Here is a 144,179-nt window from a genome sequence, read left to right as displayed (position 1 = left end):
TATTGTGATCCACACAGTCAAAGGCTTTGGCACAGTCAATAAGGCAGAAATGTTTTTTTTTTTTTTTTTCTGGAACTCTCTTGCTTTTTCAATGATCCAGTGGAAATACCCATTTCTTCATTTTATATAAGTGTTATAAACTCAATAGAAAAAAAAACTAAGATTTATAAATCAACAGAGATTATGGAAATCCTATTATCAATAGGATTATGGAAATCTCAGAAGACATTGGGCATCTCCATAGACTGATATATACATGTCCCATTTAAAAAGAAAACAACCATGCATGTGTGCTCAGTTGCTTCAGTCATGTCTGACTCTTTGTAAACCTATGACCTGCAGCCTGCCCGGCTCCTCTGTCCATGAGATTCTCCAAGAAAGAACACTAGAGTGGGTTACCATGCCCTCCTCCAGCGGATCTTCCCAACCCAGGGATCGAACCCAGGTTTCCTGCATTGCAGGTGGATTCTTTACCACTGAGCCACCAGGGAAGCCCAAACTTCCCTGGGAAGCCATCAGGGAAGACAAACATACAAATAGCTAAACCTTGCTGCTTACCATGCTCCAAAAAGTTCACCGGTAAAGAAGCCTCACTCATACATACAGAGATATCAAGCAATATTTTAGGGTTCCACTCCTTCATATGAATAGAAAAAAAAAAAAGAATGTCCTCCAAACTCCACTCTATAATTAGTATGTTCAGAGACGGGCTTCCCTAGTAGCTCAGCTGGTAAAGAATCTGCCTGTAATGCAGGAGACCTGGGTTCAATCCCTGGGTTGGGAAGATTCCCTGGGGAAGGGAAAGTCTATTCACTCAATATTCTGGCCTGGAGAATTCCCTGGACTGTATAGGCCATGGGGTCACAAAGAGTTGAACATCACTGAGCAACTTTTACTTTCAGAGACAGAAAAAATCATATTGAATCTGTGAAGAAAGAACATAATGGTACATTAAAAAAAAAAAACATGTAGAGAACAAGAGCAAGTTATTAGAAATTAAAATATGATAGATCTTAAACATCAATAAAAATCTTAAAATACAAAGTCTGGAAAATATTCCCAAAAGTAGAAATAACAAACAAAATATGGAAAGTAAAACAGAAAAAAATAGTTAAAACAATATTTTATTAAAGGGAGTTCCAGGGGAGGGGTCAGGGAGATAAGAGAAAATTAAATTAAAACAAAAACTAATGGAAAAATATTCTAAAATTTTCCCTGACCTAAAGTACATGTGTTCACAGATCATAAATTTCCGACAAGTACCCAAGTTAATGCATGAAAAACATCTGACAGCAAGGCCACAGGGATAAAAAAGAGAATACTAATATTTCCCAGTGTGTGTGTTAGTTACTCAATCGTGTCCAAGTCTTTGCAACCTCATGGACTATAGCCCTCCAGGCTCCTCTGTCCTTGGAATTCTCCAGGCAAGAATACTGGAGTGGGTTGCCATTTCCTTCTCCAAGGGATCTCTCTGACCCAGGGATCAAACCTGGGTCTCCTGAATTGCAGGCGAATACTTTACTGTCTGACCTACTAGGGAGGCCTCAATATTTCCCAGAGAGAAAAAGAAAAATCAACAACACTGTATCAAGGACTCCAATATCATGGATTGTTCCATAGCAAAACTGGAAGGAGCATGGCAATGGAGAAATGCCTTCAAAATTCTTAAAGAACCCAAACTTCTACATGCAATCTATAAGTATGAGGGTAGTGGGGGAAAATATATTCTCAAACATGTAACAACTCAGAAATTTACTTCCCAGATACTCTTTCTTATGCAACTTTTGAAGGATCTGTTCCAGCAAAAATCAGGAAATAAATCAAAACAAAGACTTGGAATCAAAGTAATAAAGAGCAAAGGGAGGACCTAAGATTTACGCATAAACTGTTTATTTCAGAATCACTGAAAAGAGAAGCTGGGAAGAAAGTCTCCAGGAGAGACAGTGGAGAAATGTATGGAATTAAAACATCTGACATGTATGATCATTAAGAAATAGATTGCTAGGCCATGACAGAGCTTTTGGAGCATGTAGCAAAAATCAACAATAGAAATGTAGAAAACTAAACAAACAAACAAAACAAGATAAATTATTAATGCCATAAAAATTAAATCATTATAAATAAATATTTAAGCTCAGTAAATAATTATTTACAACTGAGCTTATCTTGGCTTAGCAAAGATCAAGATTTGCTTAATCAAAATAGTATTCATACTGAATACTAATTTAGCCAAGGGGATAAGATCCCTGCACTGTGAGGAAAGATAATACTACCAATAATGTAAAGGATAGCACTCTAAACTCTATTCTCTCTTAATAGTAAGTCAATACATGATGTTTAAAAATAATCAATATAAGTATAATAAGAATATTTTTGGAAACATGTAGTGAAATATCATAAGACAGAGCTAAAGGAGTTGAAAATGGTTATTTTGGGTGAATGAGACCAAAGGGTGAGATTGAGGGGATCAAAATTTTGGGGTTTTCATTGAAATGCTTTCTGGATTATTTGACGTTTTCATCATTTGCTTGTACTAGTTTGATAAAAGAGTCAATTGTTAAAAATAAAAGCTACATAAATAATAGAGGTTTAAATATGTTATTTAAAGTCTTAAAGAAAATTAATCACTAAAAATACATAAAATTAAATGAGACTGACCAATGGAGAAAGAGAGGAGAGGGAAAATGGGAGTTAGATAGATCAATTTTGTAGCAGGAAATCAAAATATATGCTTAGAGAGAAAAATTCATGTAGAGTGACTAAATTAATCAGAAAACCTCAAAACAGAGTAATACTGAGATAGAAAAGGAAATAACCTGACTTCTTATAAATCCTTTTGTAAGGTTGAATTCTTGTTTTCCTTCTGTTACTTCTATAATTATAATTATGCGTAATTAATTTAGAACTAACAAATGAAAAGGTTGTGGCATAATTCACATCAGCATGAAAAGGTCCTCACAGTGCCCTGGGTACTGTGTCTCTCCTGGTACAGCAGGAAAGACAGAGGAGCCTCAGGCCTAGAGATGCCTCTGAGTCTTCTTTTTTGCTTGGCTCCCAGACTTGTAATATATAGCCCTTTGATTATTTGAGTACATTCATGGATTTTTGGATATAAACTCCCTGAAACTAGGGGAAGACAGATTGCTGAAATGCTTTTCTTAATAAAGTAAAGAGAAATGGGGTTCTGGGGCAGTGAGAACAAGGACGCATGAAATGTGAGAAGGAGTGATTTGAAGAAGGAAAACATTAGACCAGAAAAGCCTGGGGGCTGGCAGGGTCATGCAGAGTCAGCCAGAAGAGGTTCCTGGGTGGCAGGGGAAGGCAACAGTTTTTTTTTTAAGATCACAGTTATGTAACATTCGATATGAAATCCAGTATATGTAGCCATACAGACATCCCTCTGTTAATTCTAAAATGTTAGTAAAAGTCTGCTGTACAACTTTCTTATGTGACTGGTATTTTGAAGAAATCAAAGAAAAGAGACATGTTCTCTATAATTGATCAAGATGCAGTGACAAACCAGAGGCTAGTCACAGTAGCTAAGTATGAGTGAGAATGACATTTGGGGAGGCAAAAAGTTGGAAGAAGAGGTGACCATCAGAAATTATAAGGCTTCCAAGAATAAACAAAGCTGTAAGAGAGACATATGTGGGACAAGCATTGAAAGTTCCACCCAGGCCCTCAGACCCTTTTCTCATTTCTGTATTCTCCTCTGCAGGCTTCTGTGTGCTCTGATTTCTTAGAGTCTTACCTCCTACTCTTTGGGGAGGACTTGCCCCAGGCTGCTGACCAGCTCTGAAGTCACACAAAGAGCTGGATGCCCTGGAGGGCTGTGTGTCCAGAGAGTGTCCCTTCACCAATAACTGACTGGTACAGCAGAATGAAAGCCCTTTTCCTGGAACTGGGACAGAATATACACAAACTTATGGTCCAGGACTCCCTTTTGGATTAAGGACAAGTCACCCTCCATATGACTTTGCCTAGTCGCCCTACAAGGTGCCTTCTCTGTTCCATTCTACTTGTGCTTAGTCTCTCAGTCCTGTCTGACTTGTTGCAACCCCATAGACTGTAGCCCACAAGGCTCCTCTGTCCATGGGATTCTCCAGGCAACAATACTGGAGCGGGTTGCAATGCCCTCCTCCTGGGCATCTTCCCAACCCAGGGATCGGACCCAGGTCTCCTGCATCACAAGCAGATTCTTTACTGTCTGAGCCACCAAGGAAGCCCATGAATACTGGAGTGGGTAGCCTATCCCATCTCCAAGTGATCTTCCTGACCCAGGAATCATAGCCGGGTCTCCTGCATTGCAGGCAGATTCTTTACCAGCTGAGCCACAAGGGAAGCCCTTTCCATCCTGCTTACCCTACTCCTTTTCCTATTTCTCCTTGGAGAACTCGGAGAAGTTCCTTAAAAACTCACTTGCACATAAATTCTTTTCTTAGGATCTGCTTCTGGAGAACCGGTCCTAAAAGAAACACTAAAAGCTATTTTAATGGAAATATTAAAGAGCGATCACCCTAGATTGAAAGATTTGGGCATGCCGAAGAGGAATACTTGGGTTGCATACAGACTTTCAAAAGCGTTCAAGTTGGTTATTATTGAATGCCAAGCAAAACCAAGTGTACCTTAAATATAAAGAGGAACTGAGAAGTTGTTCCAGAGCAAACACTGGTGATCAACAGAGAGAGAAAGCAGAAGACAGAGGAAGATGTGCTATTTGACCTGGGCACTGAAGAATGAGTAGGAAGTGAAAGTGTAGTATAAATATATCTCATACGAGGTGCTAGTATGTAAAAGAGAAAAGAATGTTAACCAGAGAAACATTAGGAAGTGAGTGATATAGATCCTTAATTTCTCATTACAAGGGAATCAAAGTAAAAACAAAGACACTGGACTCTTGACAGGTGATTCTTTAATTCTCCCATATGATCAAATCCAGGGAAACAGAAGCTTAAGATGAGACAGAATATCAACGATCAATAGTTCCACACTATCAGTGGCATCAAAAAATATCAAAGATCCTTCAAATATAAGTATTTTTTCAGTGAATAATAGCACTGAAGGAACAGTACAGTTGCTAATGAGAAAAATGTACCCAATTCTCTATTTTTAAAGGGAAGGGAAGGGAAAGAGATGTACTGATTTTTAACAGGTGCTCAACTTCAAGTCTGTACACCCAGTCCTTCAATCTCCAGAGACAGTTTATATTCCTCCAGGACCATTTTTACATCCTCAGGACTTGGGAGACACTGCGTGAGTTTCCTGCCTATGAGCACTCGCTCACAGCCCATGCGAACTTCCTGAAAGAGATAAAGGATGGTTTGAGAGGTTTCTTTCCAAACTGAAAGTATAAGTTTCCTTCAGGATGCCTACCAATGACAGTAAAGTTGGAATATCAAGACCCTCCATAGCACTGATGCAAAAAATTAAAAGATACTTTGTACATCTTAGCAAAGTATTCATCTTAAGATCTGACCAGCACTGCTCTCGAAACAGCAGTGAAATTATCTAAACAGAGAAGAAACAGCACTGTCAAAGATACCCAGGGAACTTCTTCAGGATCAACTGAAGGGATGGATCTGATGTCTATGCAAAATCATAACATTTGTTGTAGAAATACCTGTATCTATGGAACCCTCCTATCTAGGGGCTTGGTCCACCTTGCTATAACATAAGGGAATTAGAATTTGCCTTAAGAGCTCACCATGTACTTTGAGAGTAAAAGTGCTGATGCTGAAATTGATTTAAACAACTCAGAAATGAGTCCTGATACAACTCAAACTTCATCAGTGTCAGCTGGGACAGTGCTCTGGAGCAGGTTACCATTTATAGAATGTGATAGAACACCTGAGGTGTGCCACTTACCCACTCACACTTGGGCACTTCTAGGTACCACGTTCCATTCTCTGAGCAGATGATATTTGGAGAGCTGACCATACAAAAGCCAGAGTCACATGGACAGTAACGTTTTCAGGCTCAACATACTGATCCTTGTCCACAAAAAAAGTTCTATCTTCTACCTCTGGATTCAGACACAAATCTGTAATGAGTGAGTGAGTGAGTGAAGTGGCTCAGTCATGTCCGACTCTTTGCGACATCGTGGACTACCAGGCTCCTCCATCCATGGGATTCTCCAGGCAAGAATACTGGAGTGGGTTACCATTTCCTTCTCCAGGGGATCTTCCCGACCCAAGGATCGAACCCGGGTCTCCTGCATTGGAGGCAGACGCTTTAACCTCTGAGCCACCAGGGAAGCCCATGGGAACCATAGTGCCAGAATATACACGATGGTCCTACTGTCTTAGCAAGGGCCATCAGTAAAGTGGAGTTACCTTTACACTGAGGCCCTGGAGGTGACCAATGTGAATTTCTGCAGGTGATTTTTTCTTCTTCAACCAGAATATATCCTTCATCACCCTTATAGTGCACCACAGTAGTAAAGGATAAAAATGAACTCCCATCTTCATAGATTTATGTGCAATCCTAAGAAACACGCTGCAGTCTTGAATGGGGAAAGAGAAGGGTAGATGAGAATGAGGTAGTTTAACTAGCTATTCAGAGGGAGGGACTCTTCATATTTTAGAGAACAAGGTCATTAAATTATATTACTGAGGTATGTTTCATGTCCTTAAGAAAATCACTATGTGCATGCTAAGTCGATTCAGTTGTGTCTGACTCTTTGTGACACTGTGGAAAGTAGCCCACCAGGCTCCTCTGTCCATGGAATTTCCCAGGCAAGAACACTGGAGTGGATTGCCATGCTCTCCTCCAGGGGATCTTCTCAATCCTGGTATTAAACTATGTCTCCGGCGGCTCCTGCACTGCAGGTGGATTCTTTACTGTTGAGCTGCTGGGGAAGCCCAAGAAAATCACTAGGAATGATTCAAACCAACATTAGAGCAAAAGAAACGCAACCTTCAATTCAGTTCAGTCACTCAGTCGTGTCCAATTCTTTGAAATCCCATGGACTGCAGCACACAAGGTTTCCTTGTCCATCACCATCTCTCGGAGTTTACTCAAACTCATGTCCATTGAGTCAGTGATGCCATCCAACCATCTCATCCTCTGTGGTCCCCTTCTCTTCCCACGTTCAGTCTTTCCCAGCAACAGGGTCTTTTGCAGTGAGTCAGTTCTTCACATCAAGTGGCCAAAGTATTCGAGTTTCAGCTTCAGTATCAATCCTTAGACTGATTTCCTTTAGGATGGACTGGTTGGATCTTCTTGCTGGCCAAGAGACTCTCAAGAGTCATATCCAGCGCCACAGTTCAAAAGCATCGATTCTTCAGAGCTCAGCTTTCTTCACAGTCCAACTCTCACATCCATACATGACTACTGGAAAAACCATAGCTTTGACTAGACTAAACTTTATTGGCAAAATAATGTCTCTGCTTTTTAACATGCTGCCTAGGTTGGTCATAAGTTTTCTACCGAGGAGCAAGTGTCTTAATTTCATGGCTTCAGTCACCATCTTCAGTAATTTTGGAGCCCCACAAAATAAAGTCTCTCACTGTTTCCATTGTTTCCTGACCTATTTGTCATGAAGTGATGGGATCAGATGCCATGATCTTCGTTTTCTGAATGTTGAGTTTTAAGCCAAGTTTTTCACTCTCTTCTTTCACTTTCATCAAGAGGCTCTTTAGTTCCTCTTCACTTTCTGCCATAAGGGTGGTGTCAACTGCATATCTGAGGTTATTGATATTTCTCCTGGCAATCTTGATTCCAGCTTGTGTTTCTTCCAGTCCAGCGTTTCTCATGATGTACTCTGCATATAAGTTAAATAAGCAGGGTGACAATATACAGCCTTGACGTACTCCTTTTCCTATTCCGAACCAGTCTGTTGTTCCATGTCCAGTTCTAACTGTTGCTTCCTGGCCTGTATATAGATTACTCAAGAGGCAGGTCAGGTGATCCGGTATTCCCATCTCTCTCAGAATTTTCCACAGTTTATTGTGATCCACACCATCAAAGGCTTTGGCATAGTCAATAAAGCAGAAATAGATGTTTTTCTGGAACTCTTTCGCTTTTTCCATGATCCAGTGGATGTTGGCAATTTGATCTCTGGTTCCTCTGCCTTTTCTAAAACCACCTTGAACAACAGGAAGTTCACGGTTCACGTGTTGCTGAAGCCTTGCTTGGAGAATTTTGAGCATTACGCTACTAGCATGTGAGATGAGTGCAATTGTGTGGTAGTCTGAGCATTCTTTGGCATTGCCTTTCTTTGGGATTGGAATGAAAACTGACCTTTTCCAGTCCTGTGGCCACTGCTGAGTTTTCCAAATTTGCTGGCATATTGAGTGCAGCACTTTCACAGCATCATCTTTCAGGATTTGAAACAGCTCAACTGGAATTCCATCACTTCCACTAGCTTTGTTCATAGTGATGCTTTTTAAGGCCCACTTGACTTCACATTCCAGGATGTCTAGCTCTAGATGAGTGATCACACCATCATGATTATCTGGGTCATGAAGATCTTTTTTGTACAGTTCTTCTGTGTATTCTTGCCACCTCTTCTTAACATCTTCTGCTTCTCTTTGGTCCACACCATTTCTGTCTTTTATCGAGCCCATCTCTGCATGAAATGTTCCCTTGGTATCTCTAATTTTCTTGAACAGATCTCTAGTCTTTCCCATTCTGTTCTTTTCCTCGATTTCTTTGCATTGATCGCTGAAGAAGGCTTTCTTATCTCTTCTTTCTATTCTCTGGAACTCTGCATTCAGATGCTTATATCTTTCCTTTTCTCCTTTGTTCTTCGCCTCTCTTCTTTTTTGTAAGGCCTCCCCCGACAGCCATTTTGCTTTTTTGCATTTCTTTTCCATGGGGATGGTCTTGATCCCTGTCTCCTGTACAATGTCACGAACCTCATTCCATAGTTCATCAGGCACTCTGTCTATCAGATCTAGGCCCTTAAAACTATTTCTCACTTCCACTGTATAATCATAAGGGATTTGATTTAGGTCATACTTGAATGGTCTAGCGGTTTTCCCTACTTTCTTCAATTAAGTCTGAATTTGGTAATAAGGAGTCCATGATCTGAGCGACAGTCAGCTCCTGGTCTTGTTTCTCCTAGTAGGAGTCATTCCCTCAGGACAAGAATTCTAAAGAGATTTTTTTTTTCCTTCAAGCTTTCTTTATTGTTTGGGAGTTAAACTGGTTGGGGCCAGTTAACTTTCTATTGACATAATGTACTTAATGGCACAATTGAAGGCTCATAATTTTCATAAATACCCTCTTATTTCTTATTAATGGGTTTGAAAGGTTGGTCAGCCAGTATAATAAGGGTCAGTTCAGTTCAGTCACTCAGTCATGTCCGACTATTTCCGACCCCATGAATTGCAGCACGCTAGGCCTCCCTTTCCAACACCAACTCCCGGAGTTTACCCAAACTCATGTCTATTGAGCCGGTGATGCCATCCAGCCATCTCATCCTGTCGTCCCCTTCTCCTCCTGTCCCCAATCCCTCCCAGCATCAAAGTCTTTTCCAGTGAGCCAACTCTTCGCATGAGGTGGCCAAAGAATTGGAGTTTCAACTTGAGCATCATTCCTTCCAAAGAATACCCAGGACTGATTTCCTTTAGAATGGTCTTCTTGGATCTCCTTGCAGTGCAAGGGACTCTCAAGAGTCTTCTCCAACACCACAGTTCAAAAGCATTAATTCTTTGGCATTCAGCTTTATTCACAGTTCAAATTTCATATCCATACATGACCACTGGAAAAACCATAGCCTTGACTAGATGGACCTTTGTTGGCAAACTAATATCTCTGCTTTTGAATATGCTATCTAGGTTGGTCATAACTTTCCTAACAAAGAGTAAGCGTCTTTTAATTTCATGGCTGTAATCACCATTTGCAGTGATTTTGGAGCCCCAAAAAATAAAGTCTGACACTGTTTTCACTGTTTCCCCATCTATTTCCCATGAATTGATGGGATCAGATACCATGATCTTCATTTCCCGAATGTTGAGTTTTAAGCCAACTTTTTCAGTCTCCTCTTTCACTTTCATCAAGAGGCTTTTTAGTTCCTCTTCACTTTCTGCCATAAGGGTGGTGTCAACTGCATATCTGAGGTTATTGATATTTCTCCTGGCAATCTTGATTCCAGCTTGTGCTTCTTCCAGCCCAGCATTTCTCATGATGTACTCTGCATATAAGTTAAATAAGCAGGGTGACAATATACAGCCTTGACATACTCCTTTTCCTATTCCAAACCAGTCTGTTGTTCCATGTACAGTTCTAACTGTTGCTTGCTGACTTGCATATAGGTTTCTCAAGAGGCAGGTCAGGTGGTCTGGTGTTCCCATCTCTTTCAGAATTTTCCATTGTTTTTTGTGATCCACACAGTCAAAGTCTTTGACATAGTTAATAAAGCAGAAATAGATGTTTTTCTGGAACTCTCTTCCTTTTTCCATGATCCAGAGGATGTTGGCAATTTGATCTGTGGTTCCTCTGCCTTTCCTAAAACCAGCTTGAACAACAGGAAGTTCACGGTTCACGTATTGCTGAAGCCTGGCTTGGAGAATTTTGAGCATTACTTTATGGCAGTTGGCATGTAAATCAAAGCAACATAAATTGTTTGACCAGAGTAACCAAATCCTCATTGAGACCTTTTAAAAAGGTGGAGTTAAGCATGAATTATTTTGCTGGTTAGAGAATGATTCAGGTGTCAAGCCTGAATATTGCAAAAAGTGTTTTGTTTTGTTTTTCCCCAAATCTCCCATAATAGCCTGGATCAATTCATTCAATCCTTGCTTGCATTGTTAAATCATTGTCCACTTTACAGTGTTTGAAGAATGCTGGGAGAGGTTTGAGCAATTTTCGAGCTATTTCCATCAGTACAAACCTCTGGACTACGTGATTCAAAGTCCATTAAGGGGCATTTCCACCCTGTTTTCTATATTCATTCCCTTCCTTTGCTTTCAGAAACTAACAGCTGTATTATTTTATATCGATCTGAAAACCCAGAATGTAGGTCTGGATGGTTAATTCAAATTCCTTCAGTTCAGTTCAATTCAGTTCCGTTCAGTTCAGTCGCTCAGTCGTGTCCGACTCTTTGCGACACCATGAATCGCAGCACGCCAGGCCTCCCTGTCCATCACCATCCCCTGGAGTTCACTCAGACTCACGTCCATGAGTCCGTGATGCCATGCAGCCATCTCATCCTCTGTCTTTCCCTTCTCCTCCTGCCCCCAACCCCTCCCAGCATCAGAGTCTTTTCCAATGAGTCAACTCTTCGCATGAGGTGGCCAAAGTACTGGAGTTTCAGCTTTAGCATCATTCCTTCCAAAGAAATCCCAGGGTTGATCTCCTTCAGAATTAGTAAATCCCAAAGGATCCTGACTTGGATTGGGAAATTCCTTGGCTAAGGCCTTAAACGCTGTTCATGTCCAAGGTGTATAGATTAGAACCGAGGATGATACATTTCTCCTGCAACGGTTTCCCCTCAAGGAAGCTATAATCAGTTCTGCCTTTTTGTATTTAATCCTCCTTTGCTGGGCAAAAGGGAGCAGCAGGAAGTGGAAGAGTTGGAAGAGAAAAGGGCATCTGGGCCAGGCAGTTGAGATAGAAGAGGATTCACAGAAGGAGCAGAGGGAGAGGCAGTGTCAGTGCTGGCCACCTTCTTAGTTCTGACACAGTTTCAAGCAACTTCTAGTTGGATTCCTGCAAAGAAGTTCCATTATTGTTTCCTCTTTTAGAAGCGTCTAGATGCCAAAGTAAACATTCCATTCAGTCTGCTTGATTTTATAACCAGCTTTTTCTAACGGTGCATGTCAAAATAACAATTTTGGAATATTAACAGTCCTCCAGTTTGGCCATTTTAGATAGAGATCTCCTTTAGTATAATTTCCCCAATTTGGTATATAGTTTCAAGTACAAGTCTTGTAGCACTAGATGGAGTGTTAGAGGCTGCTTTTCATGTTCCTTGTTTCTGTTTGACAGGCTCTATTTCCCATTGTTAGTTGAATTTGTCATAGATGAAATTCACTAGTGAGATTGTATGGTGGGCCAGTGTGCTGTTTGTGAACTTAACTCCTCTCTGAGTCAGACCAGAGCTGTTCAGCCCTCTTACATGTCTCAGTACCTCCCTTCAGCAGTTCAAGACCACCACAGGTCCTCAGGTCACCAAATGGCCAATTCCTTTTTTTTTTTTTTACTTAATTTCTATTTATTTATTTATTTTAATTGGAGGCTAATTACTTTACATCAACATTAATCAGCATTAGGTATACATATGTCCCCTCCCTCTTGAACCACCACCACCACCCTCCCCCCGCCACCTCCTGTCCAATCCTACTCTTCCAGATTGTCCCAGAGCTTTGGGCTTCCTGCATCACACATCAAACTCCCACGGGCTATCTATTTTACACATGGTAATGTATATGTTTCAATGCTATTCCCCCAAATCATCCCACCCTCTCCTCCCAACACTGTGTTCAAAATGTCTGTGTCGCCTTTGCTGCCCTACAAGTAGGATCATCAGTACTATCTTTCTATATTCCATATATATGTGTTAATTTATGACATTTGTCTTTTTCTTTCCGACTTGCTTCACTCTGTATAATAGGCTCTAGGTTTATCCACCTCATTTGAACCGACTCTAATGTGTTCCCTTTTTATAGCTGAGTAATATTCCATTGCCTGGAGGAGGCATGGCAACCCACTCCGGTATTCTTGCCTGGAGAATCCTATGGGCAGGTTATGGTCCATAATGTCACAAAGAGTTGGACATGACTGAAGTGACTTAGCAGCAGCAGCGATATTCCTTTGTGTATATGTGCAACAACTTCCTTATCTGAATGGCCAGTTCTTATCTGTGACCCCTGGACAAGCAAGTGTTTTAATGAATGAGTGGGTTTCCCTGTAGGAGCACTGCATGATATGATGACTTGGCTTCCACCACTCCCGTCAATTTCTCAGTCACCTGAGAAAACCATAACTGGCTAGGAAGAGTCTTGTCCCTTTTCTTCAGAGCAAAGCTATCATTAATATCTTCACCTTTATCCCATAAAACTCTATTAGGCAGCTGGATTGAGGGACATCATCAGATCAGGAAAGGCATCTTACCTAACTACTCAGCACACACCACTCAGTCTTCTATGACTGAGCAACCTTGGTATCTTTCATGTGAGCCCTGGGTATTCCTCAGTACCTTTCAACCAGGCCTCCCTGGTATCTTTCAGCCAGCCCCCCACCCAAGTATCTTTCAATTGGGTGGTAATTCCTCTGTATCTTTCAACTGAGCCCCATTCAATGTCTAGACCATAAATGGGTATGCCCTAGTATATTTCAACTGCCACCCCCCAGTATCTTTCAACTGGGAGGGGGCAGACAACCTGCTCCACTGCCAAATAAAACTCAGGATCATCAACAAATATGGTAGATCTGAGAACCAGGAGAGACTTACCAAATTCGTCTGGACTCTCTGAGGAGATGGATGGGTACCAGGGGCTGCTGCTGGTACCAAAGCTCCAGTTACTCATAGACTTCAGGTCACTTCATCAGTCATTATAACTGTTGACTTTATGCACAATATGAGAGTAGTGAGTTAAGCTTTCTTTGGGGCCATATGAGGACGGCAGCCTGACAGACAGAACCTCCAATAACTCTGAGAAACTGTTCCATAGAGGTAGGAGGGAAGGACAGTATATATGTGATTTTGGTAAAGGGGGAGTACATAAACCAAGCATGTTTTTTAAAAAAGTTTCTGCTTGTCTTGTGAAGCTTCTTCTAGTCATGAGAAGCAGTAGTCACCATGAAGGATTTTAGTGTTTTTCTAGATATAAAAAAATACAAGAAATCGACTCATAAAATTTCAATCAAAAATGGCCACAATAAATGACAGAAATGGTATGGACCTAACAGAAGTAGAAGATATTAAGAAGAGATGGCAAGAATACACAGAAGAACAATACAAAAAAGATCTTCATGACCCAGATAATCACGATGGTGTGATCACTCACCTAAAGCCAGACATCCTGGAATGTGAAGTCAAGTGGACCTTAGGAAGCATCACTACAAACAAAGCTAGTGGAGGTGATGGAATTCCAGCTGAGCTATTTCAGGTCCTAAAAGGTGATGCTGTAAAAGGGCTGCACTCAGTATGCCAGCAAATTTGGAAAAGTCAGCCCCAGGACTGAAAAAGGTCAGTTTTCATTCCAATCCCAAAGAAAGGCAATGCCAAAGAATGTTCAAGCTACCACACAATTGCACTCATCTCATATCCTAGCCAAGTAATGCTCAACATTTTCTAAGCCAGGCTACAACAGTACATAAACCATGAACTTCCAGATATACAAGCTGGATTTAGAAAAGGCAGAGGAACCAGAAATCAAACTGCCAACATTTGTTGGATCTTCAAAAGGAGCAAGAGTTCCAGAAAAACATCTGCTTCTGTTTTATTGACTATGCCAAAGCCTTTGACTGTGTGAATCACAACAACTTTGGAAAATTCTTCAAAAGATGGGACTACCAGACCACCTGACCTGCCTCCCGAGAAATCTGTATTCAGGTTAAGAAACAACAGTTAGAACCAGACATGGAACAGACTGTTTCCAAATCAGGAAAGGAGTACATCAAGGCTGTATATTGTCACCCTGTTTATTTAACTTATATGCAAAGTATATCATGCAAAATGCCAGGCTGAATGAAGCACAAGCAGGAATGAAGATTGCCGGGAGAAATATCAATAACCTCATATATGCAGATGACACCACCCTTATGGCAGAAAGCAAAGAAGAACTAAAGAGCCTCTTGATGAAAGTGAAAGAGGAGAGTGAAAAAGTTGGGTTAAAACTCAACATTCAGAAAACTAAGATCATGGCTTCTGGTCCCATCACTTCATGGCAAATAGATGGGGGAATAATGGACACAGTGACAGACTTTATTTTGGGGGCTCCAAAATCACTGCAGATGGTGATTGCAGCCATAAAATTAAAAGACATTTACTCCTTGGAAGGAACGCCATGACCAACCTAGGCAGCATATTAAAGAGCAGAGACATTACTTTGCTGATAAAAGTCAGTCTAGTCAAAGCTATGGTTTTCCCAGGGCTGCTGCTAAGTTACTTCAGTCATCTCCGACTCTGTGACACCCCAAGATGGCAGTCCACTAGGTTCCCCTGTCCCTGGGATTCTCCAGGCAAGAACACGGGGGTGAGTTGCCATTTCCTTCTCCAATGCATGAAAGTGAAAAGTGAAAGGGAAGTCGCTCAGTCAAATCCGACTCTTCGCGACCCCATGAGCTGCAGCCCACCAGGCTCCTCCGTCCATGGGATTTTCCAGGCAAGAGTACTGGAGTGGGGTGCCATCACCTTCTCCAGGTTTTCCAAGTAGTCATGTGCGGATGTGAGAGTTGGACTATAAAGAAAGCCGAGCGTCGAAAAATTGATGCTTTTGAACTGTGGTGTTGGAGAAGACCCTTGAAAGTCCCTTGGACAGCAAGAAGATCCAACCAGTCAATCCTAAAAGAAAGCAGTCCTGAATATTCATTGAAAGGACTGATGCTGAAGCTGAAACTCCAATACTTTGGCCACCTGATGCGAAGAACTGACTCACTGGAAAAGACCCTGATGTTGGGAAGGAATGGAGGCAGGAGGAGAAGGGGATGACGGAGGATGAGATGGTTGGATGGCATCACCAACTCAATGGACATGAGTTTGAGTAAGCTCTGGGATTGGTGATGGACAGGGAAGCCTGGCATGCTGCATTCCATGGGGTCACAAGGGTTAAGACATGACTGAGCGACTGAACTGAACTGAACTGAACAAGAACTGGACCACAAAATCAGCTCCTGAGAATATCTAACAATCTGAAGACCTGCCCTGCCAGTTTTCTGGGAGCACAGAGTGCCTCATTTCATTTCTGTTCTCCACTCTGTCCTCCTTCAGAGGGGTGTTGGAAGTCAGCAACTATAGCAGCACACGATTTAATCCTGGTAGAGGTAGATGGCAAGCACCTATGGCAAGTGCCAGCCTGTGGTTGACCAGATCGATGGAAAAAATAAAGTCAGGAAATTCACTAATACAGGTATAGTTGATTGATTGTAAGCAAAAGTACCAAGGTAAAGCAGGAAGAAGGGTAGACTTTTCAACAAATGGTACCAGAGCAATTGGCCATTCATATGCAAAAAGAAAAAAAATGAAAGTTTGACTCTTAACTTTTACCATATGCAAATATTAATTCAAAATGGGTCATAGACATAAATATAAAACTAATTTGAGAATTACTAGCTAGTATAATATGCATTCATTCCTCTATGTATATACCAGGGTCTAAGCTTTGTTATAGAACTCTATCTCTAACACACACCTGCCTGAACCACAGTCACTTAACTCCTTGCAATGAGTTAATGCTAAGTCAGATTTTAATATATCATCTCACTTTTATAAAGCAGTGGCCCCCAGCTTCTTCCCCACACAACCCACCCCCAGGTCACAGAGCAGGAGGTGAGCAAGAGGTGAATGGCAGGCAAGCAAGGGAAGCTTCATCTGTTCCCCACTGGTCACATTACCTGAACTGTCCCTGCCTCCCATCACCTCCCACCATGGAAAAATTGCTTTCCACAAAACTGGTCCCCGGTGCCAAAAAGGTTGGGGACTGCTGTTAAAAAGGGGTAATGTAAAGCTGAAGCTTTTTTAAAAACTCATGAGTTGAGGTTGAAGACATAATCTATTATGTTATTCAATGTTCCTTATAAAATAACCCAAGCAATAAACTGCTTTTCTATTTTTATATCAGACCCAAAATAGTTCTCCTATACAATAATGTTTTAACAATGAATGTAAATATTTGATCCATTATATTTCCCTCTTTTGCTTGATGTTGACTTTTTAAAAATTCACAATGTGAGAGTTGCAAGTTAAGTTTTATTTGGGTGAATGAGGACTGCAGCCCAGGAAACAGCACCTTAGGCAGCTCTGAGAAACTGCTCCTAAGAAGCAGGGGAAAGGTCAGTATATATGTGATTTTGGTGAAGTGGGAGTGCATGCAATCAAACACATATATTCCCAGGTTTCTACTGGTCTCGTGAAGCCTTTGCTGGTCACAGGGAATAGTCGTCACCATGAAGGAGTTTAGTGCTTTTCTAGATATGGGGTGATACAAGAACTGGGCTCATAAAATCAGCTCCTGAAAATGCCTATCTGAAGACCTGTCCTGCCAGTTTTCCCAAGCACAGAGTGCCTCATTTGTGCTCTCCACCCTAAACTCTTTTCAGTGGTGCTGAAGGTCAGCAGCTGTAGCAGCACATGATTTAATCCTTGGAGTACCTCCACAAGTACCCACGACAAGTGGAAATTTGCAGCTGACACTGAAAATAAACTCAATCAAAATTACTATGTAAATTAAATTTTAGTAAATTTACTTCTATCTCTAATGACTTTCATTTTTCATTTTTATTTTAGCAAGCTTAAACTATGTATAGCTACTATTAATATAAACTGATATATTTCCTTTTAATTTTTAAATTATTGTTTTTACTGCATAATGTGCTTAACCTTAAAAAAATGAAAACTACTGAAGAAAACTCTTTAGCAAGAAAAAATTTCAGTTATATAAATACACATCATTTGTTATGTATAAGTGTTATAATGGGTGATATTTCATTTTATCTTTAAACCTAAAAATATCAGTATCAGAATGTTTATGATTTGCTAAAAATGATGGGAATACATGATTAGGAGCTATTCACATTCACTATTAGATCAGAGGAATTTTAAGGAAATTTTGTTCCTTTTGTGACCCTTTGCTTCCCTAAAGAGGCAGCAAAATGGCAGCTCAATTCACTGTCCATTCACATAAAATGTTATATCTGAAAGACTCTGATTCATCAGCTTTCTTCTCCCAGGCTCTCTTGTTAAATCTGAAGAAAGAATGGCAGATTCTTGCAGTTTGTTTCCCTATAGTCAGAGAACAATATTCAGTGGTAGAATTTTTTTCATGGGTCTTTTGTTCAGCTGTGTTAGTACCAAAGTAGCATGTCATGTAACTTCATAGACTCTTTCTTCATGACATCCATTATTCAGCACATACTGTCAGTAAACCTCTAATGGAAATATAAAGATGAATTTAAGAAGAACAATTCCATTTAAAACAAGGAGATGAATGCAACCACTCTATGTTCTAGGGATGGGAGCAATCATTTTAAGGAAGAAAGACAACAACCTTAGTGCTAAGTATGGGAAAGTAATATGGCAGTGGAAATGAGTTGAGGACCTTAGGGAGAAGCAGAGAAGCAATAATCTCATCTTGCTTGGTAGAAGTTCAAGTTAATAAAGAAGCCAGCAGGAGACTGGAGGATCCTTCTTGGAAGAAACTGAATGGTATCAGAGAGGATACCAATAAACATGGATGCTTGGAGAGTCTGCTGAATGTGTTATGGTAAAACTAAGCAGTTGAAACAAGGGTCGTAGTTCATATCTTTTTACTGCAACAGTACAGAGGCAGAAGTGAATTCAGATTGGTCAGCAGCTTGTCCAAAGAGGTTATCAGGCCCCTTCCTCTGTTGTTCCAACATCTCCAAGCATCTTGTCCCCATAAGCATGGTGGAAGTTCATTCACCAGCACCCTGTCAGCATTTCAGCCCTCAGAGTGTGAAAGAGGAAGTGGAAAGTAAGCAGCTTCCTTCTCAGGAAAGTGAGTAGGAAGCCACACCCAGTGGGAGGTTGTCCCAAGGGAAGTTTGGCTGAGGAGCCATTTGCCCTGCTAATATCTAAAGGGGTAAGAGTAGCTCTGTTATTTACAGGAGGCAGGAAATGCTACAAAACAACACCTCCATTATGCCCCCAACAAGAAAAAAATAGCTCGCTGCCTAATTTCCTCATGTACCTAGAACCTAAATCAGTTTTTGAGGGCTTCACCTTTGAAAATGAACATACAACCCAAAATTATCATCAACCGATATTTGTGATGAATAGAAATTCCAAAGAAACTGTATTAGTATTCTCTGAACTATGTGAGTAACCTGCATGTATTTAAAGAACAGAATGCTTTTTAAAATGCTGTAAACATTTTATAAAATCAATACAATTATTAAAGTATAACATCAAGGATATATCCCCAAAGACAATGGGGGAGGGATGAGTCAGATGATGGTATAGGAGAAAATTATAGGATTGATAAAGAGGTTTGTTATCTGACTAATAGAATACCCATAAACTTTTTTAAAATGAAGAGAAATATGAAGAAACTATACCAAATATATAGAAGCTATACAAAATGTCCCTGAAAAAAAATAATACAAGTGTCCTTACAGAAGATTAGATATGAAAAAGTCCTATACAAGTAATAGTTAAAACGACTTCTGACTTTTTCATCGCAGTGCTGGAAGCTATCACATTTAAGAAGATCCTATCTTTAAAAGTTCTAAAAGAAACTTATTTTAAATCCAATTTTCTACATTCAGCAGAGTTATCAATCACATGTTCAGATGAAAAGAGTTTAAACATGCAAGAACTCAATACCTTACTTTATGTCATTTTCCTAAGCAGCTCCTTGAGGATGGCAATAGTGGTTAAGAACCCGCCTGCCAATACAGGAGACAAAAGAGATGTGGGTTCAATCCCTGGGTTAGGAAGAACCCCTGTGGAGGGAATGGCAACTCACTCCTGTATTCCTGCCTGAAGAATCCCATGGACAGAAGAGCCTGGTGGGCTGCAGTCCATGGGTTCTCAGAGTTGGATATGACTGAATTGACTTAGCACACATGTATCATTTCCTAAGCAGCTCCTTGAAGATGTACTCCAGGAAAATGAGGAAATAAATTACTAAGGAGGAGAACATGAAGCCAAGAAGCTCAGACAGAGTAGGGAGGCAAGTATACAGACATGAGAGCATCCACTTCTGCTGAAGACTATAAGAGACAGAGTCAAAGTCATGTCAGCATCACCAGAGCCCTACCACTTCAGCACACTCTGAACAGTTTTTTAAAGCCTGTGTATCTGCTTTGTTATGCCCAGGCTTTTTCCAGAGCCTATGAAGGCTACTCTGACAGCTTGCAAAACAGGTCAAAAGTATCAGGCAATTAGCACTTCCCAAAGGCAAACCTTAACATCTATGAGGGATGGAAGACATTGTACCAATGCAATGCCTCATCCCTTGCCTTTGAGAGAGATAACCCTCAGGTATATGTTTGACACCCCTTTATAGCTTTGCCATGGGTCTAGATTCCAGTCACCCACAGAGGCAGGTGGCTTGACGATGCAGCTCTTTTTAGCCACCTTCCCTTGTCTGCTCATTATCTCACTCAACTTCTTAAATACTCATAAACATATTTTAAGCACCTACATAAAATCTACCAAGTATTTCTGAATATATAACACCTAAATCATAAGCTATCTATCACTAGATGAACTCACAAGTGAGTTTTTGCTGCAGAATACACTGATATGCTACAATATAAAATAGGAAATAGTTTTTCATCTTCCTCTCTAGAAACTTTATTCTGATGTAAATAAGCAATGAAATGCCTTGCTTAAGATACAAAACTAATTCATAAAGCAATTAAAAGAAAATAAGCAAGGAAGTGTTGCTTTAAAAATATTGTCAATGATTAAAAACTTTTCAGAGGCTTGGTAGCAAGAGAAGGGGGCTGGGAAGAGGGTATAGTCACTTATTTTGGTGGGAGGTGAGAATTAATGAGAGCCAGTGAGTGAAACAGTAGGTGCCTGATAGTTATCTGTATCTAACCTTAACCAACCTAGATAGCATATTCAAAAGCAGAGACATTACTTTGCCGACTAAGGTCCATCTAGTCAAGGCTATAGTTTTTCCTGTGGTCATGTATGGATGTGAGAGTTGGACTGTGAAGAAGGCTGAGCACTGAAGAATTGATGCTTTTGAACTGTGGTGTTGGAGAAGACTCTTGAGAGTCCCTTGGACTGCAAGGAGATCCAACCAGTCCATTCTGAAGGAGATCAGCCCTGGGATTTCTGTGGAGGGAATGATGCTAAAGCTGAAACTCCAGTACTTTGGCCACCTCATGTGAAGAGTTGACTCATTAGAAAAGACTCTGATGCTGGGAGGGATTGAGGGCAGGAGGAGAAGAGGACGACAGAGGATGAGATGGCTGGACGGCATCACCGACTCGATCAACATGAGGCTGAGTGAAATCTGTGAGATGGTGATGGACAGGGAGGCCTGGCGTGCTGCGATTCATGGGGTCGCAAAGAGTTGGACACGACTGAGCAACTGAACTGAACTGAACTGAACTGAACCTTAAGGAAGTAGTCAACACCTTCTCCTCCAGGCCATGCAGACGTTGTAAGTACATGGAAAACACCACTCAGGAAGTCACAGACATAATGTGGACATCTGTTTGAATTTCTTTTTCTCACAATCATGCAGACCCTGCTAACATGATGCCAGTTCATTTCTTGCTTTTGTTTTTCATGTAGTAAATCTGCCCACCTCCTGATAAGGCAATAGGAATTAATTTCCATATGTTCTAAAAGTTACATTTAATATTTTAAATTAAATTATCCAGGTTCCTTTCCTTCCCTTTCACCAACTATCAGTGAGCATCACACTGAACCCTTCTGTTAGTTCTGATGAGGCTTTTCTAGGCCACTTAGTCTCATCTACATTCTAAACAGTTTCTTCCACTCTCAATTTTATTTTCAATGAAAAAAGTAGAGAAATGATATTGGAAATGCACAAAATGCTTAGTGAGAGCAGAAAGATGATCAATTGGGAATCGTCTGAGGCACTATGGGGACTCATCCAGTATCCTTATGCCCCAAATGAAAAAGGGAAACTCAAAGAATTGTGCTAGAGCCAGCAAAAACATGCAATGAAGAGGCTTGATAAAGGGAAGTGAGAGATTTGAAAAGAGATAAAAAGTGATGAACAGAATCATCACAACATATCATATCACTTTTCTGTATGATATCTACATAACCATATAGAAAAGACAGCTAGCTGTAGAATAGGCCATCTGTGTTCCACTCGTATTCCTACCCGGGGGGTCATTGCAAACAGCCCTTTAGATATCATGCCTTTTACTGTTGGCATTTTCAGGAGGGTGCTCAGCTGGCACCCACAGTGCAAGTCAGATATCCTGGAAGATAGTGTTGCTGGAGCAAGCCTGTTCCAATGAGGGAAGAGGGGTTGGACAAATACCTCAGGTCCATTTTTAAGTTGTTTTAATGAACCTCCATACTGTTCTCCCTAGTGGCTGTACCAATTTACATTCCCACCAACAATATATGAGTGTTCCCTTTTCTCCACACATTTTCCAGCGCTTGTTATTTATAGACTTTTTGTTGATGGCCCCTTATATCTCACTGTAGTTTTGAGGTGCATTTCTCTAATAATTAGCAGTGGTGAGCATCTTTCCATCTGAGCTTTGGGCATCTGTATCTCTTCTTTGAATAAATGTCTAGTGAGATTTTCTGCCTATTGAGAGAGTTTATTCTGAGGTTGGTTGATAGGAAGTCCAGGGCCCTTGAGGAGTAGGAGGCAAACATTTTGTTCTACATTCCTTCACCTTAGTCACAAAGGATGTTTATCTTAATCTCTGGGTTGCTATGGTAACAAACTATTTCACCTGAAACTAGCTTTCTTTATGCCCAGAGCTAATGATTATTCAGCAAAACAATACATCTTGGAAATGTTTTTACTAGGCTTTATGTTACTGATTATAATTCAAACCAATATATCTTATTTGGAAACCTATTTTTCTTCAAAAACCTATGCCCTTGATTATATGGATACAAAATATCTCATGCAGAGACATCTTATCCCGAGACTGTTTCCCTTGGTTAATCTTGTGCTGATGTTACTGCTAAACGTATGTTGTGGGAGAGGAGCCTGGTAAAACTTTCACAGCTTTGAGGTATTTCTTTGATCTATGTTTAGCAGTCCACTAAAACAGTGTATAATGCCCCACCTAAACTACCCCCTTCCAGTGCCTTTTGCTGGAAGATTTTCTCTATCCTTTCACTTTAATAAAATCTCTGCTACATAAACCTCTGAGTGACTGAGGCCACGTCTTTGGTCCCAGAGTGAATTCTTCTCTTTCAGAGACCACGAATCTGACACCGTTCTCTGTGAGCTATATTTTTTTATTGGGTTGAGTTTCTTTTTTTTTTATTAAGCTGTATGCACTATTTGTATATTTTGGAGATGAATCCCTTATCATGAAAATCATTTTCAAATATTTTCTCGCATTCTGTATGTTGTTTTTCAATACGGTTTCCATTGCTGTGTACAGCTTTTAAGTTTAATTAGGTCCTATTTGTTTATCTTTGTTATTTCTCTTAGTCTAGGACAGGAATCCAAAAAGATACTGCGGCATTTTATGTCAAAGTTCTGCCTAGGTACCCTCTAGGAGTTTTATAGTATCCAGTCTTATGTTTAGGTCTTTAATCCATTTTGAGTTTAGTTTTGTGTGTGCTGTTAGAGAATGTTCTAATTTCATTCTTTCATATGTCACTATCCAGTTTTCCCAGCACCATTTCTTAAAGAGACTGTCTTTTCTCCATTGTATACTCTTGCCTCCTTTGTGGTAGATTAATTGACCATAGGTGCATGGGTTTATTTCTGAGATATCTATCCTGTTCCATTGGCTTACATGTCTGTTTTTATGGCAGTACTTTTTTTAGTTTTTTAATATAAATTTATTTATTTTAATTGGAGGCTAATTACTTTACAATATTGTACTTGTTTTGCTATACATCAACATGAATTCACCACAGGTATACACGTGTTCCCCATCCTGAACCCCCCTCCCTCCTCCCTCCCCATACCATCCCTCTGGGTCATCTCAGTGCACCAGCCCCAAGCATCCAGTATCATGCATCGAACCTGGACTGGCGATTCATTTCATATATGATATTATGCATGTTTCAATGCCATTCTCCCAAATCATCCCACCCTCTGCCTCTCCCACAGAGTTCAAAAGACTGTTCTATACACCTGTGTCTCTTTTGCTGTCTCGCATACAGGGTTATCATTACCATCTTTCTAAATTCCATATCTATGCATTAGTATACTGTATTGGTGTTTTTCTTTCTGGCTTACTTCACTCTGTATGATAGGATCTGGTTTCATCCACCTCCTTAGAACTGATTCAGATGTATTCTTTTTAATGGCTGAGTAATACTCCATTGTGTATATGTACCACAGCTTTCTTATCCATTCATCTGCTGATGGACATCTAGGAGAGGGTGTGGAGAAAAGGGAACCCTCTTACACTGTTGGTGGGAATGCAAACTAGTACAGCCACTATGGAGAACAGTGTGGAGATTCCTTAAAAAACTGGAAATAGAACTGCCTTATGACCCAGCAATCCCACTCTGGGCATACACACCCAGGAAACCAGAACTGAAAGAGACACGTGTACCCCAATGTTCATCACAGCACTGTTTATAATAGCCAGGACATGGATGCCAATACTTCTTTAATTGCTATAACTTTGTTGCATAGTCTGAAATCAGGGAGCCTCCAAACTACATTTTTCTTTTTTGAGAATGCTTTGGCTATTTTGGGTCTTTTGTGTTTCCATATAAATTTTAAAATGTTTTGTCCTAGTTTTGTGATAAGTGACACTGGTAATTTGATGGGGATTTCATAGAATATATAGATTGCCTTAGGTAGTACAATCAATATTGATTCATCCAATCCAAAAATATATCTTCCCTCTGGTTTATGTCATCTTTGATTCTTTTTGGCAGTGTCTGATAGTTTTCAGAGTACAGATTTTGTCCTTCCTTAGATAGATTTATTCATGGGTGTTTTATTCTTTTTGATGCAATAAGTGAGGTTGTATCCTTCCTTTCTCTTTCTGATTTTTCATTGTTAGTATATAGATGCACCAGATTTATGTGTATATAATCCTGCAATCTCACTCCTGGGCATATATCTAGAGAAAATCATAATTCAAAAAGACTACTTCACCCCAATATTCATTGTTGCACTGCTCACAATAGCCAAGACATGGAAGCAAACTAAATATCCATTGACAGATGAATTGATAAAGATATGGTATATTTATATAGTGGAATAGTACTCAGCCTTAGAAGAATGAAATAGTGCCATCTGTAGCAACATGGATGGACTTAGAGATTATAATACTAAGTGAAATAAGCCAGACAGAACAAGACGAATATCATATGATATTACTTATATGGGGAATCTGAAAAAGATTTACACAAATTAGCTTATAGGCAGAACACAAAGAGACCCACAGACATAGAAAGCAAATGTATGGTTACCAAAGGAGAAGGAGGGGTGAGGGATAAATTAGGAGTCTGAGATTAACATATATATACTGCTATATGTAACTCAGACTTAAACTGAAGAAAGTAAGGAAAACCACTAGACCATTCAGGTATGACCTAAATCAAGTCCCATATGATTACACAGTGGAAGTGACAAATAGATTCAAGGGACTAGATCTGATAGACAGAAAGCCTGAAGAACTATGGTTGGAGGTTTGTAACATTGTGCAGGAGGCTGTGATCACGACCATCCCCAAGAAAAAGAAATATAAAAAGGCAAAAATGGTTGTCTGAGGAGGCCATACGAATGCTGAGAAAAGAAGAGAAGCAAAAGGCAAAGGAGAAAAAAAAAAGATATACTCACCTAAATGCAGAGTTCGAGAGAAAAGCAAGGAGAGATAAGAAAGCCTTCCTCAGTGAACAGTGCAAAGAAATAGAGGAAAACAATAGAATGGGAAAGACTAGAGATCTCTTCAAGAAAATCAGAGATACCAAGGGAACACTTCATGCAATGATGGGCTCAATAAGGACAAAAATAGTATGGACCTAACAGAAGCAGAAGATATTAAGAAGAGGTTGCAAGAACACACAGAAGAACTGTACAAAAAAGATCTTCACAACCAAGATAATCACGATGCTGTGATCACTAATTTAGAGCCAGATATCCTGGAATGTGAAGGCAAGTGGGCCTTAGAAAGCATCACTATGAACAAAGCTAGTAGAGGTGATGGAATTCCAGTTGAGCTATTTCAAATCCTGAAAGATGATGCTGTGAAAGTGTTGCACTCAATATGCCAGCAAATTTGGAAAAGTTAGCAGTGGCCACAGGACTGAAAAATGTCAGTTTTCATTCCAATCCCAAGGAAAGGCAATGCCAAAGAATGCTCGAACTACCAGACAATTGCATTCATCTCACACGCTAGTAAAATAATGTTCAAAATTCTCCAAGCCAGGCTTCAGCAATATGTGAACCGTGAACTTCCAGATGTTCAAACCAGTTTTATAAAAGGCAGAGGAACCAGAGATCCAATTGCCAACATCCATGGATGATGGAAAAAGCAAGAGAGTTCCAGAAAAACATCTATTTCTACTTTATTGACTATGCCAAAGCCTTTGACTGCGTGGATCACAAGAAACTGTGGAAAATTCTGAAAGAGATGGGAATACCAGACCACCTGACCTGTCTCTTGAGAAACCTACATGGAGGTCAGGAAGCAACAGGTAGAACTGGGCATGGAACAATAGACTGGCTCCAAATAGGAAAAGGAGTACATCAAGGCTGTATATTGCCACCCTGCTTATTTAACTTGTATGCAGAGTACATCATGAGAAATGCTGGGCTGGAGGAAGCACGAGCTGGAATCAAGATTGCCGGGGGAAATATCAATAACCTGATATATGCAGATGACACCACCCTTACGGCAGAAAGTGAATAAGAATTAAAGAGCCTCTTGATGAAAGTGAAAGAGGAGAGTGAAAAAGTTGGCTTAAAGCTCAACATTCAGAAAACTAAGACCATGTCATCTGACCCCATTACTTCATGGGAAATAAATGGGAAACAGTGTCAGACTTTATTTTGGGGGGTTCCAAAGTCACTGCAGAAGGTGATTGCAGCCATGAAATTAAAAGACACTTACTCCTTGTTAGGAAAGTTATGAGCAAACTAGATAGCATATTAAAAAGTGGAGACATTACTGTGCCAACAAAAGTCCGTCTAGTCAAGGCTCTGGTTTTCCAGTGGTCATGTATGGATGTGAGATTTGGACTTTGAAGAAAGCTGAGCGCCGAAGAATTGATGCTTTTGAATTGTGGTGCTGCAGAAGACTCTTGAGAGTACCTTGGACTGCAAGGAGATTCAACCAGTCCATCCTACAGGAGATCAGTCCTGGGTGTTCATTGGAAGGACTGATGTTGAAGCTGAGACTCCAATACTTTGGCCACCTGATCCGAGGAGGTGACTCATTGGAAAAGATCCTGATGCTGGGAGGGATTCGAGGCAGGAGGAGAAGGGGACGACAGAGGATGAGATGACTGGATGGCATCACCGACTCGATGAACAATAGTTTGAGTAAACTCCAGGAGTTGGTTATGGACAGGGAGGCCTGGCCTGCTGAGATTCATGGGGTTTCAAAGAGTTGGACATGGCTGAGCGACTGAACTGAACTGAACTGAGCACTAAAGAATAGATGTTTTGAAACTGTGGTGCTGGAGAAGACTCTTGAGAGACCCTTGGACTGCAAGGAGGGCAAACCACTCAATCCTAAAAGAAATCAGTCCTGAATATTCATTGGAAGGACTGATGCTGAAGCTGAAGTTCCAATACTTTGGCCAAGTGATGTGAAGACTGGACTCATGGGAAAAGACTCTGATGCTACACAAGATTGAGGGCAGGAGAAGAAGGAGGCAGCAGAGGATGAGACGGTTGGATGGCATCATCGACTCAAAGGACATGAATTTGAACAAACTCCAGGAGATAGTGAAGGACAGGAAAACCTGTCATGCTGCATTCCATAGGGTTGCAAAGAGTTGGACATGACTTAGCAACTGAACAACAGCAACAAACTTAGGTACAACAGAAGTATTACATTTAATTCTCATAGTTCTAAAGAGATGTCTATGTTAGTTAGATCAGCAAATAAACATTAATACCAGATTAATTTAATACTGAATATTTCCCAGTTCATGTGAACCTAAAATTCATTTAATTTAATTTCTCTTGTATTTAGAATTGTTTGATTTGTAAGTGCTTACATTTCTTTAAACAAATTAAATAGAGCTCATTTACAACTTAACCTCAACAATATTATCCAAGGATGAAGTCACGTACTGAGACATACATATGTCCAGATAGATACAATGAGAGATCTAGCTTCATTTTCGAAACTTAGTTATGAATCAGATATCACAGTATAAAATTCACTAGTTCATAAGATCAACCTTGCTTTTACTAACTGTACATATAGCAAGAACCATTTGGGGAACCAGTTTTTAAGACTTTTACCTAAATCAACTTCCTCTGGATTTAAACAAAATGGTGACCACACAATGTTATCCCATTTCACAAGACAGAATAGCCATCTCAAATCACCACAGAGAACACAAAGTATAGAACACACACACGGGCCCGGCAGTCCTAATCAGATACTCCCTTAAATACAAGATTACAGTCTCTCAGAAAACCTCCTATGGAGCCACAGAACTTCAGATTCTGTATTTACAGAGTAAATGGAAATATCTCAGGACTTCAGTGATTGCAAATGGAGCAAAGGAGGCCAGGTTGAAAGAAGAGGAGGAAGGAGGTGGGAAGGGAGGCAAACGGGGTGGACTTACAGATGTCTGTTGCCATGTGCAGATGCCCAGGCATTACGGGACTTTTCCCTGGGCTTCCAGGAAGGAGGGACTGGAACTCACCCCTACTAGTATCCAGAACAGACCAGAACCAGAATTTGAGCTCTCTGTCAACAAGAGATCATCCGCCTCGAGCCCTCAGCTCAGGCTGAACTCTTTAACCAGGTTCCTGAGTCCAAAACCGGGGAAAAGAAAAAACTGTAGGATAGGAGGGGTTAAGAAGAAGAAACAGAGAGGGAAGGAGAGAGAGGCCAAATAAAGTCTCTTGTTCCTTGCCCAGTAGGGGCATTCTGGTCAGTCCATTTCAGGAGTTTCAATTGTGGCCACGGGGTTTTTTTCATCAATGAGCAAGCTGGTTCCTGAGTACCCCGAGTGGTCAGGATGTCAATCACAGCAAAGAATCCCCACCAGAGTTGACAAGCAAGAGATTTATTGGGAAGGGGAACCTGGGCGGAGAGCAGGAGGGTAAGGGAAGCCAGGAGGACTGCCCTGCCGCATGGTTCAGTCTCAGATTTTTATGGTGATGGGATTAGTTTCCAAGTTTGTCTCTGGCCAATCATTCCGACTCAGTGTCCTTCCTGGTGGTACACACATTGTTTAGCCAAGATGGATTCCAGCGAGGAGGATTCTGGGAGGTTGGTAGGACAAGTGGCATCTCCTTTTGACTCTTCCCAAATTTTTCTGGTTGGTGGCATCTTTTTGGTTCATGTTCCTTACTAGTAACTCCTGTCCTAAAATAATGCATGCCAGTGTTTACTATGGCGCTGGCCAGGGTGGGCAGTTTCAGTCAATGTTTCCCATAACAACTTCACTGAAATAAACTCAGGTGTGACAAAAAGGGGCTTGTTATGAATAATGACAACAATTTCACCTTTATGGCTCAGTGGCCATTTCAGGAACTAAGGGCAACAGACAAAATATTATAGCAAAATATTCTCCCATTGCTCTTATCACTAAGGAAATTCCAAATGTTTGGGGAGTTGTGACCCAAGAACTGTAGCCAAAGATCAAAATATATACCTGCTATTAGTCATAATAATGCAACGATGTCATATACTAGAGCAGGAGTGAGACTAATTTGTATTTTTCTACAGAGCTGTTCATCACAAGGCTTTATGCAATAATGTTTATTTTTAAAACATTGCACTATAATGTTACTTGTCTTGATTATCAGGTTGTTGATGCTGCCTTAAGTTTTATGCCAAAGATGGGTGCTTCATTTGCCTCCCCTTGGCCCCAGCCCAAACCTTTAGGTGCTGCAAGAACAGAAGTAATTGAAAGTTATTTTGGACTCACCACAGTGGCATTCTGCATATGCACAAGTTCAGTTCAGCTCAGTTCAATGACTGTTATATCCGAATCTTTGCAACCCCATGGACTGCAGCATGCCAGTCTCCCCTGTCCATCACCAACTCCAGGAGATTGTTTAAACTCATGTTCATCCAGTCGTTGGTGCCTGCTAACCATCTCATCCTCAGTCCCCTTCTCCTACCTTCAATTTTTCCCAGCATCAGGGTCTTTTCCAATCAGTCAGTTCTAAGCATCAGGTGGCCAAGATATTGGAGCTTCAGCTTTAGCATCAGTTCTTCTGTGAATATTCAGGATTGATTTCCTTTAGCATTGACTGGTTTGATCTCCTTGCTGTCCAAGGAACTCTCAAGAGTCTTCTCCAACACCACAGTTCAAAAGCATTAGTTCTTCAAGGCTCAGCTTTCTTTACGATGCAACTCTCATATCCATACATGACTACTGGAAAAACAATAGCTTTGACTAGATAGACCTTTGTCAGCAAAGTAATGTCTCTGCTTCTTAATAGGCGGTCTAGGTTGGTCACAGCTTTTTTTCAAAGGAGCAAGCATCTTTTAATTTCATGGCTGCAGTCACATCTACAGAGATTTTGGAGCACAAAAATTAAAGTCTGTCACTGTTTCCATTGTTCCCCCATTTGTCTGCCATGAAGTGATGGGACCAGATGCCATGATCTTCGTTTTCTGAATGTTGAGTTTTAAGCCAGCTTTTTCACTCTCCTCTTTCATTTTCATCAAGAGACTCTTTAGATCTTCACTTTCTGCCATAAGGGAGGTGTCATCTGTGCATCTGAGACTATTGATATTTCAACCTGTAATTTTGCTTCATCCAGCCCAGCATTTTGCATGATGTACTCTGCATAGAAGTTAAATAAACAGGTTGACATTATATAGCCTTGACGTACTCCTTTCCCAATTTGGAACCAGTCCGTTGTTCCATGTCTAGTTCTAACTGTTGCTTCTTGGCCTGAATACAGATTTCTCAGGAGGCAGGTAAGGTGGCCTGGTACTCCCATCTCTTGAAGAATTTTCCACAGTTTGTCATGATCCACACAGTCAAAGTCTTTGTCATAGTCAATACAGCAAAAGTAGATGTTTTCCTGGAACTCTCTTGCTTTTTCTGTGATCCAACAAGTGGCAATTTGATCTGTGGTTCCTCTGCTTTTGGATCTACAGTGACCTGCTGCAGGGTCAGAAGGACTGAATCCAACAGTGGGTGCACAAGTCCTTTCGAAGAGGTTGCCATTACCTTCTTTATCCCTACCATAGTTTGGCCTCAGGCCAAACAACAGGGAGGGAACACAGCCCCACCCTTCAACAGAATATTGGACTAAAGATTTACTGAGCATGCCCCCGCACCCCATGACCCATCAGAACAAGACCCAGTTTCCCCCACAGTCAGTCTCTCCCATCAGGAAGTTTCCATAAGTTTCTTATCCTTATTCACGAAGGCAGACAGACTGAAATCCACAGTCACAAAAAACTAACCAAACTGATCACATGGACCACAGCCTTGTCTAACTCAATGAAACTATGAGTCACACCCTGTAGGGCCACCCAAGATGGACAGGTCATAGTGGAGAGTTCTGACAAAATGTGGTCCACTGGAGAAATGCAAACCACTTCAATATTCTTGCCTTGAGAAGATCATGAACAGTATGAAATGGCAAAAAGATAGGACACTGAAAGATGAACTCATCAGGTCAGTAAGTGTCCAATATGCTACTGGAGAAGAGTGCAGAAATAACTCTGGAAAGAATGAGGATATGGAGTGAAAGCAAAAACAATGCCCAGTTTCGGATGTGATTGGTGATGGAAGTAAAGTCTGATGCTATAAAGAACAATATTGCATAGGAACCTGGAATCTTAGGTCCATGAATCAATGTAAATTGGAAGTGATCAAACATGAGATGGCAAAAGTGAACATCGACATTTTAGGAATCCGTGAACTAAAATGGCCTGGAATGGGTGAGTTTAATTCAGATCTGCTACTATGGGCAAGAATCCCTTAGAAAAAATGGAGTCGCTCTCATAGTCAACAAAAGAGTCGAAATGCAGTACTTGGGTGCAGTCTCAAAAATGGCAGAAAGATCTCTCTGTTCATTTCCAAGGCAAACCATTCTGTATCACAGTTCTCCTAGTCTATGCCCCAACCACTAATGGCAAAGAAGCTGAAGCTGAAGCTGAATGGCTCTATGAAAATCTACAAGACCTTCTTGAACTAACATCCAAAAAAGATGTCCATTTCATCACAGGGGACAGGAATGCAAAAGTAGGAAGTCAAGAGATACCTGGAGTAACAGGCAAGTTTCGTTGGAGTACAAAATGAAGCAGTTCAAAGGCTAACAGTTTTGCCAGGAGAATACACTGGTCATAGCAAACACCCTCTTCCAAAAACACAAGAGATGACTCTATACGTGGACATCACCAGATGGTCAATACCGAAATCAGATTGATTACATTCTTTGCAGCTGAAGATGGAGAAGCCCTATACAGTCAGCAAAAACAAGACTGGGAGCTGACTGTGGCTCAGATCATGAGCTCCTTATTGTTGTAAAATTCAGACTTAAATTTAAGAACGTTAGGAAAACCACTAGACCATTCAGGTATGACCTAAATCAAATCCCTTATGATTACACAGTGGAGGTGACAAATAGATGCAAGGGATTAGATCTGATAGAGTGCCTGAAGTGTACCACTTTGTAAAGTGCATCTCTAAGGGTACATCAAATATACATTTTGTGCTAATGTCAAATGGACAAGTATTAAAGAATAATATTCGAACAAGTGGAGATGAATACTTACTATCAGTATCACAAAACGCATTTGGGTGCTGCAGAAAAATATTAGACTTTTTATCCAAATCAATTTAATAACTATTTCAAATGTATTGTGAATACTTATTAGTCAATTTTTTAAATTTGATATTCTCATGCAGGGATAAGAATTTATTCTCACTGCCTGCTACTTAGTTGCTCCTATGGTTACTGAACTGCCTCATTGTGATCCTTTATACGTCTTCACTTTCAACTGACATCAGAAGAAGAGCAAGATATTTGGGGGCTACTTTATTTTTCCTTAACAATGTCTTCTCCCCTTCATATGTCTTATAAGTGGTTATTTTCAGATTGATGATGCTATACCATGAATGTTATATATGATTTGGAAGTTTTCTTTTTCGTCACATTTGAAGTGACCAGTTTTGCCATTATCCCCTCTGTTCTGCTTTGATGAGTCCCTTATAAGACTTGCTCTTAAAATGCAGTGGCCTAAATGAAGTAAAATCATTCAAGGTGGTTTTACTCTTAAAGGTGACTTTGTTTAATATAGGTGCCACTATATCAAGCAATTTTATAAAAATGATCACTGTAATGGCTGAGTAATACTCCATTGTGTATATGTACCACAGCTTTCTTATCCATTCATCTGCTGATGGACATCTAGGTTGCTTCCATGTCCTGGCTATTATAAACAGTGCTGCGATGAACACTGGGGTACATGTGTCTCTTTCAATTCTGGTTTCCTTGGTGTGTATGCCCAGCAGAGGGATTGCTGGGTCATAAGGCAGTTCTATTTGCAATTTTTTAAGGAATCTCCACAGTGTTCTCCATAGTGGCTGTACAAGTTTGCATTCCCACCAAGAGTGTAAGAGGGTTCCCTTTTCTCCATCCCCTCTCCAGCATTTATTGCTTGCAGATTTTTGGATCACAGCCATTCTGACTGGTGTGAAGTGGTACCTCATTGTGGTCTAAAAATTTTGAGAAGAGCTAACACCTATCCTACTCAGACTCTTCCAGAAAATTGCAGAGGAAGGTAAACTTCCAAACTCATTCTATGAGGCCACCATCACCCTAATACCAAAATCTGACAAAGATGCCACAAAAAAAGAAAACTACAGGCCAATCTCATGGATGAACATAGATGCAAAAATCCTTAACAAAATTCTAGCAGTCAGAATCCAACAACACATTAAAAAGATCATACACCATGACCAAGTGGGCTTTATCCCAGGGATGCAAGGATTCTTCAATATCTGCAAATCAATCAATGTAATTCACCATGTTAACAAATCGAAAAATAAAAGCCATATGATTATCTTAATAGATGCAGAGAAGGCCTTTGACAAAATTCAACATCCATTTATGTAAAAACTCTCCAGAAAGCAGGAATAGAAGCAACATACCTCAACATAATAAAAGCTATATATGACACACCCACAGCAAACATTATCCTCAATGGTGAAAAATTGAAAGCATTTCCCCTAAAGTCAGGAACAGACAAGGGTGACCACTTTCACCACTACTATTCAACATAGTTCTGGAAGTTTTGGCCACAGCAATCAGAGCAGAAAAAGAAATAAAAGAATTCAAATTGGAAAAAAAGAAGTAAAACTTTCACTGTTTGCAGATGACATGATCCTCTACATAGAAAACCCTAAAGACTCCGCCAGAAAGTTACTAGAGCTAATCAATGAATATAGTAAAGTTGCAGGATATAAAATCAACACACAGAAATCCCTTGCATTCCTATACACTAATAATGAGAAAGTAGAAAAAGAAATTAAGGAAACAATTCCATTCACCATTGCAACGAAAAGAATAAAATACTTAGGAATATATCTACCTAAAGAAACTAAAGACCTATATATAGAAAACTGTAAAACACTGATGAAAGAAATCAAAGAGGACACTAATAGATGGAGAAATACACCATGTTCATGGATCGGAAGAATCAATATAGTGAAAATGAGTATACTACCCAAAGCAATCTACAGATTCAATGCAATCCCTATCAAGCTACCAGTGGCAGTTTTCACACAACTAGAATAAATAATTTCAAGATTTGTATGGAAATACAAAAAACCTCGAATAGCCAAAGCAATCTTGAGAAAGAAGAATGGAACTGGAGGAATCAACCTGCCTGACTTCAGGCTCTACTACAAAGCCACAGTCATCAAGACAGTATGGTACCGGCACAAAGACAGAAATATAGTTCAAAATGGAACAAAATAGAAAGCCCAGAGATAAATCCACACACATATGGACACCTTATCTTTGACAAAGGAGGCAAGAATATACAATGGAGTAAAGACAATCTCTTTAACAAGTGGTGCTGGGAAAACTGGTCAACCACTTGTAAAAGAATGAAAGTAGATCACTTTCTAAGACCGCACACGAAAATAAACTCAAAATGGATTAAATATCTAAAGGTAACACCAGAAACTACAAAACTCCTAGAGGAGGACATAAGCAAAACACTCTCCGACATAAATTACAGCAGGATCCTCTATGATCCACCTCCCAGAATATTGGAAATAAAAGCAAAAATAAACAAATGGGATCTAATTAAAATTAAAAGCTTCTGCACAACAAAGGAAAATTAAAGCAAGGTGAAAAGACAACCTTCTGAATTGGAGAAAATAATAGCAAATGAAGCAACTAACAAACAACTAATCTCAAAAATATACTAGCAACTCCTGCAGCTCAATTCCAGAAAAATAAATGACCCAATCAACAAATGGGCCAAAGAACTAAATAGACATTTCTCCAAAGAAGACATATGGTTGACTAATGAACACATGAAAAAATGCTCAGCATTATTCATTATTAGAGTAATGCAAATCAACACCTCAAACTTTTTAATGTGTGTGCTAATTGCTCAGTCGTGTCTGACTCTGCAACCCCATGGACTGTAGCCCACTAGTCTCGTCTGTCTTGGGATTTTCCAGGCAAAGATACTAGAGTGGACTGCCATTCCCTCCTCCAGGGGAACTTCCCAACCCAGGGATTGTACCCAGGTCTCTTAGATTGCAGGGAGACTCTTCACTGTCTGAACCAGCAGAGCTGCATTTTTCATGGTTTTTACATATTCACTGCTCTATTCCTCAGGTCTTAGAACAGTACCTGGCAAATAGCAGGCACTCTATGAATATGAATATGGATTTCCCTGCCGGCTCAGATGATAAAGCATCTGCCTACAATGTGGGAGACCCAGGTTTGATCCCTGGGCCAGGAAGATCCCCTGGAGAAGAAAATGGCAACCCACTCAGGTACTCTTGCCTGGAAAATCCCATAGACGGAGGATCCTGGTAGACTACAGTCCATGGGATGGCAAAGAGTCTGGCACGACTGAACGACTTCACTTTCACTTTTTATTTTATGAGTATTTAATGAACAAGTGAATGAACAAACTACATTGTTTTATGAGTGAGTAGGCAATGGCACCCCACTCCAGTACTCTTGCCTGGAAAATCCCATGGACGGAGTATCCTGGTAGACTACAGTCCATGGGATTGCAAAGAGTCTGACACGACTGAGTGACTTCACTTTCACTTTTTATTTTATGAATATTTAATGAATAAGTGAATGAACAAACTACACTGTTTATCAGTGAGTATACTACATTTGAAAGCAGCACTTTGTTGATTTACACTTGGATTATCTTCAGTTTATTGCTTTTGCAGATAAACTTAGCCTGAACAGCAGTTCATACCCTTCCTGTTGCATCTTCTGGTCCATATATCTTCCTGGCTCCCCTCGTCTGTGTACCTCCATCTACTTTCACGAAAAGTTTCTGTTTCATGTATGACCAGTAAAGAAATTGCTTTTGATTGGCATGAACAAGAAACCCAGCAAGAATGAGCATATGTGATGTATAGGATTTGCTGGAAATTTCTCTAGTCCCACTAAGGTGTGGTTCATCGATGATTCTGATTGTTCTTCTTTCAGACACAGAGTGGGATAGTTCTTTGTTCCCTTTTAAAGGTCCCTTAAAGTGACTTGCTTCTGCCAGCTGCAGTCTTAAGGAGCCAGCACAATTGTTTTGTTCTTCCATTTACAGTATAGGCTTCCTTTGCATGGGTCCCAGAACAGAGCTGCCCCTGCCAACACAGTGTGGGTATGCAATGATAGCAAGAAATAAATCTTGCTTGTAAAGCCCTTGAAATTTAGGGATTGTTTGCTATGGAATCCAACCTAGCTCCTCCCAACTTCCCTGTGGTCCAGGGAAGGCCCACATCAAGTTCTTGAAGCTGCTTCTTTTTTATAATGGACTTTTTCAATTGAATTATAGTTAACATATAATACTTTATTAGTCTCACATGTGTAACATAGTGATTTAATATTTTACACATGATGAAATAATCAGTTAGACCAGTTACATCCATCATCATAACAGTTAATAGTAATGACCACATTCCCTATATATCTATCTCATCCCCAGGACATATTTATCTTACAGATGGAAGTTTGTACCTTTTAATTCCCCTCAACTATTTCATTCATCCCCCAACCCCCTCCTCTCTGGCAACAAACTTGTTTGTTCTCTGCATTTTTAGGCTGTTTCTGTTTTGTTGGTTAATTTGTCTTGTTAATTTAGATCCTACATATACATGAAATCATATGGTCTTTGTTTTCCTCTGTCTGACTTACTTCACTTGGTATAACACTCTGCAGATCCATTCATATTGCTGGAATGGAACATTTTCATGCTTTTCATTCTCTATGTATACATATCATATCTTCTCCATTCATCTATGGATGAACACTTAGGTTGATTCTATATCTTGGCTATTGTAAATAATGCTTCAAATTGAACATTGAGGGACATATAACTTTTTCTAATTATTCTGGTTTTTATATTATTTGGATAAATACCCAGAAGTAAAATTGCTGAATCATATGGTCATTCTATTTTTAAATTTTCAAGCGACTTTGACACTGTTTTCCATGACTGCACTAATTTAGATTCCAACCAACAGTGTACAAGTGTTCCCTTTTCTCCACATCTTTGCCAATGCTTCTTTCTTGTCTTTCTAAAATAGCCCTTCTACGTACAGATGGCTAATAAATACATGAAAAGATGCTCAATATCACTCATTATCAGAGAAATGCAAATCAAAACCATAGTGAGGTACTATCTCACACCAGTCAGAATGGCTGGTGTCCAAAAGTCTACAAACAATAAATGCTGAAGAGAGTGCAGAGAAAAAGGTTAGGGACTCTTACATTGTTGGTAGGAATGCAAACTAGTACAGCCACAATGGAGAACAGTGTGAAGATTCCTTAAAAGACTGAAAATAGAACTGCCATATGACCCAGCAATCCCATTGATGAAAATACATATCAAGGAAACCAGAATTGAAAGAGACACATGTACCCCAATGTTCATCACAGCACTGCTTACAATAGCCAGGATATGGAAGCAACATAGATATCCATCAACAGACGAATGGATAGAAAGCTGTGGTACATATACAAAATGTAATATTCAGTTCACTTCAGTTCAGTCACTCAGTCGTGTCCAACTCTTTGTGACCTCATGAATCGCAGCACGCCAGGCCTCCCTGTTCATCACCATCTCCTGGCGTTCACTCAGACTCACGTCCATCGAGTCCGTGATGCCATCCAGCCATCTCATCCTCGGTCGTCCCCTTCTCCTCCTGTCCCCAATCCCTCCCAGCATCAGAGTCTTTTCCAATGGGTCAACTCTTCGCATAAGGTGGCCAAAGTTCTGGAGCTTCAGCTTTAGCATCATTCCTTCCAAAGAAATCCCAGGGTTGATCTCTTTCAGAATGGACTGGTTGGATCTCCTTGCAGTCCAAGGGACTCTCAAGAGTCTTCTCCAACACCACAGTTCAAAAGCATTAATTCGTAGGCGCTCAGCCTTCTTCACAGTCCAACTCTCACATCCATACATGACCACAGGAAAAACCATAGCCCTGACTAGATGGACCTTAGTCAGCAAAGTAATGTCTCTGCTTTTCAATAATCTGTCTAGGTTGGTCATAAGTTTTTTACTCAGCTATTAAAAAGAACACATTTGAATCAATTCTAATGAGGCAGATGAAACTTGAGTCTATTACACAGAGTGAAGTAAGTCAGAATGGAAAACACCAATATAGTATATTAACGCATATATATGGAATTTAGTAAGATAGTAACGATGACCCTATATGTGAGACAGCAAAAGAGACACAGATGTAAAGAACAGACTTTCAGACTCTGTGGGAGAAGGCGAGGGTGGGATGATTTGAGAGAATAGCATTGAAACATGTACATTATCATATGTGAAATAGATTGCCAGTCCAGGCTTAATGCATGAGACAGGGTTCTCAGGGCTGGTGCACTGTGATGACCTTGAGGGATGGGATGGGGAGGAGAGGTGAAGGGGAGGGGGTGCAGGATGGGGAACACATGTACACCTATGGCTGATTCATGTCAATGTATGGCAAAAACCACTACAATACTGTAAAGTAACTCGCCTCCAATTAAAATTAATTAATTAATTTAAAAAGAAAACAGCCCTTTCTACAGACGTGTGTGAGGTGGTAGCTCATTGTGGTTTTGATTTGCATTTCCCTGATCATTAGTTATGCTGAGCATATTTTCATGTTGGTCATTTGTATGCCTTCTTTGGAAAGAACATCTATTCAAGTTGTCTGTCTACTTTGTTCTGTTTTGTTGAAATTGAGTTTTATGGACAGTTTATATATTTTAGATATAAACCCCAAATCAAATATTTCATTTGCCAATATATTTTCACCTTTTCATTTTGTTGCTGGTTTTCTTTGCTATGAAAAGCTTTTTAGCTTGATGTAGTCCCATTTGTTCATTTTTTATTTTGTTTTCCTTGCCTAAGAAGGGACTTCACTTTCACTTTTCACTTTCATGCATTGGAGAAGGAAATGGCAGCCCACTCCATTATTCTTGCCTGGAGAATCCCAGGGATGGGGGAGCCTGGTAGGCTGCCGTCTATGGGGTCCCACGGATTCGGACACGACTGAAGTGACTTAGCAGCAGCAGCAGCAGCAGGAAGACATACACAAAAAAAGTATCACTAAGACTGATGTCAAAGTTTTATTGCCTATGTTTTTCTAGGAATTTTATGGCATTTGGTCTTACATGTCAGTCTTTAATCCATTTTGAGCTTCTTTTGGTACATAAGCTAAGAAAATTATATAGATTCGTTCTTTAGCATGTAGCTCTTCAGTTTTCCAACACTGTTTATTAGAGAGCCTGTCTTTTCCCCATTGTATATTCTTGCCTCCTTTGTTGTAGATTAATTGATCATATGAACATGGTTTTATTTTGGATTCTATTCTGTACCACTAATTCATGGGTCTATTTTTGTGCCAAAATCATACTGTTTTGACTACTGTAATTCTATAGTATAGTTCCAAGCCTGGAAGTATGATATCTCCAGTTGTATTCTTCTTTCTCAAGATTTCTTTGGCTATTCTGGGTCTTTTGTAGTTCTATACAAATCTTCAAATAATTTGCTCTAGTCCTATATTTTGTTAAGGATTGCATTGAGTCTGTAGAATGTTTTGAATAGTATGGACATGTTAAGGATATTGATTCTACTAATCCATGCAGCCATGAAATTAAAAGACGCTTACTCTTTGGAAGAAAAGTTATGACCAACCTAGACAGTATATTCAAAAGCAGAGACATTACTTTGCCGACTAAGGTCCATCTAATCAAAGCTATGGTTTTTCCTGCGGTCATGTATGGATGTGAGAGTTGGACTGTGAAGAAGGCTGAGCACTGAAGAATTGATGCTTTTGAATTGTGGTGTTGGAGAAGACTCTTGAGAGTCCCTTGGACTGCAAGGAGATCCAACCAGTCCATTCTGAAGGAGATCAACCCTGGGATTTCTTTGGAAGGAATGGTGCTAAAGCTGAAGCTCCAGTATTTTGGCCACCTTATGCGAAGAGTTGACCCATTGGAAAAGACTCTGATGCTGGGAGGGATTTGGGGCAGGAAGAGAAGGGGATGACGGAGGATGAGATGGCTGGATGGCATCACGGACTCGATGGACGTGAGTCTGAGTGAACACCAGGAGATGGACAGGGAGGCCTGGCGTGCTGCGATTCATGGGGTCTCAAAGAGTCAGACACGACTGAGCGACTGAACTGAACTGAACTGAACTGAATCCATGAGCACAATATACCTTTCCATTTATTTGTCTTGTCTTTCATTATTTTCTCAAGTCTTATCGTCTTAGGTTTTTCATTTCCTTGGTTAAATTTATCCCTAGATTGAACATTTTCTAAAGGTATCATGTTGGTTTCCTGATTCATTTCTTCCTCCAAGACTGTGCTGGGTACTCTGGTCCCTTCTGATGGCCTGTGTTTCAGATACATAACCGTTGTCAGTACAGTAAACATCCTCTCTGACTTCTTCTGATAACAATTTCCTCTACCCTTGGCTACCTTGCTCCAAAGAATTATTTGTTATTCAACAAATGTACTGCATGATTCTCTCTCAGATAAATTGGAAGAAGACAAAATATAATTGTTATTTTGAGATATATCCTTATCGCCCTCAGCACCCTCGCCTAGAGCAACTGTTCTTGAGGGCATTGCCTGTAGCGTCTCTGTAAGCCTTCCTGTTTCCTGCTTCCTCGCTTGGCCTGATTCATTAGGACCATGGAGAAGTCTGCACTGTCGCTCATGGTGTTCCTCTCACACCATTACAGAGAACAGCTCTTGGTGTCAGATGGTCTGTAGCAGCATTAGGAGAACAAGCCTCTGTTACACTTACTTTCCATCTGCACTCAAGTCAGGGTTTACTCCCATGTGTTGGAAAGAATGCTTTGGGTGAACACCTGTCTCTTCCTCCAAGGTTTCTGTCATTTTGCCTTTACCACAAAAGCCAGACCAATGTCCACTTCAACCAAACAACGAAAAAGGAATTATCTCATGTTTCAAAATCTAGATCAATCCTTTGTAAGCTGAATCTGTCCCATGTATAATAAGCCCTGCCTGCAAGATGCCTGGTGTGGATAACCTGACACGACCGCCGATAACTCTAATCCTTTCTGTGGCATAGTTTTACAAACTGCAAGCTAATTAAAAGAGCTTTTTGACTGGCTTTTGCTTCAAAACAGTTCCAAAATGTAGTTACCTAAAGCAACTACTTATAAACAAGCATTCTTCTGGGAAGTCCTCCTGATATGGTTCAAGCTCAGCTTGTCTCTGTTAGCCTAGCTTAGGTATCTGTAGTCAGTTGGCAAGTTGACTGGAGACTGGCTAGTTCCCATGGCCTCACATATCTGCTATCAGCTGAGACAAAGAAGGGGCATATATCTGTCATCAGCCAGCAAGATAGCCTAGACTTACTCACATGATGGTGGACATAGGATTTCAAGAGCAGCAGCAAGGGGAACCCTAATGCGCAAAGTGATTTGCAAGGTTCTGCTTACAATATATTTGTTACTTCTGTCCCATTGGCCAAAGCAAATGACAAAGTAGCCCAAACTCAAAGGATGAAGAAAGCTTCTACCTCAAATTGGAGGGATTCTTAAAGATGTAGATACAAGGACAGGAAGCATCTGTGGCCATTTTTTGCATCTGCCATAAAAGGGCAGTCTCCAACCCAGGCCTCAGGCTTCCTTTTCAAAGCCTCAGGCTTCCTTTTCAAAGCCTCAGGCTTTCTTTCCTTTCTGTCCACTCAGTGGACTCATTCCACTCCCACAGGACCCTTTAGAAGCCTGAGATATGTCCTATATCATCTCTAGTTCCCCAAATCTGCACTGGTGTCTATAGCACAAAACACCATTCTGTATGGCTTGGGATAAAAGACGATCATTTTTGTAAACAACTATATAAATGGTTTCCAAATCAGGAACTCAATAGTTAAAGTTTGAGTAGCATACCATTACTATGTGAATTTTTAAGAGCTGCAGTAATTAGCATATTGAGTTCTTTTAATTTCAATTACTCCTTAACTTCAAGTACTAGCATTTCTGTAATATTGTATAATTTACCCATAGAGAAACATCCTCATGTCTTGTACCTGGCACTTCATTCTCTGCACTTTTCTTTACAGCTTCCAGATTGCAAGGTATACTAATACTTGTTAACATACACACTGTGGAAAATCTGGAATTGCACTGTATAATATAGTTATTAGCCACATGTGGTTATTGAGTATTTCAAATATGGCTAGTTCAAATTTAGATGTGCTTTCATTTAAATATATCTATACTTAAATGCAGTATATATATATATATATATATATATATATATATATACTGCATTTTTAGATTTTTAGGATGTAGTATGAAGAAAAGAATGTTAAATGCAATGCTAATAACTTTCACATTGATTACATTCAAAATGACTCTATTTCAAAATTTGGGTTAAATAAAATATATTATTGAAACTGATTTCAAATGTTTATTTTTACTTTTTAAATGTAGCTACTGAAATTTATACATTTTGGCTCTCATAATTTATTCTAGAAATTTATAGAAAAATAAAGGTAATAGGTTATATTAATGTCAACCAAATTATGTTCGAATATATTTGAGAACAAAGAACATTATGAAAGATAAAAAAGTTTATTACATAATTAAAACAAGGTCAGTTATCAAGAAGATACAAATTCTAAACATTTATGCCCCTAATAATAGTACTTTAAAATATTGAAGCAAAAACTAAAAGCTGCAGGAAATAATAGACAAACCTAAAAAGAGAATTTTGATACCCCTTTGTCCAATCATTGACAGAATAGATAGACTGAAAATCAGCCAGGATAGAGAAGACTGGAACCATATTAGCAACCAAGTTTATCTAACTGACATTTATAAGGAGTGCCACTCAGGAGCAAAACACACAGTCTTTACAAGAATACATGGAAGTGCCACATTCTAAGCCATAAAACATGTATCAATAAAATTGATAAATTCAAGCAGACTGGTCAGGAAGCAAAAAGAGAGAAGATATGAATTATCAGCATCAGGAACAAGCATCACTATAGATCCTACAGCTAATCAAAGAATAAGAAAGGCACAACTATAGAAGTTAGTAAGGTAAAAAATACTGTATTTTGTGTGAATGTTGCAAGGACTCTCCTGCACAGTGAAGTATATTGATACTGCAACTTCTTTCCTGAGCATGTATCCAAGAGAAAGCCTCAAGCAATTTCCTCTTTGCGTTTTTCTTGCTCTAGTTTTTCAATCTCCAGAGACAATTTATATAACTCCAGGGCCACCTTTTCCTCCAAGGCATTCGGGAGACACTTTAGGAGTTTTTGGCCTTTCAAGACTGCCTCACAAAGTTCAGCAGGTACCTGAAAGAGGAAACAAAAAGAATGATTTCAGAAACTTTCCTCATCCTTGTAAAGGGTGCACTTCTTCAGGAAATCTTATGGCATAAGGAAGACTGGAAAATGAAGAACCCCAGGACCGATGATGGATAGGAAACTCCAGAAAAATACTTTGGATCCTAGAAAAATATTGCCCTGAGATTTCAGTCTGTGTCTATTCTCAAATAATAATCAGCATCAGTGCCAAGCATAGAGGAAGTATAAGCAGAAAGGAAATCTCCCCAAAAAACAACTAGCATGTCAGTTCTGCTGACCAACCAGAAATGGAGCAAAACCACATAATTTATTGGAAGAAATACCAAAGGCTAGATATATGGTCAATAAGACTCTTGTTCACACACCTGAGATGACCTACTGTAAGGTGGAAAGAGCCAATAGACACCTTATAAATTCACCCCCCCCCCCCCCCCCACTGAAATAGACCTTTGGGACATATTATTTCTTTTTCTATTTTATGAACCATCCCATTTCCCTTTAATTTATTTTGAGGTGTCATATGACATAAAATTCATTGGCTGTTACTCACCTTCTCACACTTGGGCACGTCTGGACTCCAAGATTTGTTCTCTGAGCAAAAGATGTTCTGGGAACCAACCATCCTATAGCCAGGGTCACACGTGATGGTGACATTTTCAGGGGTGACATATTGATCCTTCTCCACAGACAGCTTTCCATTTGATATTTCTGGGTTTTGGCATACAGCTGTAATCAAGACACATTTTCTTAGCTTTGTGGCTATCTCAAATACAACACATTTTAACACCAATAATATCATTTAAAAAGTATAAAAATATTGCTGAATTCTACCTTTCTTTTCTACGCTACTGATACCCTACTATTACTACTACTTCTACCAACACTGGCAAGTATTTATGGAGATCTGGCTGGAATCACCTATGTGCAAACACGTATATACATCACTTAGTGTAAGCTTTCAGCAACTCTGTGAGGGAGGCCCTATGGTTATCTCCACCTTAGAGACGAGGCAACTGAGACACAGGGAAGTTAAATGCCTTGCCCCACATCACAGAATTGCAGTGGCAGAGAAAAAGTGAGAGCCTAGGGTTTGTTCTGAGCTGTTAACTTCTGCCCTATGGGACCTCTCTTTTGCCTCAGTTTCCTCTTGTGTAAAAAAAAAATAGCACCAGTAACTCAGCTCCTGGAGTTATTATGAGTGAAATGACTTAAATAACCTTTAGGAACATTTTCCTTATTCTGCCATAATAGTCACTTACCCAATAAAGAGGTCAACCCCATCAGTCAACTCTCCCATGAAAAGTTCTGGCCTCTATAAGACTTTGAGGGTGCCATTTATTGGATATGTGGGAATTAAATCTGAGTGGACCTCACTCAGGCTCAAGCACATGCTCATGACAACTCTACCTCTGGCTGGGAGGACAGATTCTCTCAGAGTTACTTCTGAATTACTCTACAGTAGCTCTATCTCTTAGTGCTATAAGAGAACCTAGATTACCTTTACATTGAGGAGCCGGTGGTGACCAATTGAAAAATGTGCAGGAGATTCTAGCCTCTCCAACAAGAGTATATCCTTCCTGACATTCATACTCAACCACATCCGTTCCAAATATTTCTCTTTCAATATATGTAAAGTGTCCATGTTTAACTTCAGGTGGTGCACTACAACCTTCAATGGTGAGAGAAGAGGATTTTGTTGTTGTTGTTTAAACAAAGCAGCACATTAAACAAAGCAGCATTCAACTAAACTGATCTATTGAAAGACTTTCATCCTTCCCAATCAATTTCATTGCCCATAAGATAATTGGAATAATTCACAAAGAAGGAATGTGGTGGTGGTGGTTTAGTCCCTAAGTCGTGTCCAACTCTTATGACTTCATGCATTGTAGCCTGCCAGGCTTCTCTGTCCATGGGATTCTCCAGGCAAGAATACTGAGTGGGTTTCCATTTCCTTCTCCAGGAGATCGTCCCAACCCAAAGATCAAACCCGGGTCTCCAGCATTGCAGGCAGTTTCTTTACCAACTGAGCTATGGAGGAAGCACCAAAGAAGGATTGTGCTCCTCTATTACCATGTGGCTGGGAATTAAGGAAAGGAGGTATGTATAAGCGTATCTGAGGGAAAGAGAACTGATCTTCACCTTGTTTACAACTATTTTTTTCAATAAGTTTAAATATTTAGCAAACTATGTGTATAAGCATTTACTATAAAGTGTCAGGCAGTACTTGAAGCATTTAACAAATATTAACTCATCTTATTCTCCCAAACAACCCTATGAGGTAGGCATTACTATTATTTTCATTTCATAGATGAGGAAACACAGAGAAGTACAGTACTTTCTCAAGGTCACACAAGGGAGGGACTGAGTCAGTGCAGTTCTGCTCCACGAAGACCATGGTCTTGGCAATACACTGCCCTCAGCAAAGAGAATGGGCTACTTGGGGACAGTGGAAGACTTTCAGTAATTAAAGTTTAGAGTCAGTCTATTTTTTCTTTTTAACTAAAGTTACTAAAGAAACATTTGTGATCGATCGAGACATTGTTCTGTGAAAACGTGTAGGGACTGTGCAAATCCAGAATACCTTACCACCTCTGTAACCATCAATCCCAAGAGTATTCTGTGTTTTTGCACCTTTTATAGAAGAGAATGTTAGAAAATGTGTTCTGAAATTACTTCAATAATGAAATAAGTATTAATCCATACAAAGACATTATATCAAATTTCACAAAGCCTTGGAGGATTTAGCTAATAATTTTAAAATATTGGTAAACACACATAATTTTAAGAAACAGATGTTAGGTTTATCGGTACTTGGAAAGTTTTCATAATTTTGTGTTTTCTATAAATAAAAGATTAAAGCCATAGCGTAAACCTGGGTTCACTGAATTTTCTAGAGCACCTCACAGAAATCAGAGAAATATTTCACTTACCAGATTTATTGTAAAAGGATACAACTCAGGAACAGCCGTACGGAAGAGATGCAAAGGGCAAAGTGTGTGAAAGGGGCACAGAGCTTCCATGCCATCTCCAGAAAGGCCAGTTTCCCTGCACCTCTACATATTCACCAACCAGAAGCTCTCTAAGTCCCATGTTTTGGGGGTTTTATGGAGGCTTTATCACATAGGCATGGCTAATAAAAACATTGGTCATTAGCAACTGATTCAGCCTCCAGCCCCTGCCTCCTCACCAGAGGCAGAGGGTAAGACTGATAATTCCAACCCTCTAATCATATGATTAGCAACCAGTGCCCATCTTTGGGCTTACTCATGATTCAGTGGTCAAGAATTCGCTTGCTATGCAGGAGACACAAGAGACATGGGTTCAATCCCTGGGTCAGGAAGACCCCCTGGAGGAGAGCATGGCAACCCACTCCAGTATTCCTTCCTAGAGAAACCCAGGAAAAAAGGAGCCTTGCAGGCTACAATCCAAAGAGTCAAACACGACTGAAGCGACTTGAGCACCCATCTTTAGTTGGGGTTCCGAAATTAGTTCCTTAGACAACTTTCTCATCATCTTTACTTAGGATATCATCAGAATATTGGGAGCTGTGAGCCAGGAACCTTGGACAAAGACCAAATACACATTTTCTGAATGACCAAATGACCCAAAAATATTTTTTTCTTTCAAATCACATTATCACATTTGTGAATGTACCTGACCAACTCTGGCACACAGCAATCTTTGGTTTCTCTGAACTACATTTCTTGTTAGCAATAACAGGTGTATCTATCTATGTCTTAAGCACTGTGTTAAGCACTTCACTTACAACATCTCATTTAATCTTAAAAAAAACAAAAACAAAAAACCTTACTTGAGTGTCATTTTCATCCTCATTTACAGATGAAGGAACAGACTAATCAATAAAGTATAAATAGAAAGACTAAGAAAATAAATCACACAATGAAGTACAAGTCTTCAAATCTGTTAAAGACATTCTATTTTCTGTCTCACTGGTTTGGCAGTTATATTGTGGGGTATGTGTGTGTGCATATCTGTGCTGACAGATAGATATGTAGATGGACAGATCTTTATTCTCCTTTTGCATCTTGAGGGCAGGGAGCACATTTTATATCTCCCCACACTACAGACACTTAGAGTGTTCTTCTGAAAGGGGCAGTTCCCAAACAGATATTTGTGAGAAGGTGATGTTACCTATACAGGAAGTCTAGAGCTCAAGTATAGCCCTTCCTGAGGCTCACGTGAAATAAATTTTTATTAACACAATAGACATAAAGACTGTTGCACTAAACTCCATGGAGAATATTAAGGAGCACATTGGAGCCTCATTAATATAGTGAGGATGGCATATAAATAATTACGTCAAAATAGCAGGCAGAGTATGGTATTTGTCAAAAGAAAGCAGAAAATATGTATTATAAGAAGAGGGAGAGAGAATCCCATGCATTAAATACGGCAGGAAAATGCCTTCTAGGAGCAGGACTTGGAATTGGATAGTTAGCTGCATTGATGAGGCATTTTATATTGAGGGGAAATTAACAAGAATGAGAGGGAGCAAATCACATGGGAATCTTTATGGTTGGTTAATAGGCTAGTTTGACTAGAGAATCACATAGGGGAGAAGTGTGAGACGTAGGCTATGAAGCTGGGATCAGATTATGACAGGTTTTAAACAATAGGCTGGGTTAAAGGCATAATTCCATAAACAATGGAGGAATTAAGGAAATGAAAAGGAAGGAGTTTATTCAAAAGATAAATGAACAGCTCACAAGACTTCTTGACCAATGATATATGGCCTTTCTTTACTGACTTACCCAATAGAAATAGAAATTCAAAGATGAACGTGGAAGGTTGGTAGAATAAATACACCGCACACAGAGACACACACATACATGAAAGAGAATCTATTATTTGCTAAATAAGTTTAAAAAAATCATCAGGTCCAATTCCTAGGCAAACACTTGAAGAAGTTTATAATCCTATATTGACTTTTTTAGCCTTCTCTCAAGTATTTTCATCTTTTTGCAGAAGAAGCCTCCAAAATAATGATACCACCATATCCTCTTTAGAAACTAACTTAGACAAAAGAAAAATCATATAAGGGAAAAAAAAAGGATCTATACATTAAAAGAAACTCAAGAGGAGTACGAATCAATTGTGATGTGTAGACCGTACTTGGATTCTAATTTGAATAAATAAAGTTACAAAAACATTTATAAATAAGACAATCAGGAAAATTTGAAAACTAGATACTTGATATTATGTAATTATTACTTAATTTTACCTATGATAATGGTTTATCATAGCTTTTAAGAAAGAATGCCTATCTTTTAGAGATACATGCTAAAATATTCAGAAGTAATATCCAAGATTTCCATCTAAATAGCTTAGACTGGGCAAAATGGATGTGGATATGGTTAAAACAAGAATGGTCATGAGTTGATAATTGCTGAATCTGAGTAATAAGTATTTGAAGCTTTGTACATATTTTAAGTTATCAATAGGAAAAAAAGAAATCACATTTTCTGATTTAAAAAATCACCTTTAATGCACAGATTGTATTTATATAAAGCATAACTAAATGCTCTAGTCACATTTCTCCATAGAGTCCTACAGGTATTATCAAATCTTCTCAATGCTGATTAATTTATAAACATTACCAAACTGCAAAAAATGAAACTTTACATGTATAAAATGTCATTACAGAGAGCTTTTTCACATATAACTTATGACTTAAGATTCTAGTTAATTTTCTCAGAATTAGTGGTAAAAGTTACAATTTCAAATTTGCTTAAGAGATGGTAATTATATGCCAAAGGATTAGAAAAAAAATTATCTCTGAGGGTAATAAACTAATTTAAAAATTAAGAAATTACAAGCATTTGTGAGTTCATATTTAGTGTATAATTATAAAAGTAATGTTATTTGCAGTTTATTCTTTTTTTTAATTAAAACATAATCGACCTCAATATTATGTTCAATCTAGGTGTACAACACATTTATTTACCTCATAAAATGCATGCATGTTCTATTGCTCAGTCATTTCCAACTCTTTGTGACTCCATGGACTGTAGTTCATTAGGCTCCTCTGTCCATGGGATTTCCCAGGCAAGAATACTGGAGTGGGTTGCCATTTCCTTCTCCAGGGGATCTTCCCGACCCAGGGATCGAACTTGCATCTTCTGCATTGCAAGCAGATTCTTTACCATCTGAACCAGCAGGGAAGCCCTTTATAAATGCTCACCATGATAATCTAGTTACCATCTGTCATCATACAAGGCTATTACAATACTGTTGACCATGTTCCCCCTTCTGTTCATTTTATTCCCACAATTCATTATCTGTTTATTAGAGCAGACCCCTAGGAATTCATACAAAACAGCTGTTTCTCTCATAATAATAATAATATACATATAAAAGTACTAAAAAAAATTTTGAAAATATTTGGGAATGCAGTTGTTCCATTAATAAAATAGAAGTTAATAAACAATTTATTATAACATTGGTAAAGCAATTTGTTAACTGAAATTGACATTAGTAAAACAAGTTATTATACCTCCCACAAAGTAATATAAAACATTTCAATTTGATCATACTTTTAAAATTCCTAATATGGAATGAATATATTTGCAATTGATTGGTTTAACTACCTTCTTGCCATTAATTGAACACTTTTCTAATTGCTTTTCTGGGACCTGAGAATCCTCAGCTATTTTACTCACCTTGTAAGCTGTCCGGGCAGAGGAGCACGGTCAGAATCCCAAGGAGGTACAGAACTGGGGACTTTCTCCCTGACACAGGCTTCATGGTAAGTGTTGACAATTGTGACCAACGGAAGCTCAAAGATCACAGGTTGCACCTGAAAATATCTGGAAGGAAGAGAGTGAGTTAGCAGCAGCACTCTCCAAATGAGTTCAGCTGCACAATAGTCAGCAAAACCCCAGCGTAAAAAGAAATACAGGTCAAAACTCTGAACTGAGAGCTTCTTCCTCCTCAGTTAGGAAGAAACTGGGTGGAACAGGGCAGAATTAGGACTTTTGCAATCAACTGAGTCAAAGGGCATGAGAAACCTCAATGTTATCATCAAGATCTGATGCCACGAGCAACTGGGACTTTTGAGAGTATTTAGAACTCTGAGAGTATTTAGAAACCATAATGCCAATCTTTTTTATTTTTATTTTCTGCTAGGACTGGAAAGGCTCTCTTGAAATGTAAATGATTAATTTCTGAGTGACAAGATAAATAAGAGATGATTTTTTTTAAGCACTTTGGTTCAGAGTGGCAGTCTCCACAATTCTCAAAGCAAAACTTGAGTTAGCTCAAACTGAGCATTAAGTCCAGTGGAGCTTGGATACTAGTGTGAGAGGAAGCCATTCCTGAAAAGCACTAATTCTTAGGAAAAGTTGTGACTTTGATTATTAGTTTGGACTGCCAAGAGCAGGACAAAATTTTAAAAAACAGAACGTGTTGGATAAAGCTGTTTCCTTCCTGAAGTTCTAAAGCCCAGTGGGGAAAGACAAGCATGAAAAGACCCAGGAATATAAATGGGCCTGAAAATATGACTCTTCCAAAGAAAGGCAAAGCCAAAAAGTGCTCAAACTACCGCACAATTGCACTCATCTCACGCGCTAGGCAAATAATGCTCAAAATTCTCCAAGCCAGGCTTCAACAGTACATGAACCGTGAACTTCCAGATGTTCAAGCTGGATTTAGAAAAGGCAGAGAAACCAGAGATCAAATTGCCAACATCTGTTGGATCATCAAAAAAGCAAGAGAGTTCCAGAAAAACATCTACTTCCACTTTATTGACTATGCCAAAGCCTTTGACTGTGTAAACCACAACAAACTCTGGAACATTCCTAAAGAGCTGGGAATACCAGATCACCTGAGCTGCCTCCTGAGAAATATGTATGCAGGTCAGGAAGCAACAGTTAGAATTGGACATGGAACAACAAACTGGTTCCAAATAGGAAAAGGAGTATATCGAGGCTGTATACTGTCACCCTGCTTATTTAACTTATATGCAGAGTACATCATAAGAAATGCTGAGCTGGATGAAGTACAAGCTGGAATCAAGATTGCCAGGAGAAATACCAATAACCTCGGATATGCAGATGACACCACCCTTATGGCAGAAAGCAAAGAAGAAATAAAGCGCCTCTCGATGCAAGTGAAAGAGGAGAGTGAAAAAATTGGCTTAAAACTCAACATTCAGAAAACTAAGTTTATGGCACCTGGTCCCATAACTTCATAGCAAATAGATGGGGAAACAGTGACAGACTTTATTTGGGGGGGTGGGGGGCTCTAAAATCACTTCAGATGGTGACTGCAGCCATGAAATTAAAAGATGCTTGTTCCTTGGAATAAAAGTTATGACAAACCTAGACAGCATATTCAAAAGCAGAGACATTACTTTGCCAACAAAGATCCATCTAGTCAAAGCTATGGTTTTCCCAGTAGTCATATATGGATGTCAGAGTTGAACTACAAAGAAAGCTGAGTGCTGAGGAATTGATGCTTTTCAACTGTGATGTTGGAGAAGACACTTGAGAGTCCCTTGGACAGCAAGAAGATCCAACCAGTCCATCCTAAAGGAAATCAGTCCTGAATATTCATTGGAAGGACTGATGTTGAAGCTGAAACTCCAATACTTTGGCCACCTGATGCGAAGAACTGACTCATTTGAAAAGACCCTGATACTGGGAAAGATTGAAGGTGGGAGGAGAAGGGGATGTCAGAAGATAAGATGGTTTGATGACATCACCAGTTAGATGGACATGAGTTTTAGTAAACTCCAGGAGTTGGTGATGGACAGGGAGGCCTGGCGTGCTGCAGTCCATGGGGTCGCAAAGAGTCGGACATGACTGAGTGACTGAACTGAACTGACAATAGTACTCAGACAATATTTCAGTGAGACATTCCTTGTAGTTATTGTTGCTTTACCTAAGACACTTAATGAGTCACCCTTTGGTGCCTTTCTAATCTGTTAGAAGAGGGAAGAGTGGTGCCTGAAATCCTGAATAATCATGCACTAGACATACTCTTTTCCCAATTTTGAACCAGTCTGTTGTTCCATGTCTTGTTCTAACTATCATTTCCTGACCTGCACACAGGTTTCACAGGTAAGGTGGTCTTGGTATTCCCATCCCTTGAAGAACTTTCCACAGTTTGTTGCGATCCTCAAAGGCTTTAGAGTAGTCAATGAAGCTGAAGTAGATATTTTTCTGGAATTTGCTAGTTTTTGCTATGATCCAACAGATGTTAGCAATTTGACCTCTGGTTCCTCTGCCTTTTCTAAATCCAGCTTGTATATCTGGAAGTTCTCGGTTTCCATACCGTTGAAACCTAGCTTGAAGGATTTTAATCAGTACTTTGCTAACATGAGAAATGAGTGTAATTGTACAGTAGTTTGGACATTCTTTGTCATTGCCCTTTTGGGGGATTGCAAAGAAAACTGACCTTTTCCAGTTCTGCAGCCACTGCTTAGTTTTCCAATTTTGCTGGCATATTAGTTCTAGTCATGTATATGATTTAAAAGATTGTAGCTTGTCTTTCATTCCTTCACATGGTATTTTGGAGAGAAAATCTTTCCATTTAATGAGGTCCAGCTTATCAACTTTACTTTCATGATTACCTTTTATGTCTTTTGGTGTCAAGCCTGAAATATTTCTCTAGCCTTATATCCCAAGAAAGTCTCCTATTTTTTTTCTAAAAGTGTTATACTGTTACACATTGCATATAAGTCTTAGATTCCATATTGTATCTCCTGTACATTTTCATAATTTTTTTAATTTTATGTTTCACATTTAAGTCAGGATTCATTTTGAATTAATTTTTATGTAAAGTCGGAGGTTTAGATCAAAGTTCATTTTTTGCCAATAGATGTCCAGTTGCTCTAGCACAATTTGTCAAAAAAGCTACCTTTTCTCCATTGGCTTGCTATTGCTTTCATCAAAAATCAGTTAAGCATATTTGTGTGTAGATTTATTTTTAACTTTCTAGCATGAGCTATTAATTCAACAAGTGTTTATTGAACCCCAGCAATGAGCCAAAATCTCTTCTGGGTGCTGTGGGTGCAACACTACTCAAGGCAGACAAAAATTTCAATACTCCTAGAGCTTATGGTCTAGTAAGAAAGATCAATATTGGCAAAAGAAAAATTAAAGCATATCATGAAGTCAGAAAGATAAGTACTGTGAAATAAAATAATGCAGGGTAAATTGGAAGATAGTAATGTCTCAGGAGCAATGAGCAGCATATATTAAACAATTTGTCCAAGGACGTTCATTCTCAAGTTAGTGTAAGAGGGTGTATTTACAGATTCAAGATATGCAAACCATGTCTAGGGACATTATATTCAAGCAACTACAAACCAAAGATAAAATTTCTTATAGCATCTAGAGAAAATATTATTTATATACAGAGAACACTTTAAATGATTGCTAACTTCTTGCCAGAAATAGCAGAAGCCAGAAGACCAGCCTTTTTAAAGCACTGAAGGAGATGCAAGAAGAGCATTAGATCACATAAGGCTTTGTAGGCCCTGATGTAGCTTAGTCTATGAAGGGAATCTAATTAAGGATTTTGAACAGAGGAACAACCCCAATAGCTCTCCATGGCTACCAGGAGGCACAAGAATGGAAGCCTTTTGGAGTAATCTAGGCTAGAATTGATAATGTCTCAGTTCAGGGTAATAGTGGTAAATGTTAAACATGAAAGAATTTGAGATATATTTAGATTCTATTGTTGATCTCTATAATCATTTCATTTTATGCACTCTCAACCTTGTTTTAATTTAAATGTATTTATTTTAATTGGAGACTAATTACTTTACAATATTGTACTGGTTTTCCCATACATTAACATGAATCCGCCATGGGTGTACACGTGTTCCCCATCCTGAACCCCCTTCCCCCCTCCCTCCCCGTACCATCCCTCTGGGTCATCCCAGTGCACCAGCCCCAAGCATCCTGTATCATGCATCGAACCTGGACTGGCGATTCATTTCTTATATGATATTATACATGTTTCAATCTTCTTAGTTTAATCTCTCTTGAACATTGTTTGAAAAGACTCTCAAAAGGGAGGTAGAAAATAATAGCAAGTAAAAAACAATGGACCAAAGGTCCATTTTAGGTCAAACAATTGTTGGAATTGGAGTAACAAATTAAAAATATCCTATATTGTAGAAACACCCCTATAATCTTAACATGAATATTTTTTCCATTATCTTGAAAACATTTCAAAGGAAGAAGCAACCAAATTATATAACTGATTAGATGTAGAGTGCAAGGGAAAGAGAAGAGGTGGAAAACCCAGTGATCTTTAGTCTTAAAGAGAACAGTACTAGTTAAAGTATATATATAATGACTTAGGTGCACAGAGCAATTATAGGATAGGCCCCAATGTCCTATTAGTTTGATTCCAAGAGATTTCTCAGTAACTAACCTTTGTTCCAGTTTAGGAATGGATTAGGGGTGGGCTGTGTTAGCCAGAGAGGCTGAGTCTTTATCCCTGTAGTCTTTTTATATGTTGATGAAGTACAGCTGGCTCAGATGAGTAGATTCAGCTTTTATCAAAAGCATCCAGTGTATAGAACTGCTTCAGTACTAAACAGCAATGCTCAGAAGGGAACATTTGAATTTCCACGTGTTCTGATGAGGCTCTTACTCACTAAGATAAAATAATCTCAATACTGCATTCACAGTGATGATTTTGAAATTTGGAAACTTGACCTCTGCCTAACTTTGAACTTGTGATTGATCTCTGTTCTATATGCAGAGCTTGATGGTATCTTTCTGCATTTCTGTATGCTTATATAAGCAAATGATTTGGTTTTCCGGGCATATGATCTTCTCTTTAATCTGAGCTTCCTCTTAACATTTTTCAATCTGTAAATACTGACATTGAGTAGAGAGTAATAACAGTGGAGCTGATGTGAACTCTCCACACACATTATATCTAAATCAAACCTAGAGAGTGTATTAAAAATCAGAGACATCACTTTGCTCAAAAGGTCCTTGTAGTCAATGCTATGTGTTTTTAATTAATTTATTTATTATAATTGGAAGCTATTTACTTTACAATATTGTGGTGGTTTTTGCCATACATTGACATGAATTAGCCATGCATCTAAACCCCTTCCACCTCCCTCCTCATTCCATCCCTCTGGGTTGTCCCAGTGCACCAGCACTGAGTGCCCTGTTTCATGCATTGAACTTGGGCTGTTCATCTATTTCACATTTGGTAATATACATGTTTCAAAGCTATTCTCTCAAATCATCCCGCCTTCACCTTCTCCCACAGAGGCCAAAAGTCTGTTCTTTATATCTGTGTCTCTTTTGCTGTCTTGCATATAAGATCATTGTTACCATCTTTCTAAATTCCATATGTATGCATTAATATAGTGTATTGATGTTTCTCTCTCTGACTTATTTCACTGTATACAAAAGTCTCCAGTTTCATCCTCCCCGTTAGAACAGACTCAAATGTGTTCTGTTTAGTAGCTCAGTAATTTTCCATTGTGTATATGTACCACAGCTTTCTTATTCATTTGTCCACCAATGGACATCTAGGTTGCTTTCATGTCTTAGCTATTGTAAACAGTGTTGTGATGAACACTGGGGTACACCTGTCTCTTTCAACTCTGGTTTCCTTGGTGTATGTGCCCAGCAGTGAGATTGCTGGGTCCTATGGCAGTTCTATTTCCAGCTTTTTAAGGAATCACCATGCTGTTCTCCATAGTGGTTGTACTAGTTTGCATTCCCACCAACAGTGTAAGAGGGTTCCCTTTTTTCCACACCCTCTCCAGAATTTATTGTTTGTAGACTTTTTGATAGAAGCCATTCTGACCAGATGGAGAAGGCAATGACAACCCACTCCAGTACTCTTGCCTGGAATATCCCATGGACGGAGGAGCCTGGTAGGCTGCAGTCCATGGGGTCGTGAAGAGTCGGACATGACTGACCAACTTCACTTTCATTTTCACTTTCATTCATTGGAGAAGGAAATGGCAACTCACTCCAGTGTTCGTGCCTGGAGAATCCCAGGGATGGTGGAGCCTGGTGGGCTGCCGTCTATGGGGTCACACAGAGTCAGACCTGACTAAAGTGACTTGGCAGCAGCAGCAGCATTCTGGCCAGAGTGAGATGGTACCTCACATTGTGGTTTTGATTTACATTTCTCTGATAATGAATGATGTTGAGCATCTTTTCATGTGTTTATTAGCCATTTGTATGTCTTCTTTGGAGAAATGTCTGTTTAGTTCTTTGGCCCATTATTTGATTGGGTCATTTATTTTTCTGGTATTGAGCTGCATGAGCTGCTTGTATATTTTTGAGATTAATTCTTTGTCAATTGCTTTGTTAGCTATTATTTTCTCCCATTCTGAAGGCTGTCTTTCCACCTTGCTTATAGTTTCCTCCACTGTGCAAAAGATTTTAAGTGTAATTAGGTCCCATTTGTTTATTTTCTTGTATTTCCATAACTCTGGGAGGTAGGTCATAGAGGATCTTGCTGTGATTTATGTCAGAGAGTGTTCTGCCTATGTTTTCCTCTAGGAGTTTTCTAGTTTCTGATCTTCCATTTAGATCTGTACTACATTTTGAGTTTTTTTTTTTTGTATTTTGTTAGAAAGTGTTCTAGTTTCATTCTTCAATAGGTGGTTAACCAGTTTTCCCAGCAGCACTTGTTATAGAGATTGTCTTTTCTCCACTGTATATTTTTGTCCCCTTTTTCAAATATAAGATATCCATAGGTCTGTGGATTTATCTCTGGGCTTTTTATTTTGTTTCATTGATCTATATTTCTGTCTTTGTGCCAGGACATAGCTTTGTAGTATAGCCTGAAGTCAGGCACATTAATTCCTCCAGTTTCATTGCTCTTTCTCAAGATTTCCTTGGCTATTCGAGGTTTTCTGTGTTTCCAAACATATCATGAAATAACTTGTTCATGGTTATGTGAAAAATACCATTGGTAGCTTGATAGGGATTGCATTGAATCTATAGATTGCTTTCAGTAGTATGCTCATTTTCACTATACTGATTCTTCTTATCCATGAACATGGTATATTTCTCCATCTATTTGTGTCCTCTTTGATTTCTTTCATCAATGTTTTATAGATTTATATATATATACATACATATATATATGTATATATATATATATATATATATATATATAATGTCTTTTGTTTCTTTAGGTAAATTTATTCCTAAGTATTCTATTCTTTTCATCACAATGGTGAATGGGATTGTTTCCTTAATTTCTCTTTCTGTTTTCTCATTGTTAGTGTATAGGAATGTTAGGGATTTCTGTGTATTACTTTTATATCCTACAACTTTACTATATTCATTGATTAGCTCTAGTAATTTTCTGGTGGTATCTTTAGGGTTCTCTCTGTACAGTATCATACCATCTAAAAACAGTGAGAGTTTCACTTCTTTTCTGATCGGAATTCCTTTTATTTCTCTTTTTCTCTGATTGCTGTAGCTACGACTTCCACAACTATGTTGAATAATAGTGGTGAAAGTGGACACCCTTGTCTTGTTCCTGATCTTAGGGGGAATATTTCAGTTTTTCACCATTGAGAATAATATTTGTTGTAGGCTTATCATATATGGCCTTTACTATGTTGAGGTAGGTTCCTTCTATGCCCATTTTTTGAAGAGCTTTAATCATAAATGTATGTTGAATTTTGTCAAAGGCTTTTTCTGCATCTATTGAGATTATCATGTGGTTTTTATCTTTCAATTTGTCAATATAGTGTATCACATTGATCAATTTGTATATATTGAAGAATCCTTGCATTCCTGGAATAAACCCAACTTGATCATGATATATAAAGTTTTTGATGTTGTTGTTGAATTCTGTTTTGCATAATTTTGTTGAGGATTTTCACATCTATGTTCCTCAGTGATATTGGCTTATAGTTTTCTTTTTGTGTATTGTCTTTGTCCGGTTTTGGTATCAGGGTGATGGTGGTCTTGTAGAATGAGTTTTGGAAGTGTTCCTACCTCTGCAATTTTTTGGAAGTGTTTTAGGAGGATAGGCATTAGCTCTTTGCTAAATGTTTGATAGAATTCTCCTGTGAAGCCATCTGGTCCTGGGGTTTTGTTTTGGGGGAGATTTTTGATCACAGCTTCAATTTCAGTGCTTGTAATTGGGTTGTTCATAATTTCTGTTTCTTCCTGGTTCAGTCTGGGAAGATTGAACTTTTTAAAAAATCTTTATATAGGGTGAGATTTGTGCTGAGTTTTCTGTTTGTTTGTTTTTTCTCTGATGGCAAGGCTGAGTGAGATGGTAATCCAGTCCACTGATGATTGGGTTTGTATTTTTGTTTTGTTTTTTGTTTAGTAGCATCCTGCACAGGGTGCTACTGGTGGTTAGGTGAGTTAAATAGAGAAGAGAAGAGGGAGGAGGGAGGTAAAGGTGACCTGGGGAAGAAACGGGAGAATAAAAAGGGCAGAGAGCAATCAAGCCAGTAATCACATAATCACATCCCTAAGTGAAAATGGACACTGAAGATTAGATTCATAAAGGTACAAAATTGATAACAAATACCATAAAGCAAAGATTAAACACCTAGAATAGAGGTTAAACTTTCAGAAATACAATATAAAAAAATAAATTTAAAAATGCAATACAAAAAATACAAAAGAAAATCAGTCACAAAAATTTAAAAATATATATATGAAAGTTGCTTTAAAATAGAGCCTTTTTTTGCAAGGTTATAAAAACTAACTTTTTCTGTAGGTTATAAAAACTAAAAGAAGAAATAAAGAACTTAAATTTATAAAACAAAATTAAAAAGTAATAGTAGTAAAAATATATCTAGGAATTTCTCTGGAGCTATTGTGGACAGTGTGGGGTCAGTTCAGTTTCAGATAGTTCCTTGTTCCAGCTTGTACTTGTCCTCAAGGTCTATTGGCCCCTTCCAATACTTAGTCAATGTTAACTACAGGGTTTTAATATATTACACCTGTCACTTCCAGAGCGGTTCCCTCTTCTTTGTTTATTTTGACTTCCTCCTTTTGCAAGTTTCTTCAGAGTATAATATCTGCCGTGACACAAGGGGTCGAAGGTGGTCATTTATTTAGGCTCACTTGTTCAGTTGTGTTGTGGGGAGGGAGGAACACTGCAAACAAATATCACTGTTGTGTGTGGGGAGTGCTCCCAGTGTATGGACACACTGGGTTTGCCACAGCTCACGACAGCATGTGCTTTACAGGTCTAGACTGCTCAGGCGCCAGGTGGGCCCTGCGTTTCATGCACTTCCCAGGTCTAAGCCACTTAGATTCTCAGGTACTCTGCCAGGGCACAGACTCAGCTGGGCATGTGTTTTGTGCCCTTCCCAGGTCCGAGCTGCTCAGGAGACCAGGTGCTTGGCGAGCTCACTGTCTAAGTAAGCAGAGTGTCTTGAACACTTCCCCAGTTCCCACCAGGTTTGCGGGTGCACCACAAGAGCACCTTCTCAAGTGTGCTATGTGTCTCCTCTGGGGTGCTGATCTGAGGCTGAGACCCTTCTGGCAGTTGTCAGCCATCCAGGATCCCAGGAAGACATGATTAGCAACTCAGAGCCTGCTCACAGTTTGGGGAAATTGCTGTCTCTGGGGCCAAGATTGCAGCAACCCCTTGCCTTCTGACTCTGGCTGTCACACACCTGCCTCTCTGCCTTGGGGAAGTTGAGGGAGGAGGGGCCTGTATGCAGCTGATTAGCTCTCCTATGGTATTCACTCAATCCTTTGTTCTGTGACTGGGCCAGGCTGCACATTAGAGCCTTTTGCACTTTCACAGATAAGTTCTTTCTTTTTTTTTTTTCTCTCTGGTGATCTCACAGTTTGGGTTGCTATCTCACGTTAGCTCCCTCAGATTGTCCTCGGGGTATTTAGGCCCGGTCCTTACCCTAAGCAACGATTATGTAGCCCACACCTCCCTGTCCAGCTCCTGCTCACTGCTGGTGGACATGAGCATCTGGGCTACTTCTCCGTTGGCAGTTGCAGTTAAGCACTATTCTGTTTGTTTGTTTGTTTTTTCCTCCTGGTTATGTTGCCTCTGAGATTCCAAAACTCCCTACAGACCCGCCTGTGAGAGATTTCCTACTGTGTGGAAACTTCTCCTTCACGACTCCCTCCCCAGGACAGGTCTCCATCCCTAACTATTTTGTTTCTCCTTTTGTCTTTTATATTGTGCCCTACCTCCTTTCAAAGAGAATGGGCTGCCTTTCTGGGTGCCTGGTGTCCTTTGCCAGCATTCAGAAGTTATTTTGTGAAAGTTGACCAGTTGTCTCTCCATCCTATTCCTCTGCCATCTTGGGACCACTCCTCTCAAACCTACGTTTTTCCAGTTATCATGTACATATATGAGGGCTGGGCCATAAAAAAGGCTGAGCATTGAAGAATTGATGCTTTCAAACTGTGGTGCTGGAGAAGACCCTTGAGAGTCCCTTGGATAGCGAGGCGATCAAACCAGTCTGTTCTAAAGGAAATCAATCATGAATATTCATTGGAAGGACTGATGCTGAAGCTGAAGCTCCAATACTTTTGCCACCAGATGAGAAGAGCTGACTCACTGAAAAAAAAAAAAAAAAAAAAACCCAATGCTGAAAAAGATTGAGGGCAGAAGAAGAGGGTGACAGAGGATGGGATGGTTAGGTGACATCACTGACTCAATGGACACATTGTTGTTTAGTCGCCTGTCATGTCTGACACTTTGAAACTCCTTGGACTGCAACCAACCAGGTTCCCTATCTTTCACTGTCTCCTGGAGTTTGATTCAAACTCAAGTTCATTGAGTCGATGATGTTATTTCATCCTCTGTCACCCCCTTCCCCTCCTGCCTTCAACCTTTCCCAGCATTGGGGTCTTCCAGTGGGTCAGTTCTTCACATCAGGTGGCCAAAGTATTGGAGTTTCCTCTTCAACATCAATCCTTCCAATGAATACTCAGGACTGATCTCCTTTAGGACGGACTGGTTGGACCTCCTTACAGCCCAAGGGACTCTCAAGAGTCTTCTCCAAAACCATAGTTCAAAAGCATCAGTTCTTTGGAACTCAGCCTTCTTTATGGTCCAACTCTAACATGCATACACGATAACTGGGAAAACCACAGCTTCGACCAGAAGGACCTTTGTTGGCAAAGTAATGTCTCTGCTTTTTAATATTCTGTCTAGGTTGGTCATAGCTTTCCTTTCATGGCTGCAGTCACCATCTGCAGGGATTCTGGAGCCCAAGAAAAGAAAGTCTGTTACTGTTTTCACTTTTCCACCATCTATTTGCCATGAATTTATGGGAACAGATGCCATGATTTTAGTTTAAAGTCAGCTTTCTCGTGCTCCTCTTTCACTTGAATCAAGAAGCTCTTTAGCTCCTCTTCACTCTCTGCCATCAGGATGGTGTCATCTGCATATCTGAGATTATTGATATTTCTCCCTGCAATCTTGATTCCAGCTCATGCTTCCTCCAGCCCAGCATTTCTCATGATGTACTCTGCATCTAAGTTAAATAAGCAGGCTGACAATAAACAGCCTTGACGTACTCCTTTTCCTTTTTGGAACCAGTCTGTTGTTCCATGTCCAGTTCTAACTGTTTCTTCCTGGTCTGCATATAGGTTTCTTAAGAGGCAGGTCAGGCAGGTCAGGTGGTATTCCCATCTCTTTCAGAATTTTCCACAGTTTATTGTGATCCACATAGTCAAAGGCTTTGGCATAGTCAATAAAGCAGAAATAGATGTTTTTCTGTAACTCTCTTCCTTTTTCCATGATCCAGAGGATGTTGGCAATTTGATCTCTGCTTCCTCTGCCTTTCCTAAAATCAGCTTGAACATGTGGAAGTTCATGGTTCATGTATTGCTAAAGCCTGTCTTGGAGAATTTTGAGCATTACTTTATGGGTGTTGGCATGTAAAGCAGAACAACATAAATTGTGTCCTTTGACCAGAGTAACCAAATCCTCATTTAGACCTTCTAAAAAGGTGGAGTTAAGCAAAAATCATTTTGCTGGTTAGAGAATGATTCAGGTGTCAAGTCTGAATATTGCAAAAACTTTTTTTCCCCCCAATCTCCCACAATAACCTAGATTGATTCATTCAATCCTTGCTTTCATTGTTGAATCATTGTCCACTTTACAGTGTTTGAAGAATGCTGGGAGAGGTTTGAGCAATATTCGAGCTATTCCCTTCAGTACAAACCTCTGGACTACATGATTCAAAGTCCATTAAGGGGCATTTCCACCCTGCTTTCTATATTCATTCCCTTGCTTTGCTTTCAGAAACTAACAGCTGTATTAGTTTATATCAATCTGAAAACCCAGACTTCTAGGTCTGGATGGTTAATTCAAATTCCTTAGTAAATCCCAAAGGATCCTGACTTGGATCGGGAAATTCCTTGGCTAAGGCCTTAAATGCTGTTCGAGTCCAGGGTATACAGATTAGAACCGAGGATGATACATTTCTCCTGCAACGGTTTTCCCTCAAGGAAGCTATAATCAGTTCTGCCTTTTTGTATTTAATCCTCCTTTGCTGGGCAAAAGGGAGCAGCAGGAAGTGGAAGAGTTGGAAGAGAAAAGGGCATCTGGGCCAGGTAGTTGAGATAGAAGAGGATTCACAGAAGGAGCAGAGGGAGAGGCAGTGTCAGTGCTGGCCGCCTTCTTTAGTTCTGACACAGTTTCAAGCAATTTCTAGTTGGATTCCTGCAATAAATTCCATTATTGTTTCCTCTTTTAGAAGCGTCTAGATGCCAAAGTAAACATTCCATTCAGTCTGCTTGATTTTATAACCAGCTTTTTCTAACAGTGCATGTCAAAATAACAATTTTGGAATATTAACAGTCCTCCAGTTTGGCCATTTTAGATAGAGATCTCCTTTAGTATAATTTCCCCAGTTTGTTACATAGTTTCAAGTACAAGTCTTGTAGCACTGGATGGAGTGTTAGAGGCTGCTTTCTCATGTTCCTTGTTTCTGTTTGACAGGCTCTATTTCCCACTTTTAGCTGAATTTGTCATAGATGAAACTCACTAGTGAGATTGTGTGGTGGGCCAGCGTGCTGTTTGTGAGCTTAACTCCTCTCGGAGTCAGCCCGGAGCTGTTCAGCCCTCTTATGTGTCTCAGTACCTCCCTTCAGCAGTTCAAGACTACGACAGGTTCTCAGGTCACCAAATGGCCAATTCTTTTTTTTTTTTTTACTTAATTTCTATTTATTTATTTTAATTGGAGCCTAATTACTTTACAATATTGTGGTGGTTTTTGCCATACATAAACATTAATCAGCATTAGGTATACATATGTCCCCTCCGTCTTGAACCACCCCCACCCCCCAGGACCCCCCCCCCGCCCCCCACCACTTCCTGACCCATCCTACTCTTCCAGGTTGTCCCACAGCTTTGGGTTTCCTGCATCACACATCAAACTCCCACTGGCTATCTATTTTACCCATGGTAATGTATATGTTTCAGTGCTATTCTCCCAAATCATCCCACCCTCTCCTTCCCACACTGTGTTCAAAATGTCTGTGTCTCCTTTGCTGCCCTACAAGTAGGATCATCAGTACTATCCTTCTAGATTTCATATATATGTGTTCATTTAGAACATTTGTCTTTTTCTTTCTGACTTGCTTCACTCTGTATAATAGGCTCTAGGTTTATCCACCTCATTTGAACCGACTCAAATGTGTTCCCTTTTTATAGCTGAGTAATATTCCATTGCCTGGAGGAGGCATGGCAACCCACTCCAATATTCTTGCCTGGAGAATCCTATGGGCAGAAGAGCCTGGCAGGTTATGGTCCATAATGTCACAAAGAGTTGGACACGACTGAAGTGACTTAGCAGCAGCAGCGATATTCCTTTGTGTATATGTGCAACAACTTCCTTATCTGAATGGCCAGTTCTTATCTGTGACCCCTGGACAAGCAAGTGTTTTAATGAATGAGTGGGTTTCCCGGTAGGAGCACTGCATGATATGACTTGGCTTCCACCACTCCCGTCAATTTCTCAGTCACCTGAGAAAACCATAACTGGCTAGAAAGAGTCTTGTCCCTTTTCTTCAGAGCAAAGCTATCATTAATATCTTCACCTTTATCCCATAAAACTCTATTAAGGCAGCTGGATTGAGGGACATCATCAGATCAGGAAAGGCATCTTACCTAACTACTCAGCACATACCACTCAGTCTTCTATGACTGAGCAACCTTGATATCTTTCAACTGAGCCCTGGGTATTCCTCACTATCTTTCAATCAGGGCTCCCTGGCATCTTTCAGCCAGCCCCCCCACCCAAGTATCTTTCAGTTGGGCGGTAATTCCTCTGTATCTTTCAACTGAGCCCCATTCAATGTCTAGACCATAAGTGGGTATGCCCTAGTATATTTCAACTGCCACCCCCCCCCCCAGTATCTTTTAACTGGGAGGGGGCAGGCAACCTGCTCCACTGCCAAATAAAACTCAGGATCATCAGCAAATATGGTAGATCTGAGAACCAGGAGAGACTTACCAAATTCATCTGGACTCTCTGAGGAAATGGATGGGTACCAGGGGCTGCTGCTGGTACCAAAGCTCCAGTTACTCATAGACTTCAGGTCACTTCATCAGTCATTATAACTGTTGACTTTATGCACAATATGAGAGTAGTGAGTTAAGCTTTCTTTGGGGCCATATGAGGACGGCAGCCTGACAGACAGAACCTCCAATAGCTCTGAGAAACTGTTCCATAGAGGTAAGAGGGAAGGACAGTATATATGTGATTTTGGTAAAGGAGGAGTACATGAAACCAAGCATGTTTTTTAAGAAAGTTTCTGCTTGTCTTGTGAAGCTTCTTCTAGTCATGAGAAACAGTATTCACCATAAAGGATTTTAGTGTTTTTCTAGATATGAGGAAATACAAGAAATCGACTCATAAAATTTCAATCAAAAATGGACACAATAAAGGACAGAAATGGTATGACCTAACAGAAGCAGAAGATATTAAGAAGAGGTGGCAAGAATACACAGAACTATACAAAAAAGATCTCCATGACCCAGATAATCATGATGGTGTGATCACTCACCTAAAGCCAGACATCCTGGAATGTGAAGTCAAGTGGGCCTTAGGAAGCATCACTACAAACAAAGCTAATGGAGGTGATGGAATTCCAGCTGAGCTATTTCAGGTCCTAAAAGGTGATGCTGTAAAAGGGCTGCACTCAATATGCCAGCAAATTTGGGAAAGTCAGCCCCAGGACTGAAAAAGGTCCTTTTTCATTCCAATCCCAAACAAAGGCAATGCCAAAGAATGTTCAAGGTACCACACAATTGCACTCATCTCATATCCTAGCCAAGTAATGCTCAACATTTTCTAAGCCAGGCTACAACAGTACACAAACCATGAACTTCCAGATGTTCAAGCTGGATTTAGAAAAGGCAGAGGAACCAGAAATCAAACTGCCAACATTTGTTGGATCATCAAAAAAAGCAAGAGTTCCAGCAAAACATCTACTTCTGCTTTATTGACTATGCCAAAGCCTTTAACTGTGTGAATCACAACAAACTGTGGAAAATTCTTCAAAAGATGGGAATACCAGACCACCTCACCTGCCTCCCGAGAAATCTATATGCAGGTCAAGAAACAACAGTTCAAACTGGACATGCAACAACAGACTGTTTCCAAATCGGGAAAGGAGTACATCAAGGCTGTATATTGTCACCTTGTTTATTTAACTTACATGCAAAATATATCATGCAAAATGCCAGGCTGAATGAAGCACATGCTAGAATGAAGGTTTCCGGGAGAAATATCAATAACCTCAGATATGCAGATGACACCACCCTTATGGCAGAAAGCAAAGAAGAAATAAAGAGCCTCTTGATGAAAGCGAAAGAGGAGAGTGAAAAAGTTGGCTTAAAGCTCAACATTCAGAGAACTAAGATCATGGCTTCTGGTCCCATCACTTCATGGCAAATAGATGTGGAAATAATGGAAACAGTGAGGGACTTTATTTTGCGGGGGTCCAAAATCACTGCAGTTGGTGATTGCAGCCATAAAATTAAAAGACACTTACTCCTTGAAAGGAAAGTCATGACCAAGCTAGAAATCACATTAAAAAGCAGAGACATTACTTTGCCAATAATGGTCAGTCTAGTCAAAGCTATGGTTTTCCCAAGGCTGCTGTTAAGTCACTTCAGTCGTCTCCGACTCTGTGCAACCCCATAGATGGCAGCCCACCAGGTTCCCCTGTTCCTGGGATTCTCCAGGCAAGACCACTGGTGTGGGTTGCCATTTCCTTCTCCAATGCATGAAAGTGAAAAATGAAAGGGAAGTCAAACAGTCTTCTCCAACTCTTCGCAACCCCATGGGCTGCAGCCCACCAGGCTCATCCATCCATGGGATTTTCCAGGCAAGAGTACTGGAGTGGGGTGCCATCACCTTTTCTGGGTTTTCCCAGTAGTCATGTGCGGCTGTGAGAGTTGGACTATAAAGAAAGCTGAGCATGGAAAAATTGATGCTTTTGAACTGTGGTGTTGGAGAAGACCCTTGAAAGTCCCTTGGACAGCAAGAAGATCCAACCAGTCAATCCTAAAAGAAAGCAGTCCTGAATATTCATTGAAAGGACTGATGCTGAAGCTGAGACTCCAATACTCTGGCTACCTGATGTGAAGAACTAACTCACTGGAAAAGACTCTGATGTGGGAAAGACTGAAGGTGGGAAGAGAAGGGAACGACAGAGGATGAGATGGTTGGATGGCATCACCAACTCAATGGACATGACTTTGAGTAAGCTCTGGGATTGGTGATGGACAGGGAAGCCTGGCGTGCTGCATTCCATGGGGTCACAAGGGTTAAGACATGACTGAGCGACTGAACTGAACTGAACTGAACAAGAACTGGACCACAAAATCAGCTCCTGAGAATATCTAACAATCTGAAGACCTGCCCTGCCAGTTTTCTGGGAGCACAGAGTGCCTCATTTCATTTCTGTTCTCCACTCTGTCCTCCTTCAGAGGGGTGTTGGAAGTCAGCAACTATAGCAGCACACGATTTAATCCTGGTAGAGGTAGATGGCAAGCACCTATGGCAAGTGCCAGCTTGTGGTTGACCAGATCGATGGAAAAAATAAAGTCAGGAAATTCACTAATACAGGTATAGTTGATTGATTGTAAGCAAAAGTACCAAGGTAAAGCAAGAAGAAGGGTAGACTTTTCAACAAATGGTACCAGAGCAATTGGCCATTCATATGCAAAAAGAAAAAAAAAAAAGAAAGTTTGACTCTTAAATTTTACCATATGCAAATATTAATTCAAAATGGGTCATGGACATAAATATAAAACTAATTTGAGAATTACTAGCTAGTATAATATGCATTCATTCCTCTATGTATATACCAGGGTCTAATCTTTGTTATGGAACTCTATCTCTAACACACACCTGCCTGAACCACAGTCACTTAACTCCTTGCAATGAGTTAATGCTAACTCAGATTTTAATATATCATCTCACTTTTATAAAGCAGTGGCCCCCAGCTTCTTCCCCACACACCCCACCCCCGGGTCACACAGCAGGAGGTGAGCAAGAGGTGAATGGCAGGCAAGCAAGGGAAGCTTCATCTGTTCCCCACTGGTCACATTACCTGAACTGTCCCTGCCTCCCATCACCTCCCACCATGGAAAAATTGCTTTCCACAAAACTGGTCCCCGGTGCCAAAAAGGTTGGGGACTGCTGTTAAAAAGGCGTGACATGTTCAGCTTTTTAAAAAACTCATGAGCTGAGGTTGAAGGCATAATCTATTATGATATTCACTGTTCCTTATAAAATAACCCAAGCAATAAACTGCTTTTCTATTTTTATATCAGACCTAAAAAAGTTCTCCTATACAATAATGTTTTAACAATGAATGTAAATATTTGATCCATTATATTTCCCTCTTTTGCTTGATGTTGACTTTTTAAAAATTCACAATGTGAGAGTTGCAAGTTAAGTTTTATTTGGGTGAATGAGGACTGCAGCCCAGGAAACAGCACCTTAGGCAGCTCTGAGAAACTGCTCCTAAGAAGCAGGGGAAAGGTCAGTATATATGTGATTCTGGTGAAGTGGGAGTGCATGCAATCAAACACATATATTCCCAGGTTTCTACTGGTCTCGTGAAGCCTTTGCTAGTCACAGGGAATAGTTGTCACCATGAAGGAGTTTAGTGCTTCTCTAGATATGGGGTGATACAAGAATTGGGCTCATAAAATCAGCTCCTGAAAATGCCTGTCTGCAGACCTGTCCTGCCAGTTTTCCCAAGTGCAGAGTGCCTCATTTACGCTCTCCACCCTGAAGTCCTTTCAGTGTTGTTGAAGGTCAGCAGCTATAGCAGCACATGATTTAATCCTTGGAGTACCTCCACAAGTACCCATGGCAAGTGGAAATTTGTAGCTGACACTGAAAATAAACTCAATCAAAATTACTATGTAAATTAAATTTTAGTAAATTTACTTCTATCTCTAATGACTTTCATTTTTCATTTTTATTTTAGCAAGCTTAAACTATGTATAGCTACTATTAATATAAACTGATATATTCCTTTTTAATTTTGAAATAATTATTTTCACAGCATAATGTGCTTAACTTTAAAAAAGAAAACTACTGAAGAAAACTCTTTAGCAAGAAAAAATTTCAGTTATATAAATACACATCATTTGTTATGTATAAGTGTTATAATGAGTGATATTTCATTTTATCTTTAAACCTAAAAATATCAGTATCAGAATGTTTATGATTTGCTAAAAATGATGGGAATACATGATTAGGAGCTATTCACATTCACTATTAGATCAGAGGAATTTTAAGGAAATCTTGCTCCTTTTGTGACCCTTTGCTTCCCTAAAGAGGCAGCAAAATGGCAGCTCAATTCAGTTTCCATTCATATATAATGTTATATCTGAAAGACTCTGATTTATCAGCTTTCTTCTCCCAGGCTCTCTTGTTAAATCTGAAGAAAGAATGGCAGATTCTTACAGTTTGTTTCCCTATAGTCAGAGAACAATATTCAGTGGTAGATTTTTTTTCATGGATCTTTTGTTCAGCTGTGTTAGTACCAAAGTAGCATGTCATGTAACTTCATAGACTCTTTCTTCATGACATCCATTATTCAGCACATACTGTCAGCTAACCTCTAATGGAAATATAAAGATGAACTTAAGAAGAACAATTCCATTTAAAACAAGGAGATGAATGCAACTGCTCTACTTTCTAGGGATGGGAGCAATCATTTCAAGGAAGAAAGACAACACTCTTAGTGCTAAATATGGGAAAGTAATGCTGCAGTGGAAATGAGTTGAGGAGCTTAGGGAGAAGCAGAGAAGCAATAATCTCATCTTCTTAATAAAGAAGCCAGCAAGATACTGGAGGATCCTTCTTGGAAGAAACTGAATAGTGTCAGAGAGGATACCAATAAACATGGATGCTTGGAGAGTCTGCTGAATGTATTACGGTAAAACTAAGCAGTTGAAACAAGGGTAGTAGTTCATATCTTTTTTCTGCAATAGTACAGAGGCAGAAGTGTATTCAGATTGGTCAGCAGCTTGTCCAAAGAGGTTATCAGGCCCCTTCCTCTGTTGTTCCAACATCTCCAAGGATCTTGTCCCCATGGGCATGGTGGAAGTTCATTCACCAGCACCCTGTCAGCATTTCAGCCCTCAGAGTGTGAAAGAGGAAGTGGAAAGTAAGCAGCTTCCTTCTCAGGAAAGTGAGTAGGAAGCCACACCCAGTGGGAGGTTGTCCCAAGGGAAGTTTGGCTGAAGAGCCATTTGCCTGCTAATATCTAAAGGGGTAAGAGTAGTTCTGTTATTTACAGGAGGCAGGAAATGCTACAAAACAACACCTCCATTATGCCCCCAACAAGAAAAAAATAGCTCACTGCCTAATTTCCCCATGGACCTAGAACTTAAATCAGTTTTTGAGGGCCTCACCCTTGAAAATGAACATACAATCCAAAATTATCATCAACCGATGTTTGTGATGAATAGAAATTCCAAAGAAACTGTATTAGTATTCTCTGAACTATGTGAGTAACCTGCACATATCTAAAGAACAGAATGCTGTTTAAAATGCTGCCTACATTTCATAAAATCAATACAGTTATTAAAGTATAACATCAAGGATATATCCCCAAAGACAATGGGGGAGGGATGAGTCAGATGATGGTATAGGAGAAAATTATAGGATTGATAAAGAGGTTTGTTATCTGACTAATAGAATACCCATAAACTTTTTTAAAATGAAGAGAAATATGAAGAAACTATACCAAATATATAGAAGCTATACAAAATGTCCCTGAAAAAAAAAATAATACAAATGTCCTTACAGAAGATTAGATATGAAAAAGTCCTATACAAGTAATAGTTAAAACGACTTCTGACTTTTTCATCGCAGTGTTGGAAGCTATCACACTTAAGAAGATCCTATCTTTAAAAGTTCTAAAAGAAACTTATTTTAAATCTAATTTTCTACATTCAGCAGAGTTATCACTCACATGTTCAGATGAAAAGAGTTTAAACATGCAGAAACTCAATGCCTTACCTTATGTCATTTTCCTAAGCAGCTCCTTGAGGATGGCAATAGTGGTTAAGAACCTGCCTGCCAATGCAGGAGACAAAAGAGATGCGGGTTTGATCCCTGGGTCAGGAAGATCCCCTGGAGGAGGGCATGGTAACCCACTCCAGCATTCTTTCCTGAAGATTCCATGGACAGAAGAGCCTGGTGGGCTGCGGTCCATGGGGTCGCAGAGTCGGATATGACTGAAGCGACTTAGCACACATGTATCATTTCCTAAGCAGCTCCTTGAAGATGTACTCCAGGAAAATGAGGAAATAAATTAATAAGGAGGAGAACATGAAGCCAAGAAGCTCAGACAGAGTAGGGAGGCAAGTATACAGACATGAGAGTATCCACTTCTGCTGAAGACTATAAGAGACAGTCAAAGTCATGTCAGCATCACCAGAGCCCTACCACTTCAGCACACTCTGAACAGTTTTTTAAAGCCTGTGTATCTGCTTTGTTATGCCCAGGCTTTTTCCAGAGCCTATGAAGGCTACTCTGACAGCTTGCAAAACAGGTCAAAAGTATCAGGCAATTAGCGCTTCCCAAAGGCAAACCTTAACATCTATGAGGGATGGAAGACATTGTACCAATGCAATGCCTCTTCCCTTGCCTTTAGGAGATAACCCTCAAGTATGTGTTTGACACCCCTTTATAGGTTTCCCATGGGTTTAGATTCCAGTCACCCACAGAGGCAGGTGGCTTGACGATGCAGCTCTTTTTAGCCACCTTCCCTTGTCTGCTTATTATCTCACTCAATTTCTTAAATACTCATAAACATATTTTAAGCACCTACATAAAATCTACCAAGTATTTCGGAATATATAACACCTAAATCATCAGTTATCTATCAATGAATTAACTCACAAGTGAGTTTTTGCTGCAGAATACACTGATATGCTACAATATAAAATAGGAAATAGTTTTTCATCTTCCTCTCTAAAAAGTTTATTCTGATGTAAATAAGCAATGAATGCTTTGCTTAAGATATAAAACTAATTCAAAAAGCAATTAAAAGAAAATAAGCAAGGAAGTGTTGCTTAAAAATATTATCAATGATTAAAAACTTTTCAGAGGCTTCGTAGCAAGAGAAGGGGGCTGGGAAGAGGGTATAGTCACTCATTTTGGTGGGAAGTGAGAATTAATAAGAGCCAGTGAGTGAAACAGTAAGTGTCTGATAATTATCTATATCTAATTTTACGGAACTAGTCAACACCGTCTCCTCCAGGCCATGCAGACGTTGTAAGTACATGGAAAACACCACTCAGGAAGTCACAGACATAATGTGGACATCTGTTTGAATTTCTTCTTCTCACAATCACGCAGACCCTGCTGACATGCTGCCAGTTCATTTCTTGCTTTTGTGTTTCATGTAGTGAATCTGCCCACCTCCTGATAAGGCAATAGGAATTAATTTCCATATGTTCTAAAAGTTACATTTAATATTTTAAATTAAATTATCCAGGTTCCTTTCCTTCCCTTTCACCAACTATCAGTGAGCATCACACTGAACCCTTCTGTTAGTTCTGATGAGGCTTTTCTAGGCCACTTAGTCTCATCTACATTCTAAACAGTCTCTTCCACTCTCAATTTTATTTTCAGTGAAAAAAGTAGAGAAATGATATTGAAAATGCACAAAATGCTTAGTGAGAGCAGAAAGATGATCAATTGCGAATCGTCTGAGGCACTATGGGGACTCATCCAGTATCCTTATGCCCCAAATGAAAAAGGGAAACTCAAAGAATTGTGCTAGAGCCAGCAAAAACATGCAGTGAAGAGGCCTGATAAAGGGAAGTGAGGGATTTGAAAAGAGATAAAAAGTGATGAACAGGATCATCACAACATATCATATCTCTTTTCTGTATGATGTCTACATAACCATATAGAAAAGACAGCTAGCTGTAGAATAAGCCATCTGTGCTCCACTCATATTCTTATCCTGGGGGTCACTGCAAACAGCCCTTTAGATATCATGCCTTCCACTGTTGGCATTTTCAGGTGGGTGCTCAGCTGGCACTCACAGTGCAAGTCAGATGTCCTGGAAGATAGTGTTGCTGGAGCAAGCCTGTTCCAATGAGGGAAGAGGGGTTGGACAAATACCTCAGGTCCATTTTTAAGTTGTTTTAATGAACCTCCATACTGTTCTCCCTAGTGGCTGTACCAATTTACATTCCCACCAACAATATATGAGTGTTCCCTTTTCTCCACACATTTTCCAGTGCTTGTTATTTATAGACTTTTTGTTGATGGCCCCTTATACCTCACTGTAGTTTTGAGGTGCATTTCTCTAATAATTAGCAGTGGTGAGCATCTTTCCATCTGAGCTTTGGGCATCTGTATCTCTTCTTTGAATAAATGTCTATTGAGATTTTCTGCCTTTTGAGAGAGTTTATTCTGAGGTTGGTTGATAGGAAGTCCAGGGCCCTTGAGGAGTAGGAGGCAAACATTTTCTACATTCCTTTACCTTAGTCACATAGGATGTTTGTCTTAATCTCTGGGTTGCTATGGTAACAAACTATTTCACCTGAAACTAGCTTTCTTTATGCCCAGAGTTAATGATTATTCAGCAAAACAATACATCTTGGAAATGTTTTTATTAGGCTTTATGTTAATGATTATAATTCAAAGCAATATATCTTATTTGGAAACCTATTTTTCTTCAAAAACCTATGCTCTTGATTATATGGATACAAAATATCACATGCAGAGACATCTTATCCTGACACTGTTTTCCTTGGTTAATCTTATGTTGATGTTGTTGCAAGACGTATGTTGTGGGAGAGGAGCCTGGTAAAACTTTCACAGCTTTGAGGTATTTCTTTGATCTATGTTTAGCAGTCCACTAAAAAAGTGCATAATGCCCCACCTAAACTAGTGATGGTGGATACTCTTCTACCCCCTTCCAGTGCCTTTTGCTGGAAGATTTTCTCTATCCTTTCACTTTAATAAAATCTCTGCTACATAAACCTCTGAGTGACTGAGGCCATGTCTTTGGTCCCAGAGTGAATTCTTCTCCTTCAGAGACCACGAATCTGACACCGTTCACTGAGAGCTATATTTTTTTATTAGGTTGAGTTTCTTTATTTTTTATTAAGCTGTATGCACTATTTGTATATTTTGGAAATGAATCCCTTATCATGCAAGTCATTTTCAAATATTTTCTTGCATTCTGTACATTGTATTTTCACTACGGTTTCCATTGCTGTGTACAGCTTTTAAGTTTAATTAGGTCCCATTTGTTTATTTTTTGTTATTTCTCTTACTCTAGGACAGGAATCCAAAAAGATACTGCTGCATTTTGTGTCAAAGTTCTGCCTAGGTACCCTCTAGGAGTTTTATAGTATCCAGTCTTATGTTTAGGTCTTTAATCCATTTTGAGTTTAGTTTTGTGTGTGCTGTTAGAGAATGTTCTAATTTCATTCTTTCATATGTCACTATCCAGTTTTCCCAGCACCATTTCTTAAAGAGACTGTCTTTTCTCCACTGTATACTCTTGCCTCCTTTGTAGTAGATTAATTGACCATAGGTGCATGGGTTTATTTCTGAGATATCTATCCTGTTCCATTGGCTTACATGTCTGTTTTTATGCCAGTACTTTTTTAACTGCTGTAACTTTGTTGCATAGTCTGAAATCAGGGAGCCTCCAAACTACATTTTCCTTTTTCAAGATTGCTTTGGCTATTTGGGGTCTTTTGTGTTTCCATATAAATTTTAAAATGTTTTGTTCTAGTTTTATGAAAAATGATCCTGGTAATTTGATGGGGATTTTCCTTATGATTATATAGTGGAAGTGAGAAATAGATTTAAGGGCCTAGATCTGATAGATAGAGTGCCTGATGAACTGTGGAATGAGGTTCGTGACATTGTATAGGAGACAAGGATCAAGACCATCTCCATGGAAAAGAAATGCAAAAAAGCAAAATGGCTGTCTGGGTAGGTCTTACAAATAGCTGAGAAAAGAAGAGAGGTGAAAAGCAAAGGAGAAAAGGAAAGATATAAGCAGCTGAATGCAGAGTTCCAGAGAATAGCAAGAAGAGATAAGAAAGCCTTCTTCAGCAATCAATGCAAAGAAATAGAGGAAAAGAACAGAATGGGAAAGACTAGAGATCTCTTCAAGAAAATTAGAGATACCAAGGGAACGTTTCATGCAACGATGGGCTGGATAAAGAACAGAAATGGTCTGGACCTAACAGAAGCAGAAGATATTAAGAAGAGGTGGCAAGAATACACAGAAGAACTGTACAAAAAGATCTTCATGATCCAGATAATCATGATGGTGTGATCACTAATCTAGAGTCAGATATCCTGGAATGTGAAGTCAAGTGGGCCTTGGAAAGCATTGCTATGAACAAAGCTAGTGGAGGTGATGGAATTCCAGTTGAGCTGTTTCAAATCCTGGAAGATGATGCTGTGAAAGTGCTGCATTCAATATGCCAGCAAATTTGGAAAACTCAGCAGTGGCCACAGAACTGGAAAAGGTCAGTTTTCATTCCAATCCCAAAGAAAGGCAATGCCAAAGAATGCTCAAACTACCGCACAATTGCACTCATCTCACACCCCAGCAAATAATGCTCAAAATTCTCCAAGCCAGGCTTCAGCAATATGTGAACCATGAACTTCCTGATGTTCAAGCTGGTTTTAGAAAAGGCAGAGGAACCAGAGATCAAATTGCCAACATCTACTGAATCATGGAAAAAGCAAGAGAGTTCCAGAAAAACATCTATTTCTGCTTTATTGACTATGCCAAAGCCTTTGACGGTGTGGATCACAATAAACTGTGGAAAATTCTGAAAGAGATGGGAATACCAGACCACCTGACCTGCCTTTTGAGAAGCCTATATGGAGGTCAGGAAGCGGCAGTTCGAACTGGACATGGAACAACAGACTGGTTCCAAATAGGAAAAGGAGTACGTCAAGGCTGTATATTGTCACCCTGCTTATTTAACTTATATGCAGAGTACATCATGAGAAATGCTGGACTGGAAGAAACACAGGCTGGAATCAAGATTGCCGGGAGAAATATCAATAACCTCAGATATGCACATGACACCACCCTTATGGCAGAAAGTGAAGAGGAACTAAAAGGCCTCTTGATGGAGGTGAAAGTGGAGAGTGAAAAAGTTGGCCTAAAGCTCAACATTCAGAAAACGAAGATCATTGCATCTGGTCCCATCACTTCATGGAAAATAGATAGGGAAACAATGGAGACAGTGTCAGACTTTTGGGGGGGGCTCCAAAATCACTGCAGATGGTGACTGCAGCCATGAAATTAAAAGACGCTTACTCCTTGGAAGAAAAGTTATGACCAACCTAGATAGTATATTCAAAAGCAGAGACATTACTTTACCGACTAAGGTCCATCTAGTCAAGGCTATGGTTTTTCCTGTGGTCATGTATGGATGTGAGAGTTGGACTGTGAAGAAGGCTGAGTGCCGAAGAATTGATGCTTTTGAACTGTGGTGTTGGAGAAGACTCTTGAGAGTCCCTTGGATTGCAAGGAGATCCAAGCAGTCCATTCTGAAGGAGATCAGCCCTGGGATTTCTTTGGAAGGAATGATGCTAAAGCTGAAACTCTTTCTTTGGCCACCTCATGAGAAGGGTTGACTCATTGGAAAAGACTCTGATGCTGGGAGGGATTGGGGGCAGGAGGAGAAGGGGACGACCGAGGATGAGATGGCTGGATGGCATCACTGACTCGATGGACGTGAGTCTAAGTGGACACCGGGTGTTGGTGATGGACAGGGAGGCCTGGCATGCTGCGATTCATGGGGTTGCAAAGAGTTGGACATGACTGAGCAACTGAACTGAACGGAACTGAACTTCACAGAATATATAGACTGCCTTGGGTAGTACAATCAATATTGATTCATCCAATCCAAAAATATATCTTTCCTTCAGACTTTTTGGCAGTGTCTTATTGTTTTCAGAGTACATATCTTGTCCTTCCTTAGATAGATTTATTCATGGGTGTTTTATTCTTTTTGATGCAATAAGATCCTTCCTTTCTCTTTCTGATTTTTCATTTTTGGTATATAGATGCACCAGATTTCTGTGTATATAAGCCTGCAATCTCACTCCTGGGCATATGTCTAGAGAAAATCATAATTCAAAAAGACTACTTCACCCCAATATTCATTGTTGCACTGCTCACAATAGCCAAGACATGGAAGCAAACTAAGTATCCATTGACAGATGAATTGATAAAGATATGGTATATTTATATAGTGCAATAGTACTCAGCCATAGAAGAATGAAATAGTGCCATTTGTAGCAACATGGATGGACTTAGAGATTATAATACTAAGTAAAATAAGCCAGACAGAAAAAGACAAATATCATATGATATCACTTATATGGGGAATCTGAAAAAGATTTATACAAATTAACTTAAAAGCAGAACAAAAAGAGACCTACAGACATAGAAAGCAAATTTATGGTTACCAAAGGAGAAGGAGGGGTGAGGGATAAATTAGGAGTCTGAGATTAACATATATATACTGCTATATGTAACTCAGACTTAAATTGAAGAAAGTAAGGAAAACCACTAGACCATTCAGGTATGACCTAAATCAAATCCATATGATTACACAGTGGAAGTGACAAATAGATTCAAGGGACTAGATCTGATAGACAGAATGCCTGAAGAACTATGGTCGGAAGTTTGTTACATTGTACAGGAGGCTTTGATCAAGACCATCCCCAAGAAAAAGAAATGTAAAAAGGCAAAATGGTTGTCTGAGGAGGCCTTACAAATGCTGAGAAAAGAAGAGAAGCAAAAGGCAAAGAAGAAAAGGAAAGATATACTCACCTGAATGCAGAGTTCCAGAGAAAGGCAAGGAGAGATAAGAAAGCCTTCCTCAGTGATCAGTGCAAAGAAATAGAGGAAAACAAGAGAATGGCAAAGACTAGCGATCTCTTCAAGAAAATCAGAGATACCAAGGGAACATTTCATGCAAAGATAGACAAAATAAAAGACAGAAACAGAAGCAGAAGACATTAAGAAGAGGTTGCAAGAACACACAGGACTTACGGAAAAGATCTTAATTACCCAGATAACCACGATGGTGTGATCACTCATCCAGAGTCAGACATCCTGGAATGTGAATTCAAGTGGGCCTTAGGAAGAATCACTATGAACAGAGCTAGTGGAGGTGATGGAATTCCAGCTGAGCTATTTCAGGTCCTAAAAGATGATGCTATAAATGGGCTGCACTCAATCTACCAGCAAATTTGGAAAACTAACAGTGGCCATAGGACTGGAAAAGGTCACTTTTCATTCCAATCCCAAAGAAAGGCAATGCCAAAGAATGCTCAAACTACCGCACAATTGCACTCATCTCACATGCTAGCAAAGTAATGCTCAAAATTTTCCAAGAAAGGTTTCAACAGTAGGTGAACTGAGAATTTTCAGATGTTCAAGCTGGATTTAGGAAAGACAGAGGAACCAGAGATCAAATTGCCAACATCCATCAGATCATAGAAAAAGCAAGGGAATTCCAGAAAAACATCTACTTCTGCTTCATTGACTATGCCAAACCCTTTGACTGTGTGAATCACAGAAAACTGAAAAATCCTTCCAGAGATGGGAATACCTTACCTGCCTTCTGAAAAATCTGCATGCAGGTCAAGAAGCAACAGTTAGAACCAGACATGGAACAACAGACTGGTTCAAAATTGGGAAAGGAGAATTTCAAAGCTATATATTGTCACCTTGCTTATTTAACTTCTATGCAGAGCCTATCATGCAAAATGCCAGGCTGAATGAAGCACAAGCTGGAATCAAGATTGCCAGGAGTAATATCAGTAACCTCAGATATGCAAATGACATCATCCTTATGGGAGAAAGTGAAGAGGAACTAAATAGCCTCTTGCCGAAAGTGAAAGAGGATAGTGAAAAAGCTGGTTTATGGAATTTAGGAAGATGGCAATGACGACCCTGTATGCAAGACAGGAAAAAAGACACAAATGTGTATAACGGACTTTTGGACTCAGAGGGAGAGGGAGAGGGTGGGATGATTTGGGAGAATGGCATTCTAACATGTATACTACCATGTACGAATTGAATCGCCAGTCTATGTCTGACACAGGATACAGCATGCTTGGGGCTGGTGCATGGGGATGACCCAGAGAGATGTTATGGGGAGGGAGGTAGGAGGGGGGTTCATGTTTGGGAATGCATGTAAGAATTAAAGATTTTTAAATTTTAAAAATAAAAAAATAAATAAAATAAATAAAATATCACATAAAATTCTAAAAAAAAAAAGGAAAGAAAAAGCTGGTTTAAAGCTCAACATTCAAAAAGCTAAGATCATGGCATCTGGTCCCATCACTTCACAGCAAGTAGATGGGGGAACAATGGAAACAGTGACAGACTTTATTTTCCTGGACTCCAAAGTCAGTGCAGATGGTGACTGCAGCCATGATATTAAAAGACGCTTGCTCCTTGGAAGAAAAGCTATGACCAACCTGGACAGCATATTTAAAAGCAGAGACATCACTTTGCAGACAAAGGTCTGTCTAGTCAAAGCTGTGGTTTTTCCAGTAGTCATGTATGGATGTGAGAGTTGGACTATAAAGAAAGCTGAGCGCTGAAGAATTGATGCTTTTGAACTGTGGTGTTGGAGAAGACTCTTGAGAGTCCCTTGAACAGGAAGAAGATCAAACTAGTCAATCCTAAAGGAAATCAGTTCTGAATATTAATTGGAAGGATTGATGCTGAAGCTGAAGCTCGAATACTTCAGCCACACAATGCCAAGAAGTGACTCATTGGAAAAGATCCTGATGTTGGGGAAGATTGAAGGCAAGAGGAGAAGGGGATGAGAAAGAATGAGATGATTGAATGGCATCACTGATTCAATGGACATGAGTTTGAGCAAGCTCTGGGAGTTGGTGATGGACAGGGAAGCCTGGCATGCTGCAGTCCATAGCGTTGCAAAGAGTCGGACAGGACTGAGTGACTGAACTAAACTGATACATAAAATAGAAAACCAAGAAGGACATGCTGTATAGCACAGGAAACTATATTCAGTATTTTTTAACAACCTATGAAAGAAAAGAAACTGATACAGGGAAATACATATCTGTATAGATAGAAACAGATATAGATAGATACATACATATCTATATGTATAACTGAATCACTTTGCTATACACCTGAAATTAACAAAACATTGTAAACCAGCTATATTCCAACTAGAATTTTTTTCACTTAACTTTTGTTTCTATTTTTTTAAATATACATTTATTTATTTTAATTGAAGGTTAATTACTTTACAATATTGTATTGGTTTTGCCATACATCAACCTGTATCTGCCACAGGTATACACATGTTCCCCATCCTGAACCCACCTCTCTCCTCCCTCCCCGTACCATCCCTCTGGGTCGTGTCAGTGCACCAGCCCCAAGCATCCAGTATCATGCATTGAACCTGGGCTGGCGACTCATTTCATATATGATATTATACATGTTTCTAAAAAACTCCTGAAATCTCAATCGCCAGGAGTAGGTTCTCAGTTTTGTTCCATACATTCAGAAGGCACTCAGCATAGTGTAGTTCCTGTTAGCAACAACAATGATCCTCTCAAACTTGCTGCCTCTTTAAGCTGTCCTCCCTTCCCCATCTCACTACCTTTCTCTCATAGTGTTTTCCTGGATCAGAAACTAGACACTCACAAGTCTGTGACTCACAAGAACCAAAATAAATATCAGCCAAAATAATTCCTAGTAGCAGGAGCAGGTGACAGCTTTTAAGAAAATGAATAAATACCTTCTCTATTAAGTAGGTTTCTCTAACCATTCAAGATCCTCTGTAGCATCTAAGGGTTAGGGAAAGCCCGCTATACAACTTTGCCTTATTGGAGTACACTTGAGAAAGTTAAACCAATGAGGCCAACATTCCCCATAGAGTTCTATGTACAAAATAGATGGGACAAGGAGCCAAGATATGAGTAGGAGAGAAATATCAGAGGATGCAAGAGTTGAGAAAAGGGATAAATGCAAAGAATAAAAGCCTCCAAACACCCCAAGATATAAGGGTGATCGACACAGGGCATTTTCTAATGTGGGGGGGGGGTGGTGGTTGCTTGAGCCATTTTAACACTTCTAATAAGGAAAATGAGATCAATCATTTTGAGGATTTGGGAGCACAAAGGTGGCTGCCAGGCGGGATTCCACTCACCAGGCTTTCAGAGTCTGTTCCTGAGGAAAGGGTCAGGAGACCAAGACAGACAGGAATCCCCTTCCTGTAAGGCAAAAGCCAAGAGGGAGCATGACTGAGGCAGAGGCCAAGTGCATGGGGGCTCACAAAAGGACGTGACTGCTTCAAAGTGCAGACAGTGGACAAGAATTTTGGGGTGTGTTGATGTTTAATCTAAATATTGAGCTCCTGAGTAACCTATAAATATGGAACTGTGGAGTAAAGGCAATCCATGGAAATGTACTGCTGTGAACCCAAGTCCCTATGTCCAAGATCCCGACAGTAAAATAAACGTATCAACTTCATGTATGTGTGTGTTCACAGACCTTATTTTACAAAATTAAACACAAAGACAAAATGATGTTGGATATGCTAATTTTTTAATTAAAAAATGTGTACTCTGTGTCCAGAAAAGAGGAAACATGAGTCAGAAAATCATCAATAACTCCACAATTTCAAAGCACTAAATATTAACAAAATTATCCTTTCTAGATAATTATTACCAAAATTGGTGGTATAAAAGAGATGGTAAAGGTGATTAACTGAGGTGATCCATATTGGAATGAAGGCAGCAAGAAACGTTTTCCTCTCTCTCTTGAGAAACATTACAGTGATTACCACTAAGAGGCATTATTTGGCTTCTCTAGCTGAAGCTCCAGGAGCTGAAGCTCCTGTCCAGTCTCCAGGGACAGCTTGTACACTTCCAGGGCCAATTTCACCTCCACTGGCCTTGAGAGGCACTGCAAGAGTTTCCTGCCTGTGACTACTTTCTCACAGTATTCAGGATACTCCTAAAGGAGAAACATATGATGAGTATGCTTGAAAGACTTCTCTCCCGATTGTTAGGGGGCACAGTTCATGTAGAAACAGGCAGGGTTACAGATTCAGGACCAAGACACACCCCAGGACTCCTGGGGGAGCAGGAAAACCAGAAACACCTTGTTTCCCACCATCATCTTCCTGAGAGGAATACAACTCTGCTCTGAGACAGCCTCCCAGAAAGCTTCTGTGGGAACAGACACTACTTCTGACCATCCAGAAATGGGACAAGAGTATATCAAATCCTCTAGAAAAGTTGCCAGTCAGTACTACCAGGTCTGCCAGTACTACTAGGTCTGAGACCCTCCACTTCAAAGGGACTCAGTTTTCCCTGATCACAAGTGAGAGCACAAAAATTTTGCATTTCCTATCTGACCAGAAGGCTCCAAAGCAAAGATGAGAGTTCCTTTGAATGAATGAATCTTGACAAGTCAGGTATCACCTTTGCTGGCAGGACAATGCTTTGGGTTTTAATAAAACAAAAATTACCTCAAGTTGTGTAACTTACCCACTCACACTTGGGCGCCTCCGGGTACCAAGTTCTGTCCTCTGAGCAAGTGATAATTTCAGAACCAACCATACTGTAGCCAGACTCACATTGAATAGTAATTCTTTCAGGTTCAACATATCTAACCTTCTCCACAGATAACTTTCCATATTCTATCTCTGGTTTCACACACCATGCTGCAATGGAAACATAATTTTAAGCAATCCACAAGTCTAAGAAAAAACATGCCAGCCTTGGGTACTAAGAATGAACTGTATTTAAGTGTTGCTAATTGTTTTACCTTTTTTTTAATCTTGAGAAGAAAAATAATATTCATTAGCATATTTATTGAACATTGGGATAGCACTTTATCAGACTTTGGGGTAGATCTTTATGTGAACATCTTATTTAAGTCTCACTATTTTATCTAAGAGAAAGTGAGATACAGAGAGGATAAGTGACATGCTGAAGGATATATAACAATTTTAAATACCCTGACAGAATATAAAATGGGCGTGTGACCCCAAATCTTCAACTATCAAATCAGCTGTCTCTTGTATCTTGATTCCTGTAAGACAATCTGTTCAGTTCAGTCACTCAGTCATGTCCGATCTTTGTGACCCCATGAATCGCAGCACGCCAGGCCTCCCTGCCCATCACCAACTCCCAGAGTTTACTCAAACTCATGTCCATCGAATCGGTGATGCCATCCAGCCATCTCCTACTCTGTCATCCCATTCTCCTCCTGCCTCCAATCCCTCCCAGCATCAGTCTTTTCCAATGAGTCAAATCTTTGCATGAGGTGGCCAAAGTATTGGAGTCTCAGCTTTAGCATCATTCCTTCCAAAGAACACCCAGGACTGATCTCCTTTAGAATGGACTGCTTGGATCTCCTTGCAGTCCAAGAGAATCCCAAGAGTCTTCTCCAACACCACAGTTCAAAAGGATGCTTGGGGCTGGTGCACGGGGATGACCCAGAGAGATGTTATGGGGAGGAAGGTGGGAGGGGGGTTCATGTTTGGGAATGCATGCACACCTGTGGTGGATTCATGTCAAGGTATGGCAAAACCCATACAGTATTGTAAAGTAAAATAAAGTAAAAATAAAAATTTTTTTAAAAAAAAGCTTCAATTCTTCATCACTCAGCTTTCTCCACAGTCCAACTCTCACATCCATACATGACCACTGGAAAAACCATAGCCTTGGCTAGACGGACCGTTGTTGGCAAAGTAATGTCTCTGCTTTTGAATATGCTATCTAGCTTGGTCATAACTTTTCTTCCAAGGAGTTAGCCTCTTTTAATTTCATGGCTGCAGTCACCATCTGCAGTGACTTTGGAGCCCAAAAAAATAAAGTCTGACACTGTCTCCACTGTTTCCCCATCTATTTCCCATGAAGTGATGGGACCAGATGCCATGATCTTAGTTTTCTGAATGTGGAGCTTTAAGCCAACTTTTTCACTCTCCTCTTTCACTTTCATCAAGAGGCCTTTTAGTTCCTCTTCACTTTCTGCTATAAGAGTGGTGTCATCTGCATATCTGAGGTGATTGATATTTCTCCCAGCAATCTTGATTCCAGCTTGTGCTTCTTCCAGCCCAGCATTTCTCATGGTGTACTCTGCATATAAGTTGAATAAGCAAGGTGACAATATACAGCCTTGATGTTTTTATCTATTGTAAAACAATAGATTAAAAAATTTTCCCTCTTGCTTATTATTTATTCTCCTGTGTGCAAAGGAAACGATGGTGGCAAATCATCCCTGAAGCTGTTGATGGTGAAATGACAGTAAACCTGTGTGCATGCAATAGTCAGACCTCATTTTGACCTCTTGTCCCCATAACAGCTGGAAAATTAGGAGTCCCTCACCACACAGCTACATGGTGAGCAGCTGGTGCCCTGCACTGGCACTCATGGATATACTTGTGATTTCACAATGCTTGCCATTAGCCCACTAGGGCTTACATTCTAGACCAACTTTTCATGAAAGTTTTGCTGCAGGCCACAGCTACACTCAGATAGAATGTACCATCTCTAGACTATTTCTGGAATTATACAAGAAACTGGGACATTGGGCTGCCTCACAAAGGCTGAATTTTGTTCCTGGGAGAAAGAAGGGGAGATTAATGTTCTTTTCTCTGTGCTTTCTGCTTTGGATACCATCAGACTATAGTGATTATTTTAAATAAATCAAATCAAATGGTTTTATGCTGCCTCTCACAGGGAAAAAGCTGTGCTCTCAATCCTTTGATGATAGCCCCAACCCCGCCCCCTAAAATGAAGAGGGAGCCAGAGTTACTTTTACACTGAGGGGCTCCAGGTGACCAGCCTGAAAAAGCGCAGGAGAGTCTGTTCGCTCCAATCAGAATGTACCCTTCATCACATTCATATACAGCTTGTTGTTCAAATGCAAAGAGTTTAGAGACTATTTTACATTGTCCGTGGGCAATGACAGGAGGGAATTCACAATCTTGAGGTGAGACATAAAAGTGAAAGAAGGTCAGCATATAGAATGCATATAATAACACATCCTAGAACCTGTGCGGTTCAAAGGAGGCTTCCGTCTGTCCTTCTGTCTTCTCTACCCATTCAGTCACTTAGCCAAACACAGAACTTGAGCTGCCTTCATAAAGGCCTGAGGCTGGGGAACCATAGAAAGGTTACAATGGACTGACAAGCGCTTAGGATTTGCTTCATTTTTTTGAAAATTCATTAAACTTGACACTATTTAGGAGCCATTTTGGCAGGAAGAAGGAATTCAGTCAAAGTCACTCTGTACTGGTATCACACTCCACTGCTTTTGTGCTAAATGCAGAGATGTATATCTGGGAGAAACTAACGATGCAAGATAAATCTGCAAGCTCTGACTCATTTCTCCCAACAAGACCAGTCCATCTATCCTCCCAAGAGTATACTCACTGTCCTCTAAAACAGTTCAGAAACAGCTTATAGAAAGAATAAAAATGATGGCTTGCATGCTGGAACAAGAGACGTGACACGGTGCTGAGCACCTGTGTGAAAGGGAACACTGTCAGGACCCAGAAACACTGCATGAGAGGTTTAAATAAAACAGGTCATTGGAAATGCCTTCCCAGATGGTTCAGACCGTAAAGAATCTGCCTGCAGTGAGGGAGACCTGGGTTTGATCCCTGGGTCGGGAAAATCCTCTGGGGAAAGGAATGGCAACCCACCCCAGTATTCTTGCCTGGAGAATCCACGGATAAAGAAGCCTGGTGGGCTTCCTGGCGGAGTCTCAGAGAGTCAGTCACGACTGAGCAACCAACACCTGACACTTTTGGAAATGTCAGTAAAATATTAAAGTGATGGACGATAGTATCTACAGTACTAGCCTAAGATGCCTCCTTGAGGCATGGAAAATGTGATGCCAACAATGAGGTTCAAATGCTGGAGCTGCTGTGGCAAGTGGTAGAGAGAGTGATTAAGTGATTCAGAAGAGTGAGTAAGCTGGAGGAGATGTGCCACACACATGCAGGAAACTCCACCAAGTGACTGTGTTGTCTGGGAAGACCTGGAGGATACATTTACCAAGTACAGAAGGAATATCATGAGAGGAGCACTGTATCAGAGACCAGAGCTGATGATGGGAAGACTGTTAAAGAACAAGTTTCACTCTTAGCAGTCACAGTCTGAGAGGTGCTCATAGGCTTTAGAAGCTAAATAAATGCAATCATCATAAGGAGTGGCAAGTTGGAGATAGAACCAGACTGAGATTAGGAAGATGGTTAATAGAACATGACATTCCTAAGGGTGAAAACAGATGAGCAGCCAACTAGATACTACTCAGTCTGTACTATGGAAAGAAATAAAGGATGGATGATCAGGAGGCTGATGGCATTTGGCCCATTAAAAAGTTATAATATGTTGCTCAGTTTCTATGCTGTGGTTAGTTACTCAGTCATGTCTGACTCTCTGAAACTCCATGGACTGTAGCCCACCAGGGCTAAGCAAGAATACTGGAGTGGGCTGCCATGCCTTCATCCAAGGGATCTTTCCAACCCAGGGATTGAACCAAGGTCTCTACATTGCAGGCAGATTCTTTACCATCTGAGACACCAGGGAAGCCCGCTGAGTTTTTGTACCTGTGCTATTGATATTGTCAGGTCTGGAGATCACTAACTGAAGAAAAAATTTCCAAGAGTAAGGATAAAACACCTTGAGACATACGCACAGTAGTATTTCCCAGTCTTCCAAGAGGACCTGTATCTATTTTCATAAGTAACTGTACACAGATGAGAGGTGCAAAATAATCCAAGAATTACAGAAAATAGAGCTTGAGTTAATATAGATACCTGGAACCATCAAGGTTCCCTTATTAAACCACTTGCTGGACATTTCCATTATTTTTGGTGTTTTTTTTTTAATTTTTATTTTTACTTTATTTTACCTTACAATACTGTATTGGTTTTGCCATATATTGACATGAATCTGCCACGGGTGTACATGAGTTCCCAATCCTGAACCCCCCTCCCACATCCCACCCCATATCATCTCTCTGGATCATCCCCGTGCACCAGCCCCAAGCATCCTGTATCCTGCATCGAGCATAGACTGGCGATTCGTTTCTTACCTGATGGTATACATGTTTCAATGACATTCTCCCAAATCATCCCACCCTGTCCCTCTCCCACAGAGTCCAAAAGTCCGTTCTATACATCTGTGTCTCTTTTGCTGTCTTGCACACACGGTTATCATTACCGTCTTTCTAAATTCCATATATATGTGTTAGTATGCTGCATTGGTGTTTTTCTTTCTGGCTTACTTCACTCTGTATAATAGGCTCCAGTTTCATCCACCTCATTAGAACTGATTCAAATGTATTCTTATATGTACCACAGCTTTCTTATCCATTCATCTGCTGATGGACATCTAGGTTGTTTCCATGTCCTGGCTATTATAAACTGTGCCACGATGAACATTGGGGTACATGTGTCTCTTTCAAGTCTGGTTTCCTCGATGTGTATGCCCAGCAGTGGGATTGCTGGGTCATAAAGCAGTTCTATTTGCATTGTTTTAAGGAATCTCCACACTGTTCTCCATAGTGGCTGTACTAGTTTGCATTCCACCAACAGTGCAAGAGGGTTCCCTTTCTCCACACCCTCTCCAGCATTTGTTGTTTGTAGACTTTTGGATCACAGCCATTCTGACTGGTGTGAAATGGTACCTCATTGTGGTCTTGATTTGCATTTCTCTGATAATGAGTGATGTTGAGCATCTGTTCATGTGTTCGTTAGCCACCCGTATGTCTTCTTTGGAAAAATGTCTGTTTAGTTCTTTGGCCCATTTTTTTGATTGGGTCATTTATTTTTCTGGAATTGAGCTGCATATGTTGCTTGTATATTTTTTAGATTAGTTGTTTATCAGTTGCTTCATTTGCTATTATTTTCTCTCATTCAGAAGGCTGTCTTTTCACCTTGCTTATAGTTTCCTTTGTTGTGCAGAAGCTTTTAATTTTAATTAGATCCCACTTGTTTATTTTTGCTTTTATTTCCAATATTCTAGGAGGTGGATCATAGAGGATCCTGCTGTGATTTATGTCGGAGAGTGTTTTGCCTATGTTCTCCTCTAGGAGTTTTATAGTTTCTGGTCTTATGTTTAGATCTTTAATCCATTTTTGAGTTTATTTTTGTGTGTGGTGTTAGAAAGTGATCTAGTTTCATTCTTTTACAAGTGGTTGACCAGATTTCCCAGCACCACTTGTTAAAGAGATTGTCTTTACTCCATTGTATATTCTTGCGTCCTTTGTCGAAGATAAGGTGTCCATATGTGTGTGGATTTATCTCTGGGCTTTCTATTTTGTTCAATTGATCTATATTTCTGTCTTTGTGCCGGTACCATACTGTCTTGATGATTGTGGCTTTGTAGTAGAGCCTGAAGTCAGGCAAGTTGATTCCTCCAGTTCCATTCTTCTTTCTCAAGATTACTTTGGCTATTCGAGGTTTTTTATATTTCCATACAAATTGTGAAATTATTTGTTCTAGTTCTGTGAAAAATATCGCTGGTAGCTTGATAGGGATTGCATTGAATCTGTAGATTGCTTTGGGTAGTATACTCATTTGCACTATATTGATTCTTCCGATCCATGAACATGGTATATTTCTCCACCTATTAGTGTCTTGTTTGATTTCTTTCACCAGTGTTTTATAGTTTTCTATATATAGGTCTTTAGTTTCTTTAGGTAGATATATTCCTAAGTATTTTATTCTTTTCGTTGCAATGGTGAATGGAATTGTTTCCTTAATGTCTTTTTCTACTTTCTCATTATTATTGATTTTGTATCCTGCAACTTTACTATAGTCATTGATTAGCTCTAGTAATTTGTGGTGGAGTCTTTAGGGTTTTCTTTGTAGCGGATCATGTCATCTGTAAACAGTGAGAGTTTTACTTCTTCTTTTCCAATTTGGATTCCTTTTATTTCTTTCTCTGCTCTGATTGCTATTGCCAAAACTTCCAGAACTATGTTGAATAGTAGTGGTGAAAGTGGTCATCCTTGTCTTGTTCCTGACTTTAGGGAAATGCTTTCAATTTTTCTCCATTGAGGATAATGTTTGCTATGGGTTTGTCATATATAGCTTTTATAATGTTGAGGTATGTTCCTTCTATTCCTGCTTTCTGGAGAGTTTTTATCAAAAATGGATGTTGAATTTTGTCAAAGGCCTCCTCTGCATCTATTGAGTTAATCATATGGCTTTTATTTTTCAACTTGTTAATGTGGTGAATTACATTGATTGATTTGAGGATATTGAAGAATCCTTGCATCCTTGGGATAAAGCCCACTTGGTCATGGTGTATGATATTTTTAATGTGTTATTGGATTCTGATTGCTAGAATTTTGTTAAGGATTTTTGCATCTATGTTCATCAGTGATATTGGCCTGTAGTTTTCTTTTTTTGTTTGGCATCTTTGTCGGGCTTTGGTATTAGGGTGATGGTGGCCTCATAGAATGAGTTTGGAAGTTTACCTTCCTCTGCAATTTTCTGGAAGAGTTTGAGTAGGATAGGTGTTAGCTCTTCTCGAAATTTTTGGTAGAATTCAGCTGTGAAGCCATCTGGACCTGGGCTTTTGTTTGCTGGAAGATTTCTGATTACAGTTTGAATTTCCATGCTTGTGATGGGTCTGTTAGGTTTTCTATTTCTTCCTGGTTCAGTTTTGGAAAGTTGTACTTTTCTAAGAATTTGTCCATTTCTTCCATGTTGTCCATTTTATTGGCATATAATTGCTGATAGTAGTCTCTTATGATCCTCTGTATTTCTGTGTTGTCTGTCATGATCTCTCCATTTTCATTTCTAATTTTATTGATTTGATTTTTCTCTCTTTGTTTGTTGATGAGTCTGGCTAATGGTTTGTCAATTTTATTTATCCTTTCAGAGAACCAGCTTTTGGCTTTGTTGATTTTTGCTATGGTCTCTTTTGTTTCTTTTGCACTTATTTCTGCCCTAATTTTTAATATTTCTTTCCTTCTGCTAACTCTGGGGTTCTCCATTTCTTCCTTTTCTAGTTGCTTTAGGTGTAGAGTTAGGTTATTTACTTGACTTTTTTCTTGTTTCTTGAGTTATGCCTGTATTGCTATGAATTTTCCTCTTAGCACTGCTTTTATAATGTCCCACAGGTTTTGGGTTGTTATGTTTTCATTTTCATTTGTTTCTATGCATATTTTGGTTTCTTTTTTTATTTCTTCTGTGATTTGTTGGTTATTCAGAAGTATGTTGTTCAGCCTCCATATGTTGGAGCTTTTAATAGTTTTTCTCCTGTAATTGAGATGTAATCTTAATGCATTATGGTCAGAGAAGATGCTTGGAATGATTTCGATTTTTTTGAATTTATCAAGGCTATATTTATGGCCCAGGATGTGATCTATCCTGGAGAAGGTTCCTTGAGCACTTGAGAAAAAGGTGAAATTCATCGTTTTGGGGTGAAATGTCCTATAGATATCAATTAGGTCTAACTGATCTATTGTATCATTTAAAGTTTGCGTTTCTTTGTTAATTTTCTGTTTAGTTGATCTGTCCATAGATGTGAATGGGGTATTAAAGTCTCCCACTATTATTGTGTTATTGTTAATTTCCCCTTTCATACTCATTAGCGTTTGTCTTACATATTGTGGTGCTTCTATGTTGGGTGTGTATATATTTATAATTGTTATATCTTCTTCTTGGATTAATCCTTTAATCATTATGTAGTGGCCTTCTTTGTCTCGTTTCACAGCCTTTGTTTTAAAGTCTATTTTATCGGATATGAGTATTGCTACTCCTACTTTCTTTTGGTCTCTATTTGCAAGGAATATCTTTTTCCAGCCCTTCACTTTCAGTCTGTATGTGTCCCTTGTTTTCAGGTGGGTCTCTTGTAGACCGCATATATAGGGATCTTGTTTTTGTATCCACTCAGCCAGTCTTTGCCTTTTGGTTGGGGCATTCAACCCATTTACGTTTAAGGTAATTATTGATAAGTATGATCCCATTGCCATTTACTTTATTGTTTGGGGTTCGGGTTTATATGTCCTTTTTGTGTTTCCTGTCTAGAGAATATCCTTTAGCATTTATTGGAGAGCTGGTTTGGTGGTGCTGAATTCTCTCAGCTTTTGCTTGTCTATAAAGCTTTTGATTTCTCCTTCATATTTGAATGAGATCCTTGCTGGGTACAGTAATCTTGGCTGTAGGTTGTTTTCTTTCATCACTTTAAGTATGTCTTGCCATTCCCTCCTGGCCTGAAGAGTTTCTATTGAAAGATCTGCAGTTATCCTTATGAAATCCCCTTGTGTGTTATTTGTTGTTTTTCCCTTGCTGCTTTTAATATTTGTTCTTTGTATTTGATCTTTGTTAATTTGATTAATATGTTTAATTTGATTAATATGGGGTGTTTCACCTTGGGTTTATCCTGTTTCGAACTCTCTGGGTTTCTTGGACTTGGGTGATTATTTCCTTCCCCATTTTAGGGAAGTTTTCAACTATTATCTCCTCAAGGATTTTCTCATGGTCTTTCTTTTTGTATTCTTCTTCTGGGACTCCTATAATTCAAATGTTGGAGTGTTTCATATTGTCCTGGAGGTCTCTGAGATTGTCCTCATTTCTTTTAATTCGTTTTTCTTTTTTCCTCTCTGATTCATTTATTTCTACCATTCTATCTTCTATTTCACTAATCCTATCTTCTGCCTCCGTTATTCTACTATTTGTTGCCTCCAGAGTGTTTCTGATCTCATTTATTGCATTATTCATTATATTTTGACTCTTTTTTATTTCTTCTAGGTCCTTGTTAAACCTTTCTTGTATCTTCTCAATCCTTGTCTCCAGGCTATTTGTGATTCCATTTTGATTTCAAGATTTTGGATCCTTTTCACTATCAATATCTGGAATTATTTCTCAGGTAGATTCCCTATCTCTTCCTCTTTTGTTTGGTTTGGTGGGCATTTTTTCTGTTCCTTTATCTGCTGGGTATTCCTCTGTCTCTTCGTCTTGGTTATATTGCTGCATTCGGTGTGGCCTTTCTGTATTCTGGCAGTTTGTGGAGTTCTCTTTATTATGGAGTTTCCTCACCATGGGTGGGGTTGTATCAGTGGCTTGTCAAGGTTTCTTGGTTACGGAAGCTTGTGTCAGAGTTCTGGTGGGTGGAGCTGGATTTCTTCTCTCTGGAGTGCAATGAAGTGTCTAGTAATGAGTTATGAGACGTCAATGGTTTCGGAGTAAGTTTGAGCTGCCTGTATATTGAAGCTCAGGGGTGTGTTCCTGTATTGCTGGAGAATTTGTGTGGTATGTCTTGCTCTGGAACTTGTTGGCCCTTGCGTGGTGCTTGGTTTCAGTGTAGGTATGGAGGTATTTGATGAGCTCCTATTGATTAATGTTCCCTGGATTCAGGAGTTCTCTGATGTTCTCAGGATTTGGACTTAAGCCTCCTGTTTCTGGTTTTCAGTTTTATTTTTACAATAGCCTCAAGACTTCTCCATCTATACAGCACTGATGATAAAACATCTAGGTTAAAGATGAAAAGTTTCTCCACATTGAGGGACACCCAGAGAGGGTCACTGAGTTACATGGAGAAGAGAAGAGGAAGGGGGTAGTTAGAGGTGACTGGAATGAGATGAGGTGGGATCAAAAGAGGAGAGAGCAAGCTAGCCAGTAATCACTTCCTTATGTGCACTCCACAGTCTGGACTGCTCAGAGATGTTCATGGAGTTATACAGGGAAGAGGAGAGGGAGGAAGTAGAAAGAGATGGCCAGGAGGATAAAAGAGGGAAATGAAAAGGTGAGAGACAGATCCAGCCAGTAGCCAGTTCCCTACGTGTTCTCCACCATCTGGAACACACAGAGATTCAGTGTTGGGTAGAGAAGAGAAGGAGGAGGGAAGAGACAGAGGCCACCTGGTGGAGAAAAAGGAGAGTCCAAAGGAGGAGAGAGTGGTCAAGCCAGTAATCTCGCTCTCAGGTAAAATTGAGTACTGAAGATTGGGGTTTTAAATGTACAAAATTGACGACAACTACCAAAAAAGCAAAGATTAAAAATCTAGAGTAGAGGTTGGATTTTCAAAAATACAATATTAAAGAAAAGAAGAAGAAGAAAAAAAAAAGCCACAAGAATTATTAAAACACAACAACAACCACACACACACACACACACACACACACACACACATGGCATTGCTTTAAAAATAGCATCTTTTTTTAAAAATAATAGTAGGTTATAAAAATTAAAATTAAAGGAGAAATGGAGGACTTAAAATTTTTTTAAGTTAAAAAAAGAAGAAGAAAAAACAATCACACAACAACATCAACAAAAAAATGATTGTAAAAATAGTAAAGATATATCTAGGACTTTCTCTGGTGTTGTGGGCAGTGCGGGGTCACTTCCAAGGTGGTTCCCTCTGTTTAGCTTCTTCTGTTTGCTGGTCTCTTCAGTGTCTGATTTCCTCCCTGACACAAGGGGGGCGGTGGTGGACACTTTTATTTTTTTAGGCTCACTTGTTCAGTCGCACTGTGGGAAGGGAGGGATGCTGCAAACAAATAACACTGGCATGTGCTCGCAATGTCTCAGCCCCACTGGGCCTGCCCCTGCTCACGGCACACACTGTTCAGGCTCTACGTTGCTCCGCCGGGAACCATCTGAGGCCGGCCCTAGGCTGCATGCACCTCCCTGGTCTAAGCTACTCAGGCTCGGCACTCAGGTAGCCCTCAAAGGCACAGATTCAGTTGGGCCTGCGTTTTGTGCCCTTCCCAAGTCCGAGTAGCTCGGGTGTTTGGCAAGCGCAGTCACTGCGACTTATCACCTTTCCCATCCCTGCTGCTCAGTTTTCTGGGTGTACCACTGGCGTCCCTTCTCAGGCAGATGATGACTGTCCAGAACCCCAAGAAGTCTTAGTTAGCAAAGAAGCCTGCTTGCAGTTTGGTAGGTAATGTCTCTCTTGGGCTGCAATTGCCCCCTTCCAGCCCTTATAGCTCTGGCTGCCTGTCACCAGAGGGGGATGGTCTGCAGCCAGCTATTTCTGCTCTGTCCTTTGTTCTGTGTGCGGTCCAGGCGGTGTTTTATGTTAGAGCTTTTCACATGGTAGCTATCCCACAGTCTGGTATGCTAGCCCAAGTTAGTTCGCTCTGGTTACACTCGGAGTGTTCTGGCCTGATTCTTAAAAAGCACTGCAGCCCGTGCCTCCCTGCCCAGCCCCCACTTGCTAGTGGCGGATGCAGGCATCTGTGCTGCTTCTCCGCTGGGGGAGTTACCGTTGGGCTCGTAATCTGTGGGGTTTAATTATTTATTTATTTTTCTTCCCTGTTATGTTGCCCTCTGTGCTTCCAAGGCTCGCCACAGACTCAGCAGTGAGAGTGTTTCCTGGTGTTTGGAAACTTCTCTCTTCTTAAGACTCCCTTCCCAGGACAGGACTCCCTTCCTGTGATGGAGCTCCCTCCCTAACTCCTTTGTCTCTTTTTTCGTCTTTTATATTTTTCCTACCTGTTTTTGAAGACAATGGGCTGCTTTTCTGGGTGCCTGATATCCTCTGCCAGCATTCAGAAGTTGTTTTGTGGAATTTATTCAGCGTTGAAATGTTCTTTTGATGAATTTGTGAGGAGAAAGTGGTCTCCCCATCCTATTCTTCCGCCATCTTAGGACCACCCCCTCCATTATCTTTGAAAGTGTAAGCTGGATAGACAAAATTGATCATTGGCACAATCCCATATGGGTCCTTGGCCTATGGGCTAGACCATTCTATCCAAGAAGACAAGTAGAAGTCATTGATATGACCTAAACCCTCCCCTTGGAGGCAAAGAAGATAAGTTCTTTTAAATATCATGTAGTAATAGTTGGGGGAAAGGGGAAATATGAGCCTCTCTTAAAGAATTAAAGATGCAATAGTGGTCATCATATCCCCATGTACTTCATAAGTCTGTTTACTATGAAAAATTATGATTCTGGAGAATTACAGTAGACTTCTAAAAACACAACAGCATTGCAGCCACACGTGGTATCTTTGCTGGAGCAGATTAACATGTTTTTTGATAAGTGAGGCCACTGATTCAGCACAGGCCTTCTTTTCCATCCCTGTCAGAAAAGAGCATCACAAGCAGTTTGCATACATATGGAAAGGTCAAGATCATCCATCTGCATTTTCAGTCCTTGGCTGTGATAACACTTCTGTCCCTGTCATAACAGACTCTGAAAATATCATGGCCATGCAGGCACTCAAAGAACAGCACTTTGATAGAGAACATCAATGGCATCGTGCTAATTCTACTGAATAAGCAAGACTAGATGGCATGATGATGTTCCAGAGTATGGAAGGTAGAGAAGGAAGGAAAGATGTAAACTCTGAAAGGCAGGTTCAAATAGATTTCAGCAAGTTTGAAATGTAGTGAAGTTGCTCAGTCGTGTCCGACTCTTTGCCACCCCATAGACTGCAGCCTGCCAGATTCCTCTATCCTTGTGATTTTCCAGGCAGGAATACTGGAGTGGGTTGGCATTTCCTTCTCCAGGGGATCTTCCTGACCCAGGGATTAAGCCCAGGCCTCCCGCACTGCAGGCAGACACTTTACCAGCTGAGCCACCAGTAGGTGAAACCAGAAAGAAAGGAAGGGAAAAGAATAAATATCAAGAAACAAAAGGTAATAATTGAAATGTCTAGCTTATCTATTAGATGTGGCCTATTTTCATTGATTCAGAAAAGGAAAGGAAACCAGCAAGGTCAAAAGAATGGGAACAAACAATGGGGGGAAAAGAAAAAATTAGACTAAAAGGAGCAGTATTTTTTAACAAACCAATCCACTTAAAAAGCGTTCAGTAAATACAACCTTTTAATCTAGCGTGTTTTTTGTTTTGTTTTGTTTTGTTTCCTTTTTCCAACTGAATGATGCTGTAGTAAAGGATTTTCACTGCAAGTTCATTTGCTGTGTTCAAATGATACAAACAATTTAGGGGTAAAGAGTAGAACACAGTAAACTTACATTCTAAACTTACATTTTAAAATCAAATTATGAAAAAAGCGTGGAAGGGAATGAAGAACGACACATTGTCTTTTTCTTGATGGAAAATATGTTAATAGTATGTATCCCCTGTGACGTTCATTGTTCTAATTTCCATTATCCAAGGAGAAATTCTGTCCTTGAGGATATTCAAAACCCTATTATGCTATGGTATTAGCAGTATCCTTGACACTGGGACAAAAGCCAAGCTTTTTCTGTGTTCAGGTCATTGATCCATAAACACACAATAATAGGGTCATTACATTATTACCAGGTGTCCTGGGAGGGTGCCCACATGTTTCAACCAGTGGGTCCTAAGATCAATATACTCACAACTGAGCAGGGTATGGGAACTTCTAGGTAAAAAGGTACCAAAGTATAAGAAAAGTTTCTAGTATTGGACCTTTCTGCAGTCCACACACACTTTAGATGAATTAAGAGTAGATTTCTAAGAGACATTTTGGACTTCCCTGGTGGCTCAGATGGTAAAGCGTCTGTCTACAATGTGAGAGACCTGGGTTCAATCCCTGGGTTGGGAAGATTCCCTGGAGAAGGAAATGCAACCCACTCCAGTACTTCTTGCCTTGAAAACCCCATGGACAGAGGAGCTTGGTGCAGGCTACTATCCATGGGATTGCAAACAGTCGGGCACGACTGAGTGACTTCACTTTCTTTCTTTCTAAGAGAAGAAATCAAATCTAAATTTGATAATTTCATCTGCTTCTAGATTGCTCTTCTTTCCTACTGCTCCAACACTTAAACTGCGAAAACGTGAAGAGAGGAAGAATGACACTTATCTCAAGATCTGATTTTCTATCCTTTCATTCATTTAGCAGATAGAGACTGAAAGCTACTGGGTGCTGGGCTGTGCACCTCTCCCTGTCTTTAATAAGTCAGCAGTTCACTTTAGTGAGAGTAAGACAGGAGTTACAGAATTTGCGCCAGCTTTATTTAACATTTTCCTTTTTTGAACTGTGGATTCAGATCTGACCATACAATTGCACAGTTATAAGCATTTTTTCTTCTGCATGAAATTGATCAGGATCTTGTGGGGCTTCTGGGCAAGGAAGCCCTATTGTCCCTGGTTTCTTATAAGGAACACACCTCCAACCACCAAGACCTTCCCTGAGTTCCAAAGGGCAGATTCAAACAAGTACTAATCTGGGAAATGGCAACCCACCTCAGTATTCTTGCCAGGAGAATCCCATGGACAGAGGAGCCTGGAGGTCTGTAGTCCATGGATACAAAAGAGTCAGACACAACTTAGCAACTGTATCTCTGATTCTGTTCATGACACCAATTGTCTCTCTGTATTTCACTGGGCATTCTGTTTGCTGAACCCAAGGTAGGCAAGGCTCCAGCTAAGAGGCTGGAAGAAGACTGGAGGGGCCAATAGGAACTGCAGAAGCATTTATTCTCTCCTGGCAACAGCCATAGCAAAGCCTAACACAACACAACCTCTCTCCTGATGGCACAGCGGCCATAACAGTATTCTCTCCTGGCTGACACAGCAGCCATAGAAGTAGATTCACTATATTCTCTCTTCTGCTGACAGTAACGCTGTCGCTTTCTAGGTGGAGCTCACATACCCCTACAGCACAGAGTAGCTCCTGACCAAGCAAGTACCTCATGATGCTCATGCTCAGTATTGGAAGTGAGGTCAGCTGTTACATAGTCATTATTTACAAAACAAAGCGTGAGAGAGCCTGACCACTGCCATCTTGGCTAACTTGCTCTCTCCCCATACTCCAATCCTTCAGGGTCTCTCACATTCTATGTGCAGTCCATCTTCTGTGATATTCCCTTGGCAAGTAACACTGACCCTTGGATTCACATCTTGCAACAGCATTAGCAACAACAATGAACAGTTACATCCCCAGTACACAACAAAGCCCAATCACCTGGAACTCATGCTGCAGTCCTTGCCCTCGTGAGGCTAGAGGAGCCACCCACTGCATGTGGAGTGCCTCCGTCTCCCATAGCCAAGTCCAATCCACCATCTCGCCCTGTGAGATTGCATAAAAGCCTCCGCGGGGGCAACTCCATCCCTGCGGGATTTCTCATTAAGGACCTGCAAAACCCCCTACAGGCACCAGGCCCACCCCTTCAAGGAGGGGATTTTTGTGGCATTCACAGCCCACCCACATGATTATACTTTTCTAAATCTGAGGACACAGCGTTTACAGTACACCTCTGCACGAATCCACCCACATGCACAAACACATCACCCAGGTGGGACCACTGCAAGTTCGGGCCCCCTTTGGGGTTTTCACACTTTCAAAATGGTATCTCGCATTCCATCCCTCTACTTCTCTCAGTTAGGACCTGCAAAAACCCCCACAGGTGCTGGGCCCACCCCTGCCTCCCAAAGTCACAAAAGCCGTGCTGCCGAGGGTTCCCTGTGCATTTGCTGAAACTTCTTACCCGAGTTGACCAACTCCTCCTGAGTATATGGTCGATACATGGTGAACTCAGTCGCTTTGGGGGCCCCTTGAGGATGTCCTCCCTGGGCCAGAGGCAGCTCGCACTTCAATTTCTGCTGTACCACAGCCCTAGCTGCCAAGTGGAGGCCCACAGTGTTATAACGTTCATCATCACCATCACTTACCATCTCGCAGTCAGAGATGCTGGGTTCTTCAAGGCCACAGGGTGACACCAATATGCATTGCTCTAGTTCTTCCAAGAGTCTCTGCACTTTGAGCACTGGTGCAGCGTCGCCTATGGCACAATCCATATTCTCCTCCAGGATAGTCAGGAAAATCCACCCCACAGTGCCAGCAGCCATCTGAGACACCTTGTTCAGCAATCAGGAACTCACCGCCTGTAACGCCTTTCCAGTGCTGTCTGGGGACCCATTCACTGCTTCCCAGTTTTCCACCGGAGCGGAAGCCCGGAGAATGACCGACACAAAGTACCACGTTCTATACGGCGGCCACTGGCTTCCTCCTTTCAGGGGAACCTCAGGCTCCCCTACCAACTGTGTATCCTGCCAACTCTTCTGAGGAGCATCAGGCTCCTCTATCCGCTGGGTATCCTGCAGATCATGCCAATTGTATTGCTCTTCATCCTGTTCACAGTGCCAGTTATATTGCTCTTCACACTGCCCACACTGTTCGCTGAAACCAGGGTAGGCAAGACTACAGCTAAGAGGCTGGAAGAAGATTGGGGGAGTTGGCAGGAACTGCAGACAAGTTTATTCCCTACAAGCAACAGCCATAGCATAACCTAACACAACACAACCTCTCTCCTGCTGGCACAGCAGCCGTAACAGTATTCTCTCCCGGCTAATGCAGCAGCCACAGCAGTAGACTCGCTTTATTCTCCCCTCTCGTGGCTGACCCAATGGACACAGCGGTGATGCAGCAGTAATGCCGCCACTCTCTAGGTGGAGCTCACGTATCCTTATAGCACAAAGTAGCTGTAGCAAGTGCCTCCATAGTGGTTATTTACAAAAGGAGGGGCGAGACAGCCTGACCATGCCATCTTGTCTAATTTTCTCTCTCCCCACAGCAACTAAACAACAAACTGCAGGCCTCAGTCTCCACATATGTTTAAAGAAGGATTTGGAAGTAGAATGGGATCTAATATTTTCAGTTCAGAAATTCTAAGTTTATACAAAAGGATGAAGAAAATACGTGTTTATTTTCTTAAATAAAGGGTAGAAAGGACAGGAATAGGTCTTAAAACAAATTTTAAGCCCAACTCTCCATGAAAAGATCACCTCAACACCTGCTGAATAAACAAACTATATGAATGAATAAGAATTTGCTGTTTGCCTTAGTCTGACAACAAGTAGTTCTTGAGACCAGATTTGAGTGCAAGAAATCTATCTGATAGGTAATTCTGGAAAGCATCATTAAAGGAACAGAGATGTAAAAATGGAAGGGAAGAAAAGGAACACAGCTGGCATTGGTGAGCAGGCAGGTTCTGGCAGGGACTGAAGTAGGGAGTAGGGGGTGTATGGAGGGATGCAATTTGGTATAGCCACTTTGGAAAACTGCTGAACAAATACATACATACCTCTTGCTGCTGCTAAGTCACTTCAGTCATGTCCAACTCTGTGTGACCCCATAAACAGCAGCCCACCAGGCTCCCCCATCCCTGGGATTCTCCAGGTAACAACACTGGAGTGGGTTGCCATCTCCTTCTCCAGTGCATGAAAGTGAAAATGAAAGTGAAGCCGCTCAGTCGTGTCTGACTCTTATTGACCTCATGAACTGCAGCCTACAAGGCTCCTCTGTCCATGGGATTTTCCAGGCAAGTGTACTGAAGTGGGGTGTTATCGCCTTCTCCGACATACATACCTCTTATGATCCAGCAATTCCATCTTTAGGTATTTGTGCAACAAGAATACATATGTTCAGCAAAAGACACATGAAAAAATGTTCATAGCCAAGAAAATTGAAAATAAATGTCCATTAAAAATAGAATATGTAAACTGTGATATAATCATACAATGAAATACTTAATAGAAATGGAAATGAATGAAGCTTAACTATATACAACACAGATGAATCTCACAAATACAATATTTAGTAGGAAAAGTCATGAAAGAAAGAATACACAATGCATTATTCCATTTCTGTAAAGTTAAATAACATAAAACCAATTTGTGCTCTTAAAAGTGAGAATAGTGGAATCCTTTGCAGGAATAGAGTGGTGAGTTAGTAACTAACAAGCGAGCAACAAAGGACTTCTGCACTTTCAGCATTGTTGTTGTTGTTGTTTTATTGCTTTGGTTTCTAGTTGCAGAAATGTTTTACTTTGAGAATCCAAAATGCTTGTGCCCTATTCTGTTGATAAAGAGTAGGTAGCATTTGGATATGTTGAGATGTGGAGTAAAAGCATTCAAGCAAAGGTAACTTATAAATACCTTTTGAATTTCCTGGCTTGCATTCTCTCTGAGGTACCAAAAAAATATGAACTTACTTACAGACATTTGTGGACTTTTGTACTAGACATGTGTCATATTCTATGTGACATACTAACCAAGATGACTTGTGAACACATGAGTAGTCATTAGTTAAATCCATTTCATCTAGTCAAGGTCATTTTTTAAATTTTATTTATTTTTAATTGAAGGATAATCACAATATTGTGTTGGTTCCTGCCATACATCAACATGAATCAGCCATAGGTATAAAGGAGGTCTTTTTAACTGTTACAACAAAAGACTTGCATGTCCTTCAAGCAGCATGTAGCCAAAACAATCAGATGTTTGCCCATTGTTTTCCAGGGACATGGAGTCAGTTGCATCTGGTTGGACTTAAGCTGGCTGACACTGGATAAGACCACTGACCCTCCAAGTGGGGATGCACCAGTGTCCACTTGATGACATTTTGAACTTGCAGAGGCCCATAGCTTAGGTATACCTGTGTAAATGACAATTACTATGCCTTTTCCCAATCACCTTTCCCCATACTCCACATGCTCCTTGTGCCTCATACCTCCCAGCTTCTTCATTCTTTATTTCATAAATACCCAAGCCCTGTGCCTTCAGGGAAGTGGATTTGAGATTTGTTCTCCTTGTAAGCTTTGGTTTGCTGTGCATGGGACAACGGACATGGCACAATAACTACAACAGAGACAATGTGATATTTGAAAAATGCTTATTTAATTAACCAGTGCTTCAAGTCCAGAAGATTAAATATTTGGATCAGAAAAGTCTAAATAATCAAAAATTACACATTTGCAGTAGCAATCATCATAATCCCAGCTCTCCAAGCCAAGACACTTATAACAACGAGTGATGGTGCTTAAGGAACAGCACATTTCTTGACCAGAGACTCTGTACATTGATCTAAAGGCAAAAATAACCCTTCTTTCCTCTTTTGTTTTGACTTCCCTGATGGCTCAGATGGTAAAGCATCTGCCTACAATGTGGGAGACCTGAGTTCGATCCCTGGTCGGGAAGATCCTCTGGAGAAGGAAATGGCAACCCACTCCAGTACTCTTGCCTGGAAAATCCCATGGATGGAGGAGCCTGGTAAGCTACAGTCTGCGGGGTCGCAAAGAGTCGGACACGACTGAGCAACTTCACTCACTTCCTCTTTTTAAGGAAATGTCTTAGTGCTGTTCTTAAACTTGACTCTCTCCTTCCAGTTGTTTAAGAGGAGCTCCTATTGGGCAGCAAGTGCAAATGGGGGCTGACTGTCACTAGTTTAAAGCTGCCACCTCAGGATGACTTTCAAAAAAGCTTCCCTCCACCCTGAAGGCTTTGCAGGTGACTGGGATCAGCTCTAGCTCCAGGGCCCAGAGGTCTCCCACTGCCAAAGGCCTGCAGAAGAGGGGCACACTGAGCATGGGGGGCCACGCAGCTGAGGATAGCCAAGCACCTAGAATACTGCTGCTGTCAAGGAAAGGCCCAGACCAGGAGACAGCTTTTGAAGGTACCAGAGGTTGGGGGGGAAGGGGGTTTAGTCGCTAAATCGTGTCCAACTCTTGTGACCCCATGGACTGTAGCCCGCCAGGCTCCTCTGTCCACGGGATTCTCCAGGCAAGAATACTGGAGTGGGTTGCCATTTCCTTCTCGAGGGGGATCTTCCTGACCCAGGGCTCGAACCCGGGTCTCCTGCACTGCAGGCAGAGTCTTTACCAACTGGGCTACAAGGGAAGTAAAGGTACAGGGCATCTGCCTAATTCCAACCCCCGACCTACACAGATGTACATATTCTACTTAGACAGCTGGAAGAACTGGCAGACTGGCCAGGGTATCCTTCAGTAAAAAAATCTGGTCCTTAAAGACTCTGGTCTTACAACTCTAGGGTCATTTTCACATCCTGCAGGCTTGGGAGACACTGCCTGAAGTGTCTGCCTGTGTGCAGTTACTCACAGACTTCCTAAAAGTGATTTAAAGAAAAGAGGAGGCAAAGGAGTCAGGAGGGTTTAAGAGGCATTACTGACAAATGCAAGCTTGTCCAGTGGATGGATAGATGAGTAGAATATCAAGAAAGATTGCATCCTAGCAAAGGTGACCATTCAGGCCAAGCCCAAACCTGTTCTGAGCAGTAGCCAAGCACAAGTGAATCAGAAAAGATGCAGAGATGCAAAGGAGACCTAGAGCACCCCTGAAAGGATAACTGAGGAAAAATTCTAATGACCAATAAGGAATGGAGCAAGCAGCATTTATTATATAAAATGTAGATCCGAGGGTAAGGATACCTGGGACTATGGGAACCCACCTAATCTAGCAGGGAAAGTTGCCTCTGCCGGCTCACCTCAGTGCTTCAAGGTGGAAAGTGGTGGTACCTTTAGTGAGTTGTTTATATACATCTTGACAAAGTCAGATCTCACCTGTGCTGGCTGGGATAACTGCTTTGGGGGAGGCACAAGTTTTAAGGTTTGAAAGCACAGGAACATACATGGGTGCAATTTACCCAGTGACATGTGGGCACAGTTGGGTGCCAGGTGGTATTCTCTGAGCAAGTGATGCTCTGGGGACCGACCAAGCTAAACCCAGAGTTACAATGGACGGTGACACTCTCGGATGCAACATACTTTTCCTTGTCCATGAACAGCATTCCATTTTCTACCTCTGGTTTCAAACACGTAAGGGAAACATATTTTTGAGCACACTGTTTCTCAATAAAAGGCAATATAACAGCATTTAACAATCAGAATGACGAGAAAGTCTGTTCAGAAGTTATACTCAGGTCTTGCAAGTTGTTCTATATTATCTTTCATTTTCATAATACAATAGTATTATAATAGCAATAATACAAGTTACAGTAGTAATAATTAACATTTGTTGAGCAAGCCCTTTTGTCAGTAATGTGCTAAATCCTTTACATGCCTTATCTCATTTAATTCCCACTACAACTCTGATCCGATACTACAAAGAAACTGTAAAATGATTTCCTCGGTGCCACATCACTTTTAGGCAGCAGAAACTTTGCTCTTAGTTGCTACACTGCCCCCCCACCCCAGCCTTGATCTACATATGGTCTTAGGTATGTACTTTTCATTGTTCAGGCCTCATCCTCTTCCTGAGCTAAATGAAATTGTTAGCAAAATGATGTAAATACCATGGACATTGAAGGCAAGCCCATTCTTGACACATCTTGTTACTACAAGTTGACCAACCAGGAGCTTTAGGATGAGAAGGTGTTAAAATCTCGTGCTAGTTCTGGCGAGTGAGATGCTGATCATGGGGAGGAGGAGTGTGCATGTGGAGAGGCAGGTGTGCATGTGAGAAACTTCTGAGAGGAGACCTCTGTATATTCCTCTCAATTTTTTTGGAACCTTAAACTCCTATAAAATGATAAAGCTTTAAAAAAAATTTAAAAACTACAGTTACAAAAAAACCCCTAAATGGAATGCTTACTCTTACAACAAATTAAGAGCATTAGTGGAACAAAATGAAAACTTTGAATAAGATATGTAGTATTATTTCAATATTGATTTCCTTATGTTGATCATCAAATTGCTAGATGTTAATATTCGAGGAATCTGAATGAAGAGCATATGAAAATATTCTGTGCTGGTTTTGCAATTTTTCTAAGTCTGAAATTATCTCAAAATGAAAAAACTGTGAAATGATAAAAGATGTGGGAGATCAGTGAACACTGTACAACTCTCTGAAATTATCTTGAAAATAGAACTGAAAACTGGGTTTTAGAGGATGGATGAGAATTTAAGGGATGGAGAGATTTAACTGGACATAAGAAGAAAACTTGAAAAGCAATGCAAAATCTTCAGCTTTTAAGTCTAATAAAAATAAAATGTATATATAAAATATCTCCCTTGTTTGTCCATGGCCACTTCTGGAGGTGAACTGCAACTGGGATGGTGAGAGAGAGGGAAGAGTGTGAGTTCATAGTTTCAGATTAACAGGACTCTCCTAAATCCAGGTGACTTATAAGAGGTTTCAATCTTCCCATTCATATCCTTTTCTCAGGATAACTTGCCACAGCTCAAAAATATCTACTGCTTTTAAGCTGAGAAGCTGGAAGAAAACGTGTGTGAATATAAGCAACGTAGGCTGAGGGAATTCTCCCACTTGGCATGAAAGCATAAATTATTCACAGAGAGCCATGTTAAACTAGAATTGTTCTCAATAGACATCAGGCTGAAAAAAGAAAATATTCAACTGTGAAAAATTATACGGACTCTGAATAAATGCAGGATTTCCAAACAAGCCCTAACTTTTTCACAACTGCAATACCACCATAAGAGTGTAATTATTATATTTTACAACTTAGTCACTTACCTGTTGAAACAAGAAAAAGAAATGTTTGGGTAAAAACACTTGAAGGGAATTGTCTGCAGTTTCACAGTTTTATATGAAAAATTGCAATAAATTTAGAGGCATGGGCATGCCAGAGGAAGGACTATGTTGAAGTATAATTTCTTCCTAAGGTTAAAACTGAGTGAAAGGGATTTGGGATTGCTCTGTTTTCTAAAAATAAAATAACTAACACATGTAACAACCCATAGACATCAAGAAATCTCATTCTTCAGATATAAAAGTTGGTTATCCCATCTAGCAAGCAACCTAAGCCAACGCAAGTGCTAGCTAAAGGTGAGAAAAGTGTAGCATGGGTGGTAGCAAAGGAAGATGATTTATATCAACTATAGCCTCAAGATCAGAGGTAACATGCCACTGTCCCTCCCTTAGAAAGATTTTTGAGAGACTGCAGCCAGCCGGTTCTTTAAAGAGTTAGTGATAGAGTACAAGTAAATGGGGCATAAATGGGTTGGAGTGGTATAAATGCTTACGCACCCATGCGACGTCCTTGGTCCACTTATTATCGTCTCAGCCAGGGTACACAGTTTATACAAGCTTATGTGTATATGGATGGCATTCTACAGAAAGCATTCACAGTAAACCTCAGTTTTCCTGCGTTGGGCCTTCTCTCAAGCTGGAGAGCTATAGTTGGAATTGAAGAGGAAGCAGTTACTGCCCTTAGGGCAACCCTAAACTGATGGGAGACAGAAAGCAGTGGATAAACACCCCAGTCTCCCATCCTCCAGATAGACAATTTTGAAAGGCATTCCTTATACTTAGCGGTCTCAAAGAATTGAGCACCTACTGTTTACAATACTTATCTTTTCCTTTTTTCCCTGTCTCCATGTCATCCTGCACACCTGTTCCCCAAGATCCTAGTTCCCACTTTTGGAGCCAAGCACATCCAAAATGAACCACTGGTACTCCAGTCATTTTGTCAAGCTTAATAATAATAATAATATTTACTAATAATATTTAATTAATTAATTAATTAAATTATAATAATTAATATAATTATAATTAATTAAATTAATAATGATTTAATAATAATATTTAATAATTATTATTATTGCCCAATAATCTCTATCATATTGGTGTGAAGAATCTTTTTCACAATGATAACATTTTGTTTCTTAACCTGATTAGAGACGGATCTTTATAGCCCTAGGTACTCATTTCTTCTCCTTTCTGACATTTAAACAATCAGATGAATCAGCAAGACTGAGTTAGAGCAAGAAATGTCACTAGACACCAAAAGCTCCCCTTTCTAAGTCAGTTCCTCAACATGGGAGCTTCCATTGTTACATAAGTTTATAAATGCTTCTTGCCCTCTTGACTTATAAATACAGAGCTTTATACGGTGGTGTCTCTCTTTATTGGAACATAGGCCACAGTGCTTATACACTATGCTGCTGCTAAGTCACTTCAGTCGTGTCCGACTCTGTGTAACCCCATAGACAGCAGCCCACCAGGCTCCCCTGTCCCTGGGATTCTCCAGGCAAGAACACTGGACTGGGTTGCATTTCCTTCTCCAAAGCATGAAAGTGAAAAGTGAAAGGGAAGTCGCTCAGTCGTGTCTGACTCTTTGCGACCCCATGGACTGCAGCCTACCAGGCTCCTCTGTCCATGGGATTTTCCAGGCAAGAGTACTGGAGTGGGGTGCCATTGCCTTCTCCGGCTTATACACTATATATGCAGAAAAAACGAGACAATGAGACTTTGAGGGGGATTTTATCAACTCTGCTATTTTCTCTTGCAAGAAAACTTCTCTTTTAAGACTTTTTGTTTGTTTATGTTTTCCAACTGATAAACTTTGTTCTATAGCTTCTTGCATGGCACTGCTGCTGCTGCTAAGTCGCTTCAGTTGTGCCCGACTCTGTGCGACCCCATAGACGGCAGCCCACTAGGCTCCTCTGTCCCTGGGATTCTCCAGACAAGAATACTGGAGTGGCTTGCCATTTCCTTCTCCAATGCATGAAAGTGAAAAGTGAAAGTGAAGTCACTCAGTCGTGTCCGACTCTTAGCGACCCCATGGACTGCAGCCTACCAGGCTCCTCCATCCATGGGATTTTCCAGGCAAGAGTACTGGAGTAGGGTGCCTAGTGATATGTATAGTATCTGCAACCACCTTTGCATAATATTTCTGAAAAGAACAACCCCAAAGTCACCTGGTATTAAGTACTATGATCATTTGTGGAACCAAGTGGGACCATTTGAGAAATCTGTAGAATACTTGTGAGAAGTTCTCTCACTATTCTTAACTTTTTTACATGCTGGCATTTCAGGCTTCTATGTGCCATCTTCTTGGCATACACTTGTTCCATCAGGAGAAACAGGGTAATAGCCTCCATCACATGTATATAAAATATGGTCCTCATTGGTATACTCACTCCTATCAGGAAAACCTCTCTTTTCACTTGTGATTCTAATAGTCTCCATCCCTTGTGTTGAGCAGTATACCTCTGATAAATAAAAAATGATGCTCATGTTTAAGAAAATCATCAGGGAGACATGCAAACCTGCCTCAGGAACTGATAAAATTGACAAGAACTCAGCATGGAAATGGATGCATATTTGAATAGCACCATTAGCAAATTCAAAACTCAAATTTGCACCCCAAAATTCCAAAATACACTTCTTTTCAAGTACATGCTAAACATTTGCAAAAAATTACTTCATGCTTTGCAATAAAAGAAGTCTCAATAAATTTAAAGGACTGAGATCATATAGACTACTATTTTTAAAACTTTGACTCTATCTACTATTTATGAACATTTGACTTTGCCAACAAAGGTCCGTCTAGTCAAGGCTATGGTTTTTCCAGTAGTCATGTATGGATGTGAGAGTTGGACTGTGAAGAAGGCTGAGTGCTGAAGAATTGATGCTTTTGAACTGCGGTGTTGGAGAAGACTCTTGAGAGTCCCTTGGACTGCAAGGAGATCCAACCAGTCCATTCTGAAAGAGATCAACCCTGGCATTTCTTTGGAAGGAATGATGCTAAAGCTGAAACTCCAGTACTTTGGCCACCTCATGCGAAGTGTTGACTCACTGGAAAAGACTCTGATGCTGGGAGGGATTGGGGGCAGGAGGAGAAGGGGACGACAGAGGATGAGATGGCTGGATGGCATCACAGACTCGATGGACGTGAATCTGAGTGAACTCCGGTAGTTGGTGATGGACAGGGAGGCCTGGTGTGCTGTGATACATGGGGTGGCAAAGAGTCAGACATGACTGAGAGACTGAACTGAACTGAACTGATACTTATTTATGCCATAGCAGTTTCGCTCTTGCATGTTTATCTGGCATACATCTGTGCACCCAAAGACATACAAGAATACTAAAAGCAGCGTTATTCTTAATAACTCTAAACTGAAAACAATCCAAATGCCCATCAAGAAGAGAATGAATAACTCAATTATATACATATGTTACAAGGGAGTAATAAACAGGTATACAAAGAAACATACCAGAGCTTCAATCCAGAATATGAATATCACAAATATAATGTGATCAAAAGAAGCAAAGTACAAACACCAAATCATTCAGTTTATATAAAGCTCTAAAATATAGGTTGTAAGTCAGCCGAACATTTACCTTTGGATAGGAAAGTGACTGACAACTGGCTGATGCCATGAGGATACCTCTCAGTGGTTACACGGGTGTGTTTGCTGTGCTCTCGTCTGTGTGTTACTCTTCAACAAAAATGTTGAAAACTTAGGTGCTAAAGGAAGCCTGTATAAAATTTTAATTTTCAACATTTTTTCATGAACAATAATAAATTCTTTTTTTTTTAGTTTTTATTTTTAAAATTTTAAAATCTTTAATTCTTACATGCGTTCCCAAACATGAACCCCCCTCCCACCTCCCTCCCCATAACATCTCTCTGGGTCATCCCTGTGCACCAGCCCCAAGCATGCTGCACCCTGCGTCAGACATAGACTGGCGATTCAATTCTTACATGATAGTATACATGTTAGAATGTCATTCTCCCAAATCATCCCACCCTCTCCCTCTCCCTCTGAGTCCAAAAGTCCGTTATACACATCTGTGTCTCTTTCCCTGTCTTGCATACAGGGTCGTCTCATGAACAATAATAAATTCTTAATTCATCTTTTTGTGATCTTCCTTGGGGTTACCACATCCAGAATGATTGGAACTGCCTATTAACATACACCTCTTGGCAAATCTTTACTGACTCATATATACCTTTCTCTCTATTTTCAAGGATGAAGAAATAAATATTTTCAGAGTTTTATATCAGCTTTAGTGGTAATACGCAGGATGAAATTTAGTCATTGCCTGAGGCCAGGGTTTTTTCTTCTTTTGCTGTAAAATTGAAGAGAAAGAATACTTTATTTGGATGTCTGCTTCTGGTCAAGATTGAATAACAAGGATAGGATTCACTCTCAGCCTGGAACAATTTAAAACGGGAAAAGGGGGAAAAGACAAACTAAGTGAAATCATGTTTTTTGACATTAAGTATCAAGCAGTAACCAGACATTAGTCCCCAGTAGTGAGAAAGCAAATGAGAAAAGCTCTTTGATGGCCACAGTCTGAGAGTTTTCAGGCTTCAGCACAGAGAGGGGAGAACCAAGGCAGAAACTCTGCCTCTCCCTGAAGGTTGTTAAGGAGTTAAGGAGACAGAGATGGGAGTCCAGAGAAGTCAGTGTTCACAGGGCAGAGTGACGAAGAGAAAAGGTCTGGTCAGAAACAAAGCATTTCAGATCTTCAGAGGATCCCCTCCAAGTTTTCAGCTACATGTTAAATTTCAGCTGCATGTAAGCAAATAACCAACAAAGAACCCCAAAGAGCAGGGAGAATAATATCTATATTCACTCAGGCCTGAACATAGCTCATTTCACCACCAGATAGACTGGAAAGCCTCATATTTTGTGGGAAATTGATAAAATAATCAGAATAATATTGTCTCTGCAGGGGGCTTCTCTGATCCCTCTAGACAAAGCTAAAAAGCAAGACTGAAGATAATCAGCTTCCAAATAGGTTAACTGCATCCCAGACTAAACTCAAAGATATTTTCAAAACATGCAAAAATATCCAGCACCAAAACATCACATTCAAAATGTCTAGCATTCAACTTTAAAACTACTACAAATACAAAGAGGCGAAGTGTTGGTTACTACGAGTGAAATGACACAGAACATACAAGACACACAAGAGACAGACAGGACACCACTCTGGCCAGAGGAACAGAACTGGGCAAACTAATTGCCGTTTATTATTATAAAGCCCCCCTTAGGCAGAATTCCAGACTGTAAGAATAAGCCTTTTCAGTACAGTGCAGGTGCATACATGTTATCGTACAGCAAAGGGGAGTGAAATCTCTGTCTACTGCAGAGTCTGCACAAAGCCCTCATCTCCCTCTTATCTCAAGAAGGGAATGCTCCCTCATTTGCAAGGGACCATTAAACTCAAGGCTGTATCCAGACTCTTTGGCAGAACACCTCGTATGCAAGGACGCTCAGCCTGAGCAGAGAGACCCGTTTGCAGGCACATCTCTGCTACCCTATTAACCCTTCACAAAGAATCTATAACACAAAATGAAGAGACAACTCAATCAATAGAAACAAACCCTAAAGTGACACGTAATGTAATTAGAAAAGAAAGACACTAAAATGGTTATTATAACTATATTTCATATATTTAAGTATATAAATGAGAGATTGAGCATGATAAGTGGAGACATTAAAAGTATTTTAAAAGCCCCAACTTAAACTTTTAGAAATAAAAACTTGTAGTTGAGAGGTCTCACTTAACAGATGAGTATTTAAAAGTTAAAAAAAGAAAAAGTTTAGTCAGATTTACATTATATTAGACACTCCAAAGGAAAAGATTAAGAAATTTGAACACATAGCAATTATAAAAGATGAAATACTAAAAGTTAAAAGACTGGGAAAAAAAGAATCAGAGCCACAATCAATTGTAAAGCAATTTCAGGTGGTTTCATATATGCATAAGCAGAGATCCTGAAAGAAAGAAGGGAATAGAGGTGGAAAATATTTGAGTAAATAATGGTTATAACTTATCAAGTTTTGTGAAAATTATTAACCATAGATTAAATAAACTCAACAAACCCCAGTGACAATAAACAAAAAGAAAACAGAATGAAGATATGACATATCATAATCAAATTTCCTAAAATCAAAGATTAAAACATTTTTTAAAAATCTTTCTAATTCCAGTGGTCATGTATGGATGTGAGAGTTGGACTGTAAAGAAAGCTGAAGAATTGATTCTTTTGAACTGTGGTATTGGAGGAGACTCTTGAGAGTCCCTTGGACTGCAAGGAGGTCAAACAAGTCCATTCTAAAGGAGACCAGTCCTGGGTGTTCATTGGGAGAACTGATGCTGAGCCTGAAATGCCAGGACTTTGGCCACCTCATGCGAAGAGTTGACTCATTGGAAAAGACTCGGATGCTGGGAGGGATTGGGGGCAGGAGGAGAAGGGGATGACAGGATGAGATGGCTGGATGGCATCACTGACTTGATGGACATGAGTCTGGGTGGACTCTGGGAATTGGTGATGGACAGGGAGGCCTGGCGTGCTGCGATTCATGGGGGTCGCAAAGAGTCAGACATGACTGAGCAACTGAACTGAACTGAACTGAACTGAACTGAACTGAAAGAAAAAAGTCACCCTAAATACAGAGGAGCAAAGAACAAGGCTGACAACAAACATCTTGTTGGAAAAAAGTATTGTATGGTTTCACTTACATGTGAAATATAAAAACCAATCAAAACTATATGAACAAAACAAACATGTGGATGCAGAGAACAGAGTAGCGGCTACCAGAGGAAAAGAGGTTGGGGAGGGCAAAACTAGGAAAGAAATTAACTGTATGGTGATGAATGTAAACTCGAATTCTGGTGGTGAGCATGCTGTAGTATATGCCAAGTTTGAAATATACTATTGCATACATCAAACATAGACTGCTATAAACCAATGATACTTCAACAAAAGTTTAAAAAATAAAATAAAAGGCAATAGGGACTTTCCCAATGATCCAGTGGTTAAGAATCTGCCTTTCAATGCAGAGGACTCAGGTTCAATCCCTGTTTGGGGAAATAATATCCCACGTGCAATGGGGCAAGTAAGCTCCCCATACACACCCCACAACTACTGAGCCTGCACACTTGGGAGCCCACATACAATATCAAGAGAGAAACCTGACCACCACAACAAAAAGATCCCACATGCCAAAGCAAAGGTCCCGCTTGCTGCAACTAAGACCCGATACAGCAAAATAAATAAGTATTTTTTAAAAAGAAGACAATAGAAGCAATATTTTTAAAGTACCAAAAGAAAAAAGCAGTCAATCTAGAATATTCAGAAAAAAATATCTTTCAAACACAAAGAAAACTAAATTTTTTTCAAATGTTTAAACCTAAAACAATTCATTACCAGCATGTCTAAATTATAGGAAATATTGGTGGACATAATTCAAGCAAGAGGAAGATGATACCAGATAGAAATCTGTGTCTACACAAAGGATGAAGAGCATCAGAAATGGTAAATATGTAAACAAGTGGAAAGTTTTTCCCTTAACATGTCCTTCAGTCAGGAAATAGCTGAACATCTATGGGATACTTATACCATGGAATACTATTCAGCAATAAAGGGGAATAAATTATTGATGTACATAATCACATCTATCAATTTGAAAATAATTGTGGCAAATGAAAAAAGCCTTATAAAAAAGCATATTATTTCATCTGTATAAAATTCTAGAAAATGTGAGCCAATCTATGAGCCAATATGAGCCAATGTGAGCAGAGCAGTGATTTTCTGGGGATAGTGAAGGAAGGGCTTGAGGAAGAAGCATGAGAAAACTTTTCAGACAGATTGATATATTCATTATCTTGATTGTACTGATAATTTCAAAAGTGCACACATATGTCAAATTGATAGACTTACATACTCTACATGTATGTATTTTATTGCATGTCAATAAAAAAATAAAGCTGTAAAAAAATACCTAATTTGAAATGTTCTAAAAAGCTGACATAAGGGAAATGTAATAAATATATATTTATTTTCTTTTACTTTAATTGAAATGTACTTGATTTACAATGTTATGTTAGTTTCAGGTATACAATAAGGTCATTTAGTTATACAAATACACACAGACACAAATGTACATATATTAATATGCATCAAATAAATATACTTTTCAAAGCTATAGTAATTTTCTCTCAGATAACACTTTTTCACACTAGATTTCTTTTTAAATAATTTAGAATAAAATACGCTAGCTCTCTAATTGCAAATAAATCTAGAATTATCTCTGTATCTGTCAAACTTCTTAATTTTTCAAAATAAGCCTTAAAATGTCATAGTAATACCTGACATTTATATCAGGTTATAATTTACCCATAAATATCATCAATTACAAATATATGGATATAGCACATTTGTGACAACTTGGATATACAACTTCTCATTTTATTATTTATAGATGGTAAAAAGTTTTTGTTTTTTTAAATATAAATTTATTTATTTTAATTGGAGGTTAATTACTTTATAATATAACATAGCAGTCAATGAAACTTTAAACCTAACGTAGAAAACAGGTAGATTTTTAAGCATCTGTAAGCATCTATTTATATATGAGAAACTAATATATTAGCTGTTTTTTCTATTCATTAGGGTAGATTCCTCCAAAGATGCTATTTACTCACCCTCCTATTCTTCTTTAAATATGCTTTTAATTCTGTCTTTTTATTAATAAAATAAGCCCTATTTTCCCAATAGAATCATAGTCATATTATGAATATCATTCTTTTCAAACGTATTTAGTTAATTCCTGATTTTGAATATTGATTTCTCAATAGGTTGATCTAAACCACGACTGCTCATTATTTGTCTCCACATAATATATTAAAATCTAACTGTATGGAATCCATGTAGTCTGGGCCTCCATGATGCCACTTACAAAATGACAGAATTCTTGTAGTCTGAATGGAGTAATTTTCCTCATTTCCCAGCATTCCTATCTAAGGCCAGAAGAGCATCCACCAATCCCTCACCTCCTTGCTCGCTTTTCCCAAAGGAAAAGGAGGTGGAGGAAGGGACAGCGGGAGTGTCTCATCTATGAAAAAGTCTCTACATTTCTGGTCAAGGCTTTCTTCCTTCTATGGCAGGACCTAGCTCCTGAGACTATGTTCCCTAGACCAGAGAAGGAGGCCCAGATCTTGCCTAGAGGGGAATTACAATAGAAGTTGTAGTGTCCCCCAGATACTATAACACTGTCACCAGGAACTTCATGATTTGAGCTTGAACTTTGCCTCCACTTAGCTCTTGGATTTTGCTTTTCTCCCCTACTGAATATGAAGCCAAAGATACACATGGATGAAGAGAGGATACATGTCTGTCACATAGCCCCTTCACAGAACACAGCCTTGTTCTCCCGGTGAAAAGATTTGCCTTACTCGATGAAATGATAAGCCATGCCATGCAGGGCCACCCAAAATGGGCATCTAGTGAAGAGTTATGACAAAAGTGGACTACTGGAGAAGGAAGTGACAATCCACTCCAGTATTCTTGCCATGAGAACTCCAGGAACAGTATGAAAAAGCAAAAAGATATGACATCAGAAGATGAGCCCTCTAGGGTGAACGCTTTTCAGTATGTTACTAGGGAGGAGTGAAGGGCAGTTACTAACAGCTCTAGAAAGAATGAAGTAGCTGGACCAAGGCAGAAATGACACTCCACTGTGGATGTGTCTGGTGATGAAAGTAACATCCAATGCCATAAAAGACCTATTGCATAGGAACCTGGAATGTTAGGTCCATGAATCAAGGTAAATTGGACGTGGTCAAACAGGAGATGGAAGAGTGAACATCGATATTTGAGGAATCAGTGAACTAAAATGGACGGCAATGGGCGAATTTAATTCAGAAAGTGAAAGTCACTCAGTTGTGTCCTACTCTTCATGACCCCATGGACTATACAGTCCATTCAATTCTCCAGGCCAGAATGCTGGTGTGGATAGCCTTTCCCTTCTCCAGGGGATCTTCCAAACCCAGGGACAGGACCCAGGTCTCCCACATTGCAGGCAGATTCTTTACCAGCTGATCCTCAAGGGAAGACTTTAATACAGATGACTATTCTATCTGCTACTGTGGGCAAGAATCTTTTAGAAGAAATGGAGTAGCCCTCATAGCCAAACAAAAGAGTATGAAATGCAGGACGTGGGTGCAATCTCAAAAGCAACAGAATGATCTCAGTTTGTTTCCAAGGCAAACCATTCAGTTTCACGTAATCCAAATCTATGCCCCAACTACTAATGCTGAAGAAGCTGAAGCTGACAGGTTCTATGAAGACCTACAACACTTTCTAGAACTAACATCAAAAAATGATGTTCTTTTCTTCATCGAATGCAAAAGGAGGAAGTCCAGAGATACCTGGAATAACAGGTGAGTTTGGCCTTAGAGTACAGAATGAAGCAGGGGAAAAGCTAACAAGTTTTGTCAAGAGAACACACTGGTCATAGCAAATAGCTTTTCCAACAACCCAAAAGATGGCTCTGCACATGGGCATCACCTGATGGTCAATACCAAAATCAGGTTGATTATATTCTTTGCAGCCAAAGATGGAGAATCTCTATACAGACAGTAAAAAAAAAAAAAAAGACCTGGAGCTGACTGTGGTTCAGAGCATGAATTCCTTGTTGTAAAATTCAGGCTTAAATTGAAGAAAGTAGGAGAAACCACTAAGTCATTCAGGTACAACCTAAATCAAACCCCTTATGATTACACAGTAGAGGTGATGAATAGATCCAAGGGGTTAGCTCTGGTAGAAAGAATGCCTGAAGAACTACACACAGAAGTTCATAACATTGCACAGGAGGCAGTGACCAAAACCATCCCAAAGAAAAATAAATGCAAAAAAGCAAAGTGGTTGTCTGAGGAGGCCTTACAAACAGCTGAGGAAAGAAGTGAAGTAAAACGCAAAGGCAAAAGTGAAAGACATACCCAACTGAATGCAGAGTTCCAGAGAAGAGCAAGGAGAGATAAAGAAGCCTTCTGAAATGAAAAATGCAAAGAAATCAAGGAAAGCAATAGAATGGGAAAGATGAGAGATCTTGTCAAGAAAATTGGAGATACCAAGGGAATATATGCAAGGATAGGTGTAATAAAGGACAAGAATGGTAAGGACCTAACAAAAGCAGAAGAGATTAAGAAGAGATGGCAAAAATACACAGAAGAACTATACGAAAATGGTCTTAACAACCCTGATAACCATGATGGCATGGTCACTCATCTAGAGTCAGATATACTGGAGTGTGAAGTCAAGTGGGCCTTAGGACTTAAGAAGCATTGCTATGAACAAGGCTAGGTGCATGTGATGGAATCCCAACTGAGCTATTTCACATCCTAAAAGATGATGCTGTTAAAGTGCTGCACTCAATATGCCAGCAAATTTGAAAACTTCAGCAGTGGCTATAGGACTGGAAAAGCTCAGTTCTCATTCTAATCCCAAAGAAGGGTAGTGCCAAAGAATGTTCAGACTACCAAACAACAGTGCTCATTTCACATGCTAGCAAGGTTATGCTCAAAATCCTTCAAGCTAGGCTTCAGAAGTATGTGAACTGAGAACCTCCAGATTTACTGGCTGGGTTTTGAAAGGGCAAGAGGAACCAGAGATCAAATTGACAGAATTCAGTACATCACAGAGAAAACAAGGGAGTTCCAGAAAAACATCTGCTTCATAGTCTATGTGAAAGCCTTTGAGTGTGTGGGTCACAACAAACTGTGGAAAACTCTTAAAAAGATGGGAATATCAAACCACCTCACCTGTCTCCTGAGAATCCTGGATGTGGGTCAAGATGCAACAGTTACAACCAGACAAGGAACCATGGAATGGTTAAAAATTGGGAAAGGAGAATGACAAGGCTGTATATTGTCACCCTGCTTATTTAACTTATATGCAGAGTACATAATACAAAATGTCAGGCTGAATGAATCACAAGCTGGAATCAAAACAACCTCAGATATGCAGATGATACCACTCTAATGGCAAAAGTGAAGAGGAACTAAAGAGCCTCTTGATGACGCTGAAAGAGTGTGAAAAAGCTGACTTTAAACTCAACATTCAGATAACTAAGATCACAGCATCTGGTCCCATCACTTCATGGGCAAATAGATGGAGAAACAATGGAAACAGTGACAGACTTTATTTTCTTGGGCTCCAAAATCACTGTGGTCAGGGACTGCAGCCGTCAAATTAAAAGATGCTTGCTGCTTGGAAGAAAAGCTATCATAAACGTAGACAGCATGTTAAAAACCAGAGACATTGCTTTGCCAACAAATGTCCACATAGTCAAAGCTATGGTTTTTCCAGTAGTCATATATGGATGTGAGAATTGGTCTATAGAGAAGGCTGTTTGCTCCTTCTATTCAAAATTTGATGCTTTCGAATTGTGGTGCTAGAGAAGACTCGAGAGGATATTCATTGGCAGGGCTGTGGCTGAAGCTGAAGCTCCAATACTTTGGCCACCTATGTTAAGAGCTGGTTCATTAGAAAAGACCATGACACTGGGAAAGATTGAAGGCAAAAGGAGAATTGGCTGGCAGAGGATGAGATGGTTAGATAGCATCACTGACTGAATTTGAGCAAATTCCCAGAGATAGTAGAGGACAGAAGACCCTGGCATGCTGCAGTCTATGGGGTTGCAAAGAGTCGGACATGACTTAGCAATGGAACAGCAACATGTCTGTCAATTTGCGTACTTATCAAACTTTTTCACTACATATGTAAAATGTAACCTAATTCCTTGTGATGGCAGAAGGGATTGAATAAACCACAATGTAGCAGTGGCTTCCACCCCTAACTAACTCAGCTTATGCTGGTTACTTACTCATTTCTTTCCCCATCATTAAAACGGAATTTTAAAATTTTAAAAAGAGGTAGTAACTACCTCTTAGGATCATGTGTGTGTGTCTAGTCAATCAGTTGTGTCCAACTCTGCAATCCTTTGGACTCTACCCACCAGGCTTCCCTGTCCTTGGGATTTTTCAAGCAAGAATACTGAAGTCAGTTGCCATTTCCTCCTCCAATGATCTTCCTAACCTGAGACTGAATATGCAGTAAATATTAAGTAACTGAATTAATTGAAAGTTATATATTTAGAGCAGTTCTTGATATACAGAAAGTATTTTATGAATGTTAACAATAAGTATCATTATATATGATGACCTATCTGTATGTATTTACAGCTTCAAGGTATCAAGGCCAACATCAGCCCATAGAGCATCTATGCACAAAGTTTAAAAAGAAAAATCTTGAAGCAATTTTACCTTCATCTTTTAAAAACTTTTCAGGATATGTTTATTTCGTGAGGATGAGACACCTCACTAATGTCTACTGAAATATTTTTGTTAGGAATTAATAAATCTGCAATATCTATGATGTCATTTGTCAAAATCATGTTATATGTACACAAAATCCTCAGACAGATAACATGAAGAAATAACCAGCAGAAAAAAATAATAAACCTTTCTCCTGACATGAGAAAATTAGAAAAAATTACTAATTTAATGTAAAATGACTCAAGATTAAAGTGGGCTTGTGCCTGTGAGCATGTTACACCCATATTCCTGGATAACTTTAGATGCCAATTATGAAAATCCCTTTGGTGCATACTCACTGAGTTCACAAGTGGGAGGAGAAGGATGCCACTCGTCATCAGCACCACAATGGATTAAATTGCTGCCATTGAGGATATAGCCTTTCTTGCAACTGAACAGAACAGAGTCATTGTAATTATACACAGGTCCAAATCCAGAGAGAATGTTTCCATTTGGAACTTGAGGTGGATGACAGATAATATCTAAAGAAGCATAAAAAGAACATCTGAGTTATAAAAGAGAAATGGTGATAATGATGTGACTACTATTGATATATGGGTCTCAGGGAGACCTGATACAAGCCTACATCAAGAACACACAAAGAAAATTTTTTAAAGTCGTATGTATATCCTTTTAGTGGGCTTCCCAAGAGGCTCAGTGGTAAAGAAACCACCTGCCAGTGAAGGAGACAGGGATTCAACCCCAGGGTCTGGAAGATCCCCTGGAGAAGGAAATTACAACCCACGCCAAGATTCTTGTTTGGGAAATCCCATGGACAGAGGAGTCTGGCAGGCTATGGACCAAGGGGTTGCAAAGGGTCAGAAACAACTTAGCAACTAAGAATGGATGATATCTTTCTAGTTCCTAGTTCCTCAGTGAAATGAGGTCCCATCATGTTATTCAATGTGGAAAAAAAAATGAAAAAACAATTTCTTAGTTCCAGATAATAGATTGGTGGTTGCCAGAGGTGGGGATGCAGAGTGGACAAAAGGAATGAAGTGGGTCAAAAGGTACAAACTTCCAGTTATAAATAAATCATGGAGATGTAGTGTACAGCATGGTGCCTGAAGTTAATAAGTCTGTAATATATGTTTGAAAGTTGTTTGGAGAATGAACTTAAAATGTTTCATCATAAGAAAAATTATTTTGTAACTTTGTATGGTGATAGATGTTCACTAAAGTTATTATGATCATTTCACTGTATTTACATAAATAGCAAATCACTGGTGTACACCTGAAATTAGTATTATAAGTCAATTATATCTTAAAAAAAAAAAAAAAACCCTTAGCAAAATCTAAAGCCTGAAATCTAAATTCCAAAGACCCCAAATCTTCCTCTTCTAATGGCCTACGCTCCTGGATGATTGTGGTGGTGGGTCAGTGGCCGATAGTACTGATGTGACAGTTGTGATGCAGAGGCAGCCAGGGCATCCCAGATCACAAGCACAGAAGGAACCCCCCCTCCCCCGTCACCCCACAGCCGTCAGTCATCGAGTCCTGTCAGTCCTGCCACTTTTAATTCCTTCAGGATCTCTCAACTTCTCTTCAGGCCACTGCCATTGCCTCAGCTGAAACCAGCCTCACTGCTTGGCTGGATAGCTACAGCAGCTGTCTATGGGTTAAGTTCTGTCCCACTTCAAACTGTTGCTCACTCCACAGCCAGACTTCTCTTTCTAAAATGCAGCACATTTACTCCTCTGGTTAAAGCCTTTCAATGTCTGTCCTTCATATACATTCTTAACTCCTGAAGACACACGAGGTCCTTCATAACCTAGTCCTGCTAACTTTCCAGCCTCAGGTCCAGTCAATTCCAGCTTTTGCAGGCTAGAAGAAGACACATGAGAGTCCCTTGGACTGCAAGGAGATCAAACCATTCAATCCTGAAAGAAATCAACCCTGAATATTCATTGGAAGGACTGATGCTGAAGCTGAAGCTCCAATACTTTGGCCACCTGATGGGAAAAGCCAACTCATTGGAAAAGACTCTGGTGCAGAGAAAGATTGAGGTCAAGAGAAGGGGATGACAAAGGATGAGATGGTTGGTGGCATCACTGACTCAATGGACATGAGTCTGAGTGGACTCAGGGACATAGTGAAGAACAGGGAAGCCCAACAAGCTATACTCTATGGGGTCCCAAAGAGTCACACCTGACTTAGTGACTGAACAACAAAAATGCATTGTACTGAATCAAAACAGTAAATGACACTGCATTTTTAACTGCTGTGAAAGATATGAATTAGACCAGGAAGCCGAGTCATTACTGATACTGATATAACAACCCTTTTGGCTTTTCCAGAGAAGGTGAACATGATATCTCTGCTTGCCTTTTACTATTAACCTACAAATGTTGGTATGATTTTATTTTCATCCTGTAGGCCTGCTGACATCACTAGTGTGGAGTCCACTGATATTTTCAGTTGCTTCAGAAGAAGCAGAATACTATATTTTTTATTTCTTTTTCAATAGGCAGCAACAAGGTATTCTTTCTGTGTGTGTGTGTGTGTGTGTGTGTGTGTGTGCATGCTGAGTGGTTTCAGTTTGTGCCTTTGTGATCCTATAGACACACCCCATGAAGTCCACAAGGCTTCTCTGTCCATGGGATTCTCCAGACAAGAACACTGAAGTGAGTTGTCATGCCCTCCTCCACCCTGTGATTGAACCCGCATCTCTTATATCTCCTGCATTGGCAGATGGATTCTTTACCACTAGCACCATCTGGGAAGCCCTAACAACGGACCAGACTAGCCAAAAGGCTTTAATGAAAAGTAAGATATATCATTTCCAGTTCAAAGATTTTAGATTCCTTGTTCATTTTGCCTGCAAAACTGACCACTGAGGTTTTATATGGAGTTGTTACAGATCTAAACAATCTGGATTACCATATAAATGGCAGCTGCCCTAGAGGGTTACCAATGATAAAGGTGATACCCATCTTTGATACGCAAGTTGATTTTTCATTTGATGCTGAATTTGAAGGGACAGAGTGTGAAGGACATGATTTTTCAGCTCTCCCAGTCTTCAGGATGACCTTTAAAATAGCTCCTCTACTAATTTGCGAAGATCCAATAAATTAACTCTAGAAATATTTCAAAGCATACATTTGAAGAAATCAGTTGTAACCAGTAAAGTACAAAATTCAAGCACATGCTCAACATTTTCAATGGAAAAGAATACACACACATAAGAGTACAGAAAACAAAGTTTACTTATATTCACACCCTTTAGACGCTGCCCACGTGAGATTTTCCTGACAAGTCAAAGCCAGAGGTTCATCTGGAATAGGTCTATAGCCAAACTTGCATTGATATTTCAACTCAGTCCCAACTTCAAATACTTCTCGATTGCTTAGCTTGTTGTCTCTTCTATCCCAGACAGCATGAGGAAAGTCTGGTAACCCAATTCAACTATCTGATCATAAAAAAAGTGCAAGGATGAAAGAAAGCTGTTTGGGGGTTTAGCAGACTGACCCAATAAGCCTGGCACACACCAGCCCCCATTCCCAGAAAAGGTAGCTCATATTAACTGAGGGAGAAAGAGATGGCAAAGGTTAAATGGGAATTCCAGGAAGAGACTTGGCAGCATCAACATCTGATAGGCTATTGCCAAGCACTCAAAGCACACAGCAACCCAGAGGATGTTGTTGAGGTGACACACCATGGTGCAGAAAGGGGCAATATCTAGATTACTGGGTCAACTTCCAGCAGCTTAGTTCCGCTTCCATGTCAAAGCACTTCAGCATAGGAGCATCAGACATCACTGAGGATACACAGCACACGTTTGCTGCTAAATAAATGAAATGTTCGCCTGATTCTCCTTGCCTAAAGGGAATTAGAATAAGAGTTGTTGTGTTCCCCAGATACTATAACACTGTCACCAGGAACTTCTTATTTGAGCTTAAACCTTGTTTCACATAATATTGGATTCTGCTTTTACTCCCTAATGGGTATGATGCCAAAGGTATATATGGATTGAAGAAGGGGTGCAGATCTGTCAAATCACATATTTATCAAATTTCATCATTATATGTGTAAATCATCACCTATTTCTCCTAATGGCAGAAGGAAATGAATATATCACAATGTAGCAGTGGCTTCCATTGCCAAATAACTATGTAAGCCTGTGCTAGTTACTTAATCATTCTGTTCTGTCATCATTAAAATGTGATTTTTAAAAAAGTAATATCTACCACTTAGGATCATGGTAAATACTAGAGGAATTAATTGTCGTCATGTATTTAAAGGAATGCTTGATATAAAGTGCTTAATAATTCTTAGCAATAAGTATCATTAACCTTATGACTGATCTGTATGTATTTACAACTTCAAGGTATCAAGGCCAACATTAGCCCATAGAGCATCTCTGTGCAAATTTTAAAATGGAATATCTTGAAGGAATTTTACCTCCATCTTTCAAAAAATTCTCAGAATATGTTTATTTTGTTAGGATGTCTAGTGTCTACTGAAATATTTTTGTAAGGAATAAATAAATCTGCTATGTCTGTGATGTCACTGGGATCAAAACTGTATGATATATATGTATAGAAAATCCTCAGATAACACAAAGAGATTACTAGCAGGAAAAGGAAAAACAAAAAACAAAATTAAAGAAAAACTTCCTCCCGACATGAGAAAACTAGAGAAAAGTACTAATTTAATGTAAAATGACTCTTGGGATTTAAGTGGGTTTGTGCCTGTGAGCATGCTACACCCATATTCCTGCATAATTTTAGATGCCAATTATGAAAATCCCTTTGGTGCATACTCACTGAGTTCACAAGTGGGAAGAGAAGGATGCCACTCATTATTAGCATCACAATGGATTAAATTGTTTCCATTGAGGATATAACCTTTCTTGCAGCTGAACAGAATAGAGTCTTCGTAGTGCTAGATGGGTCCAAATCCAGACAGAATGATTCCATTTCGAACTCGCAGTCCGTGACAGACTATATCTAAAGAAGCATAAAAAGGACATCTGAGTTATAAAAGAGAAATGGCAATAATGATGTGATTACTATTGATATATGGGTCTCGGGGAGACCTGATACAAGCCTACATCACGTACATACAAAGAAAATATTTCAAAGTTTTATGTATGTGCTTTTAATTCCTAGGAATCTCAGCAAAATGAGGTCCTGTCATATTAGTCAATGTGGATAAGGTCCTAATATTTCTCATCAAAGAAAAAAGTATTTGAAAACCCCATTTCATCATTACAAAGAATAGATTGGTGGTTGCCAGAGGTGAGAATGTGCAATTGGAAAAATGAGTGATGTGGGTTAAAACTTCCAGATATAAATGAGTCATGGGAATGTGATGTACAGCCTGGTGCCTATAGTTAATAACACTGCAATATATATTTGAGAATTGCCAAGAGAGTAGAGTCTTAACAGTATCATCACCAGAGAAATTATTTTGTAACTACGTATGGTGCAAGATGTCAACTAGACTTATTATGATCAATTCCACTGTATACACACAAATATCATATCACTATGATGTACATCTGAAATTAATATTATCTGTCAGTTATATCTCAAAAACCCCTAATCAATATCTAAAACCCAAAGTCCAAATTCTAAAGACCCCAAAATCTTCCTCTTCTAACGGTTTAGGCTCCTGGATGATTTTGGTGGTGGGTCAGTGGCCAATTGGGAAAGGCTACCAGCTCCAGTATTCTGGATGGAGAATTCCATGGACTATACAGTTACTGCAAAGAGTCAGACACGACTGAGTAGCTTTCACTTTCATGTTCAGTGGCCAATAGTACTGATGTGATGGTTGTGATGCAGAGGCAGCCAGGGCATCCCAGATCACAAGCACAGAAGGAACCCCCCCTCCCCCGTCACCCCACAGCCGTCAGTCATCGAGTCCTGTCAGTCCTGCCACTTTTAATTCCTTCAGGATCTCTCAACTTCTCTTCAGGCCAACTGCCATTGCCTCAGCTGAAGCCAGCCTCACTGCTTGGCTGGATAGCTGCAGCAACTGTCTATGGGTTAAGTTCTGTCCCACTTTAAACTGTTGCTCACTCCACAGCCAGACTTCTCTTTCTAAAATGCAGCACATTTACTCCCCTGGTTAAAGCCTTTCGATGTCTGCCCTTCACATTTGTTCTGAACTCCTGAAGACACAAAAGGTCCTTCATAACCTAGCCCTGCAACCTTTCCAGCCTCAGGTCCTGCCAGTTCCAGCTCTTGCAGCGAGACTCTAGGCATTTTGAACTCTTCACAATTATCTCTCTAGCCCCAGCGTTGTACTAAATCAAAACGGTAAATGACACTGTGTTGTTAAAGTCCGTTAATTGCCACAATTAGAGGTGTTTTATACCAGTAAGATAAGTCATTCCTGATCCTGGCATGGCTTTTAGAAATGAAAAGCAAAATATCTTCTATGCTTATCTTTTACTTTGGATCTGCTAACGTTGGTATGACTTTGTGTGCCCTGTATACATATGTGGTTAACATTACAAGTGTGGTGTCTACCCATATTTCTAGTTGTTCCAGGGAAACAGAAGATTACATTTCCTATTTCAATTATACTAGGCAGAAACAAGGGACTAGTTTGGCCAAAATTTTTAATGAAAAGCAAGATATATCACTTCCAAGTCAAAGAACATATGAGCCTAGGACTGTCTACTTGTTCACGTCCCCTGATGAACTGATTGTGGAAGTTTTGTGGGTTTTCTTACCTTATTTGTTGGTGTATAGTTGCTTTACAATGTTGTGCTATTTTCTGCAGCCAAAAAAAAAAAAAAAAAAGAGGAAGAAAATTGGGTCATTTGTAGTGCTGTGGATGAACCTAAAGTCTGTCATACAGAGTGAAAAAGTTAGAAAGAGAAAAACAAATGTTGTATATTAATGCATATGTATAGAATCAAGAAAGATGGTACAGGTGAGCCTGTTTGCAGAACAGGAATAGAGATGCAGATGTACAGAACAGACGTGATTTTGGATGTTTTGTGAGGGAGTTGTCAGAAGATATAAACAATCTGGATTACCATGTAAATGACTGCCCCCTAGAGGATTTCCCAGGTGAGCTGTGCACTAACAAGGAGCCTAAAAAAATAAAAATGTATATATATGTATGCATTTACGTTGGAGAAGGAAATAGCAACCCACTCAGTACTCTTGCCTGGAAAATCCCATGGATGGCGGAGCCTAGTCGGCTACAGTCCATGGGGCCGCAAAGAGTCGAACACGACTGAGCGACTTCACTTTCACTTTCATACATTTACGTGTTGGTGATGGACAGGGGGGCCTGGCGTGCTGCACTCCATGGGACTGCAAAGAGTCAGACACGACTGAGTGATTGAACTGACTGACTGATATATGTATGTATATATATAGACACACAACAAACAAAAATCAAACAAAGAACAAAGTTTTTACTGTTAAAAAATCTGGGGATTTTATAGCCTATGCTTTCTGACTAATAATAGCATATGAGCAGCTGAACAAGTGGAGCCTGGTAGGCTGCAGTCCATGGGTTCGCTAAGAGTAGGATATGACTAAGCGACTTCACTTTCACTTTTCTCTTTCATGAATTCGAGAAGGAAATGGCAACCCACTCCAATGTTCTTGCCTGGAGAATCCCAGGGATGGGGGAGCCTGGTGGGCTGCTGTCTATGGGGTCACACAGAGTCGGACACGACTGAAGCGACTTGGCGGCAGCAGCAGCTGAACAAGTGAATGAATTCAACTTTGCCTTGATTAGTTTGTCTTTGAATCATTCCATTTCTCTTAATACATTCAGCATTGTCACTTACTTTTACAAGTAGGAGGGCTTGGATACCAGACACCTATCGTTTTATTTTCCACTGTGCAAGAAATGGAGGCTTTGCCTAACATTGAGAAGTCAGGGTCACAGCTGTATGTGACAGAAGAGCCATATGTGTAGAAATCTTCATCTCCACCATTATGCCTCCCATTGCTGATGGTTGGAGAAGGCTCGCACTTGACAACTGAGATGAATGAAGAGGAAGAAATAATGAGGGAAAGCATACTTACAAATCTAACACTCATGATGCAAATTCTAATGGAGTGTACAATAAGCAGCAAAGAGGCACAGGTGTTTTATTACCTAACATAGTTTAGGTTTATAGTCAAGTCATAAGAAGTCTTTACTTACTTACACATTGAGGGAGAGGATCACTCCAGTCAACTCCTTTATCTTGGATCTCACAATGACTAGTAGCTGAGCCAACTAAGATATACCTGAATAAGACAGGCCAGAGATTTTCGTGGAACTTGTCTTACTCTAAATGTAAATTTCCAGTTAATAAGATCTGGATGAAAAGAAATTTTATTCAACATTTAAAAATGAAAAAATAATGATTTCTTGATTACTAATTACCATTTAGGCCAATGTGGAGTTATATTTCATCATATCAAGGAGAAAGCCTTATTTTTCCATTTTTCTTTTATTTACTCATTTTTTAAACCATATTATTTTTATTTTTCTACAGGGCATATATTCATCGCTAATAAAAAAAATAAATGTCAAGTTTTGCATTCAGAATCTTAGAACTCCACTTAAACTCATTATCTAACTAGCTACAAATAAAACAGTGCAAAAGAATAAAATTATACTTGAGTTTCCTATATAGTTTCATTTGAATGGAAGATCCAAATAAATTGCTGATTAACAAAACAATTTTGACCTCTAATTTGAATCATTCTTCTGGCACTAGAGTTTGGCTTACTTTCATAAACCACTAACTTCCTGATTATCATCTTGTTATTCTTGCCCTTAAAACAAGTCTCAGTAATTCTTCTAGAACTTGTTACTTAAAAAAAAAAATTATATATCAATATATCCTGAATATCAATAAAAAGTTCCTGAATAAAATAAACAAAATTTAAAAACACTTCAAAAGAGAAACATACCATAATCAAGTAGGTTTATACAAAAAATGAAAGGAATCTTCAAAATTAGGAAACATATCAATATACAATATATTGTTATGAACTGAATATATGTATCCTCCCAAAATTCATATGACACTCTTATCCCCAGTATGGCTGTATCTGGAGTAAGGAAGTAATTAAGGCTAAATTAAGTGATAAGGGTGGGGCCCTGATTCACTAGGATTAGAGTTCTTATAAGAAGAGGCATCACAGAGCTCACAGAGCTCTCTCTTTCTCAACCTCTCTCTCTCAACCTCTTTCTCTTTCCACGTGCATGTGCAGAGGGAAGGCCATGTGACTGAATGCTGTCAGACTTAAATCTAGGACTTCCAGGCTTCAGAACTGTCAAAATAAATTTCTGTTGCTGTGACAGCCTGATCAGATTAAAACATATATGATGTAATAAATCTAAGAAGAAAATGACATTTGAAAAAATCAAACATTCTTAGCAAAATTGTCCAATATAATGGGAAACAGTGGAGACAGAGCCCTACCAAACTTAAGGGGGAAATACTAGAGTTGTTTCTGCTAAAGTCAAGAAGAAGAAATCAAAGGTCAGTATTAGTATTTTATTTGAGATAAAATTGCTAGCATAATTATGAGAAAAAGGATGCTGAGTCTAAGAGCAAACTGTAGTAGCTAACCCTGATCAACTGACTGCCAACTTCTGTGTTCAGCTCCAGTCTAACCATAAGAAAAACATAAGACTAATTCCAACAGAGAGGCATCCTCAAAGTACCAGTAGTCCTGAAAACTGACAAGGTCACCCAAAACAACGAAACACTCGGAACTTGTCACAGCCAAGAGTCTAAGGGAATGTGACAACTAAAAGTAACATGTTTTCCTGGATAGAATCCTGAAACTGAAAAGGGGTACTAATAGGTAAAAATGGATGAAATCTGAATAAAGGCCAGACTTCAGCTAATGATTATGTCTCAATACTGCTTCAAGAGTTATAACAAGGGTGTTATAACAAGAGAGTTATAACATATTAACTCATGTTAAATGTTAACACTAGAGGAAACTTGGTATAAGGCATATGGGAGGTAGCTGCACTATCCTCATAATTTTTCTGTAAATCTAAAACAGCTCAAAAGAATATACATGCTTTAAAAATGGTAAAAAAAAAAAAATTAGAAAGGAAAAATAATAGTATCATTATTTTCAGATGACATAATTTCTTGCCAGGAAATTCCAAGAGAATACAATTGAAATGCTATTAAAAGTAAGGAGTGAATTCAGTATATTAGATGAGATACAAAATTAATATATAGAAATCCATAGTTTCCATATATAGAGATAAAAGATCTTTGAAGGTATAATGGAATAAAACAAACCATTCCAAATGTCAAAAATAAAACATGAAATCAAAGAATAAACATAATAAAATCTAAATGGAGGAAATCTTTAAAACAATCCTGAAACACACACACACACACACACACACACAAGACTAGGACAAATGGAAAGACACAACAAATTCTGGGCTAGGAAGGCCTAACATCATATAATGTCTGTGCACCTAAAGTTAGTTTAAAAAATCAATGTAATTTATTAGAAATTTAAAATCAACTAATTTTAAAGTTCATACAGAAATACAAATAAGCAAACATAGTCCGAAAAACCCTGGAAAAGCATAGGAGTAAGGGAGATACTTCAAAGCAATGTTACACAATATGAAAACTCAGTAATTAAAACACAGAGGAACTGGTTGTATGAATATATAGATAAACTAAAAACATTCAATTTAAGTTCAAAAATGGACTATATTCATATGGAAATTAAATATAGTTTTTAAAAGTGTTATCACAAATTACTGAATTAATCATGGACTTTAGTAAATGGTGGCAAGACAATATAAAATCCACCTAGGGAAAGATAAAATTGGCTAGTACCTCTGAACTCTCTGGATTAAATAACATTAAACCATAAACGTAGTTGAATACTTGTGGGTAATTACAATCTTCAAGCAAGGAAGGCCTTTTGACTATAACTCAAATCCAAAAGCCTTTTAAAAAAAAAAGATTGATAAGTTCAACATATATGGCACATACATTTTGGAAAAAATACTGTAATTCATTGATGTTTAAAAAGAAAAAATATATATATATCTTTTTGTTGTTGTTCAGTAGCCAAGTTGTGTCTAACTCTTCACAACTCCGTGGACTGTAGTACACCAGGTTTCCCTGTCCCTCCCCATCTCCCAGAGTTTGCCCAAGTTTGTATCCATTGAATTGGTGATGCCATCCAACCATCTCATCCTCTGTCACCCTCTTTTCCTTCTGCTCTCAACCTTTCCCAGCATCAGGGGCTTTTCCAACGTGTCATTTGTTCTCATCACATGGGTAAAGTACTGGAGCTTCAGCTTCAGCATCAGCTGAACATCTTTTAGATATATGAAATATGCTCAACATCACTTGTAAATAGAAAAATGCACATTAAGACTACAGGTAAGCCATTCAACAGCAGCAGAATACACATTTTTCCCAAGCACCCAGAGAAATTCACCAGGAAAAATAATATCCTGGACCATGAAATAAATCTCAGCAGACATATAGAAATTTAAATCATGCAATGTATATTTTCTGACTGTAATGAAATTACACTAGAGACAAATAACAGAAAGACAAGAGAAAAATCTCAAAACAGTTGAAAATTAAATAGCACAGTTCTAAATAATCCATGGTCAAAGGGAATTCTCAAAGGAAATTAAATACACAGAAACAAATGAAACTATGACATAAGAGAATGTGTAGAACACAGATAAATCAGTGCTGAAATGGAAATTCATAGCAATAAATGCTTACATAGGAAAATAGAAAAGTTCTCAAATCAGGAATCGAAATTCCTACTTCAAGAAACATGAAAAAAGAAGCCATAAACCCAAAGCAAGGAGGAAAAAGGAAACAAAAGCAGAAATCAGTAAATTTAAAACAGGAAAACAATAAGAAAATAATTAAACAAAAAGCTGGCTCTAAAAAAAAAATGATAAAATTGGTAAATCTCTTGTAAGATTGATGAAGGTAGAAGACAGAAGTCAGCAATATCATGAATATCGTGAAATGAAACAGAGAATTTCACTACAGATCCTGCAGCCACTGAAGGAAGAATAAAGGAATGAACAATTTTATTCTCATAAATTCAAGATCTTGAAAGAAAAAGAATAATTCTTTGAAAAGTACAAAATGCAACAAAGTCAAAGTAAACAATTTGAGTAATCCTAGAACTATTAAAGAAATTGACTTCATAATTAAGAGTACAGAAAAAGAAATGTCTAGGCCCAGATGGTTTTATAGGAGAATTCTATCAGATATTTTTAAAAAATTATTTTCCACAATCTCTTCTGGAAAACTAAGGAGAAAGGAACACTTTTTAACTCACTTTATAATGCTTATCATTACTCATATATCAAATTCAGACATAGTACAAAAAAAAGAAAAATATAGACCAATTTATTTCTCTGAAAAGTATCCACAAAAATCCTCAGCAAAAATATTAGAAAATCAACCCAAGAATTTGTAAAAAACAATGATGCATCATGTCCAGATGAAACTTATTTGAGGTGAACAGTTTTAAAACTTGAAAACTAGTCAATGTAGTCCATCATATCAACAGGATTAAAAAAAAGAAGAAAGAAAATTATGTGATTATATGCACAGTGATGAATAAAAAACATTTTTAAAACTCCAGAACCTTTCATGATAAAATCTCTCAGTAAACTAAGAATAGAGGAGCACTTCTCAATAAAGAGCTACTATTAAAAAAAAAAAAAAAGCCTGTACTAACATACTTAATGGTGGAAGAAGGAAGCTTTTCTCCAAGATTGGGAGTAAGGCAAGGGTGTCCACAGTCACCATGGTTGTTCAACATAGAATTAGAAGTTCTAGCTAGCACAATAAGGAAAGAAAAAGAAATAAAAGACATACACATTGTGAATGCAGGGGAAAAAAAACTGTTTCTATTTGTAGATGACATTAATGTTTAAGTAGAAAATCACAAGCAACCTATAAAAACAAAACAAAAATCTTTCAGAACTAGTTTAGTGGGTTCAGTAAGAGGGCAGGACAAAAATCAACACATAGGATCAATCATATTACTATACACCAAGAACAGAGATGAGAAAATCAAACTTTAAGAAACAATTCCATTTACCATTGCTCCAAAGAAAATGATATAAATATAGATATAATAAAATGTGAATATAAAACATGCACTAAAAGTTACAAAATTTTGAAAAAAATTTTAAAAGACTTAAGTAAATGGAAAAGAGTATTGTATTCATGAATTGGGAGACCAGACATTTTAAAGATGTCAAATTCTATACAGAATGCAAATCTTATCAAAATTCTAGCAAAGTTTGTTGTGTACATAGAGCAGTTTATTCTAAAAGCTATGTGGAAATACACAGAACCTAGAATACCTAAAACAATTTTGGAAAACCTAAAGGGGGTGAAAGGATTTCTCTACCCAAAGCTGACTTCCTATGTAGCTATAGTAATTAAGATAGTGTGGTGTTGGCAGAAAAATAGACCCAGTGGAAGAAACTGAAAACCCAGAAATAGACCCACAGAAGCACACAGTATCAAAGACTAAGTGATAAATTCTTAGACTTAACACCAATAAAATGATGCCTAAAAGAAAATTGAAAAGTTGCGCCTCACCAAAATTAAAAACCTTAACTCTGTGAAAGATCTGTGAAAAGGATGAAAAATCAAGCTACAAACTAGAGGAAAACATTCAGTTCAATTCAGTTTCAGTTCAGTCGCTCAGTCATGTCCAACTCATTGCGACCCCATGAATTGCAGCACACCAGGCCTCCCTGTCCATCACCATCTCCCGGAGTTCACGCAGACTCACGTCCATCGAGTCCATGATGCCATCCAGCCATCTCATCCTCTGTCGTCCCCTTCTCCTCCTGCCCCCAATCCCTCCCAGCATCAGAGTCTTTTCCAATGAGTCAACTCTTCGCATGAGGTGGCCAAAGTACTGGAGTTTCAGCTTTAGCATCATTCGTTCCAAAGAAATCCCAGGGCTGATCTCCTTCAGAATGGACTGGTTGGATCTCCTTGCAGTCCAAGGGACTCTCAAGAGTCTTCTCCAACACCACAGTTCAAAAGCATCAATTCTTCAGTGCTCAGCCTTCTTCAAGTCCAACTCTCACATCCACACATGACCACAGGAAAAACCATAGCCTTGACTAGACGGACCTTAGTCGGCAAAGTAATGTCTCTGCTTTTGAATATACTATCTAGGTTGGTCATAACTTTTCTTCCAAGGAGTAAGCGTCTTTCAATTTCATGGCTGCAGTCACCATCTGCAGTGATTTTGGAGCCCCAAAAAAATAAAGTCTGACACTGTTTCCACTGTTTCCCCATCGATTTCCCATGAAGTGATAGGACCAGATGCCATGATCTTCGTTTTCTGAATGTTAAGCTTTAAGCCAACTTTTTCACTCTCCTCTTTCACTTTCATCAACAGGCTTTTTAGCTCCTCTTCACTTTCTGCCATAAGGGTGGTGTCATTTGCATATCTGAGGTGATTGATATTTCTCCCGGCAATCTTGATTCCAGCTTGTGTTTCTTCCAGTCCAGCATTTCTCATGATGTACTCTGCATAGAAGTTAAATAAGCAGGGTGACAATATACAGCCTTGACGTACTCATTTTCCTATTTGGAACCAGTCTGTTGTTCCATGTCCAGTTCTAACTGTTGCTTCCTGACCTGCATACAGATTTCTCAAGAGGCAGGTCAGGTGGTCTGGTATTCCCATCTCTCTCAGAATTTTCCACAGTTTATTGTGATCCACACAGTCAAAGGCTTTGGCATAGTCAATAAAGCAGAAATAGATGTTCTTCTGGAACTCTCTTGCTTTTTCCATGATCCAGTGGATGTTGGCAATTTGATCTCTGGTTCCTCTGCCTTTTCTAAAACCAGCTTGGACATCAGGGAGTTCACGGTTCACGTATTGCTGGTCTGGCTTGGAGAATTTTGAGCATTACTTTACTAGCCATGTGAGATGAGTGCAATTGTGTGGTAGTTTGAGCATTATTTTGCATTGCCTTTCTTTGGGATTGGAATGAAAACTGACCTTTTCCAGTCCTGTGGCCACTGCTGAGTTTTCTAAACTTGCTGGCATATTGAGTGCAGCACTTTCACAGCATCATCTTTCAGGATTTGAAACAGCTCAACTGGAATTCCATCATCTCCACTAGCTTTGTTCATAGTGATGCTTTCTAAGGCCCACTTGACTTCACATTCCAGGATGTCTGGCTCTAGATTAGTGATCACATCATCATGATTATCTGGGTCATGAAGATCTTTTTTGTACAGTTCTTCCATGTATTCTTGCCACCTCTTCTTAATATCTTCTGCTTCTGTCAGGTCCAGACCATTTCTGTCCTTTATCGAGCCCATCTTTGCATGAAATGTTCCCTTGGTATCTCTAATTTTCTTGAAGAAGGAATGACAGGGCGGGTCATGGTGGAGAGGCCTGACAGAATGTGGTCCACTGGAGAAGGGAATGGCAAGCCACTTCAGTAGTCTTGCCTTGAGAACCCCATGAACAGTAGGAAAAGGCAAAATGATAGGATACCAAAAGAGGAGCTCCCCAGGTCAGTAGGTGCCCAATATGCTACTGGAGATCAGTGGAGAAATAACTCCAGAAAGAATGAAGGGATGGAGCCAAAGCAAAAACAATACCCAGTTGTGGATGTGACTGGTGATAGAAGCAAGATCTGACGCTGTAAAGAGTAATATTGCATAGGAACCTGGAATGTCAGGTCCATGAATCAAGGCAAATTGGAAGTGGTCAAACAAGAGATGGCAAGGGTGAACGTCGACATTCTAGGAATCAGCAAACTAAAATGGACTGGAATGGGTGAATTTAACTCAGATGACCATTACATGTACTACTGCAGGCAGGAATCTCTCGGAAGAAATGGGGTAGCCATCATGGTCAACAAAAGAGTCCGAAATGCAGTACTTGGATGCAATCTCAAAAACGACAGAATGATCTCTCTTCATCTCCAAGGCAAACCATTCAATATCACAGTTATCCAAGTCTATGCCCCAATGAGTAACGCTGAAGAAACTGAAGTTGAATGGTTTTATGAAGACCTACAAGACCTTTTAGAACTAACACCCAAAGAAGATGTCCTTTTCATTATAGGGGAGTGGAATGCAAAAGTAGGAAGTGGAGAAACACCTGGAGTAACAGGCAAATTTGGCCTTGGAATGCGGAATGAAGCAGGGCAAAGACTAATAGAGTTTTGCCAAGAAAATGCACTGGTCATAGCAAACACCCTCTTCCAACAACACAAGAGAAGACTCTACACATGGACATCACCAGATGGTCAACACTGAAATCAGATTTATCATATTCTATGCAAGCAAAGATGGAGAAGCTCTATACAGTCAACAAAAACAAGACCAGGAGCTGACTGTGGCTCAGATCATGAACTCATTATTGCCAAATTCAGACTTAAATTGAAGAAAGTAGGGAAAACCGCTAGACCATTTAGGTATGGCCTAAATCAAATCCCTAATGATTATACAGTGGAAGTGAGAAATAGATTTAAGGGCCTAGATCTGGTAGATAGAGTGCCTGATGAACTATGGAATACGGTTCGTGACATTGTACAGGAGACAGGGATCAAGACCATCCGCACGGAAAAGAAATGCAAAAAAGCAAAATGGCTCTCTGGGGAGGCCTTACAAATAGCTGTGAACAGAAGAGAGGCGAAAAGCAAAGGAGAAAAGGAAAACTATAAGCATCTGAATGCAGAGTTCCAAAGAATAGCAAGAAGAGATAAGAAAGCCTTCTTCAGCAATCAATGCAAAGAAATAGAGGAAAAGAACAGAATGGGAAAGACTAGAGATCTCTTCAAGAGGAAAATATTAGCAAATCATATATCCAATAAAGAACTAGTATACAGAATATATTTTTTTAAAAATCTCAGAACTCAATGATAAAAAGCTAAATAATCCAGTTAGAAAATGGGCAAAAGATATGAACAGAGATAGAAAGGGACAACAGAGAATCAGATGGTTGGATGGCATCACCGACTCAATGGACATAAGTTTAAGCAAACTCCCACAGATGGTGAAGGACAGGGAAGCCTTGTGTGCTGCAGTCCATGGGGTCTCAAAGAGTCAGACACAACTGAATGACTGAACAACAATCACGGAGGAAGATACAAATGGCAAATAAGCGCATAAAAAGAAGTTCAGCATCAATGTCTATTACAGAAATACAAATTAAAACCACAGTGAGATATCACCACATCTATCAAAGTGGCTAAAATATTTGGCAACATCAAATGCTGATGTGGATGGTACAGATTAGTCTGACATTGCTGATGGGAACATAAAATGGTTTGACCTCTCTGGAAAACAGACAATTTCCTTTAAAAATTAAATGTGTGACTATTATATGACCCACCTACATATCTATCCCAGAAAAAAATGAAGACTTAAGTTCACATATACACACACACAAAACCTATATGCAAATGTTTTCAACAAGTGAATGGCTAAACAAATTTCGTATCATGGAATATGGTCTCAGCAATAAAGTCTCACACAGAGAGAGAGAGAAATGAAATCTGAGTAATGTTAATGAATTATATCAGTGTCAATTTCTTGATTGTGATACTGTACTACAGTCATGGAAGACAGTACCACTGGGACAAACTGGAACAATAATATATAGAATCTCTCTTTGCTGTTTCTTATGACTGCATATCAACCTACACATCTCAAATTAATAAGTTTTTAAAAACTACAAGGAAGTTTTATTTTCTCATCTAAATGGGCAATCCTCAATTGAAGAGATGGTGGGAAAATAGATGTTTGTTTGCATTACAAAATTGTACAAAGTCTGTGAAGAGAAATTTAGCAATATTTATCAATATTTTAAAGTATTGTCTCTGTGATCCAGTAATCTTACTTCTGGGAATTTTTCCTACAGACATAACCGCATGCATGCAAAATATCATGTACAGAAAATTATGCATCAGGGCATTGTAAGTAATAACACAAGAATGGAAACTCACAAATTCTATCAAGAAGAGCCATTAAACAAACTATGATAAGCTATGATTCATCCACTGAAAAACTCTACAGCTGTAAACATATAGGCGCAGAATGTGGAAACAGCACATGAATATCAAAGATCTCCAGTACATATGTATCTTAGTCCAAGGTGCTATAATGGAATACCATAGATTAATGGTTTAAACAACAGAAATTTATTTCTCACCGTTCTGGAAGTTGGAGATCAGGACACCAGCATGACCATGTTCCAGCAAGAACCCTCCTCCTGGATTGTAAGTGGTAGTCATTTTGCTGTGTCCTCACATGGTGCAGACAGACAGAAAGGAAACTAGCTCTGTGTTTCATCTTATATTGGCCCTAATCCCATCATGTGGGCTCCACTCTTATGACTTAATTAACTTCCAAAGGCCTTATCTCCAAATACTATCACACTGAAAATCAGGGTTCAACATACAAATTTGGGAAGAATACAAACGTTCAACCCATGGCAATATTGTTAAGTGAACAAAATAAAAGCAAGGTTCAAACTGACATGGGTAGTCATCTGTCTTCTGTGTGATAAAGTACTCATCTGTATTTACATACGTAAAAACTAAGAAGATAAATCAGAAACTAAAGTTACTGCTTGTCAGAGGGCAGAGAGGAATGAGATGGACAGGAAGTAAGAATTCTGGATGATACCTTTTTATATCATTTTATTTTTGAAATATGTGAATGCATTATCTACATATAAAAAATTAGCAAGGAAAAGTATTGCTTCTGGATTACGTTATACTTACCCCTCTGAGCAGCTGAATTCTACAGTTGAACCAAAAAGAAAATCTGTCTTAACTTCCACTTTCCCATTGGGTAAGTCTCCTAGGTTTCTGCATTGCTTCTCTAGGAAGAAAATGAAATTAATGACTGATTACAATTACTGAATGGCAGTAATTGAGGGGAAAAGTCTGACTGATCAGCTTTAACTGCTACTTCCACATAAACACAGAAAATTTTTTCAAAACTTCTTTTTTAATAATTTTTAATATAAATTTATTTATTTTAATTAGAGGCTAATTACTTTACAATATTGTGGGTTTTGCCATACATCACCCTGACTTACTGAACTTTATATTTTGAGGAAAAATAAAAGTAAATATTTATCCCATTTTTTTGAATATTTTAAAAATTTTAAAAAGAAGAAAAAATATGCTTATATTTGGTGCCTCAGTTAGATCATTGTGATAATAAAGGATGGACAAGTTACATAAAGTATGTTCTAAAAATATCTGTCCTTGGTCACAGGGAAACAAGAGAAGGTAAAAGATTCTTTATTTTTACTGTTAGCAAAATATCTGTGTATATTCCCAACTGACTGGCTCCAAATACTGGCTTCAATTACTATAGGTGATGTTAATTTTGAAGACTACTTTCATCAAAGTAGTCTTTGAATTAAAGAATTTATTAAGTTCCTAAGAGAACTTTCCCCCCCAAATAAACACAAAAGTACAATGGATATACAGCTTGGACTAAAAAGAAAGTTGAGAGCCAAAGAATTGATGCTTTTGAACTGTGGTGTTGGAGAAGACTCTTGAGATCCAACCAGTCAATCCTAAAGGAAATCAGTCCTGAATATTCATTAGAAAGACTGATACTAAAGCTGAAAATCCAATACTTTGGCCACCTGTTGGAGGAACTGACTCATTAGAAAAGACCTGATGCTGGGAAAGGTTGAAGGCAGGAGGAAAACGGGATGACAGAGAACTAGATGATTGGATGGCATCACCGACTGGATGGACATGAGCTTGAGCAAGCTCTGAGCACTGGTGATGGACAGGGAAGCCTGGGGTTCTGCAGTCCATGGGGTCGCAAAGAGTCAGACATGATTGAGCGACTGAACTGACAGGTGAGAAAAATAAACTTTGATACCTACTAGCACAAAAAAAACATGATAGTCCCATGAGCCTCTATCATTACAAGTAACTGAACTTGAACTGATTCTGCTATAACCAGGAAGGCAGGTGTACTTCAGCGTAGTTCCAGTTTTAAAGTCTTTGTTATTCAACTTGTTTGGAGAAGCAAACTGTAAATTAGGTGGAGGACCACAGTCTCCTGGATACCAAAATGACAAGGAGAATCAAGTTATAGATTAGGACATAGCACCTCAATCATTCAGTAATAGGACTTTTAGAGCAGAGATCATGCTCCTCTTTATCATGACTCCTGCTACTCTGCTGTTCAGTGAAAACATAGGAAACAATCTATAATGTGGTGGGAGCCAGCGTGAGGAACTCCGCCCATGGCAAAGGTCATGAGGAAGGAAGCTTGGCATACGCAAAGGCGTGATCAAGCCTCAGGAAACCCCCTGTTCCCGAGCATCTACCCCCAATACCAGAGTACTTTACGGGGAGCTCTCCCCCATAACCATTTCTCTCAGAGAAGGAGTTAACGTGCAGCTCCAGTTAATAAAAATTCCTGGGCGTGATAAGAGTGTTTTAACTTACAAACTCTGAAGGTTCTCTGGCCTGCCTGATCAGGCTTGTCCGGCCGCATGTGATTGTTTACAGCCTCCCAACTGCGAGAGGCACGGGATGTTTTAAAACTTTCTAAATACAGACTCTTTTGAGAAGTTAGAAGATCATTAGTATAGTATTAGTAGGATGATTAGGAATTATATTGGTGAAGGGTTTTTTCATTTATCCTGCCAATAATTACTGCTAATTCCCTGCCCTGGGTGTGACAAGGATGTCTCAGTTCAAACCTCTCTGCTGACAGACTAGCTTGTGTGACAACCTCTCAACCATTAACCGCACAGAGAGATTGGAGTATTAGCATAGGGCTTTTTTCATTGATGAGTCAATGATTGCCATCAGGCCTCCATATCCTTAGGCACCTGGGAATATATTAATCAATATATTTGGAATATAGAAAAGGAAATATAGTAGGTTTTGATGTTAGCAATACTAGACTTTTGAGTTAATGAATCTTCTCTTTTGTTATAGATCACTGTACTTTGTTATAAATCACTATAAATCACTATGCTATGTAACTTTATCACTATCTTAAGACAAAATAGATCTTAAGGGGAACATTGGTGAAGGGTTTACATCTGTTGAGCCAATACTTGCTGCTAAATCTCCATATTCCTGCCCTTATAATGAATATAACTAGCATATAAGAGAAATAAGTATTAACCTTTAAGATAAATCATGTTAAACCTTAGGTTAAGTAAATTCCTTTCTTGATTGTAACTCACTACACCCTACAGGAATGCAACTTTATTTGGAGGGTGGCGCCTGATTTAAGAAAAAAATCACCCCTGGAAAAATAAGTTTTCTGGTTAACTGACCGGTATCAGAAAGAGCCATAAAATGTCAGCAGACCTCATGGCTAAAAGATGATGAAACTCATGAGACCTTTATATAATTGTATATGAAGCACCTGATTGTGACAAGGGTCAGGTCTGCTGACCCCCGTGTGACTCTGTATTCATCCCTATGTATAACAAAAAGGTATATAAACAAACCTGAAAAATAAAGAAATCGGATCAGTTTCTGGAAAGACTGATTCCCCCGTGTTGTTTCTTTCTCGCTCCCCGTTTTCCTGGCTGAATTCCCATCTGAAATGTGGGTACTCACCAAGCCTGCTAATTCTGCCTGGGCTTCTGAGATCAGACCAGGGAGGCCTCAGTGCCTCCTCTCCTTTGGGAGAATGGAAAGATGCCTGTGGCCTACATAGGTGGTGATTGGTATTCCATGTAAACCAGTTGCTCAGCCTCTTTTCTCCACTAATTCTCCTACTACACTATCTGTTTCTAATCTCCCTCTATATCTGTAATTAAATAAGTTTTTTCCAGGACGCCGACTCCGTCCCCACCTTCGAATCACCCTGGATCCACTGGGGCTGGACCCTGGCAATAATGCATGTTTGTTGTTTGATAACAATGAAAATAATAATGGAAAAAGTCAGAAAAATTCATCCTTCCTCTCCCATATATGTGATAATTTGTCAGAAAATGGATGAACGGACATGAATTTCATCATTCTATTAGATTCCCCAATCTACATATTCAGACACTGGCATTTATACCTTGCCATGCAATCCTATCTTCTTGCCTGAGAAATAATACATATTTTAGCAATAACAGCAATACATAAGATTAGTTGGCTCAGGAGTCAAAAATGAGGAGACATTTCCTTATGTCCTTTTGGACCTTTGGAATTTTGGGATTTTTTTTCTTTTTTTCCCTCTACTAGTTCTTTTTTAAACTTGTTTTTTAATTGGAGGAAAATTGTTCATGATGTTGTGTTGGTTTCTGCCATACAACAATGTGATCAGCCACAGTTATATATGTGTCCCTTCCCCCCATCCCACCCTTCCAGGTCATCACAGAATGCCAGGCTTGTCTCCCTGGGTTATGTAGCAACTTCTCACCAGCTAGCTATTTTACACATGATTTTAAATAGACTATGTATCTGAAAATAAAATGTTTTTCAAAAAGCATCACAAGGTAGAGATTCATTAAATCCTTAAAAAGTAAAGCCTTAATTCTACCTCCCTTGGAATAATTAAAGGGATGCATAATTACACCCAATTCACTATTTTCTAAAGAACCACACAGGCAATGAAAACCCTTCATGGTCAGGTGGCAGATAATATGTGTTTATTCCAAATCATGATTTGCTTTGTGGTTAGATCTTTTGAAAGGTCCCTGGAAAGAAAGCTCTAAAAAGGAGTATTAAAAGTGACCATAATAAACCTTTAGTGCTGGGGGAAGGCAGTGGGTTATAATAAATTTCCCTAAATTTCAAGTGGTCAAATACACTCCACAATGTTAAGGATGGGTATCTTTTAGACAACTCTTACAACAGGATGTGCTGATGAACTCAGTTGTATGGTGACAATCTGACCTCATTTTCCCATTACTTACCAAATACAGAAGCCAACAGACCAGCAACCAAGGTCATTTGTAACAGAGTTGGATCAGAGACTTTCCACAGCCCAGAGAAGGGCCTGGCTGCCATTTTCCTTTTTGTGTCAAGGACCCCATGTGGAACTCTTATAGGATGCATGATCTGATGTTTCCTCAATATCTCTCTGTTGGAAGAACTCATCTTAATAAATAGTTATTGAATTTCTCCTTGTAAAGGGCTACAAAAAATCTCATGGGAACCATCCCTTCAAGGAGATTACAATTGAGTGCAGAAGATAAAACATTAAGCACAAATATTTGCAATAAAAGATAGCATATATCTGTTTCAGGAGCATCCTCAGGAGGATAGCTAAATCCAGGTAAAGAAATGGGAGTGGGCTTTATGGACATGGCTGCATCTGAGGTGGCAGACACTGCTATGAAATTGGAGCATTGGATGCAAGACATTTTATGTCAAAAATGAAGATACAGAAAAACATAACAGTGAGGTATATAAGATAAAGATTATTCCTGGGCAATATTAATTAGTGCTTCCATTTTTTTGGCAGGTAAGGAATGTGTGGTAGAGACAAAATGGTGAAAGATAGGACTGATTAGAACTGGGATTTTTTGAGTTTTCAGTGCCAAGGTTAGGAGTTTGGATAGGTAATGGACAGCCATTGATTTTTTTAAGTGACGTGATTACTGTGCTTTGGGGATCACTATGACAGCTGTGAACAACATAGATTGAAAGAGGCAGAGAGAGGAGACAGGGAGATTAAGAAAATTATTGCAGTTGGCCAGATAAACCGATGGAGATGCTCTGAACAAGGAAATGGCACAGGAATCAGGGAAGTGGAAGCAAATGAAAGAAAAGTGAGAAGTGATGAGACAGAGGAAAGGAGTTACACCTACTGATCTATTATTTACCAACTTATATATCTATCTATAGCGATGTACATTTCTTATGGCAGCTATCAACAAGAACAGTAATCCTTTGGGTCAATTCAAACTTTTCAAAGCATCAGTTTTGCCACCAAAAAGAAAGGAAAGGGGGGGGGGAAGAGAAGAGAGGGGGAGAAAGGAAGGAAGGAGGAAAGGGGAGAGGCATTCCTGGTGTTTTTCTTGGTTCTGGTCATTCATTAATCAGAGACCTCTTTAATGGCTGGCCCTATTGGGCCATTTTTACCCCTTAGTTAGGGGATAAAACCTCACATACCTTAGTTTACTTAAGAAATAGTCTTTATATCTAAAGTGATATATAAAATTGTTGTTGTTTAATCACTAAGTCACGTCCAACTCTTTGCAATCACATGGACTGTGGCCTGCCAGGCTCCTCTGTCAGTGGCATTTCCCAGGCAAGAATACTGGAGTGGGTTACCATTTCCTTCTCTAGAGGATCGTCCCAACCCAGGGATTGAACCTGCATCTCCTGCTTGTTTATCACTCTTTACCACTGAGTCACCTGGGAAGCCTGATATATGAAATTAACTTTTAGTAAAATACAAAATTTCACTTTTTACTCTAAAAACTGACATAGATTGAGATGGTTTCATATTACCATTAACCCTTAATTATACTAATTGTCAGCAGATGCCCACTTAAGTCAAAGCAGTTTTCTATTTTTCCCAAAGCTGTCACTATGCTCCTTGCTAGGCGGGGAAGCTTATGGTACCTCTCACATTGTACGCAGCAGCTTAACTCTCTTTTTTTCCAAATGTATACACAGTTCGTTATGTGATAAAGGTAGCATTTCAAGTAAGAGTAGAAAGATGAATTTTTACACTGAATAGTGTTGACCTAATTGGGGGGAATAGCTGGATTTCTACCTCACAGTATTACAAACAAATTCCAAATGGAGTTATATGCACACGAAAAATGAAACTATCTGAGATGTTCATAAGAAATCTTTGCCCAGTCTTTCAAAAATATACTAGGAGAAAAATGTCATGAGATCCTGAATCCATAAAAGAAAAGATTGCTGCTACATGATGTCCTCCCTCCTTTGAATATTTTGTTTAGGTACATTTTGTATGCAATAAACCCATGTTCAAATGCGCAATCTGGTGGTTTAATCCTTGTGGCACCTGTGAAGCCACTGCTCCAGTGAAGACAGTTCCCCTTCATCAACCACAGTCTTCCCCTCGTCATCCAGCCCTCCAGCCTCTTCCAGTTCCCTCCACACCCTTCCCCAGCAACCTCTGGCCTGCTGTCTGTCACTGAAGGGTAGTTTGCATTTTCTAGAAAGCTGTGTGACCAGAAAACATACAGGTATACTCTTGTCTGGTTTCTCGCTCTCATAGAATTATTATGAGATATATCCACATTGTTGTGTGTA

At 39.5% G+C, this 144,179-nt stretch overlaps 2 protein-coding genes and 1 pseudogene across 3 annotated transcripts; all 3 read right to left on the bottom strand.

Moving 5' to 3' along the window:
- Nucleotides 1–5,162: 5,162 nt before the first annotated feature.
- Nucleotides 5,163–36,699, bottom strand: LOC114117318 (C4b-binding protein alpha chain-like; annotated as a pseudogene).
- Nucleotides 36,700–43,193: 6,494 nt separating this feature from the next.
- LOC101114456 (C4b-binding protein alpha chain-like) lies at nt 43,194–142,001 on the bottom strand. Its single transcript, XM_027976144.3, is given in 12 exon segments — nt 43,194–43,943; nt 44,506–44,681; nt 76,266–76,274; nt 107,900–108,091; nt 119,297–119,479; nt 122,215–122,406; nt 123,764–123,946; nt 126,760–126,954; nt 127,122–127,207; nt 137,733–137,830; nt 138,863–139,041; nt 141,860–142,001. Coding segments are annotated over 12 exon segments (1,791 nt in total). The 3' UTR covers nt 43,194–43,787.
- Nucleotides 82,079–97,700, bottom strand: LOC114117339 (C4b-binding protein alpha chain-like). Of its 2 annotated transcripts, XM_027976252.3 has the most exons (3): nt 85,250–85,473; nt 82,975–83,150; nt 82,079–82,438 (listed from the first exon to the last, which is right to left on the bottom strand). In XM_027976252.3, exons 1-3 carry the CDS (start codon nt 85,455–85,457, stop codon nt 82,268–82,270), a joined length of 555 nt encoding a protein of 184 aa, XP_027832053.2. In that variant the 5' UTR covers nt 85,458–85,473; the 3' UTR covers nt 82,079–82,267. The 2 variants fall into 2 exon arrangements, 1 of the variants encoding a protein (XP_027832053.2); XR_009595794.1 differs by lacking the exon at nt 85,250–85,473 and adding an exon at nt 97,584–97,700 and having other exon boundaries at nt 82,343–83,150.
- Nucleotides 142,002–144,179: the final 2,178 nt, after the last annotated feature.

Source organism: Ovis aries, chromosome 12, assembly GCF_016772045.2.
Source record: "Ovis aries strain OAR_USU_Benz2616 breed Rambouillet chromosome 12, ARS-UI_Ramb_v3.0, whole genome shotgun sequence".
Classification (NCBI taxonomy): Eukaryota; Metazoa; Chordata; class Mammalia; order Artiodactyla; family Bovidae; genus Ovis; species Ovis aries.
Note: the sequence above shows the minus strand (reverse complement) of the source record. Positions and strands in the feature narration are given on the sequence as shown.

Coding starts and splice junctions, on each gene's coding strand:
- LOC114117339 (XM_027976252.3), bottom strand. CDS start 85,457: ATGCTGACCTTCTTTCACTTTTATGTCTCACCTCAAGATTGTGAATTC. Junction 83,151..85,249: donor TGGAGCCCCTCAGTGTAAAA/GTAACTCTGGCT, acceptor TTTCCATTGCAG/CATGGTGTGTGAAACCAGAG. Junction 82,439..82,974: donor AGGCGCCCAAGTGTGAGTGG/GTAAGTTACACA, acceptor TTTCTCCTTTAG/GAGTATCCTGAATACTGTGA.